At 40.7% G+C, this 123,520-nt stretch overlaps 1 protein-coding gene across 2 annotated transcripts; it reads left to right on the forward strand.

Moving 5' to 3' along the window:
- The first annotated feature begins 32,576 nt into the window (after positions 1–32,576).
- Positions 32,577–119,929, forward strand: LOC140734385 (sushi repeat-containing protein SRPX2-like). Of its 2 annotated transcripts, XM_073058264.1 has the most exons (11): positions 32,577–32,673; positions 32,966–33,109; positions 66,078–66,161; positions 76,355–76,546; positions 90,551–90,727; positions 94,840–94,966; positions 99,948–100,069; positions 101,341–101,520; positions 107,419–107,552; positions 114,650–114,771; positions 118,697–119,929. In XM_073058264.1, the coding sequence occupies exons 2-11, from the start codon at positions 33,034–33,036 to the stop codon at positions 118,875–118,877; spliced, it is 1,395 nt and encodes a 464-aa protein (XP_072914365.1). In that variant the 5' UTR covers positions 32,577–32,673; positions 32,966–33,033; the 3' UTR covers positions 118,878–119,929. The 2 variants fall into 2 exon arrangements, with proteins under 2 accessions (XP_072914365.1, XP_072914366.1); XM_073058265.1 differs by lacking the exon at positions 76,355–76,546.
- The last annotated feature ends 3,591 nt before the right edge of the window (positions 119,930–123,520 follow it).

The following is a 123,520-nucleotide window of genomic DNA, read 5'->3' on the forward strand; positions in this document are numbered from 1 at the left end:
ACCATAAGAATGAAATTAGGAGAGCTAGAAGGGCCGTGAGAAGGCCTTGGTGGACAGGATTAAGGAAAACCCCAAGGCATTCTACATGCATGTGAAGAGCAAGAGGATGAGCCATGTGAGAATAGGACCAATCGGTGCAATAGTAGAAACATGCACTTAGATTTAGAGGAGTCAGCAGAGGTACTTAATAAATACTTTGCTTCAGTTTTCACCAGGGAAAAGGACCTTGGCAATCGTGGGGATGATTTACTGCAGACTGAAATGCTTGAGCATATAGATATTAGGAAAGTGGATGTGTTGGACCTTTTGAAAAGCGATCTCTCCATCATCAATAGGGACAGGAGAAGTACCGGAGGATTGGAGGGTTGCAAATGTTGTTCCCTTGTTCAAGAAAGGGAGTAGAGATAACTCAGGAAATTATAGACCAGTGAGTCTTACTTCAGTGGTGGGCAAGTTGTTGGAGAAGATCCTGAAAGGCAGGATATATGAGCATTTGGAGAGACATAGTCTGATTAGGGAGAGTCAACATGGCTTTGCCAAGGGCAGGTCGTGCCTTTCGAGCCTGATTAAATTCTTCAAGGATGTAACAAAACACATTGATGAAGGCAGAGCAGTGGATGTAGTGTATATGGATTTGATAAGGTTCCCCATGTAAGGCTCATTCAGAAATAAAGAGGCATGGGATCCAAGGAGATCTTGCTTTGTGGATCCAGAACTGGCTTGCCCACAGATGGCAAAGGGTGGTTGTAGATGGTTCATATTCTGTATGGAGGTCGGTGACCAGTGATGTTCCACAGGGATCTGTTCTGGGATCCTTCCTCTTAGTGATTTTTATAAATGACCTGGATGAGGAAGTGAAGGGATGGGTTAGTAAATTTGCTGATGACACCAAGTGTGGGGGTGTTGTGGATAGTCTGGAGGATTGTCAGAAGTTACAGTGGGAAATCAATAGGATGCAGAACTGGGCTGTGAAGTGGTAGATGGATTTCAACCCAACTAGTGTGAAGTGGTTCATTTTGGTGGGTCAAATTTGAAGACAGAATATAGTATTAATGTTAAGACACTTGACACTCTGGAGGATCAGAGAGATCTTGGGGGTCGCTGTCCCTAGGACACTCAAAGCTGCTGTGCGGGTTGACGGTATTGTTAAGAAGGCGTATGGTGTGTTGGCATTCGTCAACCATGGGAGTGAGTTCAAGAACTGTGAGGTAATGTTACAGCTATATAAGACCTTGGTCAGACCCCACTTGGAGTACTGTGTTCAGTTCAGCTCACCTCATTACAGGAAGGATGTGGATACTATAGACAGAGTGCAGAGCAAAGTTACAAGGATGTTTTCTGGATTGGGGAGCATGCCTTATGAGAATAGGTTAAGTGAACTTGGCCTTTCCTCTTGTGAGTGATGGAGGATGAGAGGTGGCTTGATAGGGGTGTATAAGATAATGAGAGGTGTTGATTGTGTGGATGGTCAGAGGTTTTCTTCCCAGGGCTGAAATGGCTAACACACGGGGACATAGTTTAAAGTGCTTGGAAGTAGGTACAAGAGGGATATCAGGGTTAAGTTTTTTACACAGAGAGTGGTGGTGCATGGAATGTACTGCCAATGAAGGTGATAGAGGCAGATAAAATAGGGTTTTTTAAGAGACTCTTAGAAAGGTACATGCTTAGAAAAATAGAGGGCTATTTAATAGGGTAATTCGAGGCAGCTTCTACAGCAGGTTAGCATAACATTGTGGGCTGAAGGGCCTGTAATGTGCTATAGATTTCAATGTTCTAAAGAACTCTTCATGCAGCTAATGTCTGATGAAGTTCGCACAGCCCTCTTTAATGCACCTGCGAGGACTATAGGAAGCTTGCTAAAATGGCTGATAGTCTAGCACACAGCTAGACAGTGGAGCATCATTCCTCCTTCTTTCTCTACCTCAATAAGCCAAGTCAGCAAGGCCCCCAACATATGGAGTCCCACAGCTGCGAAACAGACAATGCCTGGTCTGTGCTTTTACCATGCACTCTTTGGTAGGGTCACTAGGGAGTGCAGACCACTTGCAGCTTTGACACCGCCAGTGCATCGGAACATCAGAGGTCTGTGAATATCATGGGTTCCAGCTGCCAGGGTCACCTACTGTTCATTATGGAGACCCTTTCATGGAGATGTTCCTGTGTGACACGGGTGCTCGAGTGTGTATACTGCCAGCGTCGCCTATGAAAAGGCAAAGAATGACAAAGACTCGCGGGGGACTGCCAACAGCAGCAAGATCCAGACTTACGGGACATGTGCTTCTGTGGGCGATGCTACACATAGATAAAGAGGCTAGACCTCTGCTCGGTGCAGATTTCCTGTGTGCCCAAGAACTGTTAGTTGATTTTAAGAACTGTTGGCTTGTGGATGTCAAGGAGTTTGTGTTGTTACCCTGCTCCCCTAGTAAGTTTCCCACAACGACTCTGTCAAGTGCATGCACTACCGCATGTGAGCTTACTCGACTGCTGGGGGATTTCCCAAACCTTACCAAGCCCACATTCTCCATTACAGTCACAAAAACATGGAGTTGAGCACCACATTTCCCACAACTGCCCCACCAGTCCGTGCCCACATGCGTGGATCAGACCCAGAAAAGCTGGCAGCCACAAAGGCTGAGTTTGCCAACATGGAAAGACTCGGCATTGTATGCCAGTCGACTAGCCCCTGGGCTTCACCCCTCTATATGGTCCCTAAGCCTGATGGTGGGTGCGGCCCATGTGGTGAAGCCTTAACGAGGCCACCCAGTCCCACACATCCAAGACTTTTCGGCCCATATAGCCGGAAAGTTAATATTTTCCAAAGTCAGTCTAGTTAGGGACTACCATCTCGTGCCCGTGTGATTGGAGGACATTCCCAAAACAGCTGTGGAAACCCCATTTGGCCTCTCTGCGTTTCTGCACATCCGTTTGTGCTGAAAAAATGCAGCACAGGCTTTCCAATGACTGATGGACTCTGTATTAAAAGACTTAGATTTTTTTGTTTGCCTGGACAATGTACTTGTTGGCAGTGTGTCCAAATCCGAACACATATCTCACCTCTGCACACTTTTCAAGCACTTAAGCCAACACGGGTAGATTACTAACTCTGCTCAATGCTAGTTTGGGTTATCAATCATTGACTTTCTCAGCCATCGCATCTCCACAGAAGGTGCGAGATCTCTTCTATCAAAAGTAGCCCATTATGGATTTCCCATCGCCCTGCATTACTGAAAAACTGCAGGCGTTTTTAGGTATGGTAAATTTCTAACACCGCTTCATTCCGCGAGCTGCCGAACTAATGCCCCCCTCCCCCCGTATAGTGTGCTTAAAGGCATTACTGTACTCTTAACCAAGTGCTTAACTGGTCTGCTGACAGGATCAGGGCATTTGATGATACCAAAGGAGCTCTTTTTAACGTATCTCTGCTGGCATACCCGCTCCCCAATGCACCGATAGCCATTACTACTGATGGCTCAGATTATGCTGTGTGTGCTATGGTAGTCGCCCGCCTTCTTCAGTTAGCAGCTCTGTACCCCCAAAAAGAAGTACTGCACATTTGACCATGAGCTTCTCGAACTCTCACTGGCTGTGCCCCCATTTTTGTTTCCTTCTAGAGGGTCGCCATTTCACAGCATTTGTTGAACATAAACCCCCTAATGCACGCAATGGCCAAATCTCAGACCCTTGGTCTGCAGGGCACCAATGCCACCTGAGTTATATATCCGAGTTCACAACTGATATACAACATATCAAGGGGAAAAATGATGTTGTGGCAGATTGCCCCTCACAACCAGCCATTGAGGCTGTAGACATAGGGTTTGACTATGCTGGCATGGTAGACTCATTACTGACCCAGAGGTTCAGGCTTACATTAAGCTGGGGTTTCTCTTCTGTGTGATGTCTCAACATGTCGCCCTTGCCCCCTTGTTTCTGCAAGCTGGAGACTGACTGCTTTCCACTCCATACCTGGCCTCTCACATCCAGGCTGGAAGGCCTCACAGAAAATAGCTGCACTAAAGTTTGTTTGGCCCAGCTTCAGAAAGGATTGTGTGATTGGACTGTATCTTGGGTGGAGTGCCAGTGGGCAAAAATTAATTGTCACGTTCAGGTGCCATTGGCACCTTTTGATGTTCTTGGGCAATAGTTTTGCCATGTCAGTGTAGACCTTGTTGGTCCTCTTCCCCCCCTCCCGTGGTTTCATGCACCTAACCACCAGGTAGCCCTCTAGCACTGCGAAAACTGTAGATGTGCCTCGGACGTTCATCAGCACCTGGGTGCTCGGTTTGGCACCCCATTTGATATTTCCTCTGATCGCGGTCCTGAATTCATCTCAGACCTCTGGGCTGTGATGGCATTAGTTACATCGTACGGCAGCATTATCACCCACAGTCCAATGGCTTATGCGAGTGGTTTCATCGCTCCTTAAAGGCTGCTGTGAGGTTTTCCCTGACCGATGAGTGTTGGCATGATCACCTCCCATGACTCCTGTTGGAGCTCAGAACTGCTCCTAAAGAGGACCTGCAGTCATCCGTGGCAAAGTTGGTATACAGGCAGCTGTTATGAGTGCCAGGTGATTTCATTCCTGACACCATGACTGCCCGGCCTCTCAATAGCATTCCACCCTCCTCAGTAAATTCAATACTTTTACACCCATTCCTACCTCCCATCTGGGGTTCCTGTTGACCTATATTCTGTTCCTATTTTCGTCTGCCATGATGCGCACCAGCACCCTCTTAGGCTCCCTTACGATGGCTCGTTCCGCATTTTGGAATGTGGAAATAAGATATCATAGATAAGAGGGGTAAGCCTGAATGTGTTTCGGTAGATCACCTTAAACTGGTGCAGCAAGATTTGGAGGATTCGCTACTATGCCACTGGTGTCACCGTTTAACCATTAGCATGTCAACACATCTCTGGATGAGCCAGCGGCACCTGTGGTTCCTCCACCTGTAGAACACCTGACCCGAGCCGGGTGGCTCACCTGAGCACCAGACAGGCTCGCAATGCTGGTTTTAGTGAATTCTGGGGGGGGGGGGGGGGGGGGAGCCTGTATAGGGTAAGTTAATTGGGAGAAATATATATAATCCACAAACACCGACATATGGTTAGGGTTTCTTATTAACAAGGTGGTCTGACATGATGATGTTGTTACATGAAGATTTTTAGCATGCTTTTGTGTTTAGGTTTTGGAGTTCAATAAAATGTATTACAGATTTCATTAAACATAAAAAGCCTCACTTTATTTTATTTGAGAGAACCTACAATATTATCGATCTGGTCTGCAAGCTTCCTTAAACTAAGTAACTTATAGTCAACTCATCTGTTTGAAACAACCCAAATTAAACAACCCATTGTCTTATTCTGCACCTCAAGCATTAAAAAATCAGGTGCAGTGGCTTTCTACAGACAGTGTCTTCCAAGCTGCTCTGTAGACAATACTTTTTAACTTCAGGCTGAAATCTGCTTTCTATTTACATTTTAAGAACTGAAGACTGATTTCCATTAACGACCAGAAAGCAAACAAAGCAATATAGTTGGAAGATTAGTTACATCTGTTTGTGCTCTTACAAGGGCAGCTGCTGTGTTTAGAAAGTGAGATTAGCAAAAATAAGACCACTGGCTCGGGGCAGTGAAAATCCATCACAGTCACCAAATTAAAAAGTGATTTGCTGGTCTTTTGTAAATGAACTGTGAAATTAACCCGTTACACAACATGATAATCAAATGTAGCATTTAACAATGATTAACAAAAGATGGTTTAATGTTTTGCAGCATAAAATAATCTAATATACATGTCAAGACTTTGCAATAGATTCTGCCTGACTGAATATATGACAACCTATTATGTTGGAGTAACAGAGATTTTGGGATTAAAAAATCATCAAAAATGTATAATTAAAATTTTAATTAAGTTAGATATGGATTTAACAATGAGGTTTTAAGTACTTTTAAAACCAGTGATACAGAAACGTGTTTCTCTTTAATTGATCGATTGTTAGACTAGTTGGATACATCACTCAAAACTTCTATGTCAATTATAACTTTCAGTCCAGTGAGGGATGTTACGTATTCAGGCAACAATAAATATATGTGAGTTAGGCAAGGGTTTTTATAACAAATAACACGTTTATTAAACACTGAAAACAAACCCCCCACAAGTAAACAAATCACTAATGTAACCGGAAATCAGCTGCTGTGCGGCTGCTTAAACAGTTCTTAAAGCGATGCAGCTCAAACAGTTCTTAAAGCGATGCAGCTCTAACAGTTCTTAAAGCGATGTTGCAAAAACAGTTGTTTAAAGCGATATTACCAAAAGTTCAAAATGCTCAGTCCATTTAAAAGGAGAGACTTTTTAAGGCGATTTAAATTCTCTTCCACGTCGTTTTCCTTCGATCCCCGACGTCGAACTCTTCCCACGAAGAATTTTATGAAACATAACGGCTTAAAGGCACTGACCTTTCCTTTATCACACTGTCCTCAATCTTCTGCTATCCCGCAGAGATTAACATGAGAACAGTCAACGAAATCCTTCCGAATGAGGATCACACAAGGTCGAACCCATTCCACCGTCGAAATTCGATTCTCCTCGATCTTTAACTCCCGAACTCCGATTTTTACTCTCCACTGATTCTTAACTAGCAGTATTGTAAAGAAACTGCTGGCAATGACCTTTTAAAACTTTAGGCATTAGATAAAACTTCATTTTTCAACTAAACTGCGTCATAACATTAAATCACGCAGTGGCATGAAGTCCACATGGCAAATCCAGCCACGAACTGCCCCACCCCACAGTGAGGGGTCCTCCTCTTATATCCTGTAAAAAAAACCTGTCACATGATCTCTACTGGCGGGAAAATGACATCACTCCACCATCACAAGACCATTACCTCAAGTCCAGTATAGCTTCAACCCCAGTCACGTGACAAGGGTACTACTGTCACGTGTCACGAGTATGTAACAGGGAGAATTAGAAATCATGGATAGTAAAGGAAAAGTCAGTGACAGGAGCGGAAGTTCAGAGTACTTCACTGTCAGGAATGCTTCACCGTCAAAGGCCAGCAACCCCCAGGTCTGTCCATGCAGGAGGCATGAGGCCCTGTGAGCTCTTCACAGGTTGAAAAGTCCTAAGGTCGGAGGTCAGTGTGAGTCTGGAGATCATGTCCTAGAGGTCAAAGACCTGTGAGTTAGCAGGTCCTGTAGTCATTACCAAGAGTGTGGCATAGTCTGGAGGTCAAAGACCAAAATCAGTGAGTCCAGAGGTCAAGGCCTGAAGGTCAAAGCCTCTGGATCGGTTTGTCCATAGGTTGGAGGCTTCAGACACTGGAGACTGGAAGCCTGCGAAAGTGCGAGTCGGGGCCAGGGACTGGGGATTAGACGCCCAATGCTTGCGGGTCTGAGAGCCAGGGGGCAATGACTGGAGGTAACAGGCCTGAAGGTAGGTGTGTGTGTGTGTGTGTGTGTGTGTGTGTGTGTGTGTGTGTGTGTGTGTGTGTGTGTGTGTGTGTGTGTGTGTGTGTGTGTGTGTGTGTGTGTGTGTGTGTGTGTGTGTGTGTGTGTGTGTGTGTGTGTGTGTGTGTAAGAGAGAGAGTAAGGAGCTTGTTTTGCTGCTGTTTGTGTTCTTCTGAATATTGTAGGCATGCTATGTTGATGCTGGAACTTGTGGACTGCCTCCAGCCTCCAGGGTTGTGTCGATTGTTATTGCAAACAACACATTTCGCTGTCTGGCTCAACCTTCATGTGATAAATAAATCTAACTCAGAATCTGAATCTGAACCTGAATCGATGCAGGTAAGCAACAGCTGGAATAATGGATTGTCATTGTGGTTTATGATGGTTGTTTGTGTGGTGGTGGTTGGATAAAGAATAGGAAATCTGAATGAAATTGTATAAACTTAAATTCTGGTTGAAACCCATGATGCATCCTCCTTTTATCAGAATATTCATATGATGCTTCTTGATGGATAATGCTTAAAAGATAGCACTAAGCCAAACAAGCAACAAAAGGCCCTCAAACTTATGTGGTCCATTTCTGACACCTCCCTCCCCTTTCTTGATCTTTCTGTCTCTATCTCTGGAGACGGCTTATCTACTGATATCTATTATAAACATACGGACTCCCACAGCTACCTGAACTATTCCTCTTCCCACCTGCCTCTTGCAAAAATGCTATCCCCTTCTTGCAATTCCTCCGTCTCCGCCACATCTGCTCTCAGGATGAGGCTTTTCATTCCAGGACGAAGAAGATGTCTTCCTTTTTTAAAGAAAGGGACTTCCCTTCCTCCACCATCAACTCTGCATCTCAAATGCATCTCTCCCATTGCACACACATCTGCTCTCACCCCATTCTCCCGCCACCCCACTCGGGATAGGGTTCCCCTTGTCCTCACCTACCACCCCACCAGCCTCCGGGTCCAACGTATAATTCTCTGTAACTTCTGCCACCTCCAACTGGATCCCACCACCAAGCACATCTTTCCCTCGCCCCCCACTTCTGCTTTCCGCAGGGATCGCTCCCTACGCGACTCCCTTGTCCATTTGTCCCCCCATTCTTTCCCACCGATCTCCCTCCTGGCACTTAACCTTGTAAGCGGAACTAATGCTACACCTGCCCTTACACTTCCTCCCTCACCACCATTCAGGGCCCCAGACAGTCCTTCCAGGTGAGGCAACACTTCACCTGTGAATCGGCTGGTGTGGTATACTGCATCTGGTGCTCCCAGTGTGGCCTTCTATATATTGGTGAGACCCGAAGCAGACTGGGAGACCGTTTCTCTGAACACCTACGCTCTGTCTGCCAGAGAAAGCAGGATCTCCCAGTGGCCACACATTTTAATTCCACGTCCCAAACCCATTCTGATATGTCAATCCATGGCCTCCTTTACTGTCAAGATGAAGCCACACTCAGGTTGGAGGAACAACACCTTATATACCGGCTGGGTAGCCTCCAACCTGATGGCATGAACATTGATCTCACTAACTTCCGTAAATGCCCCCCTCCCCTTCTTACCCCATCCCTTATTTATTTATTATTTTTTCCCCTGTTTTTCTTCTTTTCTCTCATTTTCTCTCTCTGTCCCTCTCACAATCACGCCTTGCCTGCTCTCCAACTCCCCCAGTGCTCCCCTCCCCCTTTCTTTCTCCCTAGGCCTCCTGTCCCATGATCCTTTCCCTTCTCTAGCTGTGTATCCCTTTTGCAAATCAACATTCCAGTTCTTAGCTTCACCCCACCCCCTCCTGTCTTCTATCATTTCAGATCTCCCCCTCCCACTTTCAAATCTCTTACTATCTCTTCTTTCAGTTAGTCCTGACGAAGGGTCTCGGCCCAAAATGTCGACTGTACTTCTTTCTATAGATGCTGCCTGGCCTGCTGCGTTCCACCGGCATTTTGTGTGTGTTGCTTGAATTTCCAGCACCTGCAGATTTCCTCATGTAAAGGTTTCATGCTGTGTTCCCAGATTAAGTCAGCTAACCTCAGCTGGGCCATCAGTTGAAATAGTATGTTTGGTTTTGCTGTTCTTGCTATGGAAAAAGACACCTGCTAATAAGTATATGCGAATAGTCATAGTCATCATCATAGACATAGAACACTACAGCATAGAAACAGGCCCTTCGGCCCATCCAGTCTGTGTTGCCTAGTCCAATTGACCCAGACTATTGCTCTTCATACCCGTCCTATCCGTATACTTATCCAAATTTCTCTTCAATGTAGAAACTGGACTCTCATTCACCACTTCCACTGGAAGCTTGCTCCACACCCTCACCACCCTCTGAGTGAAATAGTTCCCCTTTATATTCCCCTTAAACAATGTATTTGACCTTCAACACATGATCTCTAGTTCTAGTCTCACCCAACCTTAGTAAGAAATGCCTGCTTGCATTTATTCTATCTATACCCCTTATAATTTTGTATACATTTATCAAATCTCTCATCATTCTCTTATGCACTGGGCAACATAGTCCTAACTGATTCAACTTTTCCCCTATAACTCAGATTGTCAACTCCTGACAGCATCCTTGTCAATTTTGTCTGCAATCTTTCAATCTTCCCTGCAGGTAGGTAACTAGAACTGCACACAATACTCCAAAGTAAGCCACACCGGCATCTTATAGAAGTTCAACATAACATCCCAGTTCATGTACTTAACACTTTAATTTATGAAGACCAATGTGCTGAAAGCTTTCTTAATTACCCTTTCTACCTGTGGTGTGACTTTCATGGAATTATGGATCAGTATTCCTTTTGTTTTACTGCACTCCTCAGTGCCCTCACACTCACTGTGTAAACCCTAACCTGGTTTATCCTCCCAAAACACCACATCTCACACTTGTCTGCATTAAATTCCATCTGCCATTCTTCAGCCCATTTTTCCAGCTGGTCCAGATTCCACTACAAGCTCTGATAGTTTTCCTCACTGTCCACTACACCCCCAATCTTGGTGTCATCTGCAAATTTGCTAACCAGATTACCACATTATCATCCAGGTCAGTGATATAAATGACAAATAATAGACTTGATGAAGGGTTTCCACCCAAAATGTCAACAATTCCTCCCGTAGATACTGTTTACCTTGCTGAGTTCTTGTGGCAGATTGTTGTTCTATGTTCCAGCATCTCCATTCTCCTGTATCTGCAAATGATAGTTGGCAAAGGCAAATAATTAGATGGTTAATAAGTGTCCATGCCAGACATGGCAATGTCGATTAGTTTTGCGAAATCCTCCTCACAGGCATCAAAGAACTTAAGTCTAAGTTGAAAGGACATTCCTCAAGCAAGTCAGTAAACAGGTAGATGAAAATTACCCTGGCTGAACTTGTTCTGGCATTTAACAATTTCTCTGTCAACTTAATTGTGATTCCTTTCTCTAGATCAAAGAGTGAGCTATGAAAACTTGCATAGGTCCAAGCTTTGCCCATCCTTTTTTGAGATATGTGGAACAATTCTGTTTTAGCTTGTTTCAGTCCTTCTCAGAACCCTAACTGCAGTACCTTTTCTGGAACATTGCATTGTTGCTGTTTTCTGCACTCTTACAAAACTCAAAAATTTTGTCATCTTGCTTGAAACTTCAAGCCTGCTCTTTTACATGGTCCATCTGTGTCCGTGACTATTCCCTTCCCTCACTGGATTTGCACAAATGATTTCCACATAGATACCTCTGAGATCTTTTCTTTAATCTTGTACTGTGGCTTCTGCTTTACCACAGTTGGGAGAGACATTGACTGTGTCTAATGTATTTCTGTTCTCACTCTCTCTGCCTGGACAGAGCAAGGATAAGCTTCCCTAAATCTTTTTTTCCACCTGGAGTATTTGACAGATCATCATTAATACCTGTTGTTTTATCTAACTGTTCTCATTAACTATAAACCAGTTGGTTTCAGCAATGGCTTACCATAGTGACAACTCTGGCTTCACCTGATCAGAGTTCCCTTCGTTCTGTCCGCAACTCTCCCACACTTTCCACAATTAAAACTAATTATTTTCTCTCTTTGCTGGTTCTGGTGATGACTTTTTGACCCTACACATTCACCTTTTCATGTTTTTGGCGAAGCAAAAGCCAGATTCCTCTATTGGATTTCCAGTGTATGTTCAGTCCCAGCATCAGGACAAACCCACTGGAGATGATTGCACCTTGGTGTATGGGTAGGGGAAAGTAGCATCTTGGAGTCTTTACCATTCATTGTAGACCCCATGAAGCCATACTGTATCAGGCTAAGCAAAGATTCTTCTGATTATGACCTACCATCTTCCAGAAATTGATGAAGTAATGTTCTTGTATATTGAACAAACTTGGAAGAAGCACTAAAAGTAGCAAGAGCAAAGGTGGAGAATTCAGCCCTTCACCAATAGTGGCTTGGTAGAACCATTATTAACCTTTTGAGCACTGATGATTATAGCAACCAGATGAGTCTGCAGCACATAATGAGTGAACCAGAACAAATGATCATATTTGACATCATCCTCCCCAATCTATTGGTAGCAGATGCATTTTGTCCATGATAGCAGAGATAGTAACCACTTCATTGATTTTGTGGACTATTATTTTTTCTTCACACTAGAAGAATTACCATGTTGTCTACTACTATATTTATACTAAATGAAACATAACAAGAAGTACCAACATTAAAACAAACCCTTTTCTTAACTTCCTCCCACACATACAGATGGGCCTACAAATGAGGACAAGCCTCTGATCTCGGGACCGTGGCCTGGGCTTGCCAACCCATGTGCTTCGACCTATGGTCTTCAACCTCTAGACTTGTCGATCCCTGTACTTGTCAATCATGGGCCTCCAACCTCAGGACATGCCAACTGAACTCGGGCTTCTGATCTGGGACTCACTGACCTTGAACCTCTGACCCCTGCACTCAGTGACCTTGAGGATCACTGGCTCAAGTTCTCAGGGACCCACAGACCTCAGACCTCAAACTTTCATTCTTGGGGTTTGAAGGCCTCCAATCTGGAGTACTCCAACCTCTGTCTCTTTCCGTTAACTCTTAATTTACTCCCCCGACTTCTCATTCCCCTCATCCTTGTCCCTACCCCAAACATGACCCCTAACTTCCCATGCTGTCTCAAAAAACATACCAATGAACCTCAAGACTAAGTCTGAGCTACAAACCCAATAAGTGTCACGTTGATCTTGTCATTATCAATGTATGACTTCCAGTTAGAGTTCGAGACATTCATAAAAATTTCTGACAATTAACATTCAAACAATTACCAAGCAACAGGAAAGTGACTGAAAGTATTATTAACAGTGCTACCAAAAAGCAGTTACTCACCAATAAGCTGCTCCATGTTTCCAGAACTACCAGCTCTAGTTCCCTTCACAACCTAATTCAATGCATGGATCAAAGAGCTGAACTTCAAAGATAAGTTGAGACCGTTTCCCCTTGACATCAAGGATGTAGAGTAATTGATTGACTGCAGCATCAAAGATCCCAGATAAAATTAAATTTAATGAGTATCAAGTTTGGAAGGTGGTTGTAGGTATTGGAGATCAGTCGGTGCAGCACCAGGATATCACAACAGCAGTGTGTCAGGTTAGTGTTCCTGGCCATTTTTTTTCAGATACTGCATCCGTGAATTTACTTCCATCATAATGTCACAAATAGGGATGTTTGCTAATGATTGTACATTGTTAAACATTGTGCAATGCCTCAGCAAATTATCAATTCCATGATTACATGCAACAAAGCCTAGATAACACTAGGGGTTGAGAAAGTGTGGCAAATGCCATTCTTGTCACCAAAGCACCAAGTAATAGGCATCATCAACAAGAGAGAGTATAATCATCTACCCTTGACATTCAGTAATGTGTTCTCCACCACCAGCATCTTGGGATCTCTGTTAACCAGAAATTCTACTGAACAGCAGTTTTCAAACTTTCAGCCTCTACAACCAAGATGGCCAAGTTCAGGTGCTTGGGAACAATACTACCTGCAGGCTCTCTCCAAATTGCACATCATCTTAACTTGGAAATATATTCAAGTTTCTTGATTTTTGCTGGATTTAAATCTTGAACCTCACTTCCCATTATCACTGTAGGAGTATCATCACCACCAGCAACTTAAGGAAGACCATTTTCTTAAGGACAAATAGCCATAGGCATTAAAATCTTGCTTTGCTATTTATGTCCAGGTATCAGAAAGTGGGAGGGGCATGAGGATATGTCTCTAACAAAGGAGTTGTAAAGTGCTTCTTCCCTCTGATAATCTGCTGCTCACCCTTGGGCAAGGTATAGCACCTGCTTAGCCCCCTCCCCCCCAACTGATTAGGGTCACATGGAGCCATGGTAGCAGGTAGTGGATTGTTGTATGTACAGCTGGTGCATATCTCAAGTCCTGGTTATGCAACCTCTGACATCAGGCAGACAGTCTCTGAAGAGTATTGATAATGGCTGGGGTCACCTGTTTTGCGAAGCCAACTGGATAGAAGGAGGCAATGGAAAACCACCTCTGTAGAAAAATTTCCCAAGGATAATCATGGTCAAGACCACGATCATCATATGATATGGCACATGATGAATGAATGAATCAAAAAATGAGCAAATTAAGCAAAATAAAAAACTTGGGTTCATATATAAAGAATTTTAACTTGTGTGATACAATTGGCAGTTATCCAAAAAATTAGAATTAATGAGATGAAATAGGTAATATTTAGGTGAAAGAATAATATTATTCTGAATAAAATAAGTGTGAGATTGTTTGATGAAATTTTATCTAAGTATTTGAATCAACATTGATGTAAAAATGATTGCTTCTAGCCAATCGTTCTGGATATTTTACTGTGTCACTGGCCAGGTTTGCAAGACATTATTTCACTTTCTTCTTAAGTAGACATTGATTAAATCTGTGGTGACACCATGTTTACCAAGAGTTTCATCACTCAGCAAATATTTGCCACATATTTCTATTTCTGGTTTACAGTTCCTGTGATTGAAGTTACATCTCAAATTTCTATTGAAACCATTATTGAAGGTAAATATGTAGCTAGCACTGGCTTCTGAAAATGCAATTTTTGTGTAGGAACATAGGTCCTTATTATCCACTTTACTTTAAAACTTCATAATTTTGTAAACATAACAAAAGGTCAGGCAGCATCTATTGAAATGAATTAACAGCCAACATTTAGGGATGAGAGCCTTCTTCAGGACTAGAAGGGAAGGGAGAAAACTCCAGAGTGAAAAGGTAGGAAGAAGGGAAGGAGGAGAGCTTGAAGGTGGTAGGTGAAGCCAGGTGGATAGAAAAGGTAAAGGGCTGGAGAAGAATGAATCTTATAGGAAAGGAGAGTGGATCATAGGAGAAAGGGAAGGAGGAAGGGACCCAGGGGGAGGTAATAGGTATGTGAGAAGAGGTAAAGGGCTAGAGTGGGGAATAGAAAAAGAAGGGGGAGGGGGGAAGGATTTTTTTACTGGAAGGAGAATTCAATACTCATGCCATCAGGTTGGAATAAGGTATTGCTCCTCCACTCTGAGGGTGGCCTGATCATGACACAAGAGGAGGCCATGGAATGGGAATCGCTGTTAAAATGTTTGGCCACCAGGAGGTTCTACTTTTGTGGATAGAGCAGAGCTGGTTGAGGGTTGCTGCCAGTGATAAGGTATATGAAATGGCATCATCAATTCTGTAAATTTGGACAGGATGTAGTCAAAGTCCAATTCAGGTAAATTGAAGGCAAGTTGCATTTTCAATACACTAGAAACTTTAAATGCAGTATGTCAGCAATAAATCTAGACATAGTGTATTCAAGCCCAACAAGTAGAAACAGCATAAAATAATGATTACCTCATTATATACTTCGCAGTACTATCAGTGAGAAAAAAAATCCAATGACTTCGAAAAAAATAGTAAACCTGTGTAATGGTGGACTATTCAATGAATTGTAAATAGCTGATAAATTGTAGGTCTAAGTATTTCAAGTCCCATGACTGCTGATTATCAGTATATCTTATTCAAATCTGTGCATAATAGTTTATGCATCAGTCTGCCACCTAGTGAAAACTTATTCACATCAGAATTTAAAAGAAAGCTGAATAATTTCCAGTATATGCCAAGCAGCCATTAGCATTATCATCAAATTGAACATAATTTGGGCACTTTGGCCTCAGTACTTGCTGAATTTTCTCATTTGCAAATCCCAGTCAGTTCAGATTGGCAACATCTCCTCCACAACCTCCATCAGTACAGATGCACCATAAGGCTGTGTGCTTAGCCCCTTTCTCTACTCGCTTTGCACTTATGACTGTGTAGCTATGCACAGTCATATTAAAATTTGCTGATTGGTACCACTGTTGTATGCCAAATCAAAGGTGGTGATGAATCAGTATGTAGGAGAGAGATTGAAAATCTGACTGAGTGGTGTCACAACAACATCTTACGCAATATCAGCAAGACCATGGAGCTGATTATTGACTTCAGGAAGGGGAAACCTGAGGTCCATGAGCCGGTCCTCATTGGAGAATCAAAGGCGGGAAGTGTCAGCAATTCCTCAGCGTTATCAATTTGGGAACTGTGCTGGGATCAGCATGTGAATGTAATTGCAAAGAAAGCATGGCAGTGCCTCGACTTCCTTAGGAGTTTGCGAAGATTCAGCGTGATGTCTAAAACTTTGACAAACTTCTATAGGTGTGTGGTGGAGAGTATATCTACTGGCTGGTATATCCCTGAATGGAAAATCCTACAAAAAGTCCATCACAGATAAGTGCTCTGCACCATTGAGCACATCTAGAAGGACTGTTGTGCAGGAAAGGAGTATCCATCATGAGGGATTCCCACCACCTTGGTCATGCTCTCTTCTCTCTGCTCCCATCAGGAAGAAGGTACAGGAGCCTTGGGACTCACATCAGCAGGTTCAAGAATAGTTTTTACCCATAACCATTAGGCTGTTGAACCAAAAGGGCATAACTTCACTGAATTTCACTCACCCCATCTCTGAACTAATTGCACAACAAATGGACTCACTTTCAAGATCTTTTCATCTTATGCTGTTGATACTTATTGCTTATATATTCTTTTTGTTTTTGTATTTGCAGTTTGCTATCTTTGCACACTGGTTGAACACTTAAACTGATGCAGTCTTCCATTGATTCTATTATGGATTTACAGAGTATGCCCACAAGAAAATGAATCTCAGGGGTGTATATGGTAACACATATGTGCTTTAATAATAAATGTACTTCGAACTTTGAACTTTAAACTTTGCAAGGCTGGCAAACAGGGCTAAATGAGGTCTAGTGAGGTCTGCTGCTATCCAGCTACTCATCATGACCTTGCCTGAGTTGTTCTGCAATGCTTGCTGTTGGCCCATATTCCAAAATGTCTTAATGATGTTGCTAAAATTTCCAAACTTCCTTTCAACAGTTACAGCAGTTTGTGGTTGAGTACACTAGGGAAAAGGCAATTTTGGATTGGGTGTTATGTAATGAACCAGATTTTATTATAGAAGGTTAAGTCGAATTTTAAGATAAGGGAAGATTAGGAGTCAGTGATTGTAATATTATAGAATTCACCCTGAAGTTTTAGAGGGAGAAAATAAAGTCAGATGTATCAGTATTACAGTGGAGTAAAGGGAACTACAGAGGTGTGAGAGAAGAGCTGGCCAAAATTGTTTGGAAGGGGTCATCAGCAGGGATAATAGCAGAACAATGATGGCTGGAGTTTCTGGAAGTAATTCGGAAGGCACAGGACAGATTCATCCCAAAGAAGTAGATCAGACAACTGTGGGTGACAAGTGATGCCAAAGACAGCATTAAAGAAAAAGAGAGAGTATTTAATATAGTAAAAAATTGGTGGGAAGCTAGAGGATTGGGAAGCATTTAAAAACCAACAGAAGGTAAATAAAAACAACACACACAAAATGCTGGTGGAACACAGCAGGCCAGGCAGCATCTATAGGGAGAAGCGCTGTTGACGTTTCGGGCCAAGACCTTTCGTCAGGACTAAGTGAAAGGAAAGATACTAAGAGATTTGAAAGTAGTGGGGGGAGGGGGAAATGCGAAATGATAGGAGAAGACCGGAGGGGGTAGGATGAAGCTAAGAGCTGGAAAGGTGATTGGCAAGCAATAAGGAGAGAAAAGTTGAAATATGTAAGGAGGATAGCCAATAATAGATAAGAGTAGACAAAAAGTTGTTTTAAGACATATGAAGAGTAAAAGAGAGGTAAAAGTGGATATCTGATTGCTGGAAAATGATGCTGGAGAGGTAGTAAAGGGGGACAAAAAATGATGAATGAACTTAAGTATTTTGCGTCAGTCTTCACTCTGGAAGACACTAGCAGTATGCCAGAAATTCGAGTGTGTCGGGGGCAGAGTGGGTGTAGTTGCTATTACTATGGAGAAGGTGCTTGGGCAGCCAAAGGGTCTGAAGGTAGATACGTCACCTGGACTACTCCCTAGGGTTCTGAAAGAGGTAGCTGAAGAGAGTCACTAGATTCTGGAATGGCTCTCGAGGAGTGGAAATTTGCAAATGTCACTCCATTTTATAAGAAGGGTGGGAGGCAAAGCATAGGAAATTATAGGTCTGTTAGCCTGAATTTACTGGTTGGTAGGATGTTGGAGCCCATTATTAAGGATGAGGATTCGAGTTATTAGGAGGCACATGATAAAATAGGCCAAAGTGAACATGATTTTGTTAAGGGGAAATCTTGCCTGACAACTCCGTTGGAATTCTTTGAGGAAAAAGCAGGCAGGACAGACAAAGGAGAGTCAGTGCATGTCAGTCACTTGGATTTTCAGGATTTCCAGGATTTTTAGGGAATAAAGAGGGCCTTTCTTGGTTGATGCTAGTGACTAGTGATGTTCTGCAAGGTTCAGTGTTGGGACCACTTCCTTTCACGTCATATGTCAATGATCTGGATGATGGAATTGATGGCCAAGTTTACAGATGATACAAAGATAGGTGGAGGGCATATAATGTTGAGGAAGCATGGAGCTTGCAGAAGGACTTTGACAAATTAGGAGAGTGGGCAAAGAAATGGCAATATAGTGTAGGAACATGTATGGTCATGAACTTTGGTAGAAGGAATAGAGGCCTAGAATATTTTATAAATGAGGAGAAAATTCAGAAATCTGAGGTGCAAAAGGACTTGAGAATTGTCATGTAGGATTCCCTAAAGGTTAACTTCCAGGTTGAATTGGTGGTACAGAAGGCAAATGTAATGTTAGCATTCATTTCAAGAGGACTAGAATGTAAAAGCAAGGATCTAATGCAGAGGCTTTATAAGGTGTTGTTAGGTCACACTTGAAGTATTGTGAACAGCTTTCGGCCCTTTGGGGCTAAAGCTCCAAAAGAGCTTTGACCAGTGGCAAATCCAGACATCGGAAATTTTGAGAGGAGGGGACTTCAATCAGGTCCACTGCCTGAGTACAAAAGGCAGCAGTGAGCCAGTTCAACCAAAAAGAGCTTCCACCAGCAAACAATCGGTGTTTGCAATTGATTAACAAGAGCAAATTAAAGTGCTGCGGCCACCTTCGGAGTGGACAGTCAGAATGGCTTGAGCTCTTCGAGGCTACAGTCAGAGAAAGCAAAGAAAAGAAAAGCTCTTGGTTAAGTTTTTCTTCCTTCCCTTCTTTGTATCTGCTCAGCCAGGATAGTGGAAATGCCAGGCAGGAAAGTTGAGTGTTCCCTTTGTGGGTTGTGAGAAAGCAGGGAGACCTCCAGTGACTCTGACAACTACAACAGTGAGAAGTGCATCCAGCTCCAGCTTCTATCAATCCGTGTTAAGGTGTTGGAGCTGGAACTGGATGAACTCTGGATCATTCGGGAGGCTGAAGGGATGAAAGATAGGACACATAGAGAGGTAGTTACACCAAGGTGCAGGACACAGGAGACTGGGTGACAGTCAGGAAGAGGAAAAAGGACCAGGAGCCTTGTGCAGAATAGCCCTGTAGCCATCCCCCTCAACAACAGTATATCACTTTGGATACTGTCAGAGGGTGGGGTGGGTGTGAAATGACCTACCAGAGGAAAGTCACTGTGGTCAGGTCTCTGGCACTGAGCCTGCCTCTATGATGCATACAGGAAGGGGAGAGAAATGGCAAGCTGTGGTGATAGGGGATTCATTAGTTAGGGGAATGGACAGGAAATGCGTTGGGTGAGAACGGGATTCCTGGATGGTATGTTGTCTCCTGGGTGCCAGGTTCCAGAATATTTCAGACTGAGTCCTCAGCATTCTTCAGAGGGAGGGTGAACAGCCAGAAGTCATGGTCTATGTAAGTACCAATGACATGGGTAGGACAAATGATGAGGTTTGTTCAGGGAGTTAGGTACTTAGTTAAAGGACAGGACCTCCAGGGTGGTGATCTCAGAATTGCTGTCCATGTCACATGCTAGTAAGGCCAGAACTAGGAAGATTATACAGTTCCATACGTGACTAAGTTGTTGGTGTAGGAGGGAGGACATAAGATTTTTGAATCATTGAGCTCTCTTCAGGGAAGGTGGGACCTGTATAGAAGGGAATGTTTGCACCTGAACTGGAAGGGGACTAATATCCTAGTGGGAAAGGTTTGTTAACGCTGCATGGTGGGGTTTAAACCAGAGTTTCAGAGGGATGGGAATCAAAGATCCAGAACAGTTAGTGGAGAGGTTGTGGAGACAGATATTGGTAAAATTACACAAAGTTAGGAATCAAAAGGTTGACCATGGTGCAACTAGTGTCCTGAGCTGCCTATATTTAAATGCAAGAAGTATCATAGGAAAGGTGGATGACAGTGCTGAAGATGAGGTAGCTGGTTTACAAACAGAGACAATCTGTAGTGAAGAGAAGCTGTTGATAGGGCAAAACTGCAGTCAACAGGATGAGTTACAACATAAAAGGCGGACAAAATTGAAAAGGGTGAATACAGGACTGAAGGTGTTAAATTTGAATGCACACCTTATATGGAATAAGGTAGATGAACTTGTAGTGCAGTTACAGATTGGCAGGTATGATACTGTAGGCGTCACTGAATCATGGCTGAAAGATTATAGCTGGGAGCTTAATGTCCAAGGATACACTATGTATCAAAAGGATAGGCAGGAAGGCAAAGGGGTAGTGATTCTTTGGTGTTTAAAAATTAAATCAAATCATTGGAAGGAGGTGACAGAGGGTGTTGAATCATTGTGGATAGAGCTAAGGAACTGCAAAGGTAAAACGACCCTGATGGGAGTTGTATACAGAACCCCCAACCAATAGTAAGAATGTGGCCTACAAATTACAATGAGAGATAGAAAATGCATGCCAAAAGGACAATGTTATAATAGTCATAGGGAACTTAAATATGCAGGTAGATTGAGAAAATCAGGCTGATGCAGGATTCCAAGAAGAGGAACTTCTAGAATGCCTATGAGATGGCTTTTTAGAGCCATCATTGGGGAACCAGCCATTCTGGATTGGGTTCTGCAATGAACCAGAATTGATTAGAGAGCTTAAGGTAAGAAAAAAACCTTTTGGGACAAGTGATAATAATATGATTGAATTCATCCTGAAATATGAGAAGGAGAAGCTAAAGTCAGATGTATCAGTATTACAGTGGAGTAAAGGGAATTACAGAGGCATGAGAGAGGAGCTGGCCAGAATTGATTGGAAAAGAACACTGGCAGGGATGATGGCAGAGCAGCAATGGCTGGAATTTCTGGAAGCAATTTGAAATGCACAGGATACAGTATATACATCCCAAAGAGGAAGAAATATTCTTAAGGAAAGATGACATAACTGTGGCTAACAAGAGAAGTCAAAGTCAACATAAAAGCCAAAGAGAGGGCATATAATAGAACAAAAATTAGTGGCAAGTTATAGGACTGGGAAGCTTTTAAAAACCAATGGCAGGCAACTAATAAAGTCATTAGGAAGGTAAAGATGGAATACGAAATTAAATTAGTTAATAGAGGGTACCAAAAATTTCTTCAGATACATAAAGTGTAAAAGAGAAGCAAGGGTGGATATTGGACCACTGGAAAACATTGCTGGAGAGGTAGTTATGGAGGATGCTGAAATGGCAGATGAACTGAGTAAGTATTTTGTGTCATTCTTCACTGTGGAAGACACTAGCAATATGGTGGAAGTTCCAGGTGTCAGGGGTCATGAAGTGAGTATAGAGAAGGGTCCTGGGAAACTGTAAGGTTTGAAGTCAACAGGACCAGATGGTGTATACCACAGGGTTCCGAAAGAGACAGCTGAAGAGATTGTGAAGGCATTAGTAATGATCTTTCAAGAATCACTAGATTCTGGAATGGTTCTGTAAGACTGGAAAATTGCAAATGTCACTATACTCTTCAAGAAGGGAGAGAGGCAAAACAAAGGAAATTATAGGCCACTTAGTCTGACCTCAGTGGTTGGGAAGATGTTAGAGTTGATCATTAAGGATGAGGTGTCACTGTACTTGGAGGCACATGATAAAATAGGCTGCAGTCAGCATAGTTTCCTCAAGGGAAAGTCTTGCTAGACAAATCTTTTGGAATTTTTTGAAAAAATAAGCAGGATAGACAAAGGAAAATTGGTTGATATTGTGTACTTGGATTTTCAGAAGGCCTTTGACAAGTTACCACACATGAGGCTGTTTAACAAACTATGAGCCCATGGTATTACAGGAAAGATTCTTCCATGGATAAAGTAGTGGCTGATTGGCAGGTGGCAAAGAGTGGGAATAAAGGGAACCTTTTCTGGTTAGCTGCTGGTGACTAGTGGTATTCCACAGGGGTCTGTGTTGAGACCGATTCTTTTTTTAGACATTGTGGTGAACTACATATACCTGTCTTCTGGACATGCCCCCCCCCCCCCCCCCCCCCAGCTGACTGCTCCTGTGGCTCCTCCCACGGACCCCGGTATAAAGGCGATTGGAGGCACAACCCCGGCCTCAGTCTCCAGGATGTAGTGTGGTGGTCACTTGCTACTTGTCTTTCTTCCAGCCAATAAAAGCCTATATCTCGCCTCACGTCTCCGAGAGTTATAGATGGTGCATCAGACATAAAACATAGGAGCAGTATTAGGCCATTTGGCCCATTGTGTCTGCTCTGCCATTCAATTATGGCTGATTATTCTTTCCTCTCCTCAGCCCCACTCCCCAGCCTTCTCCCCATAACTTTCGATGCCATGTCTAATCAAGAACTGATCAGTCGCTGCCTTAAATACACCCAATGACCTGGCCTCCACAGCTACTTGCGGTAATAAATACCACAAATTCATTACCCTCCGGCTAAAGAAATTTCTCTGGATCTATGTTTTAAATGGACACCACTCTATCCTATGGCTGTGCCCTCTTGTTCTAGATTCCCCCAACATGGGAAGTATTACCACATCTCAGTCTAGGCCTTTCAACATTTGAAAGGTTTCAATGAGATCCCCCCCGCATACTTCTAAACTCCAGCGTGTACAGGCCCAGAGCCATTAAATGATCCTTGTATGATAACCCTTTCATTCCTGGAATCATTCTTTTTATGTTATATGTCAATGATTTGGGTGATGGATTTGACGGCTTTGTTGAAAAGTTTCCAGATGATATCAAGATAGGTGGAGTGGCAGGTAGTTTGAGGAAGTAGAGAGGCTACAGAAAGACTTAGACAGATCATTAGAATGGGCAAAGAAATGGCAGATGGAATAGTGTTGGGAAGTGTATGGTCATGCACTTTGGTGGAACAAATGAAAAGGGTTGACTATTCTCTAAATAGAGAGAAAATACAAAAAACGGAGATGCAAAGGGACTTGGCAGTCCTTATGCAGGATTCCCTAAAGGTTAATTTGCAGGCTGAGTCTGTAGTCAGGAAGGCAAATGTGATGTTAGCATTCGTTTCAAGAGGTCTAGGATATGAAAACAAGGATGTAATACTGAGAATTTATAAAGCACTGGTGAGTCCTCACTTAGAGTCTTGTGAGCAGTTTCGCTCCCCTTATCTTAGAAAGGATGTGCTGAAACTGGAGAGGGTTCAAAGGAGGGTTCACGGGAAATGATTCCAGGATTGAATGGCTTGTCCTATGAAGAGCGATATTTGGCTCTGGACCTGTATTCACTAGAATTCAGAAACATAGAAACATAGAAAATAGGTGCAGGAGTAGGCCATTCGGCCCTTCGAGCCTGCACCGCCATTCGGTATGATCATGGCTGATCCTCCAACTCAGAACCCTGTACCTGCTTTCTCTCCATACCCCCTGATCCCTTTAGCCACAAGGACCATATCTAACTTCCTCTTAAATATAGCCAATGAACCAGCCTCAACTGTTTCCTGTGGCAGAGAATTCCACAGATTCAACACTCTCTGTATGAAGAAGTTTTTTCTCATCTCGGTCCTAAAAGGCTTCCCCTTTATCCTTAAACTGTGATCCCTCGTTTTGGACTTCCCCAACATCGGAAACAATCTTCCTGCATCTAGCCTGTCCAATCCCTTTGGAATTTTATATGTTTCAATAAGATCCCCCGTCAATCTTCTAAATTCCAGTGAGTATAAGCCTAGTCGATCCAGTCTTTCTTCATATGAAAGTCCTGCCATCCCAGGAATCAATATAGTGAACCTTCTCCGTACTCCCTCTATGGCAAGAATGTCTTTCCTCAGATTAGGGGACCAAAACTGCACACAATATTCTAGGTGTGGTCTCACCAAGGCCTTGTACAACTGCAGTAGAACCTCCCTGCTCCTGTACTCAAATCCTTTTGCTATGAATGCCAACATACCATTTGCCTTTTTCACCGCCTGCTGTACCTGCATGCCCACCTTCAACGACTGGTGTACAATGACACTCAGGTCTCGTTGCATCTCCCCTTTTCCTAATCAGCCACCGTTCAGTTAATAATCTATTTTCCTGTTCTTGCAACTAAAGTGGATAACCTCACATTTATCCACATTAAATTGCATCTGCCATGAATTTGCCCACTCACATAACCTATCCAAGTCACCCTGCATCCTCTTAGCATCCTCCTCACAGCTAACACTGCCGCCCAGCTTTGTGTCATCCGCAAACTTGGAGATGCTGCATTTAATTCCCTCATCTAAATCATTAATATATATTGTAAACAACTGGGGTCCCAGCACTGAGCCTTGCGGTACCCCCCTATTCACTGCCTGCCTTTCTGAAAAGGTCCCGTTTACTCCGACTCTTTGCTTCCTGTCTGCCAACCAATTCTCTATCCACATTAATACCATATCCCCAATACCGTGTGCTTTAAGTTTGCACACTAATCTCCTGTGTGGGACCTTGTAAAAAGCCTTTTGAAAATCTAAGTATACCACATCCACTGGCTCTCCCCTATCCACTCTACCACAACCTATCAAATGGTGAAAGGCCTTGATAGAGTGGATGTGGAGAGGATGTTTCCTAGGGTGGGAGAGTTTAAGTCCAGAGGACACAGCCTCAGAATAGAAGGGCATCCTTTTAGAATGGAGATGAGGAGGAATTTCTTTAGCCAGCAAGTATCTGTGGAATTCTTTGCCACAGGCAGTATGGAGGTCAAGTCTTTATGTATATTTAAGGCAGAGATTGAAAGATTCTTGATTGGTCAGGGCATAAAGGGATATGGGGAGAAGGCAGGAGATTGGGGCTGAGAGGAAAATTGGACCAGCCATGATGAAATGTTGGAGCAGACAGTGGGCCAAGTGGCCTAATTCTGCTCCTCCATCTTACGGTCTTACCTAAGAAAAGATATGCTGGCATTAAAGAAGGGTCCAGAGTAGGTTCATAAGCTGGGAACGAAAGGGTATATGTAAGGAGTGTTTGGTGGCTCTGAGCCTATAGTCACTAGAGTTTAGTAGAATGTGGAATGATCTCTTTGAAATCTATTGAATATTGAAAGGCCCAGATAACAGTGGATGTTGAGAGGATGTTTCCTATTGTAGTGGAGTCTAGAACCAGAGGGCACAGCCTCAAAATAGAAGGATGTCCCTTTTGAACAGAGATGAGGAGGAATTTCTTTAGCCAATGGATAGTGAATCTGTGGAATTCATTGCTGCAGATGGCTTTGGAAACCATGGTTAAAGTGGAGATTGATAGGTTCTTGATTGGCAAGGTTGTCAAAGATTATGGAGAGAAGGCAGAATAGTGGGGTCGAGAGGGATAATAAATCAGCTATGATGAAATAGTGAAGAAGACATGTTGATCCAAATTTTGCTCCTATACCTTAGGGTCTTATAGTCAAATTTTTGGATGTTGAAGAATGCAATGGGTTTGAGGTTATTTAATAAAGTTGCACTGGGGCCCAGAATAAGCTGTAGTCTTAATGAGTGGTGGAACAGAGAAAAGGCCAACTGTCTTCTCTGGGCTGCTTTATCTTGTGCTATTTCCAGATTTTGGTTTGACATTTCATATCGAAGGAACTCATATCAAAGGCAGGGCTGGGGTCAATGTCCTAGGGAGATTGTTTGCTAGTGCTGTTGGAGAGGCTTTAAACTAATATAGCGGGGGAGGGGAACCCACACAGAAAGGAAGAGGGAAATGATGCAGAGACCAAAGCTAGAGTTAGTGAAGAAAAAAGTAAGAGTAGAGTGCATAAGAGTAAAAAGCAAAAATCGCTTAGGTCACTAGATTCTAAAAGGACAATGAGTATAAGGGCACTTTATCTAAATGCCCATAGTATTAGAAACAAGGTTAATGAACGTAGCATAGATCAGTAAAAAGGCATATGATTTAGTGGCCATTACAGAAACCTGGTTGCAAGGTGGAGATGACTGGGAATTAAATATCCAAGGGTATCAGGTAATACGGAAAGATAGGCAGGAAGGCAGAGGAGGTGGAGTGGCGCTCTTGATTAGGGATGAGATCAGGGCGATTGTGAGAGATGATATAAGATCTACAGAGCAGAATGTTGAGTCCATCTGGGTAGAGATTAAGAATAGTAAAGGGAAAAAAAATCACTGGTGGGAGCTGCTTATAGGCCACCTAATAAAAATATTGCAGTGGCAGAGGTGATTAACCAAGAAATAACTGAAGCTTTTAAGAACAGAATGGCAGTTGTCATGGGGGATTTTCGCTTCCACATAGATTGGGTGAATCAGGTTGGTCAAGGAAGACTTGAGGCGGTCTTCGTAGAATACATTTGTGATGGTTTTCTTGAGCAGCATGTTAATGAACCTACAAGGGAAAATATTATCTTAGATCTAGTCTCATGCAATGAGACAGGTAAGATTAACGATCTTGTAGTCAGGGATCCTCTTGGAAAGAGTGATCATAGTATGATTGAATTTTACATTCAGATGGAGGATGAAATAATTAGATCTAAAACTAGTGTATTATGTTTGAACAAGGGAGACTACAATGGGATGGGGGAGGAGTTGGCTAATGTGAATTGGGAGCACAGGATGTGGAGTGGTGGTAGAGGGGATTTGGTTAGGTCTGGAATCCAAAAAAAACCGAAGAGCTTTGAGACCATCTCGGTGGGGGATGGAGGTATATAGGGACTGGACGTCCATGGTGAAAATAAGACGGAGGGGGCCAGGGAACTTAAAATCATTGAAAAAATTCAAAGCATGAGAAGTGTCACGAACATAGGTGGGAAGAGATTGAACAAGGGGGGATAAGACAGTGTCAAGGTATGCAGAAATGAGTTCAGTGGGGCAGGAGCAAGCTGAGACAATAGGTCTACCTGGACAGGCAGGTTTGTGGATCTTAGGTAGGAGGTAGAAACGGGAAGTGTGGGGTGTGGGAACTATGAGGTTTGTGGCAGTGGATGGGAGATCCCCAGAGTTAATAAGGTTGGTGATGGTATTGGAGACAATGGCCATCCCCTCTACCACCACTCTCCTCCGTCTAGCGGAATTAGTTCTTACTCTCAATAATTTCTCCTTTGGCTCCTCCCACTTCCTCCAAACCAAGGGTGTAGCTATGGGCACCTGTATGGGTCCCAGTTATGCCTGCCTTTTTGTTGGCTTTGTGGAACAGTCCATGTTCCAAGGCTTACCATCCCCCTCTTTTCCTTCGCTACATCGACGACTGCATTGGCGCTGCCTCTTGCACACATGCTGAGCTCGTCGACTTCATTAACTTTGCCTCCAACTTTCACCCTGCCCTCAAATTTACCTGGTCCATTTCCAACACCTCCCTCCCCTTTCTTGATCTTTCTGTTTCCATCTCTGGAGACGGCCTATCTACTGATATCTACTATAAGCCTACAGACTCTCACAGCTACCTGGACTATTCCTCTGCCTACCCTGTCTCTTGCAAAAAGGCTATCCCCTTCTCACAATTCCTCCGTCTCCGCCGCACCTGCTCTCAGGATGAGGCTTTTCTTTCCAGGACGAAGGAGATGTCTTCCTTTTTTAAACAAAGGGGCTTCCCTTCATCCACCATCAACTCTGCTCTCAAACGCATCTCTCTCATTTCCCGCACATCTGCCCTCACCCCATCCACCCGCCACCCCACTCGGGATAGGGTTCCCCTTGTCCTCACCTACCACCCCACCAGCCTCCAGGTCCAACATATTATTCTCCGTAACTTCCGCCACCTCCAACGGGATCCCACTACCAAACACATTTTTCCCTCCCCTCCCCTTACAGCTTTTCGCAGGGATCGCTCCCTACGCGACTCCCTTGTCCACTCGTCCCCCCATCCCTTCCCACTGATCTCCCTCCTGGCACTTATCCTTGTAAACAGAACAAGTGCTACTCCTGCCCTTACACTTCCTCCCTCACCACCATTCAGGGCCCCAGACAGTCCTTCCAGGTGAGGCGACACTTCACCTGTGAGTCGGCTGGTGTGGTATACTGCGTCCGGTGCTCCCGGTGTGGCCTTTTATATATTGGTGAGACCCAACGCAGACTGGGAGACTGTTTCGCTGAACACCTACGCTCGGTCCATCAGAAAAAGCAGGATCTCCCAGTGGCCACACATTTTAATTCCACGTCCCATTCCCATTCTGATATGTCTATCCACGGCCTCCTCTATTGTCAAAATGAATCCAAACTCAGGTTGGAGGAACAACACCTTATATACCGGTTGGGTAGCCTCCAACCTGATGGCATGAACATTGACTTCTCTAACTTCCGTTAATGCCCCTCCTCCCCTTCTTACCCCATCCCTGACAAACTTAGTTGTTTGCCTGTTCTCCATCTCCCTCTGGTGCTCCGCCCCTTTCTTTCTCCTGAGACCTCCCGTCCCATGATCCTTTCCCTTCTCCAGCTCTGTATCACTTTCGCCAATCACCTTTCCAGCTCTTAGCTTCATCCCAACCCCTCAGGTCTTCTCCTATCATTTCGCATTTCCCCCTCCCCCCACTACTTTCAAATCTCTTACTATCTTTCCTTTCAGTTAGTCCTTACGAAGGGTCTCGGCCCGAAACGTTGACAGCGCTTCTCCCTATAGATGCTGCCTAGCCTGCTGTGTTCTACCAGCATTTTGTGTGTGTTGTTGTTTCAACTATAGGCCAGTTAGCTAAACATCTGTAGCCGGGAAAATGTTTGAAACTGTCATTAAGGAAGAAATAGCAAAACATTTAGAAAGGAGTGGTTCCGTTAGACAGATGCAGCATGAATTCAAAAAGGGCAGGTCCTGTTTAACAAACTTACTGGAGTTCTTTGAGGACACAATGAGTGCAGTGGATAGAGGGGAACAGGTGGATCTGGTATACTTGGATTTCCAGAAGGCGTTCGATAAGGTGCCGTACAAGAGACTTATAAATAAGATATGGATGCATGGAGTCGGAGGAAGTGAATTGGATAGTGGATTGGTTAACCGATAGAAGGCAGAGAATTGGTATAAATGGGTGTTTCTCTGGTTGGCAGTCAGTGGTGAGTGGGGTGCCGCAGGGGTCGGTGCTGGACCCGCAGCTGTTTACCATTTACATTGATGATTTGGAAGAGGGGACTGAGTGTAGCGTAGCAAAATTTACTGATGACACTAAACAGTGGAAAAGCAAATTGTACAGAGGATGTGGAGAGTCTGCAGAGGGATATAGATAGGTTAAATGAGTGGGCGAAGGTCTGGCAGATGGAATACAGTGTTGGTAAATGCGAGATCATCCACTTTGGAAGAAATAATAGAAGAGCAGATTATTATTTAAATGGTGAAAGATTGCAGCGTGTGATTGTGCAGAGGAACTTGGGAGCATAAATTGCAAAAAGTTGGCTTGCAGGTACAACAGGTTATTAAGAAGGCAAACAGAATGTTGGCCTTCATTGCTAGAGGGATTGAATTCAAGAGCAGGGAGGTCATGCTGCAACTATACAGGGTACTGGTGAGGCCACACCTGGAGGACTGTGTGCAGTTCTGGTCTCTATACTTGAGGAAGGATATTACTGGCTTTGGAGGCAGTACAGAGGAGGTTCACCAGATTGATTCCAAGGATGAAGGGTTAGCCTATGAGGAGAGATTGAGTCACCTGGGACTATACGCTCTGGAGTTCAGAAGAGTGAGAGGGGATTACAGAAGCATACAAAAATTTTGAAAGAGGTAGATAAGATAGAAGTAGGAAAGTTGGTCCCATTGGTAGCTGAGACCAGAACTAGGGGACATTGCCTCAAGATTCAGGGGAGAAGATTTAAGATGGAGACGAGGAGAAACTGTTTTTCCCAGAGAGTGGTGAATCTGTGGAATTCTCTGCCCAGGGAAGCAGTTGAGGCTTTTTCACTAAATATATTTAAGATACAGTTAGATAGGTATTTACATAGTAAGGGAATTAAGGGTTATGGGGAAAAGGCAGGTAGATGGAGCTGAGTTTACAAACAGATTAGCCATGATCTTATTGAATGGAGGAGCAGGCTTGATGGGCTGGATGGCCTACTCCTGCTCCTATTTCTTATGTTCTTATGTTCTTATAACTGTTTCAGTGGATCAGATGCCCTGCCTGATTAACTTGATATACAAGACTCTTTCCACTATTCAAATAAAGGTAGAGCTTGCATTGTGTCTTGACCAAAATCTACTTATCTATCAATACTAACACTGCAAATTATCTGCTTGCTTCTCATCACCAGAATCCAACTGCAAATGTTGTTAGGCAAAGACCAGAAATAGCAGTAGTGAGTTTTCTGCAAGGGCAACCTAATATGGAAGTGGATTCATGCCAGATGAGGCCCAAAAAAGTCTCTAGCATCTAGAATAAGAAAGTATAGGAGTTATCCTTGACAGCCTGGCAAGAACATTTAATCCTACCCCCACTACATTCTAGGGTGGGAAGCAGGGACCTCAAATCTTTTAAACAGGAATGAGTCAGTAGTACTAGCTGAAAATATTAAACTGATTAAAGCTGAAATAGTACAATAAGTCAATTGATGTCTCACTAAGTGGTATTTTTGTCACTTTTCCACTGACAGTCATAATGAATGACTGTTAGTGAACTAAAGCCAAAACCTATTTCTGGGTAGATTATAGTGAATGCAAAGGAATTTCAAAAGGGATTAATTTTTGTTGAAAATTTAAAAAATATTTTTATTTTTGATGTTCTTTTAATCTTGATGGAAAACTGTTATAACAACATTTCCCTTTTAAAAACGTTGCTGATTTTGCTAAATGCTTTTTAAAATATCCAGGGGATTGCTTCCTACTTTGTGGCAAAATATTTCATTAATTGCTGAAATCAAACTCAATTTAGGAATGATAATTGATTAGTGTTGCCAATGAGGAGAAATGTAACTTTGAAGGAACAATTTAGACTATAAGATATAGGAACAGAATTAGGTCTGCTTTGCCATTTCATCATGGCCGATACAATTTTCCTCTCAGCCCCAATCTCCTGCCTTCTCCGTTTATCCCTTCATGCCCTGACCAATCAAGAATCTGCCATCTTAGATAACAAATAAAAAGTAAAGCCTAATACTAGTAGTCTGGAGTTCAGATTTTGGGGAATATTATGATGTTGTAAATGAGCTCAAAACCAAGAAGCATTTTCAGCTTGAATGAAGGAGCTAACATCTTTTAGTGGGAAAATGTTTCAGGTCAGACTTAAGAATTTGTTTATTGTCCAATACTCAAGGGTAAACTAAACATATGTGAGTGAGCAATTAGATCCAATGAAATGATTGCAGGCAGCTAAATGTTAAAGTGAGTCATGTGTAATGATTATCTGGATACTGTAAGTTAAAAGAAAGCACATCACAGCAAGACTAATAACAAGTCTGAGCCCATGGTTTATTTGCAGTTATGCGACTAAATTGAAAGCAATTACACTGCACGAAAGAACTGAGAAAATTGCAACAGACTGAAGGCAGTCATAGTGCTGAGGCTGAACAGCCTGAAATAAAACAGTTTGCTTCCAGAAGATATTAAATCGTATGGTGTCAAAATTAATGCAGTTTCCAAATGGAAGGGGCAATTCCCAGAAGCTCCACAAACCTATAGTTTGTTAGTGAAGCAAGTAAAAATGACATATATTACTATTACATTTTTTATAAAATCTTAAGTATTTAACAAAGTACACAATATCCAGGCAGCAAAATCTGCTAGATTTTGGGCAATCTCACCAATAGCCTTGCTCTTAAATAGTTAAGCTTTCTTTGATGGCTTATGCTAAAGGACGATTTTTGACAGTGAATGATATCCTGTTTTTTCAAATTATGCTTTAAATTCCAAAAATCTACATGAACCACCAGAATGGAAATCATTGGTTTGATGTCTTACTCACAGGACAGTCTCGAAGTATGATGTTCATGCATTCATGAATGGGTTTTGAATCATTGATCCCCTGATTCTGAGACATAAATGCCACTGAGTTAAACAGTGAGCCGAGTTAGGTTCGTTTTTTTTGCTGTTACGTACTTTGAAACCATACCAACTGTTTCATAGTGACAAACCCATAGGACAAGTCGTAGAAAAAAAATCAGTAATAATTCTGATTATGCAGATTGCTGTGTCTGAAAAAAACTCACATTTTTACTGTTGAGAAAGAATTACATCTGTGAACAGTTTTATCCCACCAACTGATGCAGAATCAAACAAAGAATATGTAAATAATCTCATATTTGCCTCAAAACAGAGTACTGCACTATTAAACTCTACTACTTTTTTAAGCTGCTTCCTGTGAATGCATTTAAATTCATGGAGTGTCACATCCAGCATAAGATACTTACTTTTCTTCTGATCATTTAAAGGAACTCTTCAGTGTAGTGCAAGCCACTGCCGGATTTTTTTGTGAAAGGCCAGTGTAGCTTTAAGAGGCTGCAACAAGCTACTTACTCAGTTCAACAGAATGATGTCATTAGTTCCTCTCAAAAGCTTCCTTGCTTTTACATGCTATAAACCCCGACTTAGAATTTATACGGTCGGATACCATGGAAACATATACTAAAGGTAATTAATATTTTTACTGAACTTTAAATAAAGAAGATGTTTTCACATTGTTATGGTTTAAAGAAGATTTTCAATTTTTTTATAAGACCCCTTTTAAAGTTTAAACACCTTTTCTCCAGCAGAGTGAACGAAGCTTGTGAACAACTTCAACAGCTGTGACTGTTCTGAGTTTCTTAAATTCTATTGACAATTTGTGCAGTATAGTTCTCTTTGATGCTGTAGATATTATTTGTGGCCAGCATAACATTAATCTCAAGATGCAGCTGAATTCTTTTCTTGATCATGTTCGTAGATATAATATGCTAGAGAAATTTCCAGAAGCTTCAAATTTGAATCAACGCAGCTCCTTTGCAACTAGACATGAGAGGACTGTTTTTCTTGTTCACTCTAACTGTGCGATCTGCTACTGGATTTGGATTTGGATACGGATCTGAAGGTAAATGTGTATTTTGCCATTTTATTTCCCTTGTATTGAATCAATATATGTCAGAATGTTTCATCATTCTAATTTTCTTCAACTTTTATATAAATCCACATATAATGAGTCATTCCTTCCCCCTCCACTTGCAAATCCACACACAACACACTCCACTCTTACTGAGTTTAATTAACTCAGTGCAGACTGGGAATCAAACCTGCATTGTCATGCCATACTTTATGCAGAACTTTATAGGGGAAAATTAAAATTGCTTTTCAGAGAAGGAACAAAATGTCAGATCATTTGGACAGGAACTCAATGTAAAGTGAAAGATTTTATCAATGACAACTGTTTACTGTGGAAGTAAGTTTGTTTTTACTGTTTGTTATTGTTCTGCAAGTTTTCACCCAATGTCCTCAATGGGACAAACAATGTAAAAATGCCTTTTTAAACACCCAGTGGAGGGTGGGCAGAACCCCAGCAAATGCTACATGCTGGGCCCCATTTTGTTTGCACTATCAGTTGCTTGTATGTTTATGTCAGAAAGCATGCCCTTGGAAGAAAAATCAGGAAGTGTTATTTGCCAGGATCTGAAGAATGCAGCTGGCAAAAAGGGAAGTATGGAGAGGAAGGAGCAGAACGTAGCAGGGATCTTCTGGCTGATGGGGAGGGGAGATTGAGTAAAGACCTGAAGTTTACTTGTGGATCCTGGCAGCACAAGCGTGCTGGGAGTGTAGATGAGATGGAGTGAAATGTTGATATGGTTTGGATCTTTCATTTAAAGTGTTGGATTCCACTACAGAAGTGTAGAAGTTTCTGTGACAAATCATAGTCTCAGTACCAAGTCTCAGTTCCCTCTCTTTCCACTTTACTCTCTCACTACCTCTCTCTTTCTCTCTAAAGAAAAGCATATGCTTATTAACAGAATTATATAAGAAAAAGTTAATGTGCTAATGGAAATGCCAGTACTTGGCCTTTTTTGTACAGTTCCTTTGTATTTTATGCTTTTCCCTTCAACTTCAGCTTCATGTTGCCACAGGGTGATTAACTAAAAAGTAGCTGTGAAGTTGTTTAGATTTAACTCAGCTGAATTATTGAGGTTATAAAACTGTACCAGTCTAATAATTAAAGTAAGCATTAAGTGCCAAAGGAAATTCTGGAAAATTGGGAAAAAAAAGAGTTTTAGATCTTAATGGTTTTTAGAACAATTCAGAATTTGAGAACAATTCAGTGTCTTTTTTCATTGATTAACACAACCCAGGCAGTTTGGGTAAACTGTAACTAAGTTTATCCAGAACATTTTAAACAAGTAATTTGATCTTTACCAAAAGAAGGAAAAGTGACAATTTAGCTCATAATTTAAAGGCTGAATCTGTAAATTATTTTGAAAAAGAGAATAAAAACTAAACATTTAAAACTCACAATATTTCTTATTAACTAACAATGCTATAAAATGCTACAATACGAAATATGGCACAGATTGTGGCAATGATTTGTGCATTTTCTTCTCAGATTCTGAAATGGTTAACTCAATAATGTTTTCATGTTCCTTTAAAACACCGACATAAGAATAGGAATCAGTGCCAGAATAGGACATTCAGCTCCTCTTGCTTGTTTCACCACGCGACCAGATCATAGCAGTTATTTATTACCTCAATCTCGTTTCTCTGTAACAATCCCATTTACCTTGCTTCCCTTAACATCTAAAAATTTATTAATCTTTACTTTGAATATTGTCAGGGACCGAACTTCCACGCTGAGTCATACACTCAGAATTATTGAGACATGCACTTAGAATCATTGAGTTATACACTTAGAAGCATTGAGTTATTCACTTAGAAGCATTGAGTTATACACAGAGTCATTGAGTATGGATACTATGGATATAGGCCCTTCAGCCCAAAATGTCTATGTTGACCAATGTGTCTTTTCGAGTTGTCCCATTTGCCTGTATTTGATCCATATCCCTTTTAACCTTTCCTGTTCATGCGCCTCTCTAAATGTCTTATTTTAAGATGAATGGCCCCTAATTCTAAATCTCCTCATCCAGGGGAAACAATAAATCCACATCTACCCTGCCAAGCCTGGTTAAGTATTTTGTGTCTTTCTGTGAAACAGCCGTATATTCCTTCAACTCAAGGGCGTATGAGCTTGGTTGATTTAATTTCACCTTCTATAGCAAGGCTGTCAATCTGGTGAACCACTGCCACACTCTCAATATCGCAAGTACATTTGTTCATAGCTAGTGAAACCAGATCTGTTCAGAATATTCCAGATATGATCTCAGCAGGTTTCTATATAATTGGAATAAGATGTTTCTACTCTTGTACTCCAATTCTTTGCAATAAAGTCCAGCATGCTGTCTGCTTGATGAGTCAGCTTTCTAGCGTCTAGTGATTCATGTCCAAGGACACCCAGGTTCCCCTGAAAATCAATCTCTATCTTGCCATTTAAATTAAAATCCACCTTTCTGTCCTTTTCTAACAGACCCCACACTTTTTCAGATTCTAAATCATCAATCATCTCCTTCCCCATTCGTTTAGCCCATTTCTATGTACTCAAAGTTCGCCTTGTTATCCTTAGGATCAATACTGCCAACTAGCTTTGTTTCATCAAGAAACTTAAATATCCTACACTTAATTTCTTAGTCCAAATTACACATATAACCATGCTACCACTTTGTTATTTATTTATTTACTTATTGAGATTGTTATGCACCAGCAGCGATAGATATGAAATTGAGTCAGGTTTTTATAAATAAACAAAATTTATTAACCTCTGCTCAAAACCATCAAATTAAACAAATGACTAACTTAAACAGAAGTTAACAGTGTTATGTGTCTATAGTTATCAAACAGTCAAACTTAGAGATAAATCTTAACAGCTTATTCAAGCACAGTCTTAAAGTGGTAGTTTATTAAGTCCATATGATTCATAAAGTAAGTGAGAGGTGAGACTTCCCGAACCAGCGATGAGCGATTCTCAAATAAAAGACAAAACTGTCGACGCAGATCCCCAGCCGAGAAATTCCTTTTCTGAAGAGATCACGAAGAATAAGATTTCTCAAAGTAACTGACCTTTCGCCGGAGGTGGTCACCACACACCCGAGACCATGAATGGGTTAACCAAAAGTGTGTGCCACAATCCACATCAATCACTTTGAGACACACAGAATGCCATTGATTTCTACCCAATTCTTTGGGTTCGCATGAAGCTGGTAATTCTTCACTCTCTCTCTCTCCTTGTGCGATTATGTAACCACCAACTGTGACTCAACAAAACAACTACTAACAAACTATGGTCTCCCCTTTTATACCGGCTGGAACATGCCATCACGTGACATCAAATCACCCCACTATCAGGAGACAATTACCTCATACCAATATCACGAGACAATAACATCATGCTCACGAGAAACTCACGGGACAGGCAACAAGATACAGTGCAGAATAGGCCCTTCTGGCCCTTTGAGCCACACCGGCCAGTCCCCAATTTAATCCTAGCCTAATCACGGGATTATTTACAATCACCAATTAACCTACCAACTGGTATGTCTTTGTTCTGTGGGAGGAAATCAGAGCCCAGAGAGGAAACCTACACGGTCGTGGGGAGAATGTACAAACCCCTTACAGGCAGCAGTAGGAATTGAACCCGTGTCATATGTACTGTAAAGCATTGTGCTAACCACTACACTACTATGCTGCCATATAACTTGGAAAGTTCCAGCATTTTCACAACCACTAGTATGAAGCTTACTGGTCCTTTGTTTGGTATGGAGATGGCAACCAATATCTCCACAGCTGCAGCCTTCAAAACCCTAGGATATACTGTAGGTCATCAAGTCCTTACTGTAATAGGATGTATACTTTTGTGTTTGCATTCACTTTCACCCTGAAACTAACTGGTTATGATTACATATGTTGCTACTGTGCACTATCACTTTTTCTTCATATGTAACAATCAAATATTTCTCTTTCTCACCACTACTATTTACTTCAATGCCTTATTGACATTGCTTGTTAATGGACTCAACACGGCTCCTCTGAGCATAATTCATGTGACACTAATCACGTGAACCTTTTTTCTCAGTATTGATACCAGTGTCCCATGAACTGAATTTAGTTTTTTCCACGCCAATATTTGGAACTTGCATTTAATTGTTTTGACCTTATTTATTTACTCAATGCCAATCAGCATGTCTTAGGTAGAAATTCAGAATTTATCAACTTCATGTTACTGCTTTTTAATTTGGGCCCTACTTGCTCATATTCCTTCAGCAGAACCTGCTTTTGTCCTCTCTATGACACTGTTCCCCAGGAGGAAAATGGCAAATGAATCTTTCCTCTTTGGCTCTGTTCCTTTCTAATCCTGTTGAGGTGTCCTTAACTTGAGCAATCAACAGGAAGAAGGCAGTAACTGTGCTGTCACCTATTATCACTACATACCCCTTCATATCTGCAACTTGAAAGACCTCCATAATGCAATGCTTTACTGAATAGTTTACTCATCCACCCAGCAGTTTCTGCTGGCACCCACAGAGGCTGCAACAAAGCTGTTTAAGTGGAAGGGCTGAGGTGCCTGTATTGCTACCTTTCATGTTACAAGCCTACATCATGCAAGGTCAACCATCTTGACTTGTTTAACTGACCGTATCAGTGGGATGTATCGACCACCTGAAGCAAAATGGCAAGTAAATTTTCTCTTCCCCAGTGTAACACAGTGTCTGAATTTCATCAACTCTGTTCTGATTTTTTTTTAGATGAAAGTACATGCATCACGTGATGTCATGGATCCCAATAATTTCTATTATCTTGCATATAGTACAGCTGTTACATATCACATGCCCTGCCATGCCAGTCTTAGATTTTTTATTTAAATGCATTGAATTTATTTAACAACCACCTCACCGAAGTCACTTTCTCAATAAAATTCATTCCATGGATTCCATAATTTTAACTGGGGCCTTCACATTTTATCTTCCCATATTACTGTTCAATTATGCCGATTGAACCCAAAGTACCAGTTCTTACTAGCTACCCATATACCTGTTGTTGTCCCTTTCCACGCCTTATGACACATCTGGCGGCATTTTTGCTGCTTCTGTAGCATTTTTGACTTTTGTATGAGGCCAAGTTGGTAGCTTGACACTTAACACAACATGGATAGAAAGTGTGCAAGGGGTTGGTCGGATTTGAACTCAGGACCATTCGCTTCGAAGTTCGGTGTTGATGCCACTACACCACCGGCCAGCTACTCAAGTACCAGGGAGACCAAAATTAAATTTTCTCATGTTTACTGCTAATTTATCACTGCAAATTAACACTGTCAGGTTAAGAGAATTGAACTGTAAATTTAAATGAAAATAATACATTTTTGAAAATGAAAGTAAATTATCCCCTTATTTTCCAAATTCCACATTCATTGAAAGTAACATTCAGGATTCAAGGTTAATTTCAAGGTAACCATTATACATTTATGAACTTTCTAAGTATTCTTCATAACCAATCACAATTTATTTATCGATGTTGTTGGGTAGTTATTCTCAGCGAAGTATGCAACATCCGAGGAGAAGCTATCGATCAAAACTTTTTACAGTTGCTGAGACTAGCTTTTTCACTAATTAGCAAAGTCACAAATGTCAATGATTCTCGTATAGGTTTATAAACTTTACTTGCTGAATGAAAAGCAGTCTTTTCAGAAAACATTTATTTAATTTTTCTGTGTGAACACCTTGTAGAATAACAAAGCATGTTAAAACTATCATTTTCAAGTTTGTGAAGTTACCATGATGAAAATATCAGATGGTCACCTTTAAGTGCATGGAAGCTATTAATCAGTTTGTCATATTTTCTCATCAGGAATACAGCCCTTTTAACTAAAATACACTATTTAGCACATTTTTTTAAAATTGTGTCATTTAAATATACTAGACAAGAAAAAAACAAATGAGTGGAGAACTACAAGTTCCAAGAGAGCAATTGTTATTGTGGAATTGTAATTACACAGTATCAATATCCTAAAATTCCAAAATTAAATGACTTACAGTGTAGTAGAAATCAGGAATTGCATCACAAAATGCTTGTGGAAGCTGCTGTAACTTAAACCAACAAGACAATGGTGCTCTGTTCCTGGAGTTTGGCTTTCATAGCTTTAACCCCAGTGGCAGAGACTGATAAGTAAGAATCTGAAATTGCCAGTGTTATTCTACCTGCTTTGGATTGGCAGCTGATTTGATTTGGGTTCATCTTTTGAACTCAGCTGGAGGAAAAATTAAGTCACTCTAATTTTCCATCCCATTCCCAATCTCGGCTTCCTACTACGAATCTGATTAGCCTCAGTGTATTTGTGAGGTACAGTTACTTGATACTCAATACTGGATTAGACCATAAGAAATAGGAGCAGAATTAGGCCATTCAGCCCATCGGGTCTGCTATGGTTTATTTATTATCCCTCTCAACCCCATTCTCCTGCCTTCTCCCCGTAACCTTTGGCACCATGACTAATCAAGAAACTATCGACCTGCGATTTAAATATACTGAGTTACTTGGTGTCTGCAGCTCTTTGTGGCAATTAATTCTACAGATTTACTACCCTCTGGCTAAAGAAATTCCTCCTCATTTCTGTTCTAAATGGACATCCCTCTAGTCTGAGGTTGTGCCTTCTGGTCTTAGACTCACCCACCAATGGAAATATCCTCTTCACATCCAGTCTATCCAGGTGTTTCAATTTTCAACAGGTTTCAATAATATCTTACCTGATTCTTCTGAATTCCAGCGAGTACAGGGCCAGAGCCACCAACTGCTCCACATGTGTTAACCCTTTCATTCATTGAATCATTTTCATGATCCTCCACTTGAACCTCTCCAATGCTACCAGATCTTTTTTTAAGATAAGGAGCCCAAAACTGCTCACAATACTTCAGAGTGGTCTGACCAAGGCTTTATAAAGCCTCAGCAGTATGTCCTTGCTCTGATATTGTAGTCCTCTCAAAATGAATGCTAACATTGCATTTGCCTTCTTTACCACCTGCTCCACCTGCAAATTAATCTTCAGCAAATTCTGCACAAGAACTCCCAAGTCCCTTTCCATCTTTAATCTTTGAATATTCTTCCCATTTAGAAAATAGTCTTTGCCCTTGTTCCTTCTACTAAAGTGCTTAACCATACACTTCCCTACACTATATTTGATTTGCCACATCTCTGCCCATTCACCCAATCTGTCAAAGTCCTTCTGCAGACTCCCTGCTTCCTCTATACCATCTTCCCCTCCTTCGTATGTCTTTGTATCATCCACAAACTTGGACGGAGAAGCATCAATTCCATCATCCAAATCATTAACATGTAATGTGAAAATAAGCAGTCCAAAACATTAAGGCTCTGTGGAACACCACTAGTCACTGGCAGCCCACCAGAAAAGGCCCCCTTTATTCCCACTCTGGCTCCAGCCAATCAGCTAATGCTCTATCCATGCTAGTATATTACCTGTAATACCATGGGCTCTTATCTTGTCAATCAGCCTCATGTGGCACCTTGTCAAAGGCCTTCTGAAAATCCAAGTAAACAACATCCACTGACTCACCTCACTCTGCTTGTTATTTCCTCAAAGAATTCCAGCAGATTTGTTGGGCAAGATTCCCCTTAAGGAAACCAAGATGACTTCAACGTATTTTTTTCATGTGCCTCCAATTAACTTGAATCCTTATCCTTAATAATAGAGTCCAACATCATCCCAATCACTGGTCAAGCTGACTGGTTTATTATTTCTGTCTTTTGTCTCCCTCTGTTCTTAAAGAGTAGTGTAACATTTACAGTTTTCCAATCCTCCAGAACCATGACAGAATCTAGTGATTCTTGAAAGATCATTAATAATGCCTCCAAAATCTCTTCAGCCACCTCTTTCAGAACCATGGGGACAAGGTGACTTATCTAGCCTCAGACCTTTAAGCTTCCCAACCTCTTTCTATTTTGTAATAGCAATTACTCTCATTTCTGCCCCTGACTCTCAAATTTCTGGCATATTGCTAGTGTCTTCCACACTATGCAAAATACTTAATAAATTCATCTGCCATTTCTTTGTCTGCTGTTACTATCTCTCCAGCATTATTTCCCAGCAGTCCAATATCCACTCTCACATCTCTTTTACTCTTCATATAAAGTATTTCTGAAAACTTTTGCTATCCTCTTTTATATTATTGGCTATCTGATATTTATATTTCATTTGTTCTCTCCTTATTGTGTTTTTTAAACTGCCCTCTCTGTTGCTTCCCGATCCTCTAACTTCTCACTTTTTTCCTATATTATATGCCCTCCTTTTCCTTTTATGCTGTCTTTGACTTCCCTTGTCAACCACAGTTGCCTCAATCTCCTTGTAGAATAATTCTGCACCTTTGGGATATATCTACCCTGTGCCTTTAAAATTGTCCCAGAAACTCTAATTCCTTTTCCAACAGATGCAGATAATGAATTTATCTCAGAATTGCCAAATTCTGATGCAAGGTCACCCATTTGTACAACTCATTAACTTTTAAAACTGCTATAGATAAGAATAAGTATGAATTTTGCGGGAGAGTATAAAATTGGAGCAGGGCAAATTATGAGAGCATTAGGCAAGAACTAGGGGGAATTAATAGGGATCAGCTGTTTTTGGGCAAGTCTACATCTGACATGTGGAGGGTGTTTAAAGACCAACTGTACAGGACAGGTATGGTCCGGTAAGAAGGAAGGACAAGGATGGCATGATTAAGAGAAGCTTGGATGTTGAGAGAGGTGATGAATTTAGTAAAGATGGAGAAGTATGCAAAGCTTATGATTCTAGAATCAAACAGAACTTTGAGGATTATAAAGAAGCCAGAAAAGAGCTGAAGAAGAGAATTAGTAAAGCCAGGAGAGGCCATGAAAAGTCCTTGGCAAGTAGGATTAAAGAGAACCCCAAATAATTGTATACATACATCAAAAGCAAGAGGATAGCTAGAGAGAGGGTAACGAGAGGAACAGTCATTTGGATGTGGCAGATATGGATGAGATCCTTAATGTGTACTTCACAGCAATATTGACCAAGGAGAAGGGTGTGGCAGATAGGGAGATCAGTGCTGAGTGCATTGATATGCCAGGGTATTTCAAGGTAAAGGAGGAAGTATTGATGGGTCTTTTAAAGATCTTTAAGGTGTATAAGTCCCCTGGGCCTAATTGGATATACCCTATGTTATTGAGAGAGAGGCAAGAGAAGAAATGGCTTGGGCCTTGACCAATATCTTCGTCCTGTCTAGCCAGAGATGAGGTCCCGGAGGACTGACAAGTAGCTAATGTTCCATTATTCAAGAAGCAAACAAGGGATAACCTGGAAACTATAGCGTGGCAAGTCTCTTGGCAGTGGTAGGGAAGTTACTGGACAGAATTCTTAGGCATAGGATATATGAGCATGGCTTTGTGCAGGGCATGTCATGTCTTACTAATTTGATTGAGTTTTTTGACAAGATGACAAGGGCAATTGATGAAGATTGAGCTGTGGATGTTGTCTACATGGATTTCAGTAATGGGTCTGATCTGGTCAAAGGGACTTAATCTAGCTGGAGGACTGTCATTAGTAGTGTTCTATATGGATCTGTACTGGAACTTCTGCTGTTTGTGATGTATATAAATGACCTGGATGAAAACCTAAATGGGTGGGTTAGAAAGTTTTCAGATGATATGAAGATTGGTGGTGCTGTGGATAGTGTAGAAGACTAGCAAAGAATACAATGGGATATGGATCAGTTGCAGATATGGGTGGAGAAATGGCAGGTGAGTTTAACTTGGCAAAATGTGAAGTGTTGCACCTTAGTCAGTCAAATGGAAAGAGGCAGTACACTGTTAAGGGCAAGATCCTTAAGTGTTGATGAGCAGAGGCGTCTTGGGGTCCAAGTTCATAGCTCTCTGAAAGTGGCTGCACAGGTTGATAGGGTGGTTAAGAAGGTATATGACATACTTGCTTTTATTAGTCAAGGCATTGAACTCAACAGTCATGAAGTTATGTTGCAGCTTTATAAAACTCTAGTTAGGCCGCATCAGGGGTATTGCATACAGTAATAGTTGTTTCCTTATAGCTTTGTCAAAGCTTTGGACAGGATGCAGAAGAGGTTTACCAGGATTTTGCCTGGATTAGAGGGCATGTGCTATACTAAGAGATTGGACAAACAGGTTGTTTTCTCTGCAGCGGCAGAGGTTGAGGGTAGATCTAACAGAGGTTTATAAGATTATGAGAGGCATAAAAAGAGCAGAGAGACAATATCTTTTTCCAAGGGTTGAAATGTCCAATACCAGAGGGCATACATTTAAGGTGAGAGGGAGTAATTTCAGAGGAGATGTGAGGGGCAAGTTTTTTTACACAGTGAGTTATGGGTGCCTGGAATGTGTTGCCTGGGGTGGTGTGCAGGCCGAAACATTAGAGACTTTTAGACAGGCACATGGATGGAAGGTTATGGACATTGTTTTTAACAGAAGAGATTAGTTTAGTTAGCCATTTGATGACTAATTAGCTTGGTACAGCACAGTGGGCCGAGGGTCTGTTCCTGGTCCATACTGTCCTGTGTTCTGGTTTTATTTCAGATGTCCAGGATCTCCATTTCTTTCTTATTGCTTTTAAATTAAAATATTCTGTTTTGTTTACGTACATGTGACTGACATTTTTGATCAAATACTTGGATATTGTGCTGATGTTCATTTTCTTCAAACTGAGTGCATGAAATTTAACCACCTTTGAAAACTGAGGACTGAACAAATATATGACATGTCCAGTATTCCAGAAGGACACAAGTATTCCAAAATTTCACCTTGTTTCCTCTTCATAGTAAGAAATGCATCACAAGACATTGGAACACTTGTGCACTGAGGCAGTTAGTCTCAACTTTAGCCTCGAAAGATGTAGCTTAACCTGACATTCTGAGGAGAAGGTTGGAAAAGATTTGGCAATAAAAAGTGCCAGGAGAACAAGGTAAATCATTTGACATTCTGTAGAAGAGGAAGGAGAGTGAATCTTAAAATTAATACCTCATATGGTTGATGAAGCCTGGACTATAAATTTGATTGGCAAGTTTTAGTTTCATCCTAGATATCCAAAGAATCTTTCTATGCCTTAGTTCAGTTGAATTCCAAGAAGGTTGTATTCTGTGAGCACATTTTAGCAATCAATTTCAATCTTGTCTTTAAAATCAAATCATATGTCCTCCACCCTGGAATGCCCAGAAGGAATCTATGTCAGAGCATCTGAACGTGAGCCACCTTACAATGGGATAGGTAACTCCGAAACATTTCCGTCTGCTCGAGCCTCGTCTTGTCTCTGCAATAATTCAAGAGCTGTCATTTTGAATGAGATTTATAGTTTTTATTATGAGTGCCAGTGAAGTCTATCCCACTGGACTTTCTCCAGCAGGTAGAAGTTCTATTGACAACTTGTGCCAGCTTGCGTTCCCTAAATTTGCATTTGGCTTTCTTGATAGGAACAACCATTTAGGAGAGTTTTTTTTGCCATAAACTCAGATGTGCACATAGTTACCCCAAGGACTTAGTAAAGGTAGGTTAGGCTGGATTGCTTATCTTTCCTAAAAGTGATCATTTGGGAATAAGGCCAACATTCATAGGATGTGATAATCTTTTTTTAGTAGTGTTCATTTTGTAATGTCGACAGCATGGAAATATTACTTGCAAAGAGCAACAGGCACAGACTATATTCAGAAAATTTTAGGAAAAATAAATATTTGAGGATTTTTTTTCAATGGATTGTGGAATGAAACTAAAGGATACCTTTACCAAATGCATTTAATCCCTAGACTACAATGACAGAAATGCAAGTGATCAAGAAATAAGTGAATTGGCTGAGTAGAATGGTTCTCATGCACCTTTTGCTTTCTTATCTAACACAATGATTTGTAATGCTGGAAGTGTGTGCTACAGACATTCTTATTTCTATTGTCTAATAATGTAAGAAAAATACTTACCACTGCCAATATGGAATTGCTTCACAAATATCCAATCAAGACCAAAAATCCCCATCTATCACTTCACACATGCCAACTACAGTCTTTCTATAACTCCAGCTTTGCTAGCAGAAATTGGCAACACACACAAAATGCTGGTGGAACGCAGCAGGCCAGGCAGCATCTATAGGGAGAACCCTATAGCATCTATAGGGAGAACCCTATAGATGCTGCCTGGCCTGCTGCACACCACCAGCATTTTGTGTGTGTTGCTTGAATTTCCAGCATCTGCAGATTTCCTCATGTTTGCCTAGTAAAACTTGGGCAGGTTGAGAAATATTTATAATTCATTAAGTTATATTTCTTTTAGTTGTATAACTGAATAGTCTTAATCCCTATGACAAGCTATCTTACTCCAATATGAGTTACAGAACATTACTTAGCAAAGTGTATTTTTGATTATGCTGAATGATTAAAATTGGTGTTTTAAATTTGAGGGTTTTAATGTGGAACATGGCACTCCTTATAAATTTGTGTTTGAATGTTTATTTTTATGTTGGCATATTGCAGCAGCTTAATGATAGGGGCAAGATAAGGTGAATGGATGTGTTTGAGGTTGCTGGAATTGAACTATGATAAGTTCACAGGTAGAAAGGAGATTTTAGGTTGCCTCTTCCCCCTCTTTTCCCTGCTGTGCATTTATTTCTAGCCATAAATCAGTGTCCCGAAGATGGGAAGGTGCAGCAGGCAGCAAGACCATCATATGCCGTGATATTTACTCTGCTCATGTATGTAGGATTCTGCTAAAATGATCTAGGCAGCAGAATTATTTGGCACACCTATAACCTGTCTTTTCTATTTGCATGGTTATAACGATCTATTGTCTGCATATTGTCTATGTTGTCTAGGAGTTGTACAACAGAGTCTTCATGTAGATTTTGCTGCCTAGTTCAGTTGTGCCAAGCTGCACCATACAAAATGAAAGCAATGGGACTGTCACCAGTTTATCAGGCATCAGTCTGCATGATTTTCTGCCTGTAGTCATGCATCAGTTAAACAGTGAGTGAGCTGAATTCCTTTCAGTTTACCTTCAAAACAAATTTGTCATGATTCAGATTCATTTATTTAGTTATGTACATTGAAACATAGGGAATCAGATTTAATATCATCAGTGTATGTCGTGAAATTTGTTAACTTTATGGCAGCAGGACAATGAAATACATGAGAAATAAATAAAGATATAATCAACAATGGAATATAAACAATAGAAATAGATATATCTCTATTAAATAGTTAAGTTAAAATAAATAGTGCAAATAACAGAAGTGAAAAAAAATGTAGTGAGGTAGTGTTCGTGGGTTCAATGTCCATTTAGCAATCGTATGGCAGAGGGGAAGTATTGTTCTTGAATCGCTGAGAGTGTACCTCCCTCCCAATGGTAACAATGTAACCGCCAGTGTACAGGCGATACAGTGAAATGTGTCATTTGCATTCTCAACCAGCAAAACCTAATGAACCTGGGGGCAGCCCGCAAGTGTCGCCACACAGTCTGGCGCCAACATAGCATGCCCACCATGTCCGCTGAACAACAGAACTACAGCAACACAACAACAACAACAACAGCCAAATAAGCTCTGTTCCCCCCTCCCACCCACCTTCCCAAGTGCACACACACACCATCCTCCAGGATGCCAGGGTTGCCAGGAGTTGCAGAACATTACTTAGCAAAGTGTCACTTTGATTATGGTGAATGATAAATGCTGCTGTCTCAAGTGGACTCGTGGATTTACAGATCCATAGACATTATGCCTTTGACTTCTCCAGTGAACTTGCAGACTTTCACACCCAGGGCTTCAGCCATGGGGCCTCGACTTTCACAAATTGACCGCTGGACTTCGATCTTCAGTATCAATTCCAGAGTTCACCAATGATGCCAAATGAGAATTCTGAATGGGGACCCCAATCTCCAGGCCTTGTGCTCTGGACTCTGATGACCAGGACCCCAATACTAAGCCTCGTAACTCCAGTCTCACTGACTCATGTATTTAAGGGTCCATCAGCCATTTTGATTCGGCCTGTACAGGATTGTGATCCTGGAACTCTGAGATGACTTGCTGCTCTGAGGTACCACCAGTCTTTGCCCTCACTGGACTTCTGGCCCGACATCCAACTCTGATTGTCCTTAATCTCCCATCCACCTCACTGGCCTTTGAATGCAGAGCATGGAGCAGAGGCCTTGATTTTGGTCTTACTGCTAACTCCCCCAAAACAACTAAGTCTGAGCCATGACTTAGTTCAGCACCATCTTGACTGGAAGTTGGAAAGAAATAACCTGAAAGGCCTACAACACAATAATCGCAGCAGAGCAGGGCAAAGGAAACTGACTTGTAGAGGATTTGGTTGAAAATAATTTTATGAACTATTGTGGGCTCACAGGCAGTCATGTGCACTTTCTCAATGCTGATCTTTGCTAAGAGTGAATTAAATATGGTTGGCTCACTTTGAATAGATTTCTTTTATGCATGAGACAAAGGCACACTGTTAAATGTTGGAAAGATTTCCATCTCCATCTGAAAAAAGCAGAGATACAGAAGTACATTGTTTTCATTTTCTTGCCAGCTACTTGGAACATGGTCCTGAAGTTATAGTAGTGCCACTGGCAGATTCTCCTTATAAAAGCATGGATATCTCACAATTTATTCCTTATTGAGATTTAGGAAAGTTGCACTCTTAGCACCCTGAAGCGATCTGATTTTGCACTGGGTGCTCTTCTTCCCTCCACCCATTCTCCTTCCCACAACAGTATTTCCTACAGTGTACGTTCTGTTCATTCAGTTAACGTGAATTGACAGGAATGCATCCAGGACTGGAAGCAACTGGTTTTGCAGAAGACTCAGGTCAGCAAAAATTCCTTCATAGCCTGCCTTAAAATTCTGTGTAGACCTTAGCATCTTAGGTTGGCACAATGCTTTACAGCATAGGTGGCCAGGGTTCATTTCCCACCACAGCTTGTAAGGAGTTTGTACGTTCTGCCCATGATCGCATTGGTTTCCTCCAGGTGCTCTGGTTTCCTCCCATAGTCCAGAGATGTACCGGTTGGTAGGTTAATTGGTCAATGTAAATTGTGCCCTGTTTAGGCTAGGATTAAACTGGGGGTTTGCTGGGCGGTGTGGCTCGAAGGGCCAGAAACACCAAATCCACACTATGACAAGAAATAAATAAATCTTGATCAACCTTTGAATACTCTTGTATGGTTAATGCATTTTTGTCACTGTCACAGTGGGCTGCATGCACTCAGTGACCACTATATTACGTACATCTGTACACCTACTCGATAATGCAAATATCTAATCAGCCAATCATGTGGCAGCAACCCAATGCATAAAAGCATGGTTAAGAGGTTCAGTTGTTATTCAGACCAAACATCAGAATGCGGGGGAAATATGATCTAATTGACTTTGACTGTGGAATGATTGTTGGTGCTAGACAGGGCGATTTGAGTATCTCAGAAACTCCTGATCTCCTGGGATTTTCATGCAAAACAGTCTCTAGAGTTTATGGAGAATGGTGCAAAACACAAAAAAAATCCAGTGGGCAGTGGTTCTGTGGATGAAAATGCATTGTTAATGAGAGGGGTCAGAGCAGAATGGTCAGACTGGTTCAAGCCGACAGGAAGGTGACAGTAACTCAGATAAGCAGACATTACAACAGTGGTGTGCAGGAGAGCATCTCTGAATGCACATCATATTGAACCTTGAAGTGGATGGGCTACAGCAGCAGAAGACCATGAACATACACTCAGTAGCCACTTTATTAGGTATAGGAGGTACCTAACATCAGAATGGCCATTGAGTGTATGTGCATTGTTATTAACTATTTTTGATTATTTTTATGGTTCTGAGCCCTCAAACAAAGACACACTTGAGTTCTATTTCACCCTGCAGACATTTCAATAGACAAAATAATGATTACTAATCCCCAAATTAAAAACAGAAAATTCTGGAAATACTCAGCAGGCTAGGGAGCATATGTGGTGAGATTAACTCTATTCACAATTCTAGTTGACTTTTCCATCAAACTTGGGGAGACTGAGAAACTGTATATGTTTCATGTTGTAGACAAGGTGGTGAGGAGGGGAGTGAGTCAATGGGATGCTGATGACAGGATGGAGATGAAGAGAAATTGAATGATGTAAGGGGAAAGGTGCTTTTACAGAACAGTACCGCACAGGAACAGGCTTCTTGTCCCAAAATTGGTTCTGCCGAACTATTTAAAGTAGTAATCAACTAGGTAACTAAACTAATCTCTTCTACACAAAGTCCATATCCGTCCAATTTCCTCATATTGATGTGCCTATCTAAACATCTCTCAGAAGTCTCCAATGAAAAATAGGGCTCTACCAATACCCCGGACAGCACGTTCCAGCACCCACCACTCTCTGTGTTTAAAAAGAAACTTGCCCCTCTTCCTTCCATGTTCTTTGAAATTGCCCCCTCACCTGAAATGCATGCCCTCTAGTATTAGACATTTCAACCCCTGGACAAAGATATTGTCTGTGTTCCGTATCTATGCCTTTCATAATCTTATAAACCTCTATCAGATTTCCCTAGCCTCCAGCTCTCCAGAGAAAAGAACCAAAGTTTGTTCAACCTCTCATTATAGCACATGCCCTCTAATCCAGGTAACATCCTGGCAAACTTCTTCTGCATCCTGTCCAAATCCTTAACATCCTTCCTATAACGGGGTGGAGGGAAATGTAATACTCTAGACGTGGCCTAACTAGAGTTTTATGGATACAAGAGATTCTGCAGATGCTGGAAACCCAGAGCAACACACACAAAATGCTGGAGGATCTCAGCAGGACAGGCAGTATCTATGGAAATGAATAAACAATCACCGTTTTGGGCCGAAGCCCTTCATCAGGACTGGAAAGGAAGGGGTAAGATGCCAGAATAAAAAGCTGAGGGGAGGAGGATGAGGACAAATTTGAAGATGATAGGTGAAGCCAGGTGACAGGGAGGGGATTATGAAGTAAGAAACTGGGTGGTGATAGGTGGAAAAGGCAAAGGATTGGAGAAGAAGAAATCTGATAGGAGAGGAGAGTGGACCATGGGAGAAAGGAAGGAGGAGAGGCGCCTGGGGGAGGTTACAAGCTGATGAGAAGAAGAGGTAAGAGACCCGAGTGCGGAGTAGAAAAAAAGTGAAGGGTGAGGGGAAAAATTATCAGAATGAAAAATTGATGTTCATGCCATCAGGTTGGAAGTTACCAAAATGGAATATGAGGTATTGCTTCTCCACCCTGAGAGTGGCCTCATTGTGGCAGAAGAGGAGACTGATCGATATGTCAGAACAGGAATGAGGATAGGAATTTTAATGGTTGGCCACCAGGAAATTCCACTTTTTTATGGAGGGAGCTGAGGTGCTTGACAGAGTATTCCCCCAACGTGTGTATGGTTTCACCAATGTAGAGGAGGCTGCATACAATAGACAACCCCAACAAATTTGAAGGTTAGGTGTTGTCTCACCTAGAAGGACTGTTTGGGGCCCTGAATGGAGATGAGGGAAGAGGTGAATGGGCAGGTGTAGCCTTTCTATCACTTGCAGGAATACATGCCAGGAGGAGGTTAGTGGGGAGGGACAAATGGACAACTTCATCATGGAGTGAGCAACCTCTGCAGTGAGGGGGTGGTAGGATCCCATTGAAGATGGCAAAAGTTGTGGTGAATGATGAGGTGGATGCAGAAGTTCATGGAGATGGTAAATGAGGACAAGAAGACCTCCATCTGTATTAAGATGGTGGGAAGATGGGATCAGTGCGGATGTCCGGGAAATGGAGGAGATGCAGGTGAGGGCAGCATCAATGATGGAGAAAGGGAAACTGTTCTTTGAAGAAGGAGGACATCTCTGTCCTGGAAAAGAAAGCCTAATCCTGGGAACAGGTGTAGTGGAGACAAAGAAACTGAGAAAAGGGAATAGAGAGAAGAGACAGGTGGGAAAGACATATAGTCAAGCTAGCCATGGAATTGGTAGGTTTGTCAAAGATATTGGTAGACAGTTTGTCTTCAGAGGTGAAGACGGAAGGTGGTCGAAGGGAATTATTCTAGCTTGATCTCCTCAACAACGTTCAATTCCCTGGACCTGACCACCTCATTTACAAGTGGATGTTCAGCCCCTGTACATTTAAATCTCCCATTAAGAGGGAGAGAAGTATCAAAAGTGGACCAAGTGAATTTAAGTTGGAAGAAAATTTGATGGAACTTACAAGCTCAGCTTGGGTGCATGAAGCAGCACCAATGCAGTGGAGAAACATGCATTACCAGGGAAGGCTTGGAGCATGGAGAGTTCCACGTAGCCATATGCGGCTCAGGCGGGTGCCCATAGCTAGGCCTTGAATTTGGAGACAGTGGGAGGAGCCGAAGGAGAAATTGTTGAGGGCGAGGACCGGTTCTGCCAGACGAAGGGTCGTGGTGGTGGTGGAGTGGAACAGTCGGGTCTGTCGTCAAGAAAGAAGTGGAGAGTTTTAAGGCCTTCTTAATGGGTGATTTAAGTGTATAGGGGCTGAACATCCACTTGTAAATGAGGTGGTCAGGTCCAGGGAATTGAAAGTTGTAGAGGAGATCAAGCTAGAATAATTCCCTTCGACCACCTTCTGTCTTCTATGAGCAAGTCAGTTCTGAATCCAAACAGCCAATTAACTGTGGAACCTATGTGGGACCTTGTCATACACCTTATTAAAATGCATGTAGACAACATCCACAGTTGGATTTTCATCAATTGCCCTTGTCACATCGTCAAAATCTCACTCAGTTTAATAAAGCATGACTTGCCCTGCAGAAAGCCATGCTGACTCTCCTTGATGAGGCCCTGGTTTTCCATGATATGGAGCAGGTGTTGAAGATTGTGACAGCCTTCTGCACCAACCCTTTGGTTTCAATTACTCTTTCCATTTCTGTAGCTCCCACAACATTGCTACACTTGCTGTACAGCGCCATTGTCACAGTGCAGGGACCAGGTCAGATGTGGTGGGAACTCTGAATGAACACAGAGGTGGTTCTGATGGCCTCTCACTGCCCATGGTGACATAGGGGTTTCCTGCTTCTTCCAACTATCCCAGAATGGATATTTTTATAAAGGTTTGATAGCGATTTTAATAATTAAAAGTAAATTAGTGATGCCTTAATTAAAATAATAAATTCATTTAAAGAATGTATCTAATCTAAGTGAATATCTAAATAATAATTTGCCTTCACTTACCTCTATCTTTTTAATGAAGATCAACAGACTCATCCTAATGAATGAGACAGATACCAGTTATAGTTGGTAAATAGCCAATAGACCAGTTCCAAAACATACCTTATTGAATTGCTTGCTAGTTATCATGCTATCATGTTATGCTAGTTATCAAAGGCCAAATTTGAAGAAATGAGAAAGGATCTAAAAAGCGTGGATTGGGACAGGTTGTTCTCTGGCAAGGATGTGGTTGGTAAGTGGGAGGCTTTCAAAGGAGAAATTTTGAGAGTGCAGAGTTTGTATGTTCCTGTCAGGGTTAAAGGAAAAATGAATAAGAATAAGGAACCTTGGTTCTCGAGGGATATTGGAACTCTGATAGAGAGATGTATAACATGTATAGGCAACAGGGACGAAATAAGATGCTTGAGGAGTATAAAAAGATAAGAAAATACTTAAGAAAGAAATCAGAAGGGCTAAAAGAAGACATGAGGTTGCTTTGGCAGTCAGGGTGAAGGATAATCCTAAGAGCTTCTACAGGTATGTTAAGAGCAAAAGGATAGTAAGGGATAAAATTGGTCCTCTTGAAGATCAGAGTGGTCAGCTATGTATGGAATGGGTTTTTTGCATCTGTATTTACTAAGGAAACTGGAATGGAGTCTATGGAAACAAGGCAAACAAGTAGGGAGGTCATGGAACTTAAACAGATTAAAGAGGAGGAGGTGCTTGATGTCTTGAGGCAAATCAGAACAGATAAATCCCCAGGACCTGACAGGGTATTCTCTCGGACCTTGAAGGAGACTAGTGTTGAAATTGCAGGGGCCCTGGCAGAAATATTTAAAATGTCGATATCCACGGGTCAGGTGCTGGAGGATTTGAGGATAGCTCATGTAGTTCCGTTGTTTAAAAAAGGCTCAAAAAGTAAGCCGGGAAATTATAGACTGGTAAGTTTGACATCGGTAGTAGGTAAATTATTGGAAGGAATACTAAGAGATAGGATCTACAAGTATTTGGATAGACAGGGACTTATTAGAAAAAGTCAGCATGGCTTTGTGCGTGGTAGGTCATGTTTAACCAATCTGTTAGAGTTTTTCGAGGAAGTTACCAGGAAAGTGGATGAAGGGAAGGCAGTGGATGTTGTATACATGGACTTCAGTAAGGCCTTTGACAAGGTCCCGCATGGGAGGTTAGTTCGGAAGATTCAGTCGCTAGGTATACGTGGAGAGGTAGTAAATTGGATTAGACATTGGCTCAATGGAAGAAGTCAGAGAGTGGTAGTGGAGGATTGCTACTCTGAGTGGAGGCCTGTGACTAGTGGTGTGCCACAGGGATCAGTGCTGGGTCCATTGTTATTTGTCATCTATATCAATGATCTGGATGATAATGTGGCAAATTGGATCAGCAAATTTGCTGATGATACAAAGATTGAAGGTGTAGTGGACAATGAGGAAGGTTTTCAAAGCTTGCAGAGGGATTTGGACCAGTTGGAGGAATGGGCTGAAAAATGGCAGATGGAGTTTAATGCGGACAAGTGTGAGGTATTGCACTTTGGAAGGTCAAACCAGGGTAGAACATACAAGGTAAATGGTAGGACACTGAGGAGTGCAGCAGAACGGAAGGATCTGGGAGTATAGATACATAATTCCCTAAAAATGGCTTCACAAGTAGATAGGGTTGTAAAGAGAGCTTTTGGTACATTGGTCTTTATAAATCAAAGTATTGAGTATAAGAGTTGGAACGTAACGGTGAGGTTGTATAAGACATTGGTGAGACCAAATTTGGAGTATTGTGTACAGTTTTGGTCACCTAATTACAGGAAGGATATTAATAAGGTTGAAAGAGTGCAGAGAAGGTTTATAAGGATGTTGCCGGGACTTGAGAAACTGAGTTACAAAGAAAGGTTGAATAGGTTAGGACTTTATTCCCTGGAGCATAGGAGAACGAAGGGTGATTTGATAGAGGTGTATAAAATTATGATGGGTGTAGATAGAGTGAATGCAAGCAGGCTTTTTCCACTGAGGCCAGGGGAGAAAAAAACCAGAGGAGAAAAAACCAGAGGTCATGGGTTAAGGATGAAGCAGGAAAATTTTAAAGGGAACATTGGGGGGGGGGGGGGGGCGCTTCTTCATGCAGAGAGTGGTGGGAGTGTGGAATGAGCTGCCAGATAAAGTGGTGAATGCGGGCTCACTTTTGACATTTAAGAAAAATTTGGACGGGTATATGGATGAGAGGGGTTTGGAGGGATATGGCCCAGGTGCAGGTCAGTGGGACTAGGCAGAAAAATGGTTTGGCACAGACAAGAAGGGCCAAAAGGCCTGTTTCTGTGCTGTAATGTTCTATGGTTCTATGTGACCAGCCCCTAATTTTATTTCCTTTTCCTAATTTCTCTATCAGTACCATCTGCTTCTCAATCAAATCACATAAGAAAATCGAACCACTCCTGCTTGATAGTAAATGTCGTGACCGGATGAATCCCCTAGCATCAACATGTTCTGTTGGGGTGGGGGTGGGGGGGTGATCACTATTGATCAGAAATTTAAATGACTGAGTGGAAATATAAGAGTACAAGAACAGAACGGAGGCTGGTTATGTGTGAATAATGATTCACTTTCTGCCTCAAACTGATCCCACTATCTACAGATGTGTGAGAAGAATGATGGAATAATTTCCATTTGTTGTTAAATGCTGTTTCTCTCAACACTTAAAAAGCTTGAAACCATCTAGGACAAAATAACCTACTTAACTGGCACTCGGTCTTGCATCTTAAATATTAATTTCCTTCAGAACCAGTCCACAAAGACTGCATTGTATACCATCTCCAAAATGCATTGCAGCAACTTGCCAGGTCTATTTTGATAAAAGAACCCAAATTCAATAAGACTACAAAGTGAGCAATCACTTGGGAACAGGCCAGTTTTGATATGCATAGAGAAAATGACTACTGTACACTAAGTTGTAGAACTCAAGGTTGAGTCAGAAAGGCTTCTCCTTGTGATTTTATCCTATGCTATTGATGAATACATTTGGCTGTAGTTTTCAAGTTTGTGAATTCCACAGATTCCCTGCAGAGAATACCATGCTAAAAATAGCATAGGGCCGGTGGACCTCTTCACCACTGAGTTGTCCACAAAAAAATCTTTGTGTAATGAACTCTGAAGTGAATACTAGGCTGCTGCTAATTTGTTGTTTAATTCCTTTACAGTTTATAGGATCGATTTGATCTGCTGTGGTTGTTTAAAGCACAATGAACACTGTTCATTTCAGAGTAATTCACTGCAAGTGAATCACTTTAAGATGTTATGGAAACATGATAAATTGCATTTTCACTTTATCACTCCATTTTTACTTTCTATTTTGAATGTTCCTTTCAGGATGCACAATAACCAGAAATATTGCTTTTACTTTTTTAAGGATATTAAAATTCTGTTGAAGTGGCTGGACGCTCCTTAGCTAAGTTCCTTAAGACCATAAGGTAGAGGAGCAGATGTAGGCCATTTGGCCCATCATTTCACCATTTCATCATGGCTGATCCATTTTTCCTCTCAGCACCAATCCCTTGCTCCCCCCATTGCCCTCCCCCCATATCCCTTCATGCCCTGACCAGTCAAGAACCCATCAACCTCTGCCTTAAATATATATAAAGACTTGGCCTCCATACAGTCTGTGGCAATGAATTCTACGGACTCACCACTCTGGCTAAAGAAATTCCTCTTCATCTCCATTCTAAAAGGATGCCCTCTATTTTGAGGCTGTGTCCAGTGGTTTTAATACTCCCACCACAGGAAACATCCTCTCCACATCTACTCTATCAAGGCCTTTCACCATTCAATAGGTTTCAATTAGGTCACCCCTCATTCTTCTAAATTTCTGTGAACACAAACCCAGAGCTATCAAACGCTCTTCATATGACAAGCTGTTTAATCCTGGAATAATTTCTGTGAACCTCCTTTGAACCCTCTCCAGTTTCAGCACATCCTTTCTAACCTAAGGGGCCCAAAACTGCTCACAATACTCCAAATGAGGCCTCACCAGTGTTTTATAAAGTCTCAACATTACATCCTTGCTTTTATTTTCTAGTCCTCTTGAAAATAATGCTAACATTGCATTTGCCTTCCTCACTGATCCTCAGTGAACTCAACAACGAGCTGCTCTAAAAAAACATTTCATAGGCATTCTAGAAAATCCCCCTCCTGGCATCCCACATCAACCTGGTTTTCCCAATCTATTAGCATATTGAAATCCCCCATGACTATTGTAACATTGCCCTTATGTCATGCATTTTCTATATCCCATTATAACTTGTAGACCACATCCTCACTACTGTTTGGGGGTCTCTATATAACTCCCATCAGAGTCTTTTTACCCTTGCAGTTCCTTTGCCCTATCTACAATGACTCAGTACCTTTCGACCCTAAGTCACCTCTTTCTAATGATTTAATTTCTTTTTTTTTTACCAATAAAGCCATTACCACCCTGATTTTCTGTCTATCCTTTCATTACAATGTGTATCCTTGGATTTATGCTCTCAGCTATAACCTTCTTTCAGCCATGATTCAGTGATGTGTACAACATCGTACCTGCCAATCTGTAACTCTGCTACAAGTTAATCAACCTTATTCCATATACTGTGGGCATTCAAATATAACACCTTCAGTCCAGTTTTCACCTTTTTCTCTCCTTGCTAGGAGTCTCACTACACATTGCTTCAGTTTGTCAACCAACTCATTCTTCAGCACTATCACTCCAGTTTCCATCCCTCTGTGAAATTAGTTCCCGAAGTGAGAGACTACAGTACTTTTTGTGATAAGCTTTGCCTCTGCTATGAGACTTTGATTATTTTACTGTTTTGTGGAATGTATTGGAAGCCCCTGCCTCATTTCCCATAGAGATTCCAAGCTGATTAGTTTCAACTACATTATTTTAGAATGACTTATAAGAAAAGGTTAACCTAAACCCATGTGAGTAAACAGTGGGTATTTATAGAATGTTTAACTGTTGAATTAAAAGCAAGTTCAAACATGAACACTCTCTTAGTAAAATCAGATATCTCTAGAAATACTCAGCAAGTCAAGGACTATCTGTGGAGAGAGATAGAGGCAACATTTCATTTATATGACTTCCATTCACACTTTTCAAGGTTGCAGGCCTTGGGATGAAAATTTTCCTAGATCACTTTAATCTTCATAGAAACATCAGAACATAAGAAAAGTGTGCAAGGGGAGACCACTTGTCCCATTGAGTTTGCTCTATCATTCAACATGGCTGGTCTCCTACTTCAATATCACTTTCCAGCTCTATTCTCGTTCTCCTATAATCCTCTAAGTCCTGAAATACAATTCATTTTGAATGCAGTAACTTCTACTTCTTCCATCAAAAATGTTGACATTTCATTTGAACAAGAGCATCAAATATGTTTCGACCTACCTTGAAGTGATGTCTATCTATACAGCTATACTTTTTAGCAGGGTTCCTGATGATCATCGAATTTTTGGGTAGGGTAGGGGTGGTGGCGGGATGTTCCTTACATGAACTTTTTTTAACATTTGAATCAGACACTTAGGTCTACTGTAGTATTCCAAACATTATTTTAAGTAATGATCTGGTAATTTGTTGCAGACTACAGATTGTGGCATTAATAATGATTTTGTGTAGTCTAAGTAATCATACTTGGCATACATTCACTCACTTCTAATGGAAGCCTGTAGTTACTGCAGTTAAGATGTTTAGCTTTCCTGGTTTAATGAGAAATAAAACTTGATTCCTACATCTGGTCTGAACTGGAAAATCTATAACCAGCAAACCAAATCTATTGAGTAGCTCAGCCATTGTAGCCATGTGCTCTGTGTACATTTTGACAGAGTCCAGGAACATATTTTAATGACTATTTAGCAATTTTGGCAGATTTGTTGATGATTTTTAGCAAAAATTTCTCAGATTGTTTTATTTTTAAGTTAAAATGGTGCATCAAAACATTTCTTTTAATCATATCTGAACTGATCAATTTAATTGTATGTTAATTTCATTGAATTCAAAGACAGTCAAAAATTAATGTGTGTATACAATATAATAGATATTGATTGATACTGGCTGTATTCTCAGCACAGCAGAGGTTGGGGTGGCAATTTCTGTCATTTATATGAAGAATTTTATTCTGTCATTTATAAATTTTATTAAATTTTGTTTATTTCATTCCAAATAGAATTAAAATTCATGGTGATTAAATCAGTGCCCAAAATTATTTTATAGTTTTCCATGAAAGTGCAACTTCCATAACATGGTGTCACTCATTACAGCTGGAAAGTTACTTGAGGTAAAGTTTTCCAACAATTTTGCCCAAGGGAGAAGGGTGGCTGGCTGTCTGACTGTAAAAATGCTTAGTAAAGAAATGTTAAAAGCAGACTCATTAAATAGGAATTCAGACATCGTTCTTTCATTATTGCTAATAATGATGTATTTCACTTTGAGAGAGAATGACCTTGTACATCTGCAACATTCCATCACCTACAGTGGTTGAAGTGGATCCAATGATACAATAAAACCAGTACCTCTGTAATTTAAGAAAAACTAGAGAACAGATCATTTTTGTTACAGTTTGGAATATAAAATAACCCATGAATTAGGCCAATTTTGTCCAAGTATTGCTTCAGAGACATTACTATTTTTCTTACCAGTGTGGAGTATTTTGCTGTGATTTCCAACAGGATCAATATTTGCTCTGTCTTGCCTGTCAGAATCCGCTGGACAGGCAAAATGGTTATGGTAGTGTTGGTGCAGCAGAGATGCTAGCACACTGCATTTTCAATTACAGAAATAAATTAAAAAAAATAAATACAACTATATCAAAGTCATATTTTACCATTAAGCATCTTTCCTTCCCCATTCCTCTTTCCATGAAGATCATTTTCTACACGATTCCCTTGTTCTCTTGTCCATCCCTACTGATCTCTCTCCTGGCACTCATCCATATAACCATATAACAATTACAGCACGGAAACAGGCCATCTCAGCCCTTCTAGTCCATGCCGAATGCTTACTCTCACCTAGTCCCACCGACCTACACTCAGCCCATAACCCTCCATTCCTTTCCTGTCCATATACCTATCCAATTTTACTTTAAATGACAATACCGAACCTGCCTCTACCACTTCTACTGGAAGCTCGTTCCACACAGCTACCACTCTCTGAGTAAAGAAATTTCCCTTCGTGTTACCCCTAAACTTTTGCCCCCTAACTCTCAACTCATGTCCTCTTGTTTGAATCTCCCCTACTCTCAATGGAAAAAGCCTATCCACGTCAACTCTATCTATCCCCCTCATAATTTTAAATACCTCTATCAAGTCCCCCCTCAACCCTCTATGCTCCAAAGAATAAAGACCTAACTTGTTCAACCTTTCCCTGTAACTTAGGTGCTGAAACCCAGGTAACATTCTAGTAAATCTTCTCTGTACTCTCTCTATTGTGTTGACATCTTTTCTATAATTCGGTGACCAGAACTGTACCCAATACTCCAAATGTGGCCTCACCAATACCTTGTACAATTTTAACATTACATCCCAACTCCTATACTCAATGCTGTGATTTATAAAGGCCACCATACCAAAGGCTTTCTTCACCACCCTATCCACATGAGATTCCACCTTCAGAGAACTATGCACCATCCCTGCAAGCAGGAAAGGTGCTGCACTGGACTCTACATCTCCTTCCTTACCACCATTCAGAACACCAAACGGTCCTTTCAGGTGAGCAATACTTCACCTATAAGTCTGTCAGGTCATCAATTGTATCTGTTGCTCCTAGTTTAATCTCCTCTATATTGGTGAGACCTGGCAGACTGGGGGACTGCTTTGCCGAGCACCTTTGCCCTGCCCACCAAGAAAAGCAGGATCTCCCATTTCAATTTAACTTGTCATTCCCACTCTGGCATGTCAGCCTATGACCTCCCTTACTACCATGATGATGTCAAACTCAGTTTGGAGGAGCCACGCCTTATAATTTGTCTGGGTAGCCTCCAATCTGATTGCATTACCATCAATTTCTCTAACATTCAGTAATTTCTTACCCCTCTCTCTTTTTTCCATCCTATATTCTGGTTACCCTCTCACCCCTTCTCTTCTCACTTGCTCACCACCTTGCTGTGGTTTTTCTCCTGCTTCATTTTAATCCACGGTCCACCATCCTCTCCTATTAGATTCCTTCTTCAGCCCTTTATCACTTTTATCAATCCACTCCCAGCTTCTTATTTCATCCACCTTCCCCCACTCTACCGGGTCTCACCTGTCACCTGTCAGCTTGTACTACTTCCCCTCCCCCCACCTCCTTATTCTAGCATCTTCACCCTTCCTTTCCAGTCCTGATACAGGGTCCCGTCCCAAAATGTTGATTGTGTATTCCCATCCATGACTTTCTGACTTTCTGACTTTCTGACTTTCTGAGTTCCTCCAGCATTTTGTGCGTGTGGCTCAAGATTTCCAGCATCTGCAGAACCTCTTGTGTTTATATTTTGCACTATACTTGTAGTGTTGTTTAATCTATACATTGTTATTGGCTCTGTATGTTTGTAGTGTTCATGCTTTGTGTACCTGAATCAGGTATATTATCACTGACGTATTATCATGATTTTTTTTTGCGGTAGCAGTACACTGCTTGTTAAAAAAATAGCTATGAGCTCCATTGTCACCCGTGACCTTCTGAGATAATTCAAACATTAGGTTTTTGACAGGCTTTTACATCAGACTTAGACCTTTAACATCTCTTGACTGAAGATCCCTAGACTGCTATCCTTCCTCACGCCACATTCGCACTGTCTGGACTGGGCTTCAGTGTATCCCTCATCAAGTTCTTCTGCACCCTTGAATGTTCCAGTCTGCAGCATTTTCTTGTGTTCACCTCACTGTAGTGGAGTTCCAACAAACCAATGAGCATCTTTCACTGAGTTGATGATTTTGATTCATGTCTTGGTAGGCATCCTTGGGAATAGCTGTAGACCAGGCTCTATTATACAGCTGCTTGGTATGAACTGTGACAAGGTACCTTGAAACCATCTCCAGACCTTCTTTGCAAGGAGGCAGAGTGTGTTGGGAGATTCCAGCCATACCTGAAGGATCTGACTGGGATGGGAGGTGGGGGGTTGTCCCTCTCACTGCCAGAGGAATGAATGTTTGGTGCTTGATGGTGAGTTCTGTTGATGAGAGATTCTGCCAGATGACTTTGGCAGTCAGCTCAGGGAACAACCTCACATGATTAATGGTGTCTTTGTCTCACAGTGCCTGCAGGATGTTCAATGCCTGATGAATTTCTGGTCCAAAGTGCTTTACAGAAATAACTTTTTCATGAAGAATAGACAGTGTGGCAATGTCCAGCTGACTGGGACATTGTGCAGCGTGGCATCACGCCTATCTTTTGCAAAACTGGAGTCATGTAGAGTCACGTACGTTGGTTCCAAGAACAGCCTAATGCAGGCACACACAAAGATAACATGGATGAGGATAGTTGGGTATGTCATATTCAAGTCCCACCATGGCTGCAGTGGAATTTAAATTCAGGTAAAATTGTAAGAAAGCTGGTTTTAGCAATATTGACTATGAAACTACTGGTTATAGTAAAAGCGCATCTGAAATTGATTGTACTGTGCTAAGGAAATTTGCCATAGTTACCCATTCAGGCTTGTACATATCTTCAATAAGATGCCATCCCTGAAATGGAGCACTATAGCACTGAATACATCCAAAACAGGAAAACTGCAACTGGGATAAATGATCAATGAATTGTATGGAAGGTCTACAATTTTGGAACATGAGTGGTGGGGGACATCTAAATGGATGGTGGGTGGAGACGCCAGACATCCCACCCTGCAAAAACTCATTTCAGGGAGGTAGCACCATCAATTTGCAGGAGACTCCCAGAACTTCTGGGAGAGGTGGGATGCCTGAGACACTAAGGACAAGTCTGTAGTATTTCTAATCATATTTGCTCAAATTGCTGGTGCATTTCAGTTCCTGACAACTTCACTATTGTACAAATATCTTCACCAGTTCAATTAACTCAATCTGATATCAAGAAACAGCTGAGTGCACTAGGTGCAGTAAAGGTGATGGAAACAGACAACATCCTACTTGTAGTAGTGATAAGTAGTGTTCCAAGCTAGCTGCTTCTTTAGCAAAGCCATTCCAGTATTGTTACAACAGACGTATCGACTTGACAAGGTAGAAAACTGCCCAGGTATATTGCTGTTTACGAAAAGTAGAATAAATACATTCCAGCTAATTATTGCACAGTCTATGGTAAATTGATAAAAGGTGTCATTAGTAGTGGCATCATGTGACTCTTACTAGCTAATAATCTGCTTACCAGTTCCATATTTTAAGTCTATGTTAAGACCAGAGAAGAGGATGACTGTCCTTGATATGCATTTGACTAGGTGTGGCGTGTAATTGAAGAACTGAAGCTGCTGGGGATCAAAGGGAAAATGCTTCTGTGGTCAGAGTCATACCTCAGTCAAATATCCTGTGGATCATTATTGACCAAAAACTCAACTGGACCAACCATATCAATACCTTGGCAGATCAGGGGATAGATAGGGTGCATCAATATGAGCTGAAACAATCATCAGGTAAGCAGATTGGCAACTATCAGGAAGAATGAAGAACTAAAAAAGTTAAATCAAGGACTTTGTGAGGATGGGATGAACAGGTAAATTTTCTTTCATTAAAAATGGCAGCAGATTTGTTTCTGTCTGCACAGATGCTGTCTATTTTGTTGTGTATTCCAAGTAATTTTATTTTTCCTCTGATTTCTAACCCTATAATCACTTATTTCAAATTTGATTGACCACTTATTGTTCTTCCAGCCCCTGAAGGGTTTGGTTTGAGAACGGGGAACACTTAAAACAAACTGTAGAAGCTTCTACAAAAATCTGAAAAGGACAAAAGAGATAATGTGGATATCTTGCTGACTGAGGCAGGATAAATAATATTGGGACAAGGAAATAACAGAGAAACTAAACATTTTTTTTTACCTTTTATGGAAGAGGACATCTAAAAGTTTCCTGCAATAGTGAACAACAGATTCAGAGAGATTACAGTGTTGAAAGAAATGAGCATTACTTTAATAAAATTACTGAAGGGAACAGTATAACTGGCAGCTAATTAATTCCACAGGACCTGTTGCTTTACATTCTGAGGTTAACAGAAGGATAGCAGTTGAGATGGTAGTCATTTTCCAGAAATCCATAGATTCTGCAACAATTCCCACCGATTACATGGTAGTAAATGTAATCATAGTATTGGGTAAGGATGGAGAACAGAAGAACTGCAAATCAGTTAACTTGACATCAGATGCTCAGAAGTATCACAGCAATTGGGGAAAAAAATAAGATGATCAGGCTAGAATCAACTTGGATTTATGAAAGGGAAACTATCTTTGATAAATCTGCTAAAAATTTTTAGGGCTGTGTTTAGCCAAATAAGTGAAAACAGTACATTTGAAGTGATGTATTTGGACTTTTCAGGGTAAGTAAAGCAGAGTAAGAATGAATGGATTAAATTCAGGTTGAGATGCTGTGTCTAGTGGGATACCAAAGGAATTGGTATTGGATTCCTGTTTTTCTCAAATTTATGTTAATGATATGAAAAAGGAAACCAAGTCTAATATGTTTAATTTTATTGAGGACACAAAGCTGAGTGGGTTTATGAATTGTGAGGCTTCAAAGAGCTATAGACATTCTAAGTCAATGGGTAATGATAGATAGTATGTAATATAGAAAAAATGTGAGATCTTCTACTCTGATAGAAAACAATATACACACCAGGGCTCTGAGGATATAAACAATAAGTTATTTCCTCATTAGATAGATAGATAGATAGATAGATAGATAGATAGATAGATAGATAGATAGATAGATAGATAGATAGTAGATAGATAAATAGATAGATAGATACTTTATTCATCCCCATGGGGAAATTCAACTTTTTTTTCCCAATGTCCCATACACTTGTTGTAGCAAAACTAATTACATACAATACTTAACTCAGTAAAAAAAATATGATATGCATCTAAATCACTATCTCAAAAAGCATTAATAATAGCTTTTAAAAAGTTCTTAAGTCCTGGCGGTAGAATTGTAAAGCCTAATGGCATTGGGGAGTATTGACCTCTTCATCCTGTCTGAGGAGCATTGCATCGATAGTAACCTGTCGCTGAAACTGCTTCTCTGTCTCTGGATGGTGCTATGTAGAGGATGTTCAGAGTTATCCATAATTGACCGTAGCCTACTCAGCGCCCTTCGCTCAGCTACCGATGTTAAACTCTCGAGTACTTTGCCCACGACAGAGCCCGCCTTCCTTACCAGCTTATTAAGACGTGAGGTGTCCCTCTTCTTAATGCTTCCTCCCCAACACGCCACCACAAAGAAGAGGGCGCTCTCCACAACTGACCTATAGAACATCTTCAGCATCTCACTACAGACATTGAATGACGCCAACCTTCTTAGGAAGTACAGTCGACTCTGTGCCTTCCTGCACAAGGCATCTGTGTTGGCAGTCCAGTCTAGCTTCTCGTCTAACTGTACTCCCAGATACTTGTAGGTCTTAACCTGCTCCACACATTCTCCATTAATGATCACTGGCTCCATATGAGGCCTAGATCTCCTAAAGTCCACCACCATCTCCTTGGTCTTGGTGATATTGAGACGCAGGTAGTTTGAGTTGCACCATATCACAAAGTTCTGTATCAGTTTCCTATACTCCTCCTCCTAATATACTCCATTATAATTCATATTTCTGAGATTACTTATAAGACCCAATGAAACATGGTGCAGTTTGCACTATTCTGCTTTAAAATGAGATCACGGTGATGTTTCCTAATTCCATACACCAATCATTTCCCTATAATCTCTGAATGTGTCTCAGTAAAAAAGATCAATCAGTTTCAAAATATAAATCAGCCATTGTTTCCATCCACAGAAAAGAGTTCCAAATTTCTAAAATCCTCTGTTTGTAGAAATGTTTCCTAACTCACTTGAAAGACCTAGACTTCACAGCTAGTGGGGAAAAGGAGCCTTTTTTTTCATCCTGATCATTTTCCTTTAATATCACCCTATCAACTTTGTTAATTTCAGCAACTACAACCTTTGACTATGCAGTCTTTCTTTGTAATTTAACCCTTGGGGTCCAGGTAGTATTTTCTACTTCTTCATGCTTACCCTTGGATAAGGAACATGTGACTGAGTATTCAACCTGTTCACTTTGAAGCCAGGTCATAATTTTCTCTTGAACATGTGAATCTAATTCCCCCCCTCCCCCAAGCCCAGTTGCATATAATTGCTAAATAGCTACATATTTTTGTTAACACAACAAGACATTGAGTATCTTCTTATTGCTTGACCTAACAAGACTATCTCATTCAGAAGAACTTTGAATTATTTGGAGTTAAGTAGAATGAAGCTGTATTTAATATGCTGACATGATTCATGGATGCCAGATATCGTACAATGTCAATGCAAAGTGACAAGTGATTGGTTCTTCTTTCTTTGGTTTGCCAATATGCCATGTTGTCTGACACGATTCAACTACGTGCTACAAATCCATGTTTATCATAAATCATTTTGTAGAGCCTGCCACAGAGAATTGATTCCCTTTGAACTTCTCCAGTTATGGTGAAGTTCAGTAGGAGAGAAGCAGTTTATCATTTACTCAAGATAACGAGTACTACCATCATAAAATATTGCTGAAATGTCACTAGTCTATACAAATGAGAGCTGCATACTGAATGAAATATAAAAGTGTATCAATCATATTGATTTTTTTTCCCTAGGATCTGGATATTCTCATGCTGGAACCCATGATGTTGATTACAGTGTTCAGTATACTGAAAGCAGTTATCACTTGAGGTATAAAGGTAAGCTGTTCATTTATAGCAAAATAGGTCTGTAATATCTCCTCTGACTTAATTATTTTAATTATAGTCATTATGTTATTAATATCAATGAAAACAAAATTGTTGTGATGTGCTATTTTATCATGAGAATGCTGAGAACTTAGGAGGAATATTTAAATCCATATAGATAACTAACTTTTACAACTTTCTGTGATATGAGATGATAAATAGCACTAAGAAACATTTCAGGCCATTTTGGATTGAGAAATGTGTATTTTCCATTTTCTAGTTCATTTGAACCAGTACAGATCCAGAGTTCCTATGTCTTATGGTCTTATGCATAACAGTGAGGTATTCTGCTTACTTTATAAGACCATAAGACAGGAGCAGAATTAGAAGATTCAGTCTATCGAGTCTGCTCCACTATTCCATCATAGCTGATTTATTATCCGTCTCAACCCCATTCTCTTGCCTTCTCCCTGTAACCTTTGACACCTTTACTAATCAAGATCCTATCAACTCCTGCTTTAAAGGTACACAATGACTGGGCCTTCACACCTGTCTGTGGCAATGAATTCCACAAGTTCACCACCCTATAGCTAAATTCCTCATCTCTATTCAAAAGGGACATCCTTGTCTTGCCCTCTGGTCCAAGACTCCCCCATTATAGGAAACATCCTCTTCACATCCTCACCACATATCTAGGTGTTACAATATTTGATAAGTTTCAATGAGATTCCCCTCATTTTTTAAACTTCAGTGAGTAGGCCCAGAGCCATCAAGTGCTCCTCACATGTTAACATCTTCAATCCCAGGGTTATTTTTGTGAACCTCCACTGGACATTCTCCAATGCCAGCAGTATTAAGCCTCAGCATTACATCCTTACTTTTCTATTGTGTCCTCTTGAAATGAATGCTAACATTGCTGCTTTGCCAACATCCCTGCTAACGTCCTCTTCCAATCCACCTAACAATTAACTCAAACATCTTCCCAACCACTGAAGTCAGACTCACTGGCCTATAATTTCCTTTTTTCTGCCTCTCTCCATTTTGAAGAGTGGAACGAGCTTTGCAATTTTCCATTCCCCCAGAACCATGCCAAAATCTTGATTCTTGAAAGATCATTACTAATGCCTCCACAATTTCTTCAGCCTCCTCTTTCATAACCAGGGGTGTAGACCATCTGGTCCAAGTGACTTGTTGACCTACAGACCTTTCAGTTTATCAAGTACCTTTTCCCTAGTAATAGCAAAAGCTAACTTTTGCCCCTTGACAGTCTTGAACTTCTGGCATACTGCTAGTGTTTTCTACAGTGAAAAATGATGCAAAGCTGCTTATTCAGTTCATCCTCCATTTCCTGATTCCCCCATTACTAACCCCCACCATAATTTCCCAGTGGTCCAATATCTACTCTTGCCTCTCTTTTACCCCTGATGTATCTGAAGAAACCTTTGGTATCCTCTTTAATATTATTTGAGAGCTTACCTTTGTATTCCATCTTTTCCCTCTTGATGACTTTTTAGTTGGTTTTTAAAAGCTTCCCAATTCTCTAACTTCCCACTAGTTTTTGTTCTATTACAAGCCCTCTTTGGCCTTTATGTTAGCTTTGACTTCCCTTTTCAGACATGGTTATATCATCCTGCCCTCAGGAAACTTCTTCTTCATTGGGTTGTATTTATCCTGTGCCTTTCAAATTGCTTCTAGAATTTCTGGTCATTGCTGCTCTGCTGACATCCTTGCTAGTGTCACCTTCCAATCAACTTTGGCCTGCTCCTCCTACTTCATGTAATTCCTGTCTCATCAACTGTAAATCTGATACATTTGACTTTAGCTTCTCCCTCTCAAGCTGCAGGGTGAATTCTATCCTATTATGATCACTGCCTCCTAAGGGTTCCTTTACCTTAAGCTCTCTAATCAATTCCAGTTCATTGCAGAACACCCAATCCTGAATAGCTGATCCCCTATTGGCCCCAACCATGAGCTGCTTTAAAAAGCTATCTTGTAGGCATTCTACAAATTCCCCCTCTTGGGATCCAGCATCAACCTAATTTTCCCAATCTACCTGCATATTGAAATTCCCCATTACTGTTGTAACATTTTCCTTTTCACACGTCTTTTTTTCATATCTCCCATTGTAGTTTGTAGATGACACCCTGGCTATGGTTCAGAGGCCTGTGTATAACTCCCATCAGGGTCTTTTTACCCTTGCAGTTTCTTAACTCTACCCACAAGGATTCTATACCTTCTGATCCTATGTCACCTCTTTCAAAGGATTTGATTTCATTTTTCACCAACAGAGCCACCCACCCCCTCTGTCTACCTGCCTGGCCTTTTGACACAATGTGCTTCTTTGGATGTTGAACTCCTATCTATAATCTTCCCTGAACCAAGACTTAGTGGTGTCCTCATCGTCACACCTGCCAGTCTCTAACTGTGCTATAAGTTCACCTACCTTATTCCATATAGTGTGCATTCAAATATAACACCTTCTAATGTGTCTTATGCAGACATCCTGCTTCCTCAATACTACCTGCCCTTCCACTTATCATCTTATCATTCACAAACATGGCCACAAAGCCAGCAATTCCATCATCCAAATCATTGACATATAATGTGAAACAAAGCAGTCCCAAAACTGATCCCTGCAGATCACCACGAGTCACTGACAGCCAACCAGAAATGGCCCCATTCAGACAGTATTGGCATAATGCTGATAACCAGTCACCAAAAACCAGCTTCACATGAAAAGATTAAGGAAGGTATTAATCAGAGTTTTCAGTAGAGAATGTTTGTGTAGTTGGTATATGTTGACTAAAAATTAACAACCTTGACAATATTCAGGAAATATTGTCATTATTTTTAATTGATGGAGACCAGGCATCAATATTTGAAAGGATTAATAAAGATTTCTGATCCAATGGAAGAGTTGATGAGCAAATAAATTTCCTAATTACTTCCACGTAGAGTTATGTGCCATTTGGCATCCAGTGAATTTTCTATTGCCTCAAAATTTAGTCACTGACCACAAGCAGTACTATTAGAATATCAGAAAAGATAATGCAAATAAAGTTATCATATTATGTGATTTTAACCAACACAGCTGCAATGGTGAACTCAGAATGTTGATAGATAATGGAAACCCCATGAGACAGTACACCTGGATTTCCAAAACGTATTTGGAAATAACATTCATGAAAGTCTTTCAGCAAATGTCAGTGTAGTGAGGATTCGGAATAAAAGGCTGAGATAAAAATATGGTTTAAAACTATTAGTTGTATTATGTTGTGTATAATATATTTCAGTAATATTTGAGTAATCTTGTAAATACAAACATTTCTATATTGTTTGAACAAGCATTCAGGTTCAGGAATCAGAATCAGGTTTGTTATCACCGGCATGTCACTTGAAATTTGTTAACTTAGCAACAGCAGTTCAATGCAATACATAATAGAAGAAAAAATAAAATAATAATAAGAATCTTATTCAATATACTTTATACAGTATACATATATTAAATGGATTAAAAATCATGCAAAAAACAGAAATAAGTATTATTTTTAAAAAAAGTGCGGTAGTGTTCATGGTTTCAGTGTCCATCTAGGAATCAGATGGCAGAGGGGGAGGACCTGTTCCTGAATCACTGAGTGTGTGCCTTCAGGCTTCTGTACCTCCTAACAGTGAGGAAAGGGCATGCCCTGGGTGCTGGGGGTCCTTAATAATAGACGCTGCCTTTCTGAGACACCACTACTTGAAGATGTCCTGGGTACTTTGTAGGCTAGTACGCAAGATGGAGCTGACTAAATTTACAACCCTCTGCAGCTTTTTCTGTTCTGTACAGTTGCCCCCCCCCCCATACCAGACAGTGAAGCAGCCTGTCAGAATGCTCTCCATGATACAACTATAGAAGTTTTTGAGTGTATTTGTTGACCTACCAAGTCTCTTCAAACTCTTAATAAAGTATAGCTGCTGTCTTGCCTTTTTTTTAACTGCATCAATATGTTGGGACCAGGTTAGATCATCAGAGACCTTGACACCCAGGAACTTGAAACTGCACACTCTCTCCACTTCTGATCCCTCTGTGAGGATTGGTATGTGTTCCTTCATCTTACCCTTCCTGAAGTCCACAATCAGCTCTTTCGTCTTACTGACGTTGAGTGCCAGGTTGTTGTTGCAGCACCATTCCACTAGTTGGCATATCTCACTCCTGTACGCCCTCTCGTTACCACCTGTGATTCTACCAACAATGGTTGTATTGTCGGTAAACTTATAGATGGTATTTGAGCTATGCTTAGCCACATAGTCATGTGTATATAGAGAGTAGAGCAATGGGCTAAGCACACACCCCTGTTGGATCATCAGCGATGAGGAGATGTTATCACCAATCTGCACAGATTGTGGTCTTCCAGTTAGTAAGTCAAGGATCCAATTGCAGAGGGAGGTACAGTGGCTCAGGTTCTGTAACTTCTCAATCAGGATAGTGGGAATGATGATAAATGCTGAGCTATAGTCGATGAACAGCATCCTGACATAGGTGCTTGTGTTGTCCAGGTGGTCTAAAGCCACGTGGAGAGCCATTGAGATTCCATCTGCCATTGGCCCATTGTGGCAATTCTTGTTCTTTAAATAATTCATTACTAGTTTAACATAAAAATATGTGAATTGCATATGTCATCACGCTACCACATGATATGCACATGTTTTGTTTAAAGTAAAACATGATGTTAGTTCACATTTCAGTCTCCTGTGTCTTCCTTTTGAATTAGTTTAATGTTTTGAAGTTACAAAGGATACCATATTACTTCAAGATGAGGGAATTACATGGTGCTCTTATGACCTGGTGTTGAAACTATTTACAGAGTGTACCTCTTAACAACAGTGTCAAGTCATCAAATTTAATGATAATGCCAAATTGAAGAAAACAGTTCAGAAGTTATAAGATAAAGACACGTGTAGTGATTGGAATGAAAACAGCAAAGTAAGAAATTGAAGACCTATGTGTTCAGGCAATTGCAGCAATAAATAGCCTAAAGCAATACTGTATACAGTTGAAAATAATATAAAGTAAGGGTTTTCAACCTTTTGTCTGCCATGGACCCCTACCATTAACTGAGGGGTCTGTTGACCCCAGGCTGCGAACCCTAAATTTAAAGGAACCTGCAGTCAAATGATTTGGAGCACTTGTCATGCCACACCTCAGCACTATGGCAATTTAAGGTTCAACTACAAGAAGAATGAAATATAAAGTGGAAAAATAATTGGTAGACTATGTAAACTCTTAATAAAACTAATGTGTGCAGAATTTCAGGCTCTACACTAACCAGGGAATGGCTGAAGTGTTTAAACTTATGAGCAGATAGGTCAAGGTTGAACAAATGAGAGTTGAGAGGTTATGTAGGATCTGGGTGGGTTAATGTGACTATGAGATAAATATCTCTCTGACACTGGGCAGAGAGAGACAAAGAGGGGGATCTCAAGGTCTGGTCAAAAGTGAGTATCTCTTGATGTTTAGCAAAGGCAGAATCAGGATGCATTGTCCTGTAATAGGAGAACTAATTACATTAAGAATACCTATTAAACATACATGATAAACAGCCATGTACTGTAGATAAGCTAAGAGAGGGCCTGCGGCATTTGTGAATTTTATCTCATGGTTCGTGTACATGATTTTTGTTTTCAATTACCACATACTATCAATGAATGATTCTTATTATCGATTACTTTTCATTTTTAACTTGTTTGGGACCAATATACCCAGTTGCCATGCGTTAACCAAGGGGCAAATGAAGTGGAAGGTAATGAAGGAGAAATGAAAAATGATTTGGGGTTTGTGATCGTACTCATAATCAGATTATCTTCCAAATAATTATTACATACTCTTTTTCTTTATCCTTTGTTTTATTACAAAGAATAAAATTATTTGGTGTCTTCATGGATGCATCGTGCAGTACTGAATTTTTTTTATAGAGTTGATAACAGCAAAGCAAGGGATAGAGATACGATATAATTTCCCTGAATTTCTCCTGAGAAGGAAAGTTATGTTCAGTGGGCAAAACCATCGTGATTGCCAACCCTTGAGGTCTCGTAAGATCAGGTTCAATTTTGGATGCAATACATCTATCAAATTCTGCTGTCTCAGCTTAGACATGAACCATGCTCACTTATGAAGGGCACTTATTGAAGTTCAAAGTTCACACTAAATTTATTATCAAAGTAGCACATCACCCTGTACAACCCTGAGATTTATTTTCTTGTGGGCAATTACAGTAAATACAATGAAACGCAGTAGAATCAATGAAAGATTGTCTGAAACAAGTCGGGCAAAAGACAACAAACTGCAAATACAAAATAAATAAATAAGCAACAAAAATCGACAACATGAGATGAAGAGTCTCTGAGAGTGAGTCGTCAGGTTGTGGGAACAATTCAATGATGGGATGAGTGAAGTTATCCCTTCTGGTTGATGAGCCAGATGTCTGAGAGGTAATAACTGTGCCTGAACCTGGTGATGTGGGTCTTCCGGCTCCTATACCTCCTTCCTGATGGCAGCAGGGAGAAGGGGGCATGCCCTGGATGGTGGGGGTCCTTGTTGATGGACGCTGTTTTTCTGTGACAGTGTTCCATGTAGATGTGGTCAGTTCTCCCAAGATAGACTGGCCTGAATCCACTACTTTTTATAAGCATTTTCATTCAAGGGCATGAGTGTTTCCTTAACAGGTCATGATGCAACCAGACAATACACTCTCCATTGCACATTTATTGAAGTTTGTCAGAGTTTTAGATGACATGCCAAATTTTTGCAAACTTCTAAAAGTGTAGAGGCACTGCCGTACTTTCTTTCTAATAGCACTTGCGTGCTGGACCTAGGACTTATCCTCTGATAACACTGAGGATTTTAAGCTGCTGACCCTCTCCACCTTTGATCACCCAATGAAGACTGGCTCATGGATTTCTGGTTTCCCCTCCTGTAGTCAATAATTTGCTCATTGTCTTGTTAACGTTGAGTGAGAGGTTATTGTTGTGGCACCACTCAACCAGATTTCAATCCCCTTCTTGTATGCTGATTCATCACCTCCTTTGATTTGGCCAACACCAGTACTGTCCTCAGCAAACTTAAATATGGCATGGAGCTGTGCATAGCCTTACAGTCATAAGCATAAAGTGAGCAGAGCAAGAGGCTAAGCACACAGCCTTGTGGTGCAACTGTGCTGGTGGTGATTGTGGTGATGTTGTTGCCAATTCAAGCTGACAAAGATCTGCAAGTGAGGAAATCAATGATCCAACTGCATAAGAAGGTATTGCGGTCTTGTCTTGGAGCTTTTTGATTGGTTTTGAGAGGCTGAGAGTATTGAATGCTGAGCTGCAGTCAAGGAAGAGCAACCTGATGTATGCAAATTCACTGAAAGAGGTTCCAGGGTTGAGTAAAGAACAGTGAAGTGGCATTTGTTGTGATGCTAGCAGATCAAAGTTGCTCCTCAAGTAGGAGTTGATATGCTTTATCACCAGTTTCTCAAAGCACTGCCACAGCGGTCAAGCATCCTTCAGTGATTCACATTTGGTCTGCTATTGCCACTTTGCCTGTGGGAAGGCTTTCCGGAGGTCATACCTGGACCTTCGAGGACAGACTTAAGTGTCACTCATTTGACCCTTAGCAGATTGTGGATCTCTTGGTTCATCCAGTGTTTCTGTTTGGGGAAGTCTCTGAATGAGTGTGTCCCCACAAAATCATCTACAACTGTTCATGTAAAGTCCATGTCAACTTTGAGTCCTTGAACACAGCCTAGTCCACTGACTCAAACTAATCACATTGATTCTCCTTTGCCTCCCGTGACCACCTCTTTGATGCCCTTACTTCTGGAGCTTTGCTCTTTAGCGTCAACCTGTATGCGGGTAGGAGGAGGACAGCGAAATGATCAGATTCCCTGAAACCCGGTCTAGGGATGGAATGGTAGGGATTCCTAGACGTAGTATATCAGTGGTTGAGTGTATTGGGACCACTTGTGTTGCAGGAGATATGTTGATCATAATTGGGTGGAAATTTCTTTAAATAAATCTGATTGAAATCCCCAACAATGACCTGAAGGGCAGCATGTTAGGTTGTTTCTTATTTGCTAATTACTGCTTGCTTAACATTGACCTTTGGAGGTATGTAAACTGTGGTCAGGGTCACAGAGAAGAACTGTCTTGGTAAGTAGAGCTGTTGGTACTTAATCATTAGATGCTCAAAGTCAGGGGAAAACAGAAGTGAGACAAGATCTGAGCATCACGAAACACTTAACATGAAAGACAGAAGTCCTCAGGTCTTACCAATGAATCTAGTGTATCTGAGGTGAGCCATGTCTCTGTGAAACTCAGAACACAGCAATTCTTCATTTCCCTCCAATACAGCAATCTTGTCCTTATGTCCTCCATCTTGGTATCCAGTGTTTGTCTACTTGCTAACATGATAGAGGAACTTTTACACCCTGAGGTTTTAATCTGGCTTGGCATCCTCCCCTCCTTTCTCTCTCTGGCCATGATGAGGTACAATCTACAATGTACTGTACCTTCATCTGATTAAAGGTGCCGTGCCTGCAATCCTGGAAGTCCACCGAGTCCTTCAGAAGATCATGAAATCACTAATTTATTAAGATGTTCAAATGTGCGTTACTTATAAGACCATAATCATAAAACATAGAAGTATAATTAGGCCATTTGACCCATCAAGTCTGCTCCACCATCCAATCATGGCTGATCCTTTCTTCCCCTCCTTGGCCTCACTTTCCAGCCTTCACTCAGTAGCCTTTGAAGCCATGTCAAATTGAGAACCTATCAAGCTCTGCCTTAAATACACCCAATGACCTTGCCTCCATAGCAGCCTATAGTAATAAATTCCACAAATTCACTACCCTCTGGCTAAAGAAATTTCTCAACATCTCTGCTTTAAATGGACGCCGCTCTATCCTGAGACTGTGCCCTCTTGTCTTAGACTCCCCCACCATGGGAAACATTCTTTCCACATCTACTCTGTCTAGGCCTTTCAACATTCAAAAGGTTTCAATGAGATCCCTGCTGATCCTAAATTTCGGTGAGTACAGAGCCAGAGCTATCAAACATTCATCATACAATAAAACTTCCATTCCTGGAATCATCCTTGTTAACCTCCTCTAGACCCTCTCCAATGCCAGCACATCCTTTCCAAAATGAGGAGCCCAAACTGTCCACAATAGTCATGGTGAGGCCTGAACAGTAACTTATAATGCTTCAGCATCACATCTCTGCTCTTGTATTCTAGACCTCTTGAAATGAATGGTAACATTGCATTTGATATCCTCACCACTGACTCAACCTGCAAGTTAACCTTCAGGGTGTTCTGCACAAGGAATCCCAACCCCTTTGCATCTCAGATTTTTGCATTTTCTCCTCATTTACAAAATAGTCCGCATATTTATTTCTTCTACCAAAATGCATGCCCATGCATTTTCCAACATTGTATTTCATTTGCCACTTTCTTGCCCATTCTCCTAATCTGTCCAAGTCCTTCTGTAGCCTACCTGTTTCTTCAACACCACCTGCCCCGTCACCAATCTTCATATGATCTGCAAACATAGCAACAAAGCCATCTATTCCAACATCTAAATCATTAATATACAGCGCAAAAACAAGTGGTCCAAACACCAACCCCTGTCGAATACAATCAGCCAATGCTCTAACTATGTTAGTAACTTTCTTGTTATACCATGGGCTCTTAACTTGGTAAGCAGCCTTTTGTGTGGCACCTTGTCAAAGGCCTTCTGAGAATCCAAATATACAACATCCACTGCATTCTATTTATCTATCCTACTTGTAATCTCCTCAAAGAATTCCAACAGCTTTGTCAGGCAAGATATTCCTTTAACGTAACCATGACTTTGTCCTATCTTGTTCTATGTCATCAAGTAACCTCATCCTTAACAACTGACTCCAACATCTTCCCAACCACTGAGTTCAGGATAACTGGTCTATAATTTCCTTTCTTTAAGGAAATTACAGGTTGCAGATTGTAGTGAGAATAGTTCAGAACTAGTACATTGGGAAGTTTGCTAGCTGCCTACAAAACATCGCCGTATTTCGCTGGCACCATCTTGGAGTTGAAGATCTTATACTTGGAACTATTCCATGATTACTGCCCTTTTTTACAGGAAAGATAAGCAAATCTAAACATCGAACTTACTTGTAGTTAATCATGATTTTTACAGAACCAAGATGGTGTTATCCATTGAGCATAGAAAATGGGGTTGCAGAATGCTATTCACCAAGAGGTCCAAACTATAGGAGTACACTTGGAACGCGATGTCATATATCTTGTGACAGAGGATTCAAACTCTTTGGACGAAGACAGGTTGAATGTCGAGTGACCAGGCGCTGGTCAGGAATCAGCAGATGCAGAGGTAAGCTTGTGGTAATGTGTTTTTATGACTCTTGTATTTGGTTCAGAGGATAAAAAAAGGAAGAAACAGGGCTATTCAAAGCTTAGAAGCTGAGTCTTCAGTCTATGTTGAATTAGTTATTTTAAGTGTTGTATCAAACAGTGTGCATGGAGCCACTTGATAATTAAGTTCTGGAAAACTGGTTGCTGAGTTTAAACTAGCAATGGATGACTGGTTCCTCAGCGCATACCTGTCAGAATGTGCAACTGTAGATAGCAATCAGCAGAAATGGGCTTGTGTGAAGCAAAGCCCAATTATCTGGTTCTTCACTAACTGGTATTCTCTGGTAAATGGCACTTCAGAAGGAATACCTGGTCAAAATCAGGCACTGCTGAAGAGTGTCCTGACCAATATTGGGACATCATTGAAGCCACATTGAATAATATGGTGAATAATACAGAACACAGCGCTTCATTTCTTTAATTCTATAACCTTCAGTTTTATTGACTGTGTAAAAATGTACATAGACATAGTAAATATACATAGTCTTCTATAACATAGACATGGATCAGTATAGCTCTGGACAGGGCATTCAGTCCATGATTTTGTACAGATCTTGTTGCCAACTTATTCTAAATGCCTTTCCTCTGTGTATCACCCATATCTCTCCATTCCCTTCATATTTGTGTATCTATAGTATCTAAAAGCCTTTAAAACTCCAACAACCTGCCTGGTTCCACTTCCATGTATACACCTGGAAAGGTATTCTGGGCACCTACCCCTCACTGCATAAAAATTTAAAAAAAACTTTCTCTCACGTCACCTTTAAACTTCCCCCTCTAAACTTAAAAAAAAGTCCTCTGATGTTTAATATTTCTGCGCTGGGGAAAAGATTCTTACTGTCTACATGAAAGGTTGAGTTCCAACTTTTTTTAAACCATGGACCATTACCATTAAGCAAGGGGTGTGTTTACCCCTGGTTAGGAACCCCTGGGGGGTCTACCTCAGTGGTTCCCAATGTGGGGCGTACGCCCCACAGGGGGGTAATTTGATTTTTAAGGGGGGCAATTCGAGAATGAGCTATTAACAGTGAATTTTTTCTAGTAAGTCTGTGTGAGTATGAGTGTGTGTGTGAGTTAATACATATGTGTATATACAGTATGCATACATAAAAATACTTGTGTGTATGTACATGTGTAATTGCGTATGTACTGTATATATAGTGTATCACCATCAATACAACCATCAAATGGCTTTCATAATTAAATTAATGAATTGACTGATGTAGGAAGGAACGAATGAACAAGTCCAAACGCGTAAGAAACTCGTACGAGGTCGCGCCAATGCTGCTTTTTGCAGTAGCTTTCGGTTCTTGGTGGTGTGAAGGTGTGTACATTGCGTCATCTCTTTTAAACGGTGTATCTGTCTTTGTATGCTGTAGAAACGAATCAGCATCGTTTTATTTATTTATTATTATTATTTTAATATCAATGTTCTTTTTTTTACAATTTCTTAGTAATTTCTTCCTCAGAACTTTAACAGTCCTTTGGTTCTTTTATTTTTCTCTTTCATGAATGCCATGTTCTTTGGAAGCTTGTTTAAACCAAGTTAATGGTCTTTTAGGCTTCCTCCAGGTGAATAGGAGTTCACTTTTTGAATAATAAGAATTATATATCACCACAGGGGGCATCAGGATTTTAGAGGTGATTAGGTGGGGCATGGCCAAAAAAAGGTTGGGAACCACTGCTCTACCTGATCTATGCCTCTCATAGTTTAAAAATCCTTTGTCAGGTAGTCCTTCAGCTTCTGATGTTCGAAGGAGAACAACACAAGTTTGTCCAGCCTTCCCATATAGCTCACACACTCTAATCCAGACAGCGTCTCGGTAAACCACTTCTGCACCCTCTCTACTTTTCCATATCCTTCTTACAAGGGGTGATTGATAAGTTTGTGGCCCAAGGTAGAAGGAGTCAATTTTAGAAAACCTGTCATATTTATTTTTCCTATATCTACACACTTAGTCCAGCGGTTGTGGAGCATACGGATCCCTTCTTTGTAGAAATCGGCGTCTTAGACCTCCAGAAGTGGTCCACAGCAGTGGTGATTGATAAGTTCATGGCCTAAGGTAGAAGGAGATGAGTTATTAACTTCAAACTTTCTGTATTTTCACTCAAAGAGTTGAACTGCACGTGCATATAATGAGAGCTGTATAACTCATCTCCTTCTACCTTAGACCATGAACTTAACAATAGTCCCTGCTGTGGACCACTTCTACAACAAAAGGATCCGTATGCACCATGACCGCTGGACCAAGTGTGTACATGTAGGAGGGGACTATTTTGAAAAATAAATGTGCTAGGTTTTCTAAAATTGTCTCCTTCTACCTTAGACCACGAACTTATCAATCACCCCTCATATAACAGGGTGACCAGAATTTTATACAATATTCCAAATGTGGTCTGACTAAAAGTTTTGTAGCCTGAGCATAAATTCCTTACTCTTATACTCACCAATGAAGGCAAACATGCTATATGCCTTCTTTACCACCTTATTTGTTTGAAAAGCCACTTTCAATGAATTATGGACCTGAATCCAAGATCCCTCTGGAGCTCAATGCTATTGGGGGGGGGGGGGGGGTGTTACTTTCTCCTTTCATTTGACCTCCCAAAGTGTGGTATATCACACTTGCCCAGATTAAACTCCATCTGCCACTTTGCTATTCATATCTGTAACTGATCAATATCACACTGTGTTCTTTGATAATCATTTACACATTTAATACCTCAGCCTCAAGCTCTGAATCCAAATTCAAAATTCAACTTTTTCCCTCCTTAATTGGGCCTGCTATCTCCCTGGTTATTGTTTTCAAAAAAATGTTAAAGTGTAAAATACCTTGGGATTCTACTTGATCCTGCTCGCCAAGGACATTTCATTACCTGTTCTGACCTTTGTAATCGCCTGCTTGAGCACTTCCTTCTATCTTTATATTCCACAAGGATCCAGTCCGATTTTAGCTTTCTAAACCTTATGCATGCTTCCTTTTTCTTCCTGACTAAATCTAGGACCTCTTGGATCATCCAAAGTTCTCCTACCTTCCCACCCTTGTCCTTACTCCTTCCAGAAACATGCCAACCTTGAAGTCTGATCAGCTGCTCTTTAAACAACTTCCACCTGTCAGATATGGACCTGTCTGACGGCAAATGATCCCAGTCAATGGCCCTTAACTCCTCTCTTATCCTGTCCTAATTTGCCCTCCCCAAATTTAGTAGAATATGTGATATATGTTTTGTGATCACTAAACATAAACTTTTCATAGAATCAGATTTTATCTTTACTCATAACCAAAAATATAATGAATTGTGGTCACTATCCCTGAAATGTTTACTCACTGTCAGGTCTGTCACTCGGCCAGTTTCATTTCCCAAAACCTGGTCCAGTATGTTTTCTCCTCTTGTTGGGTTCTTTGCATACTACCTCCTCTTGGACATTTTGAAGAAATTCCACCCCATCTAGGCCTCTGTATTAAGAAAATTTTGAGCAATACTGGAGAAGTTAAAACCTTCCATTATGACAGCCCTGTTATTCCTGCACCCTCATACAACCTATTTTCTACCTGCTCTTCCACCTCTCACTGGCTATGGGGGGGGGGGGGGGGGAGGCGGAGGCTATAGGATAATTCCACCAATGTAGTTTGACCTTTAGAGCTCCACCCCAATTTCATTTGTGGATGAGACCTGTACTGTTGTGACGTTCTCCTGTTGCGGTAGTGCAACACTTCCACCTCTTTTACACCCTCTCTATCACATCTTAAACAACAAAACTCAAGAGCAGTCCTGTCTCTCACACAACTAGGTCTCTGTAATGGCAACAACATCATAACTCCATATACATGGCATTTACTGGCATATACAGCTAACAGGCACGTTCAGTCCATATCCATAACTGGCACCTTCAGCTAACTCATGTTCAAGTTTGTTGTCATCTGCTATATATAATGTGGTTTGAGCATTATCTGGCAGTGCAGTTGTGAGTCAGCATTGTGAACAACAGCGGACTGAACACACAGCCCTGGGGGACACCAATGCTCAGTGTGATGGAGTATGAGATGCTGCTGCCAACTCAGGCTGACTGTGATCTTTCCAATATCCAGTTCCCGAGAGGGTGTTGAGTCCCAACTAGCACAGTTTGCCCATCAACCTCTGATGGATCTTCGTATTAAACGCTGAGCTTAAGTCAATGACCAACATCCTGTTGTATGAGGCATTGTTTTCTATGTAGGACAGGATGGAGTGGTAGGTGAACTGGAAAGGGTCCGATGTAGCTGAAAGTATACCACCCATAACCAGCTGCTCAAAGCACTTGATGACTGCTGAAGGCAGTGCCAGTGGATGGTAATCATTTAGGTCAGTTACTATTGCTTTCTTGGTCACCGGAATGATGGTCACTGCCTTGAACCCTGCAGTGACAGTGGACTGTTGCAAAGAGATATTAAAGATGGTGGCACAACACAGTTTGCAGCGGCCTCTCCGGAGTTGATGTCTGTTATTTGTTAAGTGGGGTGCCGTGCACAATCCTAATCTGATGGAAAATGGATGTGGGAGTACGGAGGAACATCTGGAAATCTCCAGGAAGGCCTTCTTCATTGCTGCTGCTGTTGTGAGTTCCGGGTCTCTGCTGGGAAGAACAGGCCCCCAGTCCTCAGGGTCGCATTGCCGGTGACCGTTGGTGGGGGCACCAAAGTGCACTGTGCAGAGGATGGTTCTCAGAGAGGCTTTGTCAGAGGGGATGGTCGGAGACTCGGAGGTTCAACGGACTCGGAGTCTGCTGCGGTCGGGGCGCTTTCACTGCGTGCTGCATCTGCAAGGCTGAGTGTGGTGGCGCCGTGGAAGTCCATAGCGGGGATATGCCGCCTGCGTGGGATGACGAGTCTATCGGGACCCTGAGGACTTGTGGAAACTGTGTGGTGGTTTCTTTTGAACGTAGTCTTTTAACATCTTTGGACTATTTTTACTGTGCCCATGGTCTTTGTTTTAAAATCAATTATGGTACTGTTTGCACTGTTATAACTATATGTTGTAACTATGTGGTTTTGTATAGGTCTTGTAGCTTTATTTTTTGGTTTGTTGGGTGGTAGAGTTGGTCTCCTGACTTGGTGTGTCCAGGTAGTCTTGTTTTTTTCTGGTGGCTTTGGAGCTCCTTTCTGGGGAACGCGCTGAGGTGGTAGCACGATATTGGTATGTAGCAGCCTCTCTGGACTCTGGATTTGGGGATTGCCAAAAGTTATGTGAATTTTCTGGTGCCGTCTGTTTGTCGTGTGCTTTTGTGATATCATTCTGGAGGAACGTTGTCTCATTTTTTTAAGGCACACTGCATTGCAGTTGTGGATTCTAAATGACAATAAATCGAAATTCAATTCAATTCAAGATGTCAATTAAGAGCTCTGTTAGTTAGGCTGCACAGTCCCTCTGCACCTAATCCCCACAGCTTTGAGTGGATTTAACTTTGCTGGGATCTGTCTCACCTTGGCTGCAGTCAGACAGGATGCCTGTTCCTCAGGGAGAGAGGGTCCTTCCTCAATATCACAACATTCATTGCATCAAATCTTGCATAGAAGACACTCAGCCTATCAAGAAGAGAGGCATCACTGTTGTTTATGCACAAGGTGAACTTGTAATCAGTTATGGTTTGTATAAGTTTCCATATGCACCATGTGTCCCTGGGGTCACAAAGGTGTCTGTGAATTTTCCGTGAGTACTTTCGCTTTGCCTTCCTGATGGCCGGGGAGACCTCTTGCTGACCTTAGAGTTGCCCTATTACCAGATCTGATGGCAGTGTCCCAATCTCTATGCGGTGAGCAAAGCTCTGCATCAGCCGTGGTTTCTGGTTTACCCTGACAGTGCAGTGTTTATCACGGTAACATCCTTAGTGCATTTTCCTGTGTAGCCAGTCACCGATCCTGTATATTAATCAATGTTGATGTGATGCTTTTAGGTAGCCACCTTCCTGAATATGCTTTAGTTAACTGGCAACTTCCCCACCTTTCCCCATAAATGGTGTATACTAAGGATTTTATTTTATGTAAATTTTGTCTGATAATACTTTTGAAAAAAGTGCTTACAGTATATAACTTCAGCTTCTAACTTTTTTATGTTCATATGACTATCTTAATTTCATTTTTTAAAGATGCCAAAGTTAGGTCTTTATTTTATTATCTGTGGCTCCCATTATAAAAGGAATTACCAATGTGCATTCTCTAAATTACCAACATTTTGCAATCGGTGGCTTTGATTGTTTGGTTCGAAGAAAATTAAAAATAGTACTTTCTTTCCTTGCTGTGAAATTCTTCAACTCAGTTGGCTTCTCAGGCTTCTCAATGAAATTACTGTTATTGGACAGCTGAGATGTTTGACAGATACCTGATAGGAGCTAATTACAGGAGCAAGGGAGGAGATATCAAAAGATTGAAAAATCTTTTCAAGCAAGTACTAATTCCCTTCCATGGATGCTGCCTGACCTGCTGAGTTCCTCCAGCAAATGTGCGCGTGTTGCTCTGAATTTCCAGCATCTGCAGTATCTCTTACATTTACTATTTCCATGAGCACACAGAGACTAAGTGAAGAGCAGAGGCAGAATCTGTTCGTTGTGTATTGTAGAGAGGTACCAGATGAGACATGGAACATTGCATCAATACTTCAAACATAAGAAGATGGCAAATTTTGTGGAGGATGTAACATAGTAGGAATAGTTTTAGGTTGCACTAGCAAAAAAAAGGATATAATAGAAATGATACCCTTCTCTGTGAAACATTTGTGGTTTCAGTTGCTACGATGGAAAAACAATGTGTGTCGTTTTATACGACAGAACAATTTTGCCAAAATATTGCAAGTTAGTAAACTTTCATATTGGGTTTATTTCTGCAGATTTTATCAGTATATTTCCTTTTGATTAAGAAAACGATGACAATCTGCTTCATGTCTACCTTGCATTAATTGGAATCAATAGTATGAACAATAGGGGGTGAGAATATGCTATTTTTTTAGCCATCACTTCCATAGAGGACCGTGAACTAACTATGGTATGATGGTCAGATTGGCCTTAAAGAGTGCTTGCACCTCACCTTCACATCAGTCCCTCAGTGGAAGAACTCCCATATACTGCATGACTGCTTCATTAGAGTGGGGTAGTCAACCTTGATTGAAAAGTTGAGCATGTGAGTGCTCTTTTCTCTTTTTATTTTACTTCTTAACAACTTCTTAATCAATTTATAGCATGCAAAGGTGTTTTGAAGAAGCTTAAAGCAGTATTTACAAGTAAATCTTTTTGAATCTTTTTAAAGCCCTTTTTATCCACAGAAACATTTGGAAAAACCTTTAACATCTGTGAATTGTCGGGCCATTAGGGTGGTTTGTAACTAAGGCCTCAGAATCCGCTGCCTGAGGTCAAGTCACCACTCACTGGTTGGTGTGCTTTGTGGAAGAGCTGCACCAATGGGCTTCCTGTGTGATTAGATCTGCCAAGCTGCAAAAAGTATAATAGTGGGCGTAGTGTTGCAGCAGTCCAGATCAAGAATGATTTGGCCCATTATTTTGTTTTGCTGTTGTTTTTGCCTTTAAAATGAGACAACTGTGCTTCTGTAACATAACTTCTGGATAATTCTCTAACAGAAATTAGAATTTGATGCTCCAGCAAAACAATAACATCTATTCTATGCAGCCAAAGTGAAGATATATCAGTGCCAATTCTATGTTGTACAAAAAATAAATGTTAAATTAAGTGTGGTAAGGTATACGAGGAGAGAATAATTCTTGTGGTTTAATTTCTTATGAAACTTTGAATTAAATTTTTATGTACATGCATAACTACCACAATTTATGGCATCTATGAATGAATTGTATTAGCAAGTTAAAAAAAAAAGAAACATATGCTATAAATCTGCAAAATAACATTGGTAATCTCGAGCTGGCAGTATCTAAAACGTAAGCTAATGTTCCACTGAAAACTCTTCCTTATTTGCATACCTTAATATTTGCGTTATGTATGAATCTTGGCCTTGTGTTGACATTTGGATCAGCACTGTACTGGAGACAAAATGTTTTACATCAACTGTATTAGTTTCAAACATGTAATAACTTTAAAAAATATCCATTGCTGGGATACTAAATCCAATGGTTTGGAATACCAACAAGGTTGGAAAGGTCAGCTAATGTAAAAATGGTGCCTAATGTCATACCTCACTTTGAAGTTTAACTCTACTCCTTCGATATAATTGGGAGTATCAGAATAATTGTATGACGTGCTCAAATCACATTTACCAGGTAGGGTTATTTGAATCAATTAGTTGAAGATAAGTTCATCAGATAGTGTTACTAGGGTCAATTAAGATAAATTTTAAGATAATTACTTGATAGTAATTTAGCTCCCTTATTTTTAGTTTATTCTCCTTATTGCTTTGCTACAATCATATTAGATCAGATATTTACTCTGCCTCAAATCATTTATTTAAAAGAGCAACAGAAGAACAATCTATTTGGAGAATGCTATGGTTCTGCCAAGCAAGAACCAGAGAGAGGAAATCATTCTGCTTTATTATTCCTGATGGCTCCTGATTGATTCCTGTTGAGCTTCCAATGTATTGATATCATGTCTTCAATGTATGAAGACTCAGCCAAAACCTACTCTCATGGGTCACACATTAAGAGTTCCATTTTAAAGAAAAAAGCCTCTTGACTCAAATCACTTACACCTCTGTTCAAAGGAAGTGTTTTGAATGAAACAATAATAGAGAAATTTGTTTTATCAGCTTTAATTTTTTTCACCAATGTATGATTATACTTCAATAAAAACAGATAATACATACTTCCTTCTTCATCGAGCATTACATCAAATTGAAATTCATTATTGATAGTAGATCAAGCCTCACTTGAAGTTGTTGCCTTGAGCCACTTCACTCAGGAAATAATTATGCATGAGCCTGATAATGGGGAGCAGAAAGGAGGGGAAGCTTAGAAGAATCTTTTCCAGATTTATCCCCACTCTCAACTAGACTTGAAATGATTTTTCGTGTCTTAGATTTTCAGGAGGAGGCTTCTCCAATACAACTTGTGCTGATTGTGCCTCTTAGCAGTCGTAACCTCTTTCATTTAGTCACTGGTGCCTCTTCTGGTTTTAAGCCTATGGGATTGTGTCTGTTGAGTCTCATGAATCATCAGTCCAATTTTTGTCCCTTGATGGAATTAAATGACTAAAAAAAGATGATGATTACAAAAGCAGAGGAGATGGGGTTTAAAAAGAAAATGCGAACAATAAAGTGAAATATTTAAATAGCAAAAAGACTTCTGGAATGTTATATTTTCCAATTGAAGTGACTGTTGAAGGAATTCTTTTCTCCTTTCGACCAACAGACTTAATAATTTGCAATTTTATACGCCCTCAAAGTGGCTTAATATCTTAGGTTAGCCACAGACAGATCGTTTTTCCCTTAAAATATTTGCTTCTTCAATGGAATACTTACTTAATGAGCATTACTAAATATTTTCCACTTCTTTTCTGCTGTAAACAGATAAGAAGCTTTAAACAAACTTAATAAATTTGCTTCTCATACCTATTGAACTACACTTTCCAACAAGCTTAAAATTCACTCTTAAAATGAATGCGAACTTTGATTATTTTTTCCCCCCTAAAGATCCATCCTTAGCAGTTATGAATTATAAACTATGGTCTTTTACGTATGTCCTAATGAAAATAGCATGTTACCTTGGTGGATCCTCAAAATATTATTCTAGCAAACTGTCTTGAATGTGTTCCATTAAATTGTCCTCACTTCTATATTTCCCAGTTTGATTTGTTTATTTATCTGGAGATGAAAGTCCTTTGTAATTATTGCTGGTATTATTTCCCGATCAATAATTGAGTCAGCAATATGGTGTTGTCATAGTGCTTATGAATCTAGTATTTCATCTATTTCATCTGTTCAGCCAAACGCCTTCTATTTTTCAATCTCCTAAATCAAGATCTTCTTTCACTACTGCACCGGAGTTGCTCTTTATTCTCAGAACAACTGACCTATTCATTTTCCATTTTCTGTTAAAATGACAGAATAAGAAAATAAGAATGATAAATGTGACAACAGGTTAAAATAAATGAAATGGAATACTGGGGTGGATTTTGCTTGATTCCAGCTGTAACCCCCACAGAATATCTGTAGCTGTACCAACCCTGAAATTCTCATCAAACTTGAGACCTTTCTGCCATGTTTAACTTGTAAGGTGGAGTCCATGAGTGGACTACCTTGATATTTGTGTTATTTTTGCTTTCAATGTCATTTCCCACATTTTCTGGATGTTGCTGATAATCTTTAAATATTTTTTAAAACTAGAAAGTATTGTGTTAAAAATACTTCCCTTTTGAATCCAAGTTTGAAGTATATCTGGTCTTGCAATTCAGTAGGAACCAGAAGCATTTCTGCTAAGTTTAGTAGCCAAATAGGAGGCCAGATGTATTGGCACCTAACCTCCAATATATTCTACAAGACACAGGAGCAGAATTGGACTACTTGGCCTACCAAGTCTACCCCACCATTCCATCATAGCTGATTTCAACCCCATTCTCCTGCCTTCTCTTCTTAACCTTTGGCACTCAGATTAATCAAGATCTTATCAACTTCCACCTTAATATACCCGGTGACTTGCATAGTTGACTGTGGCAGTGAATTGCACAGATTCAGCACCCTTTGGCTAAAGAAAATTCATCTCTATTCTAAATGGATGCCCCTCTTTTCTGAGGTTGTGCCCTCTGGCCCTAGTCTCCCCACTATATGGGAACCATCTTCTCCACATCAACTGCATCCATGCCTTTCAATATTTGATGGGTTTCTGTAAGGTGCTCTCTCATTCTTCTAAACTCCCGTGAGTGCAGGCACAGAGCCATCAAAAGCATGAAACTTTTCATTCCCAGGTTTATTCTCATGAACAACCTCTGAGACCCTAACCAATGCCAGAACGTCTTTTTTTAGATAAGAGGCCCAACGCTGCTCACAATATTCCAAATGCCAACTAATAAAGCCACCTTATAAAGCCTCAGCATCACATCCTTGCTTTTATATTCCAGTTTTTGACGTGAATGCTAACATTGATTTTTGCCTTCCTTACCACTGACTCAACCTGCAAGATATTAGAGAATCCTGAATGAGGACTCCCAAGTCCATTGCACCTGAGTTTTGAAGTTTCTCTCAATTTAGAAAATAGTCCATGCCTTTATTCCTTCTACCAAAGTGCATCACCATACACTTCCCTACACTGTAAGGGAACTTTGCCCAATCTCTCAATCTGACTAAATACTTCTGCTGATACCCTGCTTCTTCAACACTACCTGCCTCTTCACCTATCTCTGTATCATCTGCAAACTTGGCCACAAAGCCAACCACTCTCTTATTCAAATCCTTGACATATAATGTGAAAAGTAGTGGTCTCAACCCCAGCCCTTGTGGTACACCGCTAGTCACTGGCAGCCAACCAGAAAAGGCCCCTTTATTTCCATTCTTTTCCTCCTGCCAGTCAGCCAATCTTCTTTCCATGCTCATATCTTTCATGTAATACCAGGGGCTTTTATCTTGTTGAGCAGCATCATTTGTGGCACCATGCCAAAGGCCACTGAAAGTCCAGGTGCACAACATTCACTGACTCCTTTGTTTATTCTGCCTGTTATTTCCTCAAAGAATTCCGACAGATTTGTCAGGCAAGATTTCCCCCAAAGGAAACCATGTTGACTTTGGCCTGTTTTGCCATGTGCCTCCAAGTACCATGAAATCTCATCCTTGATAACAGACCCCAACATCTGTACAGTTCTCCAGAACCATTCCCAAATCTAGTGATTCTTTGAAAGATCATTACTAACGCCTCCATAATCTCTTCATCTACCTCTTTCAGAACCCTGGGCTATCACCCATCTAGTTTGGGTAGTTTATCTACCTTCATACTTCTCACCTTCCCAAGCACTTTCTCCTTCAATGCCACTAACTTCTGCCCCCTGACACGTGCATTTCTGTCATTCTGCTAGTGTCTTCCACATTAAAGACTGATGCAAAATACTTATTAAATTCATCCACCATTTTTTTGTTCACAATTATTACCTTTCTAGCATCATTTCCCTCTCTTTTACTCTTTATGTATCTGAAAAACATCTTTTGCATCCCCTTTTATATTATTGATTAGCTTACCTTCTTATCTTTTCTCTCCTTATGGCATTTTTAGTTGCCTTCTGTAGCTTTTTGAAAACTTACCTTCCTGTAGTGGTTTGAAACTCCAAGAACTAATAGAAAGAAAACTCAAGAGCCAGGATATGTTTTGCCTACTTAGCTTTTCTTCCCTTTGTTTTGTGAGGCGTTCACATATGAAGTGGTGGGGTAATGACATATGCCATTCACGTACATCTTGCATATCACCCATAATGAATTATTTAAAGAAACAAAGAATGCTTAATCAAACAATATATTTACAATATTACTGAAATATTAAATATACTACTCTCCTCACTGCTTGTCTATAAACTCCAACTCGATATAGAATGCATCTCAACTCAAATACCTAATGTGTTGCTCTAGGATATATAATACTATATAATATGATACTATATAGGCATTGTAAATTTTAAATGGTCCCATTCAGGCATAATGATTTAATTACTATTACTATGGAGGATTCCTTACTTTTGTGAGATACCATCTTTCTGGACAAGTGTTCACTGTTTCACAGGTGAGACTTGTGGCTGTGAAACAATCTCAGGTTCTGGGGCCTCCTCCATGGTGGTTGTAGTCTTGACTCTGGGACTGCAGGAAATGGTTCTGACAGCTCTGGACACCTTCTACTCTAACAATTGACTGCTTTCCTTAGCTGATCGATCTGTCATCTCCAGTTGACATCAGACACAATCCCCAATCTGTGAGCACCAGATGCAGTAGACATCCCCAACAGATTCATGTGTCCATTGCTCCCAGAGAGGCCTGCTCTACACTGGTGAGGCCCAACATAGACTAGGGTCCACTTTGTTGAGCACCTCAGCTCCATCCACAAAATGTGGAAATTCCTGGTGGTCAACCATTTCAATTCCTATCCCCATTCCTCTTCTGACATCTTGGCCAATTGCATCCTCTTCTGCCACGATGAGATCACTCTCATGTTGGAGGAGCAACACCTCATATTCCATTTAGGTAGCCTCCAATCAATTTCTCCAGCCTCTGGTACTCTTTCCCCACCCCCCCATTCCCTCTTCATTTCCCCACTCAGGCCTCTTTCCTCTTATCCTCACCTCCTTTTCATCCCTTCCTCCTTCCCTTTTTCTCATGATCTACTCTCCTCTCCTATCAGATCCCCCCTTCTTCAAACCTTTTGCCCTTTCCACTTATCACCTCACAGCTTCTTACTTCACCACCCCACCCCCCTCCATCACCCACCTTCTAGCTTGTCCTCCTCCACCTCCCACCACCTTCTCATTCTGGTTTCTTCCTCTTTCCTATCCTGTCCTGATGAATGGTCCCATCACAAAACATGGACTCTTTATTAATTTCTATAGATGCTGCCTGACCTTCTGATTTTGTCCAGCATTTTGTGTGCATTGGTCTTGATTTCCAGCATCTGCAGGATCTCTTGTGAAAAGGACTTTTAGAACAAGATGTGCACAATCACATAATAATCTGCACTTCAACAGTTTTCTGTAATGAGATCCTGTTTAGCCCCAATGACAGCATTATTGATAAAGAATCAATAATATGATATTGTTTTTCTGTGTTGTATATGACCTTGATTTATGACCTGATTGATCAGGATATACTGTATAATACTTATATAGACTGGTTCTAATTTTTGTTGTTCTATAGGCATAATAAACTTAATCATAAATTCCTCAGTATCTTAAAGCTGGCATGACACCAGGTAAACATCATGTTCAATACAACTGGAGTAAATAGTTTTTTTTTAAAGCAATAGTTTTGGTAATCCAAGTTAATTTTTTAATGACTTGTTTCTTTTCTAGAGGTGCGTTGTTATCCCCTTCCAGTGTTTCCGTATGGGTCATATGTATGTTCTAAGGGGATACGTATGGATTCTCAGTGTGAGTACAACTGTGAACAAGGATACCAACTGGAAGGTGACAGGACGAGAATATGCCTACAGAATGGCCATTGGAGTGGGACTGAACCTTTATGTGTAGGTAAATTGGACTGGAACCCACTTAGTTTTGCTCTCAGTGCTTTTTAGAAACTGTAGTGAAGAAATAAATTTATCTGCTATCTGATACAATAATCCACAGTGTCTTGAAAAATTATTCAGCCCCCACAACTATTTTCACATTTAACTGCCTCATTTTCTAAATTTATAATATATTCAAGTAGGGATTTTTAGTTAATTCTCAAAACATTGTGCATCATGTCAAACCTAAAGAAAAATTCCAAAACTTGCCAATAATTTACTTAAAATTAGAAACCAAAATTGTAAGGCTGAAAAAGTATCTTTTCCCTTTGTAGTTAGTATGCTAAATTTTTTCATTAGCAATATATTACCGACCAACTCACCCAATTTGTTGATGTAGAAAAATGAAGTATCACCTGTTTTCAGAATGTATATTGTATACATTTCTCTGACATTAAATTGGACCTTTGAACTTCAATGAAATTGTAAGAATTCAAAAGAATACTGCAAATACCTATTCACTCTGTAAGATCCAACAGTACAGTAGATTTTCAACAGACCAAACCAAAAGGAAGGCAAAAGAGCATTCAAGACAAGTCAGGAGAATGATAATAGAGAAGCACAAATCTGGGGAAGGATACAAGATCATCTCAAAGGCACTGAACATACATAGAGTCATAGGAAAGTACAGCACAGAACCAGGCCCTTTGCCCTATCTAATCAATGCTGAGGCCATTTAAACTGCCTATTCCTATTCAACTTGCACAGGAACTATTGCCCTCCATACCCTTACCATCCAGGTACCTATCTAATCTTCGCTTAAATGTTGAAATCGAGCTTGCATGCACCACTTGTACTCATAACTCATTCCCTCTGAATGAAGAACTTTCCCCTCATGTTTCCCTTAAGCTTTTCACATTTCACCCTTAAACCCATGACCTCTGATTGTAGTCTCACTCAGCCTTGGTGGAAAAAGTCTGCTTTCATTTTCCCTATCTATACCCCTCATAATTATGTGTACTTCTAGCGAATGTCCTCTCAATCTTCTATATTCTAAGGAATAAAGTCCTAACCTATTTAATCTTTCCTTATAACTCAGGTCCTCTAGACCTGCCAACATCATTGCAAACTTTCTCTGTACTCCTCCAACCTTATTTACATCTTTCCTGTAGGCAGGTGACCAAAACTGCACACAGTACTCCAAACTAGGCATCAACAACATCTTATACAAATTCAACATAACATCCCATCTCCTGTACTCAATACATTGATTTATGAAAGACAATGTGCCAAAAGTTTTCTTAACAATCCTATCTACCTGTGACGCTGCTTTCAACAAATTATGGACCTGTACTCCCAGATCCTTTTGTTCTACCACACTCTCAGTGCCCTCCCATTCACTGTGTTGTCACTCAGTTGAACCACCTCTCACAGCTATTACAGCCAGTAGTCTCTTTGTACAAGTCTCTATTAGCTTTGCACAATGTGAGGGAGCAAGATTTGCCCATTCCTCCTTGCAAAATTGCTCAAGCTGTGCCAGGTTGAGCACAAGTGGAAGACAATCTGGATGTCCTACCGAAGTGCAGCACCTTTCACTTGTCTGCATTAAATTCCATCTGCCATTTTTCAATCCACTTTTCTAGCTGATGTAGATCCCTCTGCAAGCCATGATAGCCTTACTCACTGTCCACTACACCCCCAATCTTGGTGTCAAACACAAATTTGCTGATCCAGTTAACCGCATTATCATCCAGATCATTTATATAGATGACGAACAACAATGGACCCAGCACTGATCCCTGTGGCACTCCACTAGTCCCAGGCCTCCAGTCAGAGATGCAACCATTTACCACCAATCTCTGGGTTCTCTTACAAAGCCAATGCTTAGTGCCATTTACTACCTCATCTTGAATGACCATGTTGGAAAATTATGAAGCCACAACTACACCATGTAGGTCAGTGGAGAAGATTGGCACTTGCAAGAGAGTCTACTGTGACACCAACAGTCACTCTGAGGGAGCTGCAGAAGTCAGTGACTACAACTAGGAATGAAGTTCATGGCTCCACAATCTCTAAGGCCTTGTACAAAAAAAGGGTATTTACGGAAGAGTGGCAAGGAAGAAGCCCTGGCAAAAAAAAAGCCAATCCTTGTCCATAAAGTCTTTGCTGAGCACCACTTATAAAATACTGTAAAGATGTGGAAGAAGGTCTTGTGGTCTGATGAGATAAAGTGGAACATTATGGTATAAATCTAATACTGCACATCAGCCAGGTAACACAATTCCTTCTGTAAAGTATTGTGGAGGTAGCATCATGTTATGGAGATGCTTTTCAGCAGCAAGGACTGGAAATCTGGTCAGGATTGATGGGAAGATGAATACTGCTAAATACAGAGAGATCCTGGAAAAAAACCTGCTAGCCTCTGCCAGAAAACTTAAACTGGGGAAAAGGTTCATCTTTCAGCAGCACACAGCCCAAAGCACATGGCCAGAACAATTATGGAGTGACTTCAAGTGATAAAATTGATGTCCTTGAGTGGCCCAGTCAGGGTGCTGACCTTAACTTGATTAACTATCTCAGGCAAGACATCCAGTGTACTCAACCTGGGCACAGCTTGAGCAATTTTGCAAGGAGGAATGGGCAAATCTTGCTCCATCACATTGTGCAAAGCTAACAGAGACTTGTACAAAAAGACTACTGGCTGTAATAGCTGCGAGAGGTGGTTCAACTGAGTGATGACCAAAGGTGATAAATACTTTTGAATTGGGGACATTTCAGTTCTTCACAATTTTCCCTTTTTTTGGGGCTTTACTGTGAAAAGGGAACATGTGATTCACAAATTAAAATTCATATTTCAATGGATCAAAATCCCTCATTTATGTGAACAAAGAGGTGGAGGTTGAATACCTTTATGACGCACTCTATGATTCAATCACAATTCTCTTTGGTAAACCTTGTTTTTACTGTTAACACATTTTAATTACAAACAATCAAAACAAAATATATTGCCAAGAAAGTAATGATTCAGTGGTACTTAGAAAAGTTGATACCTTTCTGTCATCAAGAAACTACCTGGAGTCATTGTTGTATTCCCCTTAGGCACCTCAGTGATCCCCTGGTATCACTTTATTAATAATTATTGATTTGTAATTTATCAACTAAATGATTCTTATTTGTATGCCGTTCCTTTTGTATATTAAGATCAATTATTATCCCATGTGAATTAAGTTAGCAACTCTATCAAAACACTGTAAGTTATATAAATTAAATCAAAATAAAATCATCCAATTCGTAAATGGGAGTAACTTTTAGCAGTACTAATGATCTGTTTATCATCTTTGTGTTTGTTAAGAAGAAGGATACCTTCTCAATTGGGTATCATCAAATAATTCCAAATTAAATATAAGATGGCCAGAGGCAGAATAAAATCAACATAAAATCCCATAAACACTGGTGTGAACTGTCTAATTTTTAATTCCAGTTGTCCCAGTACCCCCTTCTCCCAGCTTCGGTTAATATTGTTAATTTGATACATTTTTTGGAGCAATTTACTTGTGATTCAATGCCTGAGTTCAAGTTGGCTAAGCTAGTTTGACATCAGGGAGAGGAGTTTCCATTCACTTCAATTTAACTAAGTAGTGATCTCGCTGTGAAATGCCGGCACTGTCAGAACTTCACAAATCAATTTCACATTCCCCTGTGTCATAGAATAGAGAATCAGTGACACTTTATTAAGTTCCCAGAATCATCTCATCACATAACCTATAATTTAGCCATATAAAATTGTCTTGATCTTCTCTGTCAGTATTGAGCAATACAAACCCAATTGATCTTACGTTTGATCATTCTGAATCAGATAGTCTTAGCCAAGAAATGATCAAGATGTTTATAATTGGCATTAGTCCTTTGGGTGGCAAGGCGAGAAGTCAGATGGGGTTGATATTGCTAATCAATGTCTAGTTAGACACTGTCTTAAATTGCATTTGGGATTCACCTCATCAATATTTTCACACAAATGGGAAATCATATTTTTCTACACAGAACTGACAGCAACTGCAAAATAACACACATTGGTCATGGCTTTCAGGATGTGTTGGATTTGCAAACACAAATGACGACTGTTTGTTTTAACAGATTACGAGCCCCCAAGGATAAAGTGCCCAGGGTCCCGTGAGAAGGTGGCAGAACCAGGGAAGGTAACAGCTCGAGTATACTGGGACCCTCCACGAATAAAGGATGTGGTTGATAAATACAGCACAAAGTTAGTGTGAGACGTTGACCCAGTTTTTAGTGTCTGATATTATACTGTTATGACTAATTATATTTCCACAATAGTTGCAGCAGTGGTATCCTAGAGGCAATATTAGGAATAGCCTCTCTAGCCAGTATTAGGCTAGAGGGGCTGTTTCTAATAGTTTAATAATGTTTGGAGGATGTGGGAGGACATTGGGATTAGACTGTGTGGCATGTTAGAGGGTTCAGGGAGCCAGGAAAGAGTGGAGTTAGATTAGATATTTTTGCATTTGGACAAATGATATCTATATCATGGAAAATAAGAAACCAACATATTATAGAGGATGCAAAATAGCCATAGTGGATATTCTCAGTATTTGCTCCAAGGCTCTTTATGGGGTAAATAGAGCTAATGGAATAGGGTTGGCTGCTCACCAGTTTGGCTACAATAGTTCAGCCTATAATGGTTTGTTCTTGATGCATAGCTGAATGACTGCATGACAGTATTGGTCTACAATCTCTAAAATGCTGAGAATGGGGTTGGTTGGGGCAGAGATGGTGTTGGCAAGAAGAGGGTTTGGCTAAACGCAGCTTTGAGTCAGTGGCAGAAAGGACAGTTAATAGATTGAAGAGACCAGTAAGAGGGACAGCTGATGACAGAACTCACAGCAGCAGACTGAAAAAGAGTACTTGTCTGAATAATGGCTTGGGATGGGGGAGGCAGAGGCAGGAACAACTGCGGTAGACCCAACAGTGGTCAATGTGGGAGGGGGCTAAAGGAGGGAATGGCAGTGTCTATCGTCCTATACTGATTAGCACTGACATAGGGAATATACCTGAGTTATTACTTTTCAGATTCTGCTTTCTAGCTTTTCCCGAAATGTAACATGCAGGATCTGAATCAATTTTCTACCTGTGTCATTGGTACTGAAATAGCGGACACCTTCAAGCTGTTCACCCTTCCCTTTCAGGCTTTGCAGCCACTTAGTTACATCCTTGGCCCTGGCACCATGGGGCGAATGCATCCTGTAGTCATGTCCAAGGTCACACAAATACCTGGCAGTTTCCCTAATGATTGAATTCCTGTCTCTTTTGCTCTCTCACTCTTCTCCTTCCCATCTTTCTCAGGTGAACCATCTGCATGTTGCGTTCCTGGCTCCAACTCCTCTGTAGAATCATCATTTCTAACATTGTCCAAAAGTGATAAACTGTTAGAATGTGTTCGGTGTAGAGGAGGCCTGCATGGCCAACTGACCCTAATCTGCCTGGCCATCAGTCATCCTCTCTGCCCATTCATGCTGAATCTGCAGTGTGACCACCTCTCTAAACATGCTGTCCACAAAATTCAGTGACTCCAGCTGCCAAAACAGGGAACTCAAGGTGCTGCAGCCAGAAACTTTCTGTACATGTGGTTGTCTTGAACCCTGGAAGCATCAATCTCTTCTCATGTAGTGCAGGATGAGCATTGCACCCATCTGGTGTTCTGTCTCCCTCACCTTTACTAATAATATAAACTATCAGAGCTTCAGAGGAGATTCACCACCTATATACCTGATTTGTATCAACGTTACACATTGAACCAAACGCCAGTACCAAATTCTCTTAAAGATCCTAATTACCAAAGCCTACACTCTGAAGACTGCTGCACTCAAGACACCACTGTGTAGAAATCTTACTGTAGTTTCTGAACCTACTTTCTTCGTGAAGTTGTTTCACAGTGACACCCCATGGCTAGAATCTGCAAAGGCAGGCACACCCAATCTACATCTCAGTCTTCATAGAACAGAAACTCCAAGGAAATGCTGAAATTCTGTACCCAAATGCCAGTATTTACTCCCTCACAATTAGCAGCTGTGCTTTAATGTCGGGTTCCAATTGGATTCCGTTTGGAGACCATTTCCCCAGCTGTTACAATGATGAATCTGCTCACTGGAATAGCATGGTCATTATTTTAAACTGGGAGAAGCAGCCAAGACAGAGAAGAGTTATTTGCATATTTTAAGTAGATTGACTAAAATAATTTAAGTATGTTCACTATTTTTAATTTCTAATCATTTTAACATTTTGATTGTTGATTGGTTTTTAATGATTTTTATTTAAAAGATACTCAAAAGATTGTCCTTGATAACTTTGACAGCCAACTCAGCTTGGGGACATGGCCTAACCAGCTTTTAAAGTTTCTCTCCTGACCTTTTCACGAGGGGGGCTTATTCAGGGCACCAAACAATGGCAATGTATCACAGCAGGGCATTCATTTGGCACCTCTAAATAACTCATCAGTTTTGCATTCAAATGACAATTAGCTTCCCCATTAATCTCTGCTTGCAATATATTTTGCAATCAAATATTGTGACCCACTAACAAGTTTTAATGTTTAAAAGAAATGATACATTATTATTCTTCGCTATTCCCCTTCATTCTTTCCTGATTCTCAACCCATTCTTACCCTTTAATGATTCTCCATTTTGACCTTTCCTCTATCCTGTTCAATCATTGGGTGAGTTTTTGTTGACTTGGATCCAATCTTATCTAGTTGTTTCTGGTGCTTTTGAATAAATTAGTAATTTGTAGATGTATATGTGTCTAAAGATGTAACCGATCTTAGTACAAGCATGGGTGGGTAGTTATACAGACCAGGATGGAATCAGAAACAATGATCCTCTGGTCTTGTCATCTTTCATTTTTTCAGAAATGTTGCTTCCTCAGAAATTTTCTACGGTTATGATAGACTGCTTGAAGCTGAACACAAATATAATTTCAGACTACTTATATCACATAGGAATTTGGAGAAACAACAAATTAACTTTTTATTTAATATAATGCATTTAATTGCATAACAGTGCTAATGCTTAGCAATAGTTCAACTGAGCTAACAATGCTTTGTTGATGATGTTTGTTTCTACTCAGTGTCTGAGGCTTCTCATTTAAATATCTACCAACAATCAGCTGACATTGGAGGATTCTAGTTGCCCTGAAACCATTTCTCCAGGACTGCAATGTCCTGGTGAAATCTTTCACCATGCTTATTATTGACAACGCCAAGATTTGCAGGGAAGAAATCTAAATGGGAATGCAGAAATACACTTTCAGTGTGCCAACCAGCTTCATGGAGTTTGGTGTTGTGTAGTTGCCGAGAAAATTTTCAACATCATCCTTGCATGCCTTCCATGTGATATTCTCTGGTCTCACTTGAAGTTCTTCATATTGCCTGTCATTGATGACCTGTTAGATTTGTGGACCAACAAAAATGCCTTCCTTAATCTTGGCATCACTTATTCTGGGAAACATCTATCTCAAATACCGAAATCCTTCACCTTCCTTGTTCATCGCTTTTACAAATTTTTCATGAGCCCCAGTTTTATATGAAGAGGAGGCAAATACATCTTGGTTGGGTCTATAACTGGCTTATGTGCCACACTTTTTTGCCCTGGAACCAACTGCGTATGGAGTGGCTAATCCTTTGTAATGTTATGAGATTCTTTAGCATGGTGACAGCAGATTCTGTTCTTTCAGTCTTGAACCCAGTGATTCTGCTTTTGGCTTTGGCAAACCTGAGACTGACCAGTCATTTGACATAGATTGAGTTATCAGATGAGGCTCACTTGACATAAAGGGTTCAAAATCTTGATCAGTATCAGAGTCATTTTCCATTTCTGGCTCGCGTATCTTGGTATTTTTGTCTGCCTCCTTGTTTCTGGTGGCTTCGGTACTGGAAGACTATCGTCATGTGACACAGGTCTCATGACTGAAGGGAGATTGGCGGATTCAGTGGATTTCTTGTTTTTAACAGACACTGTTAAAAGAAATAGCAGTCTGTTGTATGATCCTTCTGCTCTCGCCATATCACTGCGACAGCAAATGGCATTGACTTCCGAGTACCTCAGAGCCAGGCTCTAAGATCGCCAGTGTATGTTGTGCAACAAATGTGAGGAGCCCAGGCTTTGTCTTCGTCACCAATTTTACACCCAAAGTAGGGCTCAAGGGCTTTCTTAGTAAGAGGAGTCATGCTCTGCCTGAGATCTAAATATACACTCGTCACAAATATAACAGAGTATCGTGGCTGTTGCAACATTGGTGAGGCATTTTGCTATCACAAATACTCCTGAAAATACAATTACTTTATCCTAATGTGTACACACAATATGCTATATGCATAGACCATGTGTATCAATGTGATTGCAGACTGATATACATGTAAATGCAATGCATAGAATGATGTGTGAGTGATGTTTTTATAGCCTTTCTAAAACCTGTCCTGCCATGCAGCATCTGCTCTGCCTAAGCATGCCCAGGCATGCCCGGACAAGATAGAGAACTTTTCAGTTTACATTTGTGGGCAACTGTAGGCAATTTTAAAAAAATGGTGCACAATATGGAAATTTCATGGTGATTTTCATGCTCAGCACCCCAAAATCCATATGATACACCGGAAAGTATTCAGGAAGCAAAATCTTTGTTGACCAGTGTAATTGATTAAAATTACTTAATTATTGGAAGGTGGCCAGACCATCGGATCATTATTGTTAGTCTCATACTGGTCTGTATCATATTCCATCCATATTTGAGTGAGTTTCTAGGGACCCTAGGCAGTGTAAATCTCTCTTCACCAGGATGACAGCACTCAATTGTAGATGCATGCTATACATTCCCCCGTCTCTCCCTGACACCCATCTCATCCCAACTTACCTCTTGGTATCAATTAAGACAATTCAAGTGAAAAACTAAACATTGAAAGATCATATTTCTAAGTATTTACTACATTACCTTATATATTGCAATTACAACATTTAAGTTCTTTTGTATCCAATGGAAGAGGCTGCTAAAAAAGAATCCTCTATACATATATTTCTGAGAGTAAGCTGCAACTTTGCAAGAAAACAAATCTTTGAATCACATCTTAGGATTTGCTAAGTATGAGCATAGAGCCCAACAGTTTGTAAAGTGTTTCAGGAAGGAGGTGCCAATTATTGAGTACTAACTGATCTCTTTTCTCTTTAATCCTTCTGCAGAATAATTCTCAAAGGACCATCCCCAGGGTCTGAGTTTGAAAAAGGTGAACACGTTATTCGTTATGTGGCCTATGACAGAGAAAGGAACAAAGCCACTTGTAAATTCACTGTGACAGTTTATGGTAAGTCACCTACTAATAGCACAAGCTGTCTTCATTTTAAGACATTTATGACTCTATTATATGATGGAGCAATCAATCAGAAGTATCTCAAAATAAGAGATATTCAGGAAACGAAAGGTTAGAGAAAGTTGGAAATTCAGTTGCAATGAGCTGAGATCGTGCATAGGCAGTGAAAAACAGATAGGTGTGGAACAGACGTGACATGATGCCATAAAATTAATTATGATAAAGGCAGATTGGAGATTGTCAGGACCAAAATTCTGGTAGGTCTAACTCACTGGCTCATAATCACTGGCTGTTCAAAGCAAAATTCACAGTCTCCTATCCCAAATGTTGAGGATGGAGTCACGTATGTAGTGATAGGGGTAGAGGGTCAACAGTGTCCGGCTCACAAAGCAGGTCTTCTTGCAGACACTGGAACCTCCAAGCACCTGAAGGCATTCTGTAGCTATCTGGTTTGCACGTACCAGGAAGCAGTTACTCCCATGTGGTTATCTGGATTTGACATGGGAATGCCCAGTGCTAAGGCTTGGGTTCCATTGTCATTATTAGTTGGTATAATGAGCAGAATTCCAAAGGTATCTCCAGAATTTCCCAAGATGAAGCTATGGAGTATAGTGGCACCCTTTGGCCCCTTTACTGCATTTTATATTCATGGGGTGGAACAAATATTTTTCATTGTCTAGTTAAGAAAGTGGCAATTTTAGGGTTACAGACAGGTGCCTTTCAGCCTTTGTGAGATATAGAACTCTACGTTGGGCTCCAAAGCATGAAAGATGCTTAAAAGTTTGGAGACATTTCAGAGAAATCAGGAATGTTAAAAAAAAATGTCAAAGCATTATCTTTTCTCTGTCAACTTTGTCTACATTTTGTCCTCTTATTTACCTGATGACTGACTCATGCTGGATAATGATTATACAATCAACCAGTATTTCATCAAAAGGCTATTCATTAAATGAGCTAGCCATAAAAAGGATCTTTTATTGTCAGAATATCACAGCTAAGCTGATGAGTGAGACCAAAGTCAGCAACAAAGGGACATCACTCACACTCATTTAAATAATCATTTTAGATTAGACCATTTACCAGAACATCTGCCTAGGAATAATGTAGAGACTGTATATGATGGAGAGTCAGGTATGCTACTCTTTAAGCATGTGGATTGTTCTAATCCTATATTTCCAAATTAGTCCTTTTAGTTCTGTTAATTGTTTGTTATCTATCTGTTGTTTTTTAACTCTTTATTGTTTGAGTATTTATTTTTATGACAGTTAGAAGATGCCCTCCTCTGAGGCCCCCTGCCAATGCTTACATCACTTGTACATCTGGTGGCAATAATTATGGGGCAACCTGTACTTACACATGTGAAGGAGGCTACGAACTTCGGGGGATCTTCAAACGAGTGTGTCTCTTCAGTCGAAGTTGGTCAGGAATACCCCCATCTTGTGTACGTAAGTGGATTTAATTAGATATTGGGAATATGCGACTTTGTATCCAGCCACCGCAAATAAACAATTGATTTTATAATAGAACTACAGCTTCATGAATTGTAAACAAAAATAAAGTGAAGTATGACTATATCGCTCACAGATTTTTGACTATATAACTTGTATTACATTTACACATATCAAATATTTTTTGAGTTAAGCATAGTTATACTCACACTAAATTTCAGTTCAATGTCCATTATATTGCTGTTATTCAGATACATGACAAAGGAAGATATATACAAATTCTGAACATTTAGTTTTAATTTAATAAGACATTGGAGAAAAGTTCAGCGTAATCTATTATCCAAGTACATGTACAGTATGTCTCCATATACAATCCTGAGATTCGTTTCCTTGTGGGCATACTCTGTAAGTTCAAGAGCATAATAGAATCAATGAATGAGGGGGGACAAACAACCAATGTGCTAAAGACAACAAAATGTACAAATACAAAAGTGAATAATAATAATAAATAATTAAGCAATAAATGTCGAGAACATGAGATGAAGGGTCCTTGAAAGTGAGTCCATAGGTTGTGGAACGGTTCAGTAATGGAGCTAGTGAAGTTGAATAAGGTTATCTCCACTAGTTCAAGTGCCTGATGGTTGGGGGGCAATAACTGCTCCTGAGCCTGGTGGAGTGAGTCCTGAGGCTCCTGTACCTTCCTCCTGATGACAGCAGTGAGAAGAGAGTATGACCTGGGTGGTGGGATCTCTGATGATAGGTGTTGCTATCCTGTGACAACACTCTGTGAAGATGTGCTCTATAGAAGGAGAAGGCTTTACTCGTGATGGGCTTGGGTGTATTCACCACTTTTTGTAGGATTTTCCATTTCTGTACCAAGCTTTGATGCAATCAGTCAATATACTCTCCACCACATGTCTGTAGAAGTTCGCCAAAATATTAGATGTCATGCCAAATCTTTGCAAACTTTTAAGGAAGTACAGACACTGCAGTGTTTTCTACGTAATTGCACTTACATGCTGGGCGCAGGGCAGGTCCTCTGAAATAATATCACCGAGGAATTTAATGCTGCTGACCACTCCATCTTTCATCCCTCAATGAGGAGTGGTTCATGGATCTCCAGTTTCCTCCTCATGAAGTCAATAATCTGCTCCTTGGTCTTGTTGACATTGAGTGAGAGGTTGTTGTTATGGCGCCACTCAGTCAAATTTACAATCTAACTCCTGTTGATACATCACCTTTGATTTGGCCTAGGACAGTGGTGTCATCAGCAAACTTAAATATGGCACTGGAACTGTACTTAGCCACACAGTCATAAATGTAAAGCAAGTCGAGCAAGGGCTAAGCACACAGCCTGGTGGTGCACTTGTGCTGATGGAGATGGTGGAGATGTTTTCGCCAATCTGAACTGACTAGTGTCTGCAACTGAGGAAATCGAGGATCCAATTGCACAAGGGGAAATAGGTCTTGAAATTTATGGCACTTTCCAACATTACATCTAGACTGCAGGACCACTGGAAAATGATGCTGGAGAGGTAGTAATGGGGTCAAGGAAATGGCAGACATACTGAATAAATACTTTGCAACTATCTTCACTGTGGAAGACACTAGCAGTATGCTGGAATGTCCAGAGTGTCAGGGGCAGAAGTGCATGAAGTTGCTCTTACTACGGAGAAAGTTCTTTGGAAACCAAAAGGTCTGAATGTAGATAAATCACCTGGACCAGATGGCATAAAACCCAGGGTGCTAAAAGAGGTGGCTGAAGAGATTGTGGAGGCATTAGTAATGATCTTTCAAGAATTAATCGATCCTGGCATGGTTCCGCAGGACTGGAAAATTGCAAATGTCACTCCATTCGTCAAGAAGGGAGAGAGGCAGAAGAAAGGAGATTACAGGCTAGTTAGTCTGATCTCAGTGGTTGGGAAGATGTTGGAGTTGATTGTTAAGGATGTGGATTCAGGGTACTTGGAGGCATATGATAAAATAGGCTGTAGTCGGCATGGTTTTCTTATGAGAATATCTTGCCTGACAAATCTGTTGGAGTTCTTTGAAGAAATAACAAGCAGGATAGACAAAGGAGAATTGGTTGATGTTGTGTACTTGGATTTTCAGAAGGCCTTTGACAAGGTGCCACACATGAGGCTGCTTGACAAATTAAGAGCCCATGATATTACAGGAAAGATACTAGCATGGATAGAGCATTGGCTGATTGGTAGGAGACAAAGAGTGAGAATAAAAAGGGCTTTTTCTGGTTGGCTGTTGGTGACTAGCGGTGTTCCTCAGGGGTCTGTGATAGGATTGCTTCTTTTTACATTATATGCCAATGATTTTAATGGTGGATTTGTGGCCAGGTTTGCAGATAATGATGGGTGGAGGAGCAGGTAGTGTTGAGGAAACAGGGAGTCTGCAGAAGGACTTAGATAGATTGGACAAATGGACAGAGAAATGTCAGATAGAATATGGTACAGTGAAAGGTATGGTTATGCACTTTAGTAGAATAAAGATATAGACTTTTTTTAAAATGGTGAGAACAAAGGGACTTGAAATTCCTTCTGTAGGATTCCCTGAAAGTTAACTTGCAGGTTGATTTGGTGGTGAGGAAGGCAAATGCAATGTTAGCATTCACTTCTAGAGGGCTAGCATATACTGTAAGAGCAAGGATGTAATGCTGAGGCTTTATAAGGTAATGGGCAGACTGAACTTGGAGTATGGTGAGCTGTTTTGGGCCCCTTATCTAAGAAAAATATGCTGGCTTTGGATAGGTTCCAGGGAGGTTCACAAAAATGATTGGGAATGAAAGGGTTAACATATAGGAGCATTTGATGGCTCTGGGTCTGTATTTACTGGAGTTTAAAAGAATGAGAGGAGTACCTCATTGAAACCTATAGAATATGGAAAGGTCCAAAAAGAGTGGATGTTGGGAGGATGTTTTCTATAGTGGGTGAGTCTAGAAAAGACTCACTGCAGAATAAAGAGACATCCATATTGAACAGAGATGATGAGAAATTTCTTTAGCCTGAGGGCAGTGAACCTGTGCAGTTTATTACCATAGACCAGAGGTTCCCAACCTTTTTTTTATGCCATGGACCAGTACCATCAAACGAGGCGTCCATGGAACCCAGGTTTGACCCCCTGCCCTAGACGGCTGTGGAGGCCAAGTTATTGAGTATATTTAAATTGGAGGTTGATAGGTTCTTGATTAGCTCTGGTGTCAAAGGTTGCAGGGAGAAGGTAGGAGAACAGGGTGGAGAGGGATAATAAATCATCCACGATGGAATGATGGAACAGACGTGATGGGCCAAATGGCCTAATTCTGCGGCTAAGTCTTTTGGTCTAAATATGTGTTGCTGTCTGATGGTCAAAACTTACTGAGCCAGGCCTTCCATACAGAATTAACACCTATGATCTCACCAATCCCAGACTTATTTGATCTCGATCCTGGAGCAGTCTAAACTCTGGCAACATTGCCTGAGCAGGGCTATGCCTTTATATTCATATTGAAGCTATGTGCTTGAAAGCTATGAAAGCCAGAAGGGCTCTACTTCCAGCTATAGCAGCTGCCCAAGTAGAGGGATTTTCAATCATTTTGAAATGGCTGCAATATTTTGTGACTGTTTGTTTCATTTTAATAGTTTGAAAAATAATAATTAAAATGAGTTAAAAGCATGTAATTTAAAACATTAAACTAAACGGAAGTAGTTCAAACAGAAAGGTACCTTCTCCTACTTTAGTATTAGCAACTCCTCTGTAGATCTGTCTAAGCAAGGTGGAGCTTCATTAATGGATTCTATGAGGAATTGAGTAGCAAAGTGAAGTTACAGATTGGATCTTCCAAAGTCGACATATGAGTGTCAAGTACCTTGCATGTTCCATTTAATAAGTAAATTCCAACAGGTCTGCTTGGAAGTGTAGACATTTATCTGCAAAATCCCAGTTTAGAAATCAATACACATCAAAAAATGTTAAAGTCCCCCTGATGACCAACACTTGTTTCTGCACCTTTCCATAGTCTGTCTATGTACCTGTTCCTCCACCCCTCATTGGCTATTAGGGGTTTTATAGATTAATTTCGTCAGTGCCATGCAGGTTTAGCTAAAGCCAGATGGATTGTTTATACCCATGTGTATAACTCTGGCTGTTCGCTTATCAAAGTTGAGTTGAAAGATGGTTATGTCAGATCTGTGCACCCTATGAACATATTCCTCCCTAATCCAGTCTTAAATAGTTCAGACAAAATTGACTCCAGGTAACAACCAAACCCTATTCTTTTAAAATCCTTTGGATAATATTCCACAAAATTTGTAATGGACTGGATATTGCACACCACACCAGGAAGCAAAATGAAGATGTAACTGTTTTTGAAGAATTAGTTTAGGGGCGCCTTGGACAAAAGAGCATTTAAACATCTCTGAAAATAACCAGCAGGTGGCAGTGCTGAAGAGAGAGGCTGATGCTATTATTTAAATAGTCTTTATTTGAATTTAGTCAGAAGTGTTGATCTACTGGCCTATATAAAACCATGCAATGAGTTAAACATCTTCTGAAAAAATCACCTGAGTCAGAAGCTTTCTTCAATATTTTTAATGAGATCCTACTTCTGAGAAGATACTGCTTTTCAAGGGTAAATAAAAAGTGGATGGATATGGATGTCTTTCTACCGTGCATTTCAAGTCAAAATCCAAATTAAACTGCATGGGAAATTATGTAAAAAAACAGTTTAGGGTTCTTCTCCCCCTAGTAGGGGGGTGGGGTGTATACCCCTTAACAAGGGTATGTAAATATGGAATAACAGAGTGCCACCTGGGTGTCAAAAGTGTGGAAATGTAAAGACCGTAATGGAAACATTTGTAAAGGATTGAGAGTCATTGAATAGTTTATTGTACATAATTTTATTTTTGAATAAAGTATATTTTGTTTAAAAAAAACAGCTTACGTACAGGAAGTGATTCATGCAAAAGTGATGCATACAAAACAAACAGCATCTTTAGAGGCAATGATAGCTAGTGACTTGCTTCAAAGGTACCTAAATATTGAAACTTGAAGTAAATAGTGCCCCAGGTCACTACTATACTTTTCCCAGTTGATTATCCAGTTTTCCCTTAGGCAGCTGAAATATTTTACAAAGTAGTTTTGCTACTCCTTCCCAAATGAAACTTTGTTATCTCTCTCTGCAGTCATATTTCTGCTATTTTAAATGTCAACTGCAGTGGAGTAGGAAGCCTGTGATCAGATCCAAAGTGACTGGTGGAGAAAATCTCTGTCAGGTGCTATAATAGTCAATAAATAGTCCTATTACATTTTTCTCTGCTTCAGATCCCAGATGACTCCCACTTGTCATGCTAAAGTGTATTTTGGACCATCTTCATTGTATCAGATGGCCCCCACTCTTGTTTTATCGATTCACTTCATTTTGGTCAAGTTGTATTAGACAGCAATTCTTGTCATTTTAATGTCACCTCCAGTCTCTAATCTCACATGGCTTCCCTGAGCAGCATTTAAATAGAGATTTTGATTTTAGCCATGTGTAAGATTTGCGCCCTTTTACCATTAATCAGTTCAGGAAATATACCATTAAATAATCACAGTGCAAAAGCAGGTCTGTGGTCATTAAGGATGGGTAATGTTCTGTGTTTTATTGCATTGCATTGAACTGTCCAAACTGAATGTGTCCTGAACTGGAAGATATGTGTGTAATTGTTCCACTTTGGCTAGATCTTCACAACTGCATAAACCAAGGATATTCAGCACATAGCTAATGTGTGACGGTTAGATAGGTATGGCCATGCACTTACACACCCATCCACTCTTACTCCATGCAATTTCTGTAACAAGCTTCCTACAACTAATGAAACACACCATGAATGAGATCACATGGTAACAATTTTTTTCTTTAAGGAATTCAGATTAACGTTGATGTGAACTCAGCAGCTGCTCTCTTGGACCAGTTTTATGAAATGCAGCACCTCCTCATCATTTCCTCTCCGAGTGCATCTGACACTCACTACAGAATGCAGATAAACTTGCTGCAGGTGAGCTCAGGGATGGCTGAAATCAATATTGCCACGAATATTTCTGTCTTTTTTCAGGTGGAAGGAACCCTCCCTGATAATAACTGTATGTTGAATTCACATAAATTTTTGTCATTTTAGAATTCAAAATCTTTTGACTATGAGTGAAATACCGTTTGTGTCATCTCAAAGTAGCAGTTTGCCAACTAACTTTCCATGGTTAAGAAATCCCTTTTGAATATCTAATGCCAATATCTGGATGGAATTATGTTTCCACAGAAAGTTATTTTTCTAGTAAAGCAGGTTATTGGTTATGTAGGACTGTGCTCTATTTATTTTGTCAGGAGAATAACACTATTGGAGATGATGACTCTATTGCTTTCTTGCCAATCTTGATTTGCCAGAGGCTTGTGTCTCTTACTTTAAAATCACTTGGGACAATCAGTTTGTCTTGCAAGAGGATATAGACAAATGTTTTCCAAGTCCAGAGTAATGTCCTTTTCAGCAATACCTGTAGCTTTCAAGGTTGAGGTACATGCCCTGATGATAGTGGTGTGATAGTTTGGTGCTTAGATGATTCAGAGCAATGCATTTATCCCACATGGGGACATGACATCAGACTGACTCAGCACTGATGGAAAAGCACACCCACAAGGACAATGTTCCACCTTTAGGTTAACTTTCCAGAAGAAGGTGTAGCCACCAGCTTGTTCGTTAGAGCTGCCCAGTTTCTGCCCGTCTCACTCTGAGCAGAAAAGCCATGGCTTCCTGAGCTATCATAAGAGTGATGGCCAGCCTGTAACTGTTGAGACTGCCAGGGACACTTCTGATATTCTGGGTCCCCATCTTCGTATTGAGGTCTTGGGACAATTGACAATAAAATTCCGATATTTTTTGTATGATCTGTTGCACTGTAGGATAGTTGTTGTATCCAAGCTGCAGTATAGATATGACAGAGCACGGTGGTAAGGGAGACCCAAGTGGACTCCAGATTGGAGGTTAATGCACATACTGCTGGACATATATTGTACTTAACAGCACAAAATTCAAGTTTATTCAGTACATACACACTTGCGTTCATACAAGATGGTCTCAAGCACAGAAGATCTTGCCTACCTCCTCCTTCCTACTCCCCCCACAATCTCTCACCAACTTTCTTACTTTTCTCACCATGATTCCACCTTAACTTCCTCTCTTTCACCGATTCCCATCACCTGACTCTCCATCTGACCCACTTACCTCCACTACCCTTGCACAATCCTTCCTCCTTCCTTCCCTATGCTGGGCACCCTTCCCCTCTTTCTCCTGTTACGTACCCTGTAACTGGGTGTCTTACCAGCAAAGATAGAAGTATCCGTTGAAGTCTGGTACTATTATCAAAACAGTGTTTATTAGTAAAATATACAAATCAATATCAACAATGCAAATATACAGATAATACACATTAGCAATACTAAACCTAAAAGTGTGGGTATAATAATAATCAATAATAAACAAACTCTATCGATGTCTAGGGGATAATGAATTGTCATATGTGAATATAAAGTTCGGTTCAGTTCATACAGGCTGAGGTAGTTGTTGGTTGATGTGTTGTAATTGTTGGGGGGGGGAAGGGGAAGAGAGAGAGAGAGGGAGAGGGAGAGGGAGAGATCAAACAGTGACTGCCAGTCAAACCTTCCTTTATGTTCTTGATCTGTTGATGTGTTGTTGTGGCCATTCAGGTATGACCCCTCTGTCCTTTAGCTAGACCGTTCTTCTATGGTGGACTCGTCACCCAGGCAAGGGTGGACACACACACAAGCCCCCACCGGCCTCGCTATAAACACTGTGAGTTAAAATTGACCGATCCTTCGTTCGGTCTTTGATGCCCCACACTTTCTCGTGGGTTCCAACACTTAAGCAGTGCTCACTAGTGTGTCTCCTGGTACATCTTGGTGTGTCTGAGGGGTGTCTCCCCAGACCTCACTTTTATCCCTACTCACGGGGTCTCAGGTGTCAATCAGTTTTGAAAGGCTTAGCCCATCAAACCAGCCCACTCCGGCTGTCCACTGAGGAATTTTAATGAACAGAATAGTACCAAGTAAACAGCCCTTCTCAGAAGCCATAAGTCTTACAGGAGTCATAATATGGTGGAACAACAAGTCTCTCTTTCCCGGTGTTATCTCTCCCTTGTCTGAAGCAAATATTCCAATTCCAGTATGTTTTTGTTCCATCTCTTTCTCTCTCATTAGCAGCATGGCAACAGTAACGGTTTGTAATTCTCCCAGGGGAGGGGGACATGGGCAACCCTGCACCCTTCTGCCCATCAGAGCTGTTCATCCTTCATAACACCCCCATCCTTCTAGGAATTTTCACCAAAGGGGAAAATTAACTAGTACAGCGTTTTACAGGATTACAGAGTTTAGCAAAAATACAGAAGTGTTTTTAACTACAAAGCAATACAGATATACATTCAACTTAGCATCTAGATAAACAGTCAGCGATTACATTGTCACTTCCTTTAATATGTTGTATCTGAATATCTTGTATCTTAATAAATTCCTGTAGCATCAGACTCCAATTAAATCACCACCTATTTTTTCCTCTTTCGTCAGCAAAAAAAAACTAAAGGGTTGTGATCTTAGCTTAAGTGTATATTACAACATGTGAACTAATACAGGTGTGATTATACTGTGGTACATTACAGAAGTTTGTGCAAATACTAATCTCTATTTTACTTTTAAACTTAACAGTCAATCTTCCATGATGTTTTTATCTTTCACATGCTTTGTCAAAATCCCTCAAAACCAGATCCTGTGGCATTTGTCAACCTTTTCCTCTTTTCCACTTTACTCTCACATGGTTAGCTTGCTCACCAGTGTGGAATAAGCTTTCACATACTCCTTTCATAGGAGTTATCTTATCACCAATGTTTTCCAAACTTAGCCTATTTTCCGAACTTGCACACAATTCTTTATTTTTGAGCAAGTCATTAATTTTATCTTCAGGACCCTTCATTCTGTTAGTTTTCAGTTTAACATCTGCAAGTTGTTTACCTTTAAATTCCAAAACAAACTGTAATTGATTCACAGGCACCTCGTTAACAAGCCATTGTTCCTTCAGCCTGGTTACTGCTTCTAAAACCAATTCAGACTTTAAATTTTCTTTATTCAATTTAGGAACAACACTTTTCCCTTCTCCTTCAATAATATTCACATCACCAGCTTTCATCTCCTCACTAACTTTTAACACACCTTCTAACACAAACAACTGAGAATTCTCACTCTCCACTGGTACCAAGGTTAACCCTTTCTTCACTGAACCAAGTCCATCTGACCCAAAAGGACTACATTCCTTTACAACTAAATCAGATACCTCAGACTTTTCCTGAGTTTCAATACTAGGTTCAGTACTCTGTGACTCCACATCCTTCACATCCTGAACACACTCAAACAGGACATCTACCTCTTCCAGGCTTTCCATACCAGTCCCTTTTCCAAATTCTAAGTTCCCCTGTTCCTCCCGGTTACTCTCTGGGCAACTCCCATCCGGAGCAAACTCAACCCTGCGGGTTAAAACAACTTCACCTGCTAACCCAGCAGACTCCTTCAAGGTAATGGCATCCTTTTCATCTAGGACTGCCCTTATATCATTATCGGGAACACATTTAAATTTTCAACTTCAAACTGCTCTGTCAAGCCAGACAGATAATCCATGTCCAACCCTGGACCTTCTAACTGCCTTATCTGTTTCTCATCTTTACTCTGTGCCTCTATAAATTCCCTCTTGGCTAAGGGTAGGTCTACCTCCTCTCCTTTACTCTCTTTCACCTCCCTATTCTCCGCTTTACCATCCCCTACCCCCTCTTGGTACAGGGTCGGTAAAAACGTCTCAGCCAAATCAACACTGGACTCATTTAAACTGTCCTCTTTCTCAGCCGCCTTTCTCGACATGCTGCGAGTGATCGCGCATGCGGGATAGATCTTAGAATCCAGGGGCGGGTCCTCAGCCCTCACTGGCTTGCTCGTCAATTTCACTGCTGCACACACGTCACCACCTGCTAAATCATTACCAAGAAGGACGTCCACGCCGTCTCTCGGTAATTCTGACCGCTCCCCTACTTCGACTGGTCCAGATACCAGGTCACATTTTATAATGATCCCATGCAAAGGCACAGCTTCTGTCCCTTCTGAAATAAATTTCTCATGCCCCTCTCGTACTCTATCTACCTTTGCCTTCCTCGTCAATTTGCTGATCTACTCAATACATCCTGTAGGGACTGCCGTTTTCCCTTTTTCTGTCTCCTTCTTTGGAGCAAAGCACTTAGATGCAATATGACCAACCTTTCCACAATTATAACAGGTCAAGCCAGGAACCTTCCTGCCAACCTGCTTGTCCTCCTCCTCACCTTTTCCACTAGCTCCCGGCTTATTCTCGACCTTAGCCAGTGGGCTTTCTTTACCATCCCTACAGCCTTTCTGGTAACTCTTATTTGAGGAAAACTTTGTCTTGTGGGTTAGGGCATATTCATCTGCGAACCTAGCAAATTCCGATATAGACTTATTCGGCTTCTCGTTCAGATACATCCTGATATTATCCAAAATACAACCTTTAAATTCCTCAATCAGAATTAATTCTCTGAAACGATGGAAATCCTCCTCCACCTTTTTTGCAGCACAACAGTGATCCAAGAGCACACCCTTCTCATAGGTAAACTCTGTATATGTCTGATTGCACAGTTTCTTTAAATCTCTGAACTTTTGTCTATACGCCTCAGGTACCAACTCATAGGCCCAAAGGATAGCCTGCTTTACCTCCTCATAATCCTCAGACTCCCCCTTGGACAATGCCGCATATGCCCGTTGAGCCTTCCCTTTTAATACACTTTGTAACAATGCCACCCACTGATCTCTGGGCCACTTCTGATTCACTGCCACCTTTTCAAAATGCGAGAAGTAACTATCAACATTTGTCTCCTTGAATGGAGGTACTAACCTAAACTCCCGACTAACATTAAACTTCTCCTCTCTTGAGCCTTCCCCTCGCTTTTTTCCCTGTTGCTTTAACCTCTCCATGTCCAGCGCATGCAGCCTCTGTTTCTCCTTTTCCCTTTCCTCCATCTCCCTTTCAGCTTTTTCCTTCTCCCTTTTCATCTCCAACTCCTTTAGCTGGAGCTCATACTCCCTTTTCTTCTGTTCCGCGTCCAACCTTAATTTTTCCAACTCTAACTGAACCACCCCAACAACTGGTTTCCTCTCAGGGATAAGTTCCAATACCCCCGGCGTGAACACATCCTCGGATATATAAATGCTGGGCTATGGCCCTCTGTATCTCCCACTTTTTCATTGATGACTTCACCTCTGGGAGATTTAAACCTTTCGCAATATTCACCAAGTCCGTCTTTTTGGCACTCTCTAGTGCCTTCAAAGTCGGGTTTTCTATAAATTCATCTATATCCATCTTTGCTGGTTTCCTGTCTGGTTACCCATGCAACCAGAACAAAGAATGGACTTATAGCCCGATTCACTGGGCCCCCAATTAGGTATCAAATCCCGGATGAGCCCCCAATTTGTTACATACCCCGTAACTGGGTGTCTTACCAGCAAAGATTGAAGTATCCGTTGAAGTCTGGTACTATTATCAAAACAGTGTTTATTAGTAAAATATACAAATCAATATCAACAATGCAAATATACAGATAATACACATTAGCAATACTAAACCTAAAAGTGTGGGCATAATAATAATCAATAATAAACAAGCTCTATCGATGTCTGGGGATAATGAATTGTCATATGTGAATATAAAGTTCAGTTCAGTTCATACAGGCTGAGGTAGTTGTTGGTCGATGTGTTGTAATTGTTGGGGGGAGGGAGAGAGAGGGAGAGGGAGAGGGAGAGGGAGAGGGAGAGATCAAACAGTGACAGCCAGTCAAACCTTCCTTTATGTTCTTGATCTGTCGATGTGTTGTTGTGGCCATTCAGGTATGACCCCTCTGTCCTTTAGCTAGACCATTCTTCTATGGTGGACTCGTCACCCAGGCAAGGGTGGACACACACACAAGCCCCCACCGGCCTCGCTATAAGCACTGTGAGTTAAAATTGACCGATCCTTCATTTGGTCTTCGATGCCCCACACTTTCTTGTGGGTTCCAACACTTAAGCAGTGCTCACTAGTGTGTCTCTTGGTGTGTCTGAGGGGTGTCTCCTCAGACCTCACTTTTATCCCTAGTCACGGGGTCAGGTGTCAATCAGTTTTGAAAGGCTTAGCCCATCAAACCAGCCCACTCCGGCTGTCCACTGAGGAATTTTAATGAACAGAATAGTACCAAGTAAACAGCCCTTCTCAGAAGCCATAAGTCTTACAGGAGTCATAATATGGTGGAACAACAAGTCTCTCTTTTCCGGTGTTATCTCTCCCTTGTCTGAAGCAAATATTCCAGTTCCAGTATGTTTTTGTTCCATCTCTTTCTCTCTCATTAGCAGCATGGCAACAGTAACGGTTTGTAATTCTCCCAGGGGAGGGGGCATGGGCAACCCTGCACCCTTCTGCCCATCAGAGCTGTTCATCCTTCGTAACACTCCTCTGACCCCCTGTGCACCTTCTCTTTCCCCCTACTGCATCCGCTTCACACTGCCTTTCACTCTCTCATCTTAACAGCCTTCCCTGTTCATGTGCCATCACAGAGCAACGGGGATAAAGAGTGTCTGATAGTGATGGCCTTGTGTCTTGCTATCCACCTGCCCTGTCAATCACCTCCTGTTCCACTTATGGCACCATGTGTGAGCTGCAGTTTGCCTTCACCATTTCTTAGGAATGGAATGAAAGTAAGTCATTCCCAATCACAACCATCTGTTTAAGAGGAAAGTGCAGAGATAACTTTAGAAACTATCATATACTGTAACGACTTTATAGATAAAACAGCCAACTTTAAGCACCTTCATACTTATATTTTATACAATCATAATAAAGTAATAATTGCTGTACTGAGTGTCTCCAAAGACAGAAACTACTAAGGGAATATTACATGCATAGAGAATGGGGATTCAATGTTGAATTAACCCAAAGGTTAGCATTGTTATACTAATTATTATTAATTAGTCTCCCTAACTAAGCATATTGTTCTTGTTCTCAATCAGGAAGCTTCCTGTGGACTTGAATTGAGGCAGATAACAATAATTGAATTGATTGGAATGCAACCAAAACTAGTAGGACGTATAAGGGAGCAGCAGCTTTCTTTAGAAATTGCTGATGAACTCAGGTAAGATGGTCAGTGCCATTACATTGATTTTTATATAAAATCTGAAGTTAATTTTGGTAACTTAAGTGCTTTGCTGAATGGTGCAAGAAAGCTCTACTTAATTAAAATCAGTACCCTTTCTAAATGTGTTGAATTTAATTAATAAGGAAGAAGGGAGATTGATAGGGAACATTATTATTTAAATAGAATAACTACAGGATTTTCACATATTCCTAAATACAAAGGAATACTTGTCTCCTGGTCACTTCTCATCTTGTATTCCATGGTTTATAATAACATATTTGATGCAATTTGTTACCAGGCATTAGATTTTAGTATAGAAATATGCAACTGGCTAGACAGATGAGTTCCTGGAAGCAGAATTAAAATGTGTAGATACTATAGGCAGAAACTGCTAATGGTCGGTTGGCATCTTTGATGACTGACTAAAACTGCCACGTGGAAACTGTAACTAGGAAATCTAGAAATCTATTTAGACAGCAATGGGGCAGAATCAAAATGTACCACAAAGTATCAGTTGGAAGTTAAATTATGTACAGGTTCTATTTCCTGACGGCTGGTTCTCATTTGAGTGAATCCATAATTATGTTATCCATAATTTCGTAATTCCAGAATGTTGTGATTGACTAAAACAAGGATGCTGCAACTAGAAATCTAAAAGTTTTCATTCACACAGCAAATCTCCGTGAGAGACAGAGTCTAGAAGAATCCAAGAACATCTCACACTCCTGACATGTTTTATACTTCCTCAACATAAAAATAATGATAAATGATCAACGACAGTTTCAGTTGCTTCAATCGCCTACTTAACTACTACAACTTAATCACAACTTAACATTTTGAATATAGTTGGGTAAATTTACAGAATTATATATTTACATTTAGCAGCACATCCCAGCCAGCAGAACACCTTTGAATATTCAATACTGGTGACTGTTCCAAAAGACAGATACCCAAAATATACATCTTTTGGTGCAGTGCTGAAGGATGGCTGCAGGAATATACATTACAACTAATCTTTATATTATACTGTATATTAAGAGACAAAACACATCTGTCCTGTACTGTGCATTAGTTGACAGGAATACAACTTAAAAATATGCTTATAGCAGGAGCATTCACCTATTGTCTTCTCTTACGTAGTTTCAATGTGACTGAATCAGAATGTTCCACACCCAATGATTGGTTGCACTAGCTACCGGCTATTAGTTGTAAATTAAATTGTATGCAGGTTTAATTTCCCAAAGACAAGTTCATAATCAATAATTAAGCTATCCATGATTTCATAATACCAGAATAATCCCCAACAGCACCATTAAACAAAGCATTTCTCATAGGATTCTTCATCCAACCTAAGTTCAAATTCGAGTTTAATTGTTGTTCAGCCATACACGAATACCCATGGATACACCCGAATGAAACCGCATTCCTCCGGGGCCAAAGGGCAAAACGCAGGGCCAAGTCATACACAGCTCAAGGCACACATTGCACATGTTAGATACTGGTAAACAGGCAGTCACTTTAAAAAAAAATATAGCCCAGGTCCCTACGTGACGTCTCCTGTATGTTGTCGGCAAGAACGAGCTCTCAGCAGTCCGCAGACAATCTCATGCAATCCAGCTTGTCTTCCACCGAGTCAGCTCTGGAGAGCAGCACCGATGGGAGGGTCCTGTCCCCAATCCAGCATGGACACTTTGGCATCTTCCTTTGTGGCGGCTACAACAGGCGACACCGTGACATGAGGCCAAACCCTCACTACATAGCTCTCCCACTGTTAAACCAATGAACCAGGCTTGCAGCATTCTATGTTACAAATGTCAGAATCGGAATCAAGTTTGATATCATCCGCATACGTCGTGAAATGTGTTCTTTCCAGCAGCAGTACAATGCAATAGATAATAATAGAGAAAAACTGTGAATTACAGTAAGTAATAAATAAAATAATTAAATTAGTGGTGCAAAAAAATTTAATAAAGTAGTGAAGTAGTGCTCATGGGTTCAATGTCCCGTCCAGAAATTGGATGACAGAGGAGAAGCTGTTCCTGAATGATTGAGTGTGTGCCTTCAGGCTCCTGTACCTTCTTCCTGATGGTAGCAATGAGAACAGAGTATGTCCTGCATGATGGGGTCTTTAAGCTGGATGCAGCCTTTTTTGAGGTATCACTCCTTGACGATGTCCAGGATACTACTGAGGCTAGTGTCCATGATAGAACTGACTAAATTTATAATTCCCTGCAACTTAATTTGATCCTGTACAGTAGCTATGCCCCCTGCCCCCCATAACAGGTGGTGATGCAGCCAGTTAGAATGTTCTCCACTGCACATCTGTAGAAATTTACCAGTGTCTTTGGTGATATACCAAATCTCCACAAACTCCTAATGAAATATAGCCTTTGTTGATGTCGCTACAAAAAAGGCACAACATGTTGAGACCAGGTTAGATCCTCAGAGATGTTGACATCCAGAAACTTGAAATTGCTCGCTCTTTTTACTTCTGATCCCTCAATGAGAACTGATGTGAGTTCTCTCGTCTTACCCGTTCTGAAGTTCACAGTCAGTTCTTTGGTCTCACTGACGTTGAGTGCAAGGTTGTTGCTGTGACACCACTCAACTAGCTGATATATCCCGCTTCTGTACGCCTTCTCATCACCATCTGAAATTCTACCAAAAATAGTTGTGTTGTCGATGGCTTTTGAGCTGCCCCGAGCTACACAGTCATGGAAGTAGAGAGAGCAGAGCAGTGGGCTAAGCACACATCCCTGAAGTGTAACAGTGTTGATTGTCAGTGAGGTGGAGATGTTATTTCCGATTCACACAGATTGTTGTCTTCCGGTTAGGAAGTCCAGGATCCAGTTGCAGGGGGAGGCACAGAAGCTCAAGTTTTGGAGCTTTTCAATCAGAACTGTAGGAATGATTACGTTAAAGGCTGAGCTGTAGTCCTAAGGAGTCTTGGAATCACAACAAAAACATCCAAGATAATCACTCTCTGTTAGACTGCACATGGTCTGCACCAAGTCCTGCTCCTCCACCAGCAAGCAGTTTGCTGATGGGTACACCTGCAGTACTTAAAGTTCTTAATGTCTAGTAGTGTCCTGTGGTCATAAAAAAGACACTTAAAGACAAAAACACTTTTCTTTGGCCCTGGAGAGGCTGCTGTGACTGAGCATGCTGCCATCTAACCGGAAGTATGGCTAAAGGAAGGATTGGCTGTCAATTACATTCAGAAACTTGTGCTTACAGTGATCACCCTTACTGCAATATGTTAAAGCCCATCAGCCAATGAACTCACTGCTGTTTTCCCAGTTAAATACACTCATCAACAGATTTCCTTGGTTTTAACTCCATGTATTCCTGAAGATTCTGGTTATAGGTAGGTGGGCAGGAAATGGTGGTGGGGTACAAGGGCAGGTAGTGGAAGTAATAGTGAACATCAATCTTTATCATAGTGCAGGTTTGTTTGAAAGATGCAAATGTGGCACAAAAGGAACTCCCAAGTCTGATCACATATTTCCAGAAACTGCTTGTTTCGTGTCTCATTGCAAGGGCACCCAAAGACATCTTTTGCTGAGGCTTGCTTTCTCCAGCCTGGCTCTTGAGTGCACAATAAATCTGCCAAATTTAAACCACCATTTCTAAGCAAACCAGGACGTTTGGAGCTTAATATGCAGGTATACTTGCCCTTGCCATGGCAATTGGGATTTAGATGGAAGGCCCAATGAAAAGATAGGTATTTTCCTGGAGGTTTTGAGTGCATACTAATAGGAAAAATATTCCTCTCTCTGTTTGCATTTTAAGAAATGTGTTAATTTTCAAATTATTCATCATCATTTTTGCATTAGCATTGTAAATAAATGTTGCATTTGCAAATTATGAAAGATGTTTTCCAACCTATTTAACCTGAGCTTCTTTTCTGTTCCATTTACAGACAAGTCTATTATTTATCTGATAGACATTTTGATGTTGTCCTAGTTGACAAATATGGCACAGACAGGGAACGTTATATTCAGCCCGTTACACCCAGTGAACTGTTTTCGTTCATAGACGAGTACCTCCTGAAGGTGGACGAGAGGGCTGCTCAACAACAAAAGGAAGATTCCTGCACCTAGAGCTCAGATGTGTTGGCTTTCCTTCCAATTTGCCTCAAACTGGAGATTTATCCAATCTATCATTTTTTTACAGTAGCTCTCAAGGATAAATATCAGGATATCAATTTAATATTGCAAGTTGTGTTATTCATTGTTCCAGAGGTGATATTGTCCAGTTCCAAAGGGGTATGACCAACAGTTTTTGGGGTCTTCACCTACAGTTATAATTTGAATTATGCTTCATTACACTCCCTTCTTTTCAAGGATAAGATTATCTTGCTGATACTGCAGCAATTTTGGATCAGTAATCCTTCATTTCTCAGCTTTCACTTAAAGGAAATGGTGAAATTTCTTACAATGCAAATACATTTTTATAGGATGAGAAAAGATTGTCAAACCTAACCAGATATACCTGACTGACAGATATTAATTCCATGAAGAAGCTTTGTGCGATGTATGTTCAATTAGAATTTATACTATGTTCAGATTAAGTTTGATCTAGTTTGGATGTAAACATACTCTACCAAGTACATAAATGTACTTTACAGGCTGCAAATCCACAGGCATTAATGTGCACATTACATTGATTATTGGTGTTCAAAAGGAAATAGTTGTACAATTAAAATGAGTAATTGTTATAAAGTTGTGGAACGCTGTTTTTGAATGTCAGGTTAAATAAGACGAGCCTAGTCACTGATGTCCTGGGAATTGTGATTTTCTATTTACAGTTGTCATGGCTGGAGGTATGGGTTCTATAACAAGGGGAGGACTCATGGTTCACTGAAAGTTTTGATGGACATCTCTGCAGTTGGAACAGTATTCGTGTGACTTAATCTCGGTCTGTCAGCATTCAACCTTTTCTGTCAGACTAGCAAAGTGCACAATATTAGAGGGTAATATTGTTTTCCACAATAAATGGAAAAACTGCTTTCAATTTTAATTTGCAAGGCATTTTAAGTCTTTATTTTTCTTATATTATGATAAGAACAGCATATTTGTAAAGTACTGTATAGGAATTATTTGTACTGAATATTATTCATTGCTGTGTTCTATATTAAATAAGTTGCTTTCCAGTTTTGGTCTAGCTTTCAGTCTGAATGAGTCTCACAGAGATACGATAAATCTGATACAGATTGGTACATTCCTGTAAACCTCAAAGGAGTTGAGGTGATCTTCCAGTTAATTTCTATGCTTCATTTTCTAGAGTTTGTACCGAAGTCTAACTTGGTAAGGTAATTAGTAACTTATCAAATAGAATAACGTAGGGAAATCTGAAATACCTAGTAAAGCATAGATTGGGCCTCAGCATCAATCTTTAGATGTTAACTAAAATGCACATCCTGATGCTTTTCATCTTTAAGTTGCATTTTCTATTTCTTGACTCAACAATATTTTTTTCCAGTAACCTTTGGTCTTTTATTGTATTATTCTCCTTTAGTTTTTTGTTGTATTATTCTATCATATTTTTTGACTATACCTTACTTCTGTCTTATTTGCACCTTGTGTGTGTGCCTTGTGCTGCGTGTGACTGTTGGTAATGTGTTTTGCACCTTGGTCCCTGAGGAACGCTGTTTCGTTTAGTTGTATTCCTGTATGATTAAATGACAATTTGAACTATTAGAGAGTGGTTGTGGAAAGGGTATTTCCTACAGTGCGTGAGTCTCGTACCAAAGGGCATAGCCATAAATTATAGGGACATCCATTTAGAACAGGGATGAGGAGAATTTCTTTAGCCAGAAGGTAGTGAATCTGTAGAATTCATTGTCATGAACTGTTATGGAGGCCAAGTCACTGAGTATATTGTCACGTACCCCATGACCGGGTTAAAGAACCAGCAGAAATAGAAAACACTTTGGAGTCTGGTATTACTATGAACTAATAGTGTTTATTAGTAACTAAGCAATACAGCAATATAAATGCAAATACATTGAACAGGTTAGCAATGATATATATATATATATATATATATATAGAAATAGGAACAAAACTTGGCTCTTTCAAACCTAGGGGTAAATGGGTACCGTCTTACGATATGATGAAGAGAGTTCAGTTCAGTTCGAGGTAGTTAGTTGAATAACATTGGAGAGAGAGAGAGGGAGAGGTGAGAGGTGATGCCATCGATCTTCCCGTTGTCTTCCAAAGTCCTGTTGTGGTCACCGACTATGACCATGATATGTACGACCGTTCTTCAGTGGTGGAGTTATCACCCAGGCGAGGATGGACACACAAATAATTCCCCACCGGTCACACCTTATCACACTGTGAGCCACTGATCAATTTCCCTGAATCGATCCTCCAAAGCCCCCACCTTCCTGTGGGTGCAACAAAGCTCGTCCAGCATCTGAACTGTGTGTCTCATGGTGCGTCTGTCTGTGTAGCAGTGGACCTGGCTTTTATCTCCACATGTTGGACACCAGCTGTCCATCAACCTGCTCCGCCCTCTACTCTCTCTTCAGGAACTTCCAACAAGCAGGCAAGTGACCAATATGCAAAGGTAAACAAGCTGGCAGAGAAACCATAACATCAATCTTTCAAGCAGTTTCTGTCTCTCTCTCTCTCATTGCACTGGATGCCTCCCTCTCTCTCTCTTAATAGCAGCACAGTTCATAGGGTCTATTCTGGACCCCATTTCAAACTAGGTTTTCCTCTGACACCCCCTTTCAGGAAATTTTTATGAAGGAAAAATTTTAGGTTTTAAGTGTATATTACAGAATTTGAAACAATACATAGGTAATCAGCAGATAACAGTGTAAAACGGGTATAATTTAGAACTTGACATCTAGATAAACAATTGGCTATCATGTAGTCAATACCTTTGACATGTCTTATTTCTAGGCCATATTCCTGCAATATCAGACTCCAGTTCAACTAAAATATATAAAAAATATTCTACTGTGGAAAAAGAGTTACTATCGCTTATTCTGGTGTTACAACATTTTGAATGGTTTTGAAAAATCAGGTGCTTTGAGCACAGGATGATAACGCAATATAGTTTTCAGTCTCTTGACTGTGGCCTGGCAAAGGTCAACCCATACAAATCTCGCACTCTTCCTCAGGAGTTTTGTAAGGGGGAGAACGATAACTGCAAAGTTTTTACAGAATTTTCAGTAATACCCCACCATTCCTAAAAACCTTCTCAAAGTTTTCTTGTTAGTCAGAACAGGAACCTCAGCAATAGCCTGTATAGGAGCCAGCTGCCCCTGACCTACTACGTACCCCAGATACGTGACAGTAGCGTGGCCGAACTCACTTTTAGCAAGGTTCACTGTTAGATTGGCCTCAGACAGCCACTTGAACAGTTTTTCCACAGCCACAATGTGCTCTTCCCATGTGTCACTCCAGACCACTAAATCATTGATATAAGCCCCTGTGTTTTCTAAACCTCTAATTACTGAGTCGATCATTCTTTGAAATGTCCCTGGAGCATTTTTTCTTTCTGAAAGGTAAAACATTATATTCATACAGCCCTGAAGGTGTGACAAACACTGAGATTTCTCTGGCCCTTTCTGTCATGTCAATTTTTGTGAGGTACTTAGCCTTTCCCACTTTATCAATACAATCATCTACTCTTGGGATAGGATAAGCACCTATCTTTGTGATGGCATTTATTTTCCTGTAGTCAGTACAGAATCTCATGCTACCATCCGATTTGGGAACAAGAACACAAGGTGCCGCCCAGTCTGAGGTAGATCGCCTAATGATACCAGCTGCTAGCATATATTCAATTTCTTTTTCCACCAGCTTGCTTTTCTCGAAGTTCATTCTATAGGGATGCTGTTTAATGGGCTGGGCTGAATTTACAATGACATCATGCATTGCACTTGTGCACCATCTCGGAACATCAGGAAATAAATCCTTATGCCTGTTAATTAACTCTGTCAGTTGTGTTCTCTGTGCAGTCTCCAAGTGACAGACTATCAGTAAGGTTGGTCAAAATAATGGAATTCTCCAGTCTGGTTGACACTATATTTAACTTATTAAAATGTTCTTGCCCCTCGTTATCAGATTCCATCCCCTCATTTGTTTCCATGACAGTACTAATTGGTACCATCTGGGGGTCATGATATGGTTTGAGCATATTTACATGAACTAGCTGATTAGCCTTTCTCCTATCAGGAGTTTTAATAACATAGTTCAAAGAGTCAATCTTTTTAATCACCTCGTAGGGTCCCTGGAATCTCGCGTGGAGGGGGTTGGTCATCAAGAGCAACAAAACCAGGACCTTATCTCCAACTTCAAACACCTGCTCCCTTGCTCTCTTACCATACCAATGCTTCATTTTGACTTGGGAGTCTTGTAAATTCTTTCTTGCAAGGTCGCATACTTTACTAAGTCTCTCGTGGAATTTCAGGACATAATCTATCACGCTGACATACACTGTCGGGTTAGACTACTGTTTTCTGAGTAAGGTCAAAGGTCCCTTTGGCCTATGGCCGAAAACAAGCTCAAATGGACTAAACCCCAGTGACTGGTGAATAGTGTCCCTCACGGCAAAAAGTAATAGGGGCAAACCCTCATCCCAGTCTCTGTCATTCTCCTGACAGTAAGTTCTAATCATGGTTTTTAAAGCTGAATGAAACCGCTCCAAAGCCCTTTGAGACTCCGGGTGGTAGGCAGATGACATAATTTGTTTAGCCCCCAGCTCAGAAACTATCTGCTGAAAC

Source organism: Hemitrygon akajei, chromosome 10 (assembly GCF_048418815.1).
Source record: "Hemitrygon akajei chromosome 10, sHemAka1.3, whole genome shotgun sequence".
NCBI classification, from domain to species: Eukaryota; Metazoa; Chordata; class Chondrichthyes; order Myliobatiformes; family Dasyatidae; genus Hemitrygon; species Hemitrygon akajei.

Coding starts and splice junctions, on each gene's coding strand:
- LOC140734385 (XM_073058264.1), top strand. CDS start 33,034: ATGAGAGGACTGTTTTTCTTGTTCACTCTAACTGTGCGATCTGCTACT. Junction 107,553..114,649: donor TGCAGATAAACTTGCTGCAG/GTGAGCTCAGGG, acceptor GTTCTCAATCAG/GAAGCTTCCTGTGGACTTGA. Junction 114,772..118,696: donor GAAATTGCTGATGAACTCAG/GTAAGATGGTCA, acceptor TTCCATTTACAG/ACAAGTCTATTATTTATCTG.